General features: G+C 40.6%; 1 protein-coding gene across 5 annotated transcripts; it reads left to right on the forward strand.

The window, feature by feature from the left end:
* Positions 1-6856: 6856 nt before the first annotated feature.
* LNPEP (leucyl and cystinyl aminopeptidase) lies at positions 6857-77330 on the forward strand. Of its 5 annotated transcripts, XM_054810712.1 has the most exons (20): positions 6861-7353; positions 27182-27288; positions 29948-30788; positions 34667-34805; positions 35953-36012; positions 40385-40516; positions 42989-43109; positions 43801-43955; positions 44305-44418; positions 45369-45500; positions 48774-48905; positions 53209-53369; positions 55977-56065; positions 65819-65999; positions 66753-66909; positions 67753-67937; positions 68636-68797; positions 71905-72045; positions 73583-73664; positions 74659-77330. In XM_054810712.1, exons 3-20 carry the CDS (start codon positions 29971-29973, stop codon positions 74788-74790), a joined length of 3093 nt encoding a protein of 1030 aa, XP_054666687.1. In that variant the 5' UTR covers positions 6861-7353; positions 27182-27288; positions 29948-29970; the 3' UTR covers positions 74791-77330. The 5 variants fall into 5 exon arrangements, 4 of the variants coding, with proteins under 4 accessions (XP_054666690.1, XP_054666687.1, XP_054666686.1 ...); XM_054810711.1 differs by lacking the exon at positions 27182-27288 and having other exon boundaries at positions 6862-7353; XM_054810715.1 differs by lacking the exons at positions 27182-27288; positions 73583-73664 and having other exon boundaries at positions 6860-7353; positions 74659-74796.
* Positions 77331-122593: the final 45263 nt, after the last annotated feature.

Here is a 122593-nt window from a genome sequence, read left to right on the forward strand (position 1 = left end):
CATACTCTGCATTCCAGCCAGACACCCTACCAAGCACTGCTCTGTTCCAGTGCTGTGTGCATCTGGTCATATTCATTAAGTGTTTTGTAAGATTCCCTCCAGAAAGGAAAAGTACTTTGAAAGTTTCAGCTACAACATAGTCTTATCAGCCTTCTTTCAGCTTATAGTCTGTTCTTTTCCTTCAAGACAGTCTTTCAATGCCCAGATGAGATAGCAGTGCTGAGTGTTAAAGTGCTCACGTACAACCAACGTCATGTAAATTCCTCAGAAATAGGGTAAGACTCTTTACATGTTATTCACAACCATGTATTTTATTTTCAACAGATATGCACTTCCTAACACTGTTGAAGTAACTGTAATGTTCCTGGCATCATGCTATTTGGTGACTGTTGCTTATGTGTCACTGAAGAAGACTGGAGGTTAGTGTGGAAAGTTCAAAGCTGTATGCTTCAAGTGAGCTGTTTTCCATTCCCCATTCTCAGGTGCTTGGTCCAAGATTTCTGAACTATCCCTTAGGTTCTCTGCCTAGGTTTCTTACACTAATGAGGGTGAAGAGAGTAGGATAGAAAGAATGGCATTTTAATTATGATGGGGACTGACATGCTGTGGGTATTGTGGGAAGCTAGTTAGGATGTTGCAACAGCAGGCTAGTAATTGCATATGCATACTAGCAGTTGGTTATTCTGGAGAATGATACTTTTTTTCCTTTTTTTTTTAGTTTTTTTTTTCCTCTGGAAACTGAGTTGGAAACATACTGTTGTGGTGCAGTATCCTAGTTCACCAAATCATGACAATTAAAATTACTGTGAAATGCAGAGCTCTGTTCCTCCTCTATCTAGTTGGCAACTGTCATACATGCTGGAGAGGTTTTATTGCATTGTAATAATACTTTTTTTGTGCATAATTGGTGCTTTAATAACTGGTAATTATTCCCTGTCTTTGGAGTCAGAGGTGTGGGGATGATGAATTTCTATCCATACCAACTTTTGCTACCCAACAATGGGATCCCACTGGTAAGCCATGTTGCTTTTTAGGTATTTGGATTGTCTGTTCACATCTATATCATTTACTGGCCCAAAGTTGTCCTGACCAAGTGGCATGCTGGTTTTTAAATCAATGTTTTTGTACACAACCCAGAACTATCTTTTCCAATTGCCACCAGCTGCAAAGTTCACATACCTGTGTGTATGAACATGTATCTTATTCATGATTATTTACTGTACTATTTTGCGACTCAAATCACATTGACTTTCTCTGCAGAAATCTTGTAATTATACTGCTACTCTAATAACAAGAATCACATGAAATCAGTGTTTCTTATGAATGTGGCTGTGGAACAAATGTACAGACAGAGACTTTCCAATGGACAGGATGTAGACTATAATTTTAATACCAGTAACAATTCTATAACTAATTTCTCACAATACAAGCATAACTACAATAAAGCAGCAGCACACAAGCCCCATTAAGTCATATCTATTGCTTACAATGGATAACAGGAATAAAAGGGGGCTAAAAGCACTAAGTATACCTTAAAACAGAGAAACTAAGAGGAGTTATATTAACGTCTGAAATTGTTTTCACTTTTTATTTAAAAATGTAGCAGAGTAATTATAGTGTTTGATTAGAAACGATGATATGTCTCTTCAACATAGTGTTATCAGGTTATTTGTTACCTACCTTTCTCAAAGATTTGTTTTTAGAGGAACACTGCCAACATGTTATGGATGGACTTTCAGTGAAATAAATAAAACACCAGAAAATTCACTGCAGGCAAGTGGAAAGAAATCTAGCTGCTGAATATATAGTTAAATCATAGCTCAAAAATATTGGCAAGACTTTATGCTTTCTTATTGCCTTGAGATGCTGTAAATTGGATTATCACGATTTAAAAGGTGCCACTGACATCTGCCTCTTGTTTACCATATTCTGTGATGACTACCCTGTTATCTCCGCCCTGTGTTATCTGACCAAAGGCTACATTTTCATAGCAAGTAAGAGCTCTACAGCCGTCTACGTAATTTAAGACTATAAAAGAGCATCACTTAAGAACATTATTTTGCTACAGAAGTATTATTCCCACTGTTTTCTTACAATTTTCTTCTAGAATCCTCTTCAGATGATTGCAAGGGTTTTTGCACTCATGAAAGCCTTGTGCAACTGGAATCAAAATAGAGATGTCAACAGTGACCATTTCAGAGAAGAACGTTCAATAATATGCACATGTTCTGTAGCAGTACCCTGACTGTGCCTTGTGCTTCCTCCCCCTGTATGGAAGATGAAGAACACATCAACCAGTATAGTACCCTATGGTATTCTGTGCTCTGTGAACATGCCTATCAGACGTCATTACCTACTTTGGATGATTCAGCAGTCTCGTATTTCCTAATTCAATACTTCCATGATTCACATCTCTCACCTTTGTGATACTAGCACAAAAATGAATAAATACATGACATTAAGAGCCATGGTGCTAGCTTTGCACTGCTTCTGATAAGTGGCTGGTAATTTCAGTTCATAGTTCTTTTGCAGTTTTCCAGTTTGCAAGAGGTGAAAAGAATACTAATCAGTTGCTTAATGGGGTGCTTCAGAGATGAGCTGTGAACATGGGTGATTTTTTAAATTCCACAATGTTATTATGGCTATAAAATATAGAATATTTATGCATCCTTTTTATAACTTATTAAGTACAGTAGTTGAAGTTCTCAAAATTCATGACCGTTGCTGTGGATTCACAGCTGTTGATGTCATTTAATGTTGACTTCAATTAGAAAAAAGTCCTGCCAACAATAAGTGCTTTTAAAATACTCAATGTGGATTTATTCTGACCAGATTTCCCACTTTCTAAAGCTTCTGCCTTAGTGAATCAGTTTACTACCATTTTTCCCAATACAACAGTTGATCTTTTCAATGCTATAAAGTTTCAATTAGTGGTACGTAAGTGGACTGCTTCCTGAGCTGAGATTGGAATCACTGGAAAGAGGGCCAAATCCATATAGGCAGAAAGCTGAAGAACCCCCTAAGGGAGAGATTTCCATAGACGGCTTACCACTGGAAACAGAGGTGAATCTTCCTTCCTTTATTTGCCTCCCACTCTGAGCTGAGGTTGCTTAGCTGCCTGTTCATGAGCGAGCCCTTCCTTTACTGATGTTATCCAGATCCTTTGCAGATTCTGATAAAACTCTGTAACCCAGAATTAAATTATCCACTGTTTTGCTGAATTAGTTTTCTGCCAGATTAGGCAGTTGAAGAGTTGAATTAGTCTGCAGAGGAATATAACAAGCATTAGAGTTGGTGCAAGGTAAGTAGTGAAAGCATAAGGAAAGTGTAGGCAGAGGAGGAGCTGAGCCGGGAAAAGGACATTGCCATTTTGGCAAGTGGCAAGCTGTTAGATCTGCCTAAATCATCATGCTTAACTGTATTCTAACTTCACCTAAGGAAAAAGCAACTTTTCAATCATGGCCTGTAGCATTCTGACCACAAACGGTGGCAAGTTACTTCTGTGTCACCTGGGGGGTATGTTAATAGTACATGATAATTTCTAGCTAGTACATGCTTTTTAAAAATAAACCAAACAAAAATTACATCTGAGTCTTTACAGTCTAAAGGTGAGATACAAACATACTAGAAATATCCCAAGGAAAAGAGAAAGTTACATTGATTTAATTTAATTTCAGGACCTGGAATTTTTTAGAGTAGTTTATTTATTTTTATGACTTAAGCAAAACCAGCAAAGCAGGAAGAGTATTTACACACAAAGTGTCTATACTGCAATAAAATGTTCTAATGTTCTAATCCTGTCATGACTCTTCCTCCACAGAATACATCTGAGCTTGGTTTTTTCATCTGTAATGTAGCACTGTAATCCATCTAGAGGCTCATGTGCCACTGTGGTTTATATCTATGTGGCTATTGAGAAAGGGACTGCAATTGGCATCCTGCTGAATCCTTGTTCTAGGCCATAAAGAATAAAAAAATTGCTAAGAAAACACACAGTTAAACAATTAAAGTAATTTTGAGAGCAATGAAGCTGAATGAAACATGGTTGTCTTTGCATATTTTAACTCATTGCACATTCTTGATAGAAGCTTTTTTTGCATTAGCATCCTTAAATACTCCCCCTCCTACGTACATCTACATGCAGAATTGTGAGTGTTCCTATGCAAAGATTCTCAGGTGTATAGTTCATGTTGGAAAAATTTTTCCTATTGGCACCTATCCTTTTATTGGTACCTATCCTCCGAGATCTATTTTCATCTAACTGGTAGAAATTTTATTGCCCTTGAGATGTTTTCACTAAGGTAAATGCAAGTGGTCTTGAAATCTTCTGAAAAGACACAGAGAGAGGCAAAGTAACAGTGTAAACTTAACTACAATCTATTAAAAAAGGAATGTAGATCTAGGAAGTATTGCTGAAAGATACATTGTGTGATAACATAAAATACATAGCAATGACTCTTCTGTGGAAGCAGCTGCTTCTGCTAGGTATGAATACACCTGTATAGATAGATAGATAGATAAGGATATTTATTTTGTAAACACAATGCTATGAATTGCTTGGGATGATACTCTGAACAGAGAGTGGTTACCAACAGCTGTAGTTCCTGCTGGCAGGGGATGAAGGTTTCAGATTTATGCAGAGTAGTGTGCACAGAAAAAAAAATAGCTTTAAATACAAAACCTTACATTAAGGAGGAAATTAACACATTAATCAGTAGTATTAACTACTTCAGTCAAGGAATAAAGAGAACTTCCCCATTCCTTATCTCTGCTCCAGCTTTAGGCACAAGTATTTGTTGGAACAATTTTTTCATCTCCTTCTAAGGTCATTGGCCAAATGGTTCACCAGTCCCACACCTGATTCTGAGCTACATCTGACATGTTTTAGCAAAACTGATGAAGTAATTCCCTTGTCTTCAAACCCCTGGAGTCCTGGCAACTTCTCAACTACAAAGCTCTACATCCTATTGCAGTGTAGCTTCTTCTTATGTGCAGATCTGGCTGAAAAAAAATGGAGACTTTCCACTGTGTCAAAGGCACCCAAGTGTCTAGCTGACACTTGTAATGTTCACGTGGCCAAATCTTTGTTCCTCTCACCAGAAAAATAAAACAGAACAAAGAAGGTCTGAGTCATGTTTCCTGCTGTCTAAAAGCTGAAATATCTCAAGCATTCTTTAGGGAAAGCAGGTTTTCAAAGATGAGAAAGAGACAGGCTTCCTAGCAATCATATTTTACCCCATGGAAAAGACTCAGTTAAGATATTGCTGAATGGAGGCTGCCAAACAAAGGTGAAATATGTCATTGCAGATGCTTTAAGGATATGTTTAGGACTTTGAGCAATTAAAGAAATGTTTTATTCTGTGTCTTAAAAAAAAATATATATAGAAGACGATGACGTGGTAATAGTTGATTTAATGCCTGAAAAAAGAACAGTTTAACATTCTTCACTTTTATCAATCACTCATATCACTAAACTGTAACTAAAACCTGCATTTTATGGTGAAAATGATCTGTAACTTTTGAATACAGTGGGGGGTTTTGTCATATTGTAGAAATTCTGGCTTTTTAACAACTTCAGCAAAGCTAGAGCTTCAATTCCGTTCAATTCTGTTTTAAATTACACTGAAACCCTTATTCTTCTAATATTGGACAGAGGCAAATAGGTGGTACTGTGAAATGACCCCTGTTCCTAACTTCATCTGTATGAGTAGTCCCCATTGTATTCTCTTAAAACTTGATTTTAATAGGAAAATCAAGATATGGAAGTTTCTGCATGATCTTATTTTAACTCTTCTGCTTCACAGAGATGCATCATACTAATTAAGTATTTTGGATTGGCAAAAATGAAGAATGCTGAAAACAAGTGATGAGGAGCACAAAAAATGTTATTCGGGCCTCTCTGCAGTCTCTGCACGACACTGCGTAGGATCCCAGCACTGCAGAGTCAGCTATATGGTTATAGCATTTCTTTAATGTATTTAAATATAGGCCAGGCAGTGTCAGTGCTTAGAAAAGAAAGGTCTCAGGACATGTGATGCTATTAAAAGAAATGCTTTGCTGATTTAGTAATTTAATAATATAAGTTTTTCTTTTGAGGATGGGCTGTTGTCATACGTTAAGGAGTGTCAAAGAACATGTTGCTGAATAAATGGTCATTAAAACTCATATAGCTCTGTGCCCAACATTATGGCTAGTATTAAACTCCAAGGACTTAGTGTGAAACGTAACTACAAACAAGTTTATGCTACAGGGTTGTCAATGTAACTGTGTGAAACACTTACACTAAGGTGTGAAAAAAGTTCACTTCTAGGTTTATACAGAGTGAGAACTGGTACAGGTCTGGGAACAGGGCCTGTGCTCTTGTGGACCTCTGGCCTTCCTCCCCTCCCTCCTCCCTCTTCCCCAAGTAACACTTAAGCTTAGATTTCTTCTGAGGGTTTTTTAGCAATATAGGGCCTTTAGATTTGGAGTTCTTAGAGATTAATCAACTCCTGTTTTCTTCTTTTCCAGCAATCAGCAATTAAAAATTTTCCATATTGAATTAAAAATGGTAGTCAGTCACATGATAGCAGAAGTGTAGTTGTCAGGTAGGAAAGGTCAGGTAAGGCAGTAATAAGGATAAAAATAAAAATTAAGGGTAAATGGCGACGAACGGACGCGGCGGTGACATGCAAGGAAAGCTGGCCTGGCCCGACCAACGCAAACGTCACGCGCCTGCGAGGCCTCTGGGCAGCGGGCCGGGGCGCCCCAGAGCCACACGGAGGCCTGTGGCAGCGCCCGGGTACCACTGCGGCCGGGTCATTCCGCCTCTGCAGCGGTAGGGCGGCGGCCGGCATTCGGTTGACGTGCCCGAAGCAGCGCAAACGAGCAGAAGGCAGAGGACCGACATCCCCACACTCCTTCCCCCGCGGTTCGGCGAGCCGCGCAAAACGCCTCGCCTGATCGAGCGCCTGCCACGGCCTCCCCGGCCGTGAGGCGGGCGGAAAGGCGGGTCTGTGTGAGGAGTAGGCGGTGCAGCGTGGTCAAGCCAGGGGTGAGAGGGAAGCAGGCGACGAGGCCCGGGTAGAAGGCGTTTGGTGCGGGTTCGCTTCCCGAGAAAGCTGCTCACCAGGGAGCCGCGGACTGAGCGCGCTGGAGAGGCGGTATAGGGTCGGTGGGCAGTGACTGTGGCGTGGTGGGCAGCAGTAGCCCGGCGGAGCCCGAAGCAGCGCCCGTCCTGGAAACATGCGGCGGCAGGAGGAGGAGTGAGGAGTCGTGGCTGCGCCTCCGCGTCCTTTTCTCCCCGCTCGCCAGGGCTTCCCTCCCGTGGGCTGAGGGTGGATTCCGGGAGGAAAATGGAGCCATTTCCCAGCGGTGAGTACCACGGCAGCGCCGCGCTGCCAGCGGGCACACCCCAAGCCGGTGGCGGAGCTCGGGACGGGGGGCCTCTCCGCGGCAGGCCTGCCTTCCCTCCTGGCAGAGGCGCTCCCGGGCGGGCCCCCGCGCTGCAGGGCCCAGGCGCAGCTAGGGCTGCTCCCGGCGGGAGCTGCTTGCCCAGAGGAGTAGGGGAGGCGTCTTACTCGTGCAGCCTCCATGGTCCGCGACAGGGAAATTACCTCAGATCTTGCTTTATTTGGGTTAATTAGACACACGTATCTTTAACTATGAAGGTGAGAGGAGGCTCCCTCTCTTTTTCAATACTGTTGTCCTTTTTGTTGCCCGGCCATAGTCTCACGGTGGTAGATAATGGACACTACGAAGCCGGGGCAACTTTTATACAGAGATGTGCTCTCGCTATGTACTGCTCCGAGGAAAGAGGCTTACATGCATTCAGAGTGCCAAAGCCATGGTGACACACTGATGAGAAGGAGGAACCAGACCGTCTGTTTATACCGCTTCCCTGATCGAGGCACTCTAAACAGTGTCTCCTTCCAGCGAAAGAAAGGAGAAATAAAATACGGAAGGATCTAGGGTGTTTGAAACAATGTTTCAGTGTGTTCCTGGAAGCCAGAAAGCTTTCAGAATGGTCCGTGCATTGGCGGAAGTGCTTGAAATAACGAGGTGGTTGCAGCTTTGAGATGTTTGTTGACATCGTGGTAAAGCAGTGTGTGCATCCTGCACTTGTGACTGAAGTGAAGCCATCTGAAGTACATGTTACTACTGCTTCTGTATTAGTAACACGTTATACCTACCCATCCAGGGCAGAGGAGGAAATGAAGCTCGCAGATCAAACTGAATCTAAAGTATGTTTGGTTAGACATAAGACCATAGCCAAATATGAAATTAAGACAAGACACTTGGTAAAACAACAGCCTTACTGTTGAAAATGCAGCACTTTTATTACAGGTGGGTTTTGGTCTGGTAAATGACAAGCATGCTGGGTAGCTGTAGCTAAAGCATGAGGTAGAGTGTGCTGCATTATATTTTAACTCCTCAGTGACCTGCCAATTCAGAGTACAAAACTTCTGCCGAATTCAGAAAAAAACCCATGCAGTCAAAAGTAAATTTTCTGTTTCACTTGAGAAATACACTGTCATTGCTTTTTGCTTTCCTCTTCTCAAACACTCTAAAAATTCCCTATCCTTTTATATGCTGCTGTTTTTAGAATCCAAAGGTTATGGGCTCTGGGTGTATTTTGTTGGTTTAACTAGCAAGATGAACCCCCCCTTTTTAAAAAAAAAAAAATTAAAATTCTATGGAGGGGTTTTTTTGTCATGTTAAAATTACAGTTTGTACAAGCAGTTGATGTTTTGGTTTTGTACTTAATCCTGGCCTTAGTAGAAGGTCTTTCAACTATGGTTTATTACAATCACAGGGTTGTAATCTGCATTTCTGTATGCAAGGTAAAAAGACCTTGTCTTTAATAGTAATGCAGTTTTGGGGAAAGTCATCTTGCTAAGTCTGTCCCCTTTGAGAGACACAGCCATCATGTTACTATCATTTTAAAAGTCTTTTTGACATAATACTGTTACTGTGTTGTGCAACAGAACATTAAAAAAATCTGCTCTTTATCCATGCAAGTGGAAGAAGTGGTGGTGTGGGCCTGAGCATACAGCTCAAAGGTGCTATTGCTGAGAAGCGATGTTCATGCACAGACCTTCCTAATTTTGTTGCCTGAAGTGAAAAGTCTGGAGATGATTGTGAGATCATTTGGAAGAAAACGTGGAGCTGAAGTTGGTCAATAAATTTCCTCCAGAAAGCTGGCTCTGCTGGAAGGGACACTAAAGAGAATGTGCAAATATTACAGCAGAGATGTTGTTCCTTATTTTGATGACCTTGAGGCATGTTTGTTGCTCAATAACAGCTGCTAAAATCTGAAGTGAAGAGAATGCTTATACAATTGGCTTTTTGAGTAGTTTTCATTTCTGTAGCTGGTGAGCTGGAAGTTTTTGTGGGCATCAGATCTTTTAAGTAGATGGAAAGGTTTTTTGGTTTGGCAGTCTGTAGGTTCATATCCTGTGCAAAGTGCTGTGTAAATTCAGAGGAAAAGATGGCTATCACAGGAAGCTTACAATATAATATTTGTAGCTCTCTGAGTTCTTTGGGGCTTTTACTCTTGTGAAACAGAGGGAACAGACTGAATCTTAAGATTTTCCAAAGGCATTTCATTTGGATTCAGAACTCTGATGCCCATTTGTCAAACGGACAAGAAAACAATTTATTGTTTTACTTTACTGATGTAGAGCTCTGTCAGAATGGATAAGTATCTTAAAATAGTCTTTAAGGCAGCAAAAGCACTGAAGTGGATATGGAAGATCACTGTTTTTCTAATTCAATATTTGGTGGGGTTTTTCTTTTCTTTAAATAAAAGCATAACCACAGCTATAAATAATTTCAAAAGTCAGAGAAACCCTTATCCTTTCCTTGAAATGCTAGTAGATGTGCTGAATTCTTTATTGTTTAAATACTTTCTCCAGTGGAAATACTCGGATAACCTAAATAAAAATATTTAAAATTTCTTTTTTGACTTCACCCTCCTCACTCCCCAACCCTGTACTGGAGCATTAGATCCAGTCATCTTTGGAGAGATCTCTGCTATGCCTTCCCTCCTGCTCAGGAGTTTAGTTGGAGATAATGTGTGAGGACTGTAGCTCTGGAAGAACAGTTAATTGCAGATCTATTTTTAGGGCCTGGAATAGCTGAGTTAATCATAGGATATCTCAAGTTGGAAGGGACCCATAAGGATCATTTGAGTCCAACTTGCTGCTCCTCACAGGACTACCTAAAACTAAACCATATGACTAAGAGCGTTGTTCAGATGCTCCTTGAACTCTTGACAGGCTTGGTGCCGTGACCACTTCCCTGGGAAGTCTGTTCCAGTGACCAACCATCCTCTCAGTGAAGAAACTTTTCCTGATGTCCAATCTGAACTTCCCCTGAAATGTAATAAATGTTAATAAATTAATAAATGTTTTAGAAATGGCTACTGGTAAGATTTTATTTTTTGAGACAAATTCTTTTTATCTTACATGACTATTCTTAATTTGAGACCTTTCCAGAAATATGAATAATCAAAGTGTAATTAAAAGTGCATGGAAAACTTCCTTATTGTTGCACATAATTTTTTTTGTAAGTTGTATAATCTCAAATTCTTCTGAATTAGGAACTGCAAATTAATGAGTGGAATTTATTAATTCTGACTAGTAATTTCTTACCTAAACAGTTTCACTAAAAAAAGCGAAATAAGGTGAAATACTGACTAAAGAGGATATGTCATGAAATTTGGGGCATCTCTCTTTTGGACAATATTACAAAATATTTTGCAAGCTTTTTGCTTATATTTTTAGATTGTATGTGTTTCTGAAAGATCATTTCATCTTTTCCTGTTTCATACATTAAACATGGAACTTTTCCATTTGAGATGAAAGGAAAAGGTAGAAGTGAGCTATTACAGTATTTCTCACTTAAGACAGGTGACATACATAAACAAGTAACTGCAGAAGGGGTAACTTGTGATGATCTGCTGAAATGCAAAGAACATTCACTTTCACTGACATTCTTGAATGATTTTTTTTTTTTTACACAGCAAATGGAAACTTTGAAATTAATTTCATAACTAAACCGATGAACAAAATAAAAAGGCTCTCATGGGAAGAAGTGGGGTTTTTTGTAGAAAGTAGAAATAAAGCAAGTTAGGTAATGTCATTTACAAACTGAAAAATGTCTTTTGCAAAATCTAGTCATTTCAGCTAGTTCCTGTCAATTTTGAAATGTTTTCTTTCTTTGCGTTAGTTTTGTTCAGTATGTAAATGTATGGGAGATTGCAGGAGCATGTTTCATGTGCATAGCCTAAGTCTACTGGGGCAGGCATACCCTTAACTGACAATACTGTATAGAGCTGAGTCATGGAACGGAGGAGTTCCTGTTCATTTTACACTGTATTATTCAGTCCTCAACAACAGACCAAGTAATTTGTTTTGCTAAGATGGTAGATAAAAAAAACGAAGAGATCTGTTCTCAGTGTCTTTCCCCCTGCCAATGTTTTGCATATCCCAGCATTTTACTCTAGTCAAATATTACTGACAGAAAAAAATGCTGATGGCATCTGTTTCTAAATGTGAGTTTTATGTTGTTCGAGTGCATGTTACTGGATATTATTTTTCCACAAACTGTGTTGTAGCATCTGTATCTTGTCTTCCTGTGTCAGCTAAGCTAAAAAAGGAACCTGTTTTCAAAATAAGTTGGATATGTATTTTCTTTTTTTTTCTTTTATTTTTTTATTTTTTCTTTTATTGCATTTCTGTGAACTCCCTGTCTAGCAATGGATGCTCAGGAATTAATTCAGTAATTCGAATGCAGTCTGTGTAGCTGAGAGAGCGATCATCCCTCTCTCAGCTCTATTAATGTATATACACAGACTAATACTTAGACATATACTTTCTTTTACTGGCAGTTTACAGTACAAGTTGGGATCTAGGTGTACTAGCAGTATATCTGGTACAGAGTACTCCAGCACCTGTTACTAAGCGTAAAGCAATTTGATGATCAGAATAATGAGGAAAGTAGATGAACATGTGAAGAGAGAAGAGAGAAAGAACTTAATCTGCTTGAAATGTTTTATTTTGGCAAGACCAAACACTGTGAGTTGGAAAGAGACTGCAAATCTCTTTCCCTTTTAAAACAATGTCTGAAGATGAGTATAGATGTTCACCATGGATTGACTGTTAGTATTTTTCCACTAAGGAGATGGTATTCCACTTGTAGAATGAATGAAGCCACTGAGTATCTGCATGATATCTCATAAGTTAAAAATGTTGAAAACTTATGTTGACCTCAGTATCCACCTGTACAAGTATTCCAGGACTGTCTTGTAATCTTTTTGGGGAAGATGATGCAAACTGTGTTTGATATTTGTGAGGCCGCGTGCCTACGTGCTAGATAAAGCCCTGCAACAACTGCTGTAGAAAATGTTGAAACCTAATAAAAGCTAGGATAAAACCGCTTCTGTTTGTTTAACTAATCAGAATATTTTTTTAACATTTGATGGGCATTGATATAATAATTACCTACAAAGAAGCTGAATTTACCTTTATTTAAGGCATGTCTCTGATTTCACTAGAGATGAATACAGCTGCATTCAGACAATTAAAGTTTTCCTCTTCCTCCTTCACTCAGTGATTCGAGTGAAGGAAGTTCAGTGAATTTCCAGCTCTGATGGACAATATTTTTTTTTCATTAAGTACAAAAGCAAAGATTGTGTAGAAGAGCAAAACCATTAAGATTTCTTTATGAGTGAGAGCAATATTATTCCTTTGTCTATCAAAGAAATTTGTATGCATGGCAGCTACTACTTAGACTTCTATCCAACATTACCTTAAAATAACATCAAATTAACTTTTAAAATACACCAGCATTTTTTGTAAGCTGGGTTTTAAGTGCCTGTAAGTGTTTTAAAGAGTACCTATGTATCTTACAACAGCTGTGTTTTGACTGGTTTTCATATTTTAAATAGTGGAAGTATATTAATCTTAAATTGTAAGAATCACAAAAAGATAATGTACCTGGTAGCTAGGAAGAAAGAGAGAAAACAGATGGAGACTCTTGAAGGAAATGGGAAAGAAGGAGAGGAGGGAGCAGCTCTGAAAACTCATCCAGGTGATCAAAGAGACAGGAATTTCAGGGTAATAATGGTGTGTTGGGTTCTGCTCAGTTTGTCTCCCTGGGGCATAGATGATGTTTTATTCCATCATGAAGGGTGCCTCACAAAAGACATTCAAAGAAGATCTCAGTGGCCGGTTCATCTGTTGGGTTATTCAGGATGTATAGTAATGTACTGCTGCAGTGGTCTTCTTTACTACACCTAGTGAAAAGTGAGAGAAAGGAATCCTGATTCCATTGAAATGTGAGACACTTTCAGTGTTTTGTTTGTTCATGTGGAGATACGGTGGGTTTTGATTTTGGGATGTTTTTTTCCCACCGACGTTCCCACCAAGCTGTTTGGAGGAGTCTGTTTCACTGTGCTTTAGTAAGCATAGCTGAGTGCAGAGAGCTTTTCTTGGATTGTAATCACTCTTTGATATTGAAGGAATCGATTCTGCAAACACTGGAATTCTTGCATAAATACTTCTGTCACAGTGCCATTGACTTTTATGGGGAAACAGCTGTGTTTAAAACTAAGAATGTGCCTAATTCACCTACTGCTTCAGGGCCTACCACTGCTTTTTATTTAAGCCTTTCTTTTGTATAAAATCTGACAATTTATTTTACAGTAATAATGAGTTGTTAACACATCAATAGAATCACTTGTAACTGTTTTTCATATATGTAAACCAAACTTTCTGGAAATGGCCAGGCTTGTATTTATGGGAGTCCAAAATGCCTCAGAATACTTTAGAAGCCTCATTACTTCTGAGATGTAAACCATTATAAGAGAAGGACAAAGAGCATGTTTTCAGAAAATGGCACTATGAATGCAGCATGTACAAGCTGTCAGTTTTGTTATCCAAATTTGTTCTTTTTATCGTTGATGGAGATATTAATGAGGCCTCAGCGTCTCTTTTGGCACACCTGAGTATTCATAAGTGTGAATACTTGTATATAAAATACTGTTGTACAAACAACTGGAAAATAGTTAAAGGAGCCATTGCAAAATAGGCACTTTAGCAATTAAAATGCGAATGAGAAAAAATATGAACGAATAACGTTTAAAAGCATGCAACCTATTAAACTTTGAACAAATGAAAAACAAAACCCAAGGAAACATTCATATCTATCTTCTGTGATTACAGTATTGTGATACTACTATGACGGTGGCCTGCATTGCAGTGGTAGGAATACCGTGTTTGTCCTTCATTATGTACACTGATTAGACTAGCAAGCTTCATCACAGCAACTGACTTGTTGGCATCTCTGTTGATTGATCTGGCAAAAGTTCAGGCTAGTGCTATGTTCAGGGACGGCACTTGGAATAGAAGGGGCTACATTGTTAAAATGCAGGAGCATCAATATCCTCTATACTTAAAAGTTTTTTGTGATTGTTCCCTCCCCCCCGCCACATGTATACATAAAGCAGTGAAAGCCATTCCTGCGTAGTGTCTAAAAGAACACTATGTAGATTCTAAATCTTGTCTTTGCCAAACTTGGCTGCTTTTCACAGAAAGAGTAGGCCATATTGTGGTAACTTTTCATCTGTAAAATTATGATTGTGGGATTAAGATCCATGAAGCGAAAAACACCTCATGTATGGAACAGAATGGAACTGTTGTTATGAGAGGTTTTATCATTGGCAGGGCTATGATCTACAGAAATTCTCTTCTAAATAAAAATTGGTAATTAAAAATATGCTTTGTCTAGAGAGGAACAAAGAGTTGTCTTTTTTATTTCTGTTGCATCTTGTCCATCTTTTTCTCTCATTTTGCTATTTTCTTTCTTTTCTTGGTAGCAGCATACATGTTCTGAAATGTATATACACTCTAATAACAGTGATGTGGCCAAGGATATGTACATTGCTGGGCAAAGCAACCCAGAAAACTCACAAGATCAAAACAGCTGCCTGTATGCACAGCTTGTTGATTGGAGGTCCCTCAGGGTTGGCTCTAGAGTAATGCTGCTGGTATTTCTGCAGAAGCCTTTCACAAACCCTGTGGGGCATTGTCATCTGTTGTATAGAATGCTCTGGCCCTCTTGTGCAGTCTGCAGCTCTCCCATCTGCTTTTTCCATGGCGAGAACGAGTGAAAGAGATGATCCCAGGGTACCTTCTGCAAAGTGTCTTCTATCTGAGTTGCCCCCACCCCCATGGTGGTGGTTGTAATGAAGCTGATTTCAAAGCTGATATATGATACCTGAGTAGAGTTTTGGAGCAATTTAGATCTCAGTATTTCTTGAGGTACCATGCAGGTACACTGCCACTTCTTTCTCTATTGAAGTCCTTTGTCTTGTTATGTAATGAGACTGACAAAAATTGAGGGAGATGTACTGTTGCCCTGTTAAGACCATATAAAATTTACTGTGTTGCAAGTCATAGGCAATAACCTTTAGACATTATTGGTTCTGTAAGATGAAATACTGGTTATGAAGCAGTGAACATGCAATACTTGCTTGTGACCCAGAAACGGTTTTCTATAGTATTATGACTGGAGTCATCAAGTGTGTGTTAAGCAATGGTAGTAACCCAGAAGGCACATGGGGTTGTTTTTTTAGAAGCAGTTCAAGATGAGAGGGTATGATAGTTCAAACATATTGCTTTAAAAAAAAAAAAAAGACACAAAAAACCCAAACTAAACAAGCATCAGGTTGTTTAAAATGTATGCCCTTTATAAATGTCATTTATAAAGAAAATGTGGGTTTGTTTGTTGGATCCTGCTTGTCTGGAGAGGGGTGCTTCAGCTACAGCCACTGAACCTTTAGTGGTACCTGTGGAAATGTCATAGAAACTGGGGACTTCAACCACCTCTTTTTGCATTTGCAACTAATAGGCCCAAAATGCTTTCACACAAGACTTCTGATTTCCCTGATATTCCACTGGCTACTTGTCTCCTTGTTTCTAAACTGAGTGAAGGTTATAAATGTATGTTTTCTTACTGTGGATAGATGCTGATTTTAAATTACATGATGGGCATTGTGTACTCTCCTTTAGTAACAGCAAATACTTCTTCTGTATAGAATTGACTTATTTTCTTACTTGGAAGGAATTTGAAATGCATGGAACAGTTAGGGAGACATAGTAGAAAAGAAGGAAACGTTTAGTCAGACTCTTAGCATAACTAACATGTTTGCTGATACAGGCTTTGTTTGCTGAACAAGCACATTAGAAAAGATAAGATGAGCTTTTTTCTTCCTCCCCCTGCCTCTCTCCAAACAAGTAATACAGTTATTTTATAGACGAGTTGGGGACAGCCCAAAGCATAACAGTGCAGGCAGTCTTGTCTATTATAGAAGGAAGAGCTACATTGATATGACAAGAAATAATGACCATAAACCAAAAAGTACCTGGTTTAGAGCAAGCTGAAAGATTTTAAAATGAAAAGCCTGTTTTTTCAAAAATCACTGCATTGTTGAATTCTATAATTTTTAATGTATGATGTACCTGTTGATACTTATCCAGAAGAATAAATAGTGTAATGCAATATCAAAGTGTGACCTTAATTACTGCTCCAGCAACATGCAATTTTGGGGCAAGAGTTTTGAAAATACAGAAATTTATGTTTCACTTACACAGTGTTTCACTAATGAAGTGTAGTATCTTTCAAATACCAGATTTCAGAAGTAAGTTTTCAGTTTCTTTTTTTTTTCCTCTGTAGACGTGTGCACTTGGAGATTTGAGTATATCTTGAATTTAAGAAAGTTATGCCTGTCTATTATAGGATCCATACAGGGTATCACTGCATAGAGTATTTCTGTGAGCTTCAGGGCCAGAAATCCCTTAAGTTGAGTAATTTGCTTTCATGCAGACTTTGAATAAATATCACGTTTATTTGAGGAGGAGGCAACAACCAGAAACATTACTGCTTGTCCGGCCCACCAAAGCATGAGGTTTTAGTTAGGATTTTGCATAGGTTTCCCAATATATTCAGGGTTTTGCATGTGATCATCAAGAGTCTGTGCCAGTGCCCTTCTACTCTTTCTGAAAGTGACACTCTGTGTCCCAGAGAGCTGTGTCTATGTACTGCTTTTGAAAATAGCAACCGGGTTTATTTACTGACTATGCTGTAAATCAATTGCCTGTGGGCAAAATTTAAGAAGTCCTATATAACTTCTGTTGGGTGGTATTTTAGAAGAACAAAAAAGCAATTTTTAAAATTACTGTTTGTTATTTAACACCTGGGCATGCTGCTGACTCACCCCCAGGTCCTTTTTTACCAGGCAGCTTTGCAGCCACTCTTCCCCAAGCCTGTAGTGCTGCATGGGGTTGTTGTGACCTAAGTGCAGGACCCAGCAACTGGCCTTGTTGAACCTCATTGAGCCAGCCTGTCCAGATCCCTCTGCAGAGCCTTCCTACCCTCAAGCAGATCAATACTGCCACACAACTTGGTGTCATCTGCGAACTGACTGAGGGTGCATTTGACCCCCTCATCCAGGTCATTGATAAAGATATTAAACAGAACTGGCCCCAAGACTGAGCCCTGAGGAACACCACTTGTGACTGGCCACCAACTGGAATTAACTCCATTGACCACAACTCTTTAGGCCTAGCCATGCAGACAGTTTTTTACCCAGTGAACAGTACACCTGTCTAAGCCGTGAGCAAGAAGTTTCTCCAGGAGAATGCTGTGGGAAACAGTGTCAAAGGCTTCACTAAAAGTCCAGGTAAACAACATCCACAGCCTTTCTCTTACCCACTAAGCAGGCCATCTTGTATTAGGAGATCAAGTTAGTCAAGCAGGACCTGCCTGGTTTCATAAACCCATGCTGACTGGGCCTGATCACTTTGTTGTCCTGTACATGCAATGCGATGGCACTCAGGATGGTCTGCTCTATAACCTTCCCCGGCACTGAAGTCAAAGTGACAGGCCTGTAGTTCCTCAGATCTTCCTTCTGGCCCTTCTTGTAGATGGGCATCACATTTGCTAACCTCCACTCAACTGGGACCTCCCCAGTTAGCCAGGACTGCTGATAAATGATCGGAAGTGGCTTGGTGGGCACTTACAGCAGCTCCCTCAGTACCCTTGGGTGGATCCCGTCTGGCCTCGTAGACTTGTGTGTACCCAAGTGGTGAGGCAGTCGCTAACTCTTTCCCCTTGGATTATGAAGCCAGCAGGAGTTATGAAGCTCAGCTGAAGCCAGACCATACTTTTCCACAAGACCGTTATTGCCCATCAGCTGCATGAGGACGCTGCTTTGTGCAGGGAGGAGGCTTTATTACACTGCATCCTCTGAAGGCACAGTGCCGTGCAGTTTGCAACTGTACGTAATGGAAGTCATTCAGAAGAATATTTGTCACCTCTGGTAGTTAGCAGGACATGCTTCCAGTATCTTATATTTTTGATACTTTTAATTATTTAACAAACCAGTAGAAAGAACATTGAAATACAATTCTGTATTTAAACTGAGATTTTGTTTTAAAACTTTCTAACTTTAGAGAGCAATTTCTAATTAATTAATTTAATTTAATATTATGTTTATATAATTACACTTCCATAATATAAAAATACCTTTTATTTATAGAAAAAGGTATCTTTAATAATAATATCATTAGAAAATTATTAAACATTTCTTTTGTTCAGAAGACATTGTGTTTATTTCTGTCCCTCACTGAAAAAAGGAGAGTTCATTACTTCCACGTGTCATCACCTCCAGCTTCACTGCACCTCCCAGTCTTCAGTAACTAAGTAACTTGGAAAATTCCTTTGTTAAGAAAGATTTTTGTGACAATAACTGAACGTGTAAGTTACACTTGTTTGGATGTTTTGACCCTAAGCCCATACAGTAACTGGGACTCTAAGAGCTAGGTATTGACATGCAAATGACAAAGTTGCCTGTGAAGTCTCCAAATTGTGGCTTTTGTTTTTCAGCCACAAGGTAATTTCAGACTTCTGTTTGCTTATTTCTTTCTTTCTTCTTTTTTGTTTTTTTTAATAACTCACTCTTTTCCCATATTTGATGTATTTGAATGGATAAATGCAGAAAAATTTATGAACAAGCCCTGGGTATTTTCATGCAAGTTTTAAATCGAACATCTACAAAAGCTGAAAAATGGAAAAGTCACTGACAACTCTTCTTCTGAGTATTTTTGTTCATCTGCCTTAGTAGGAATTCACGTATCATGAAAGTAAAAAAATGGCACTATGGGACAGAGAAAAAGGATCAACAAACACAAAACACTGCATTACTGTGTCAGAAGAAATTTTGAGGGCATTAAAAATATCTGCTGCATAGAGGAGTATGCGTAAATGAGATGCTGTTTTTACTTGGGCTGCTGAGATTTGAAGTAATTTATCTCAGAAAAGATTGTTGCTGAACTATCAAGTAACACCCTTACCTCTTTTTTAAATCTCTATTTCACAGAAGAGGAAAGAGGCCTGTATCTTTAACAGAGCTAGTAACATAAGACAGCTGTTGCTAATCACAGCCTTTGAATTTATTTTTATGTTATCTGCATCAGCAGTTTCAAAAATCAGACTGTAGACACTTGAGTAGAGGCAATTTTATAATACTAGCTCTACAACTTCAAGAGCTTCTTTAGCCATTAGAAGCCTTTTGTGTTTGGTTAACTTCTGCTCAAACTTTAAAATACTGCTTCTGACTCTACAGCTGTCACTGAAGGTATCTGCTCTCATTGCAGCCTAACCTACAGGCCATACTATAAACCTTTAGGCCAAGGGTTCCCTTGGAGCAATTTATATTTCTAAATATAGTTAAAATAAGAGCAAAAGTCTTTAAAGGAATTGTCTCATTCCTAAATAGGTTAGAGAGTCTGTAAACCACATGAAATAACTTTGTTTTTTTGAACTGATCAGAATTTTTTCCCAAAATTTTATACTCTAGGACACAGGTTTACAGAATGCTGCTCACCTAGCACTGCCCAAAAAAGCTTAGCAACAAACAATGAATGAAGAATTTAAAATAAATTTTTTTTCAAATATAAACACCTCTCAGATGGAATCGTATAGCACTTCTCTTAACTCTTTATAAGCACAGGTCTGATCTGCTGCTCATATTACCATTTTCTGCTAAATATACATAATTGCTGTCTTTTTTTGGCCCAATTTCTAGGGGTTTTTTTGATTATTTATAGAGCAATCTGTAGTAACCACTGTGTACTGTTATTGACTATCCTATTGTATACAATTCATGAAGAAAAGATAAGATACTAGACAGCAATCAACAGTTTGATACAAACAGCAAATCTAATTCTTGAAGGATGGTTACTAGGTAGTAGCAGGAAACCTGCAGTTCTGGGAATAATTCGATGCCAAGCATGGAATGTTGCTAGCAAATCAACTACAGAAACTGTCGAAGTATTTTGCATTACTGAATAAGTATTTCATTTCCACTGCACTGATTTTTTTTTTTTTCTGTAGAAGACTTTTTTTCTTGAGGTAGTGAGTAATCAGTGAAATAGACCCAAGGTAGTGCTAAGGTAAAGTAAGGGAGTTGTAGGACTTGGCCTCAGGTTCATATTTCTGCAGATTTTTTTTTGTTTTTGAGAATAGAATTGCATGTAAAGTCCCTGTAGATTGACGATCTGTTACTTTGGTTGTCTGCGACAGCAAGAACTGGACTGCATAGCTCCACTTGCTCCAGTCAGTACTGTATTCCTACTGTTTAGTTCTGTGATTCAGCAGAGACGGAAGGGAATTCTGCTTCACAAGTAACTTTGGAGGCAGTCCACTCTGAAGCGTGTCAAAAGATGATGAAGCTACTATGTACTCAATGTTCAGGAGTTTTGAGAGGCTCCATCCCATTCTTCTGGACTGGCTGTAAATATTTGGATGACAAGTAGTTCTGCAGATGAGTGGGTCTATTTATCTGTTTGCTCTAGCTGTTCAAAAGCTAGACTCTACTTCATATGTATGCTCCATGCTCAGAAAGCATGGCTTTCCTTTCATAGCTGCTGATGCTGCATCAACAGGGAACTACAGTTTAAACCAAAATAGAGGTTAACTACCAGTACAATGTCTCTTTTATAATTCTGTGTTTAGATTATGAAGTGAAAGTGCTTTGCCTAAGCAAGTAACCAGTTGTAAGGCTGGAGATATGTGGTGACTTAATACAACTGCTGCTGGTTTATCTAATGCATTTTTTTGCTGCAGGCTACTACACAGTTGAGCATTTGAGGGCACTTTTCATGTAAATATTTTCTAAGATCAATAATTTTATCTAAGGGATCACGTTTTGGATTTCTTACAGAACTGAGTTGTTTGAGTTTTTTTCTGATTTGACCAGCAGGTTTTGAAATAGCAGTAACACAGAAAGCAACTCTGAAGCTACATCCAAACATTCAGAAAGAGCCTAAAGAAGCCTTTAGATAGGAGGAGCTTTGTTCCTTGTAAGCGCTTGTAGACTGAGTAGTTATTGGCATATGCAGCCAGGAATTAATCAATGGTAATTATTTATATTCCTTGATAATTTTGTGGGGGGAAAAATGGATGTCACCTAATAATGAGATATTATCATATATATTGAAATCCTGTGCCAAAAGTCTTAAGATACAACATATGAACAGGGCTTAATAGATATATAGATATGAATTTGAATGATGCCTAAATAAAAAGGGAAGGGGAAATATGCAAAACAAAAAACCTCATTGCCTCAGTATCCATCTCTTTCGAGGATTTTATTCTTAAAATATTTATTTATCTTTCATTAAACTGTTATAAAATATTGTAGATTTTCTAAGTTGTCACTTCTGTTTCTTGATCTTTTTTGTCTTATTTCATTTGCTGAAATGGTTAAGGGGTGGAGTGTAAAAGCATTGGAGCCACTTCCTTCTGTGCTGGATTTTTGAAATTCCTGACTTATCAGATGCTGCAGTTCATAAATAACATTAGAGTCAGGTTTCTAGCCTTATTTTATCTTTAAATTTAGAAAAATATCAAGTTTCTTTCTAAGAAAATATTAACAATGAAAGTTTTAAATGTACATTTTCAAAGCCACCAATTCAGATCTTTAGTTGTCAGTTAAACCTCTACTTTGCAAGCCAAGGCCATTTTATTCCTCATCTGTTAAAAAAAATATTGGATAACAAGTTGTACTTATCTGTACTGGGTATTCTTATTTCTGTTGACTTTAATGGTTGTTTGCAGAGATAAATATTCTAACTAATGGTGTTTGGAACTAGTGATTTTTAATTGGTAGTCTCCACTGAGGAAGTGATTGGACTTTCTGAAATACTTCTCACCTTTTGGATTTCCAGTGTAGTATTTAGAATCTCAGTTTTCTTCAGACTGCCTTTGTATGGCACCATTTCTGTCTCCCTACCCTCCTTTTGTTTGTGGCTGAAGATGCAGATTTAGGGACATACAGTTTAGGAGAAAAAGTGTAACCCTTTAATATAGCGTTTCCAAATCCTCAAATGCCATTATATACATTGTAGATAGCTATTTAATGTGAAAAACTGCATTTTTGTTTCTACAGTCAAGTCTAGCCTTTCTCTCCTGCCATGCATTAACAATATTTTTTTCCTAATGACTGGCTTAGTGGTTTGTACATTTAAAATGTAGACTTACTTTAAATTTAAAATTTAAACTAATATTTGTTTATATGTTGGTTTAATCTTGACAAACACGTAAAACTTCTTAAAGCTTGCTGAATATTACTTATGCTGTTTTCTTATGGTTTGTTTTCCCCCTTTGTACATTCAGACTATACAACACAAGTTCCTCTGGTTTTTATTGTCTTTCACATTATTGTTCTTGTCCCTAGCTTGGAAGGACTGATGACATAATACATGTGTGAGAAATTTACACAATGTAAACCTGAAGTAGCTATATTTTTGTTTTCCTCTCTTATAAATGCAGATGAATATTGTACTGTAACATGTTCATCCTTTTCATAAAAGAACAGAGTCTGACAAGTACAACTATTATTCACAAAATTTCTAGTGCCATGCCTGCACAGGCAGCTGCACAGATCATATTACCTCTTAAAGACACAAGAGTAGCAGAAAAAATTTATACATTTTTCTTGGCTATGATAGGTTCTTTTTAAATTGTGGAGTGCTTCCAATTATTTTTTTTTTTCAGATGCGATGAGAAACTGTTATTTCACTAAGCAAAATATGAATTTTAAGTTTTAATGCAAATATTCTTCTGATATCTAATTTTAAACCTTTTTTTTTTCTTTTGCTGGGAATATGGTTGTACTGAATATACTGGTTTTGATATAAGACAGTGCAGTTGACTTCACACGTGTCATTATTTCTGCAAATTTCTTCTTGGCTTTTCCATACAACATAACGTTAGTTACTGACAAGGATTAAATAACTTAGAGCAATAGCATTTGTACAGTCTTTGTATGCATGGCTAGGTTTCAGTGACCTCCTTTAGCCTTCACTGGCACATTCCTTTCCTTTGTTACTAGTTCCAAAGTCCAAATAAAGGAGAGAAGATCAGGTTTCATGTGCTATAGCCTTTCTTACTATTTTTATGGCAACACATCTGTCCATTTGAAATGTGCTTACCTGCCATACACAGTGTTATTTGTAAGTGCTTGTAAGTGCTTCAAATCTTTTCTTGGAGTCCTGTAAACAAATAGGTTTATGCTGTTTGCTAAGACTTAAGAGTGTAAAACTAATTTTCCAGTGCTTAAGGGATAGTGGAGCCTTTGCTCTTTTGATGTTAGACTGTGTCACACAGTATTTGTTCCTGCTGGCATCTTTTTCTCAAACTTATTTTACCATCGTGGTAGCAGGTTCATTCATCAATTAGGAATCACCTATTCTGAGCTTACTATCTATGCCAAAATCTTGCAAGTGTTTCACCACTACTTCTAGAAAAGGTGGCATTTAGACAGGTACATGAACAAAATAGATCTTTTAAAGGAAAAAAAAAAACGCCTTGAAGTTGCTTTTGCCCCATTGGATGGCCTCAACAAATGCAGCCAGTCTTTAGTAGGAACAAAATCCATGTGGTTTGTCTGTGGAATTTGCTGTTTGGTCAGTAGCTGTTCCTGCTAAGGAAAGGCCAATGCTTTCAAAGTTGGACATAAAAGTTAGGTAAACCAGTATTATGGCCCTGAATAATTAACCCTATTTGTAAACACTTGTACCTATTCCACACATTATTGGACAGCATTATTCTTTGAGATAATATCAATGAGTTGCTTGGTAGCAAGTCAGGTAGCAAAGCCAGTACTTTGTTCATAGTTCATCTGTGTTCTTTCCTGATAGACCAGTTACAGAACACATCAGCACATTAGTAACTGTCTACTTTTGGGCAGCAGTAACTCCATACCCTCTTACCCATTACTTGAATGCAGCTGAAGTAGTTTACATTCTGTGGGAATCAGCTTTTCTTCCAGCTAGTAGGCATACTTTATACAGCGCCATTTGGTCTGGCCTTGGGTTTTAGACCTTGCTGGTCTGTGACATGACAAACAATAGTTGTTTGGCTTCTAGGTTATTCCAGGGTAACAGAAAGTTTTCTTTGCTTATCTCTGCAGTAGGGGTTTGATTGCTACAAAATGCCAGGTGTTGCTGTAATTCTTTTAACATTTCTTTCAGTAAAAATACTGTGTGATACCTGCTCATTATTTAAAGATGATAATGTGCTGAACTGCTCTGTCAGAAAGTAGCAACATTCTGTCTGACTTTAGCGATAGGATTTGTTGGATATAAATTGTGTATTTTTTTAATTTTGACCTCTTTATTAGAATATGGAAAGTTGAAAGAAGAACAATTGCCTTAGAGCATTTCCTGCATACATTTTAAAAAGGAATGAGCTTGAGCAATGGGTCATGTAAAATTCATGTAAGAATTTTGAATGTTGAGATTTCAGTTCTCAGATAGAATACCCAGACATGAATCCTGACAGTCAAGAGATTACTGATTTTGTTTTGCAAGGGGAAAGTACATACTTCTAGCATTATAAATAGGTATCAGTAGCATTATAGGAGGATACTACTGACTCTGAAAAATAAAGGAAAACGACTTTTTGTATTCTACAGAATATTTGTAATGGATTCCAAAACCAAAACATCATAAGATATTTCATTGTTGCATATACTGAGATTCATTACACGGTGTTATCTGAGGCTGTTACACTTGAGGGGAAAGCCTACGTTCTCCTTGTTAATGGGAATGGAGCTCTTCAGACAAAATAAATACTTGGAGCAAATGTGATACAGTTTTACCGCAGCCCCTGATTGTCCCTGCATGATCATGTTTTATACTGAACTTCAGTATTGTAGTAAAGTTGCTTTGTAAGTGAAATGACTAATTTGTGAAAAGGTATAGGAGTGAAAGATAAATGTCTTGTAGGAACAAGATAAGGGACCTCCTTCTGTTTTTCTTGGTCTGATTAATTACTGACTATTGTATCCTTAAGTCATGCCACTTTTTACCACCTAGGTGTGACCATGCTGTTCACATTAGCAAAGGATGCAGTACGTACAGCAAGCTTATTGTACTGTGGGCTTGTCCTGTTCTAAACTGCATTTTAATTTCATGTCTAAGCATTCTGTCCTGTTTTCAGAAAACAACAGTTGGACTTGATGATCTTAAAGGTCTTTTCCAACCTAAACAATTCCATGATTCTATAACAGACCAGGCTTGTTATGGTCCCCTCAATATTGTAATGAGGAGATATTTGCAATAGATGTTTGGGCATCTGCATTGCAGGAGGCAGCTCTAAAGAAACTTTTCCAAAACCATAGATTTTGAGAAAATGTCTGCCTTCCCTCAGCTTTGCAGTATTAGGAAGATTGGCTTTCTGGATTAGTCTATCACGTTTAGTTTTTAATGTCACATCTCTTCTCAGGATTGTTTCTAAACTGTGAGTATTCACATTGTTCTCTGCTAGATGTGATAATAGATTATGTATTGAGGAAGATGTTGAAAATCTCTAATTTTCAGATTACAAATTTGTGGAAGAATTGTGTAAAATCACTTTTACTTGGGTGTGTTTAAGCTTTTAGCATCATTTTAGTAATGCTGATAAGGGAGCAACAAGACTCAACCTCATGACTTTTTTTTTTTTTTACCTCCTTGTTCACTGTCACACTATGTTTCACAAAGATTTAGATTTAAATTGCCATGCCTGATGACAGATTATTTTTTCAGTGCATATTAGCAGCTCCAATCAGTACTTCCTTAATTGTGAACTAGTGTGACCACAAGCACCTCTAGTGCACCTGCAGCTGCTGGCATGACAGTGGTAGTTCACTGGAACCATGCAGCTTCTTTACAGGTTAAAGTTCCTTAGTCTTGCAGTTATACTAATTTTTCCTGTGTCATATTTGGAATCTGAATTAATCTTCTGGAATATCTGAATTAATGTGCTTTTAGTATGTTTTACAATGGGAAAGTTTGCCTCTTGGCCATACTTGGTGTGAAAGGTGACAGTGAAATGTGATGGTTGTAATCATGTTCCTCAGGCTGCTGCTTATTTCTTACCGCTTGTTTCAGTTTAAGAATACCTTTTTTGTCCTTCCTGTGGGCTTTTTAGCTCACATTGTAGCAGCTCATGGGTTAAAACTGAAAGGTCATAAGAGTTGAATTCACATGATTGATGACTCACACTGTCATGTTATAAATTCCAGTGAACCAGCAAACAGTCCAGAGCTTATCTGAATGTAAAAGCTTTAAACATGTTTACCATGGTTCCTCTTCAAAAAGTAGCCTGACTTCTATGCTTCTGTGAATGCATATGTCAGCATAGATAAGGCAATGAACCTTTTGATACTTTGTGTCTAGTAGTCTGGAGATGCATTTTATCTTCAGTTAATTCTGATTTTACATATTTTCAGCAGTACAGAACAACCAATTGCTTCCCGTTTTTGCAAATACTTCTATAGAAATTGGGTTTTACCGTTGTTTTCCTAGAAATTAATGTCTCTTAGGTATTAAAACTGTGAATTGCCTTGAAACTAACTTTTGTTTTAACTTTTCTATCTTAGTTTCAGTTTTTTGTGTAATTCTTTTTGACTGAAAGAGTTATTAGTGCCTGCATGAAAGTTTGAAAATATTAAGATAGTTGGGTTTAGAAGAACCTTATTAGAGAATAAGCTCTTAAAAAATGAAACTGTTTGATGAGCAGCAGAGCTGATGAAGCCTACTTTCTGCTAGATTTATGCTCTTTATCTTTCTCCTCCTTCCCTCTGCAGTGCCTCCCCTGTCTGCTACCTCTTTTGCTGGCTGTGCAGCAGCACATGCCATGGCTTGGTTTGGAGCTGTGTACTGATTGGCTGCTACCTTTTGGAGTGGTTAAGATGTGAGTCTTAATACCTGCCTTTTCTACATAGCAGATACTGATTTGGTTGTCTTCTACCAGCAGCTGGTTGTTTTGGGGTGGGATTGCATTGGGACTTGAAGAAATTTGGACTTGAGTCTATTTTCAAATTTGATTAATGCTAACCAGCAGATTTGAAAAGGAACCAGCTGAGGGAGTTATCAACAAGAATCTCTGCTAGATGTAGTGAATTTTTGATAAACGATTTTTGATGGTGGAGGAATTTTAAAAGAGCTTCCATTGCACAATACTTTGTCTTTCCACTTTTTTCCCTCCACTAGTTTGTCTATGTGTTTTCAGTTGTAAATTAGCTTTCTATCTTCTTCGTTTACTCTGTGAGGACTCCAACCTGATATATAATTGCACATGATCCAATGCAGAGACCATAGTGCTAGACCACTGAACTGCAACAACAACTGGAACATGCACACTGTGCTGGGAAATGTCATAAGGACAGAAGCTTTTAAAAGCTGTTTTTGCCTGGAGGTTGCAGTAGATGACCTCCTGAAGTTACTTCCAACCTCAGATATCCTGTGACCCTATGATCCTATTCCTAGTCAGAGCAGCATGTTTACAAAGGGACAAAGGGTGAGCTGGTAGATCCAAATTCCAGCAAACTCCCTGCTTTTGTCCATCTCTGTATTGCTTGTTCAGATTGACCAGTGCACCTTCTTCTTACTGACTTCTGTGTGGTAGGATTTTTTTTTTTCTTTTTTAAGGCCTTTGCAGAGAAATGTTCAACGTTGATCTTTTCTAAAGTCACACAGTAGGTTTTTGTTTGAGATGCAATGTGCTGATTCATGAAACCATTATTTGTTTTGAAGGTATCTGAATAGCCTGTCAATTTAAATCTGAAATAAGTGGCAGGCAAGCATCATTAGAGATTTAATACACATATATCACTCAGAATGAAAAGCATTGTAGAATGTGGGCTAGAATAAGAATTCTTGCTCCATCCTTTTCAGTGTTATGGCTGCTCACACTATAGTTTTCTGAGTTTGTGGCCTTGAAACAGGAAGTCTTGATACATTTTAGAGTAAATGTTGAGGAATTTGGGATATCTGGTTTTAAAAGATTCTTGCCATCTCTTCTTTAAGTTCCTTTATTTTCACCTTTGAGAATTTCAGCCATATAGAAACCTGACTTTTTTTTTAAAAAAAAAGGCTACTACCAAACCATAAATCTTCACACTCTCAATATCTTCCATTAGTCAGTTTCAACATTTTAAGTTGTATCAATCAGCTATATATAGTTATATTCCTGAAATTATTAATGTAATTTATTTCTCTATAATATTATCCTCAATTATTGGATGGGATCTTAGCAATATAGATAAAATCAGTAAGTAATGTAGGAACACTGATATTCTAGGCTGTATACAGATTGGCAAAATGTACATTCACTAAGTTTAGATCCAAAGACAAATGTATCTTTCTCATTCTGGAACCATACAATGTGAAAGATAGAGGCATGATGTGACTATTGTTCAGTTAGCAGTAGACCTTCATGTCTGAAAGAGATTAGTTTCATTTGAGAAGCCTTGCAGTTGGACAAGTGTTTTGTCTAGTCCCTTAGACAGAAGCTGTCACAGCGGACTTACTCAAATTAACTGTAATTTCAAGGCCCTATAAAGTTGGTAATGGGATTTCTTACGCTTTTGGGGAGGGAAATCTCCGTATAGATGGCTTTTCCATTTGAGTTGTTTTGTTCTCTCAACTCTGTGTCCTAACAAAAGCCAATTAACATCCTTTCTTTGTTGTTTATAGTGCTTTGGATTAAATACAGTATGGAAAAAAGTTCCTTGCTCCTAAGTTAGCAACTTTTGGGTGTCCATGTCCCATTCCCTGTATATATTTCTTTCCAACAGTGGTTTTAATTTTTTCACTTTCCACTGAGCAGGTTACCTGAAAGCTAATCTTTTACATAAACAGTTCTAGACATGACCAGATAAACTGGAGATAAACAGTCTGATTGGCACTGATTTAACTTCTTACCTGTATGGATTATTTCAAGGGTTGTATGAGCTAGATCTTAAATGAAGATCTCAATTAGAACTGTAATTTTTTAGTACTATTTTTATGTGAGAAATATTTTTTTATCTTTTTTGGGGTGTTTGTGAAAAATGAAGTTTAAAGAATAGATATTTTATTTGTGTTGCTGCCAGCATATTGGCAGATTTTCTTCGCTATAAAGAACTCAGTAACTAGCATATTCAGAAACATCTCTAGAACTGTATTGGCTGCCTGTGCTTTACCCCGCTACATGAAGGATATTCCATTTTATCTAATTTAGTTGAATATCAATATAGTTTACTGGGGTAGAGGAAATGTAGCCAAGACACTGATATCAATGAACAGGGAGTACTATGCAGTGATATACCCAGTCCCCAGTTATGGTGCAACACATGTGACTGAGTATGCGCAACGGAAGCATCCTTTTGAAGATACTGAACAAAAAATGATAGTAGGCAGAAAAGTACGCAGATGTTTTCTGGAAACAAAGCTGAGAGAGAAAATTGAAGAGCTCTTGATTATATGTTGCTGTAAAAGTGTTTCACATTCTGTAATTCAGTAAACTATCTTTGAGGTATTATAATCATGCCTTTTGTTTATCATGTAACATATGATCTTTTCTTTTTCAGACCAAATTCAGTTACCCAGGAATATGATTGAAAACAGTATGTTTGAAGAAGAGCCCGATGTGGTTGACTTGGCAAAAGAGCCTTGTTTACATCCCCTGGAACCTGATGAAGTGGAATATGAACCAAGGAGCTCCCGGCTCTTGGTGCGTGGCCTTGGAGAACATGAAATGGACGATGATGAAGAGGATTATGAGTCATCAGCAAAATTGCTGGGGATGTCCTTTATGAACAGAAACTCGGGTCTCCGGAATAACATGTCTGTCTACAGACAAAATCCAAATGGATCATGTTCAGTGCCCTCTACAAGGACCATGGTGGTTTGCACAGTCGTTCTTGTGATTTCAGTTTCATTAATAATGGCGATTTATCTTCTTCCTAAATGTACATTTACCAAAGAAGGCTGCCATAAAAAAAATCATACAATGGAACTAATATACCCTTTGGCAACCAATGGAAAACTATTTCCATGGGCAAAAATTAGACTTCCTCCTGATGTTGTACCACTGCATTATGATCTTGTCTTGCAGCCAAACCTAACTACTCTGAAATTTTCAGGCTCTGTAAAGATAGTGGTTAACATTGTCGAGGTAACTTGGAAAATCATACTTCACAGCTCAGGACTTAATATCACCAAGGTAACCATTACTTCAGCAGGAGGGCATCAAGCAAAGACAGTCGAATTCCTGGAATATCCATTGCATGACCAGATTGCAGTCATGGCTCCTGAGGCTCTCCTTGTAGGACAGAATTATACTGTCAACATAGAATATTCATCTAATTTATCAGATACCTATTACGGCTTTTACAAAATTTCTTACAAGGATGAGAATTCTAAGCAAAGGTATGCCCACAAATGCAGTTTCTCTCTTCTGTCACTTCTAGATTGTGCTTTGATAATAGAAATAACAAGGGTTGCTTTTTCTAATGGATGTTAAGTACAACTGATTCCTGTTGAGCAAAATTGATATTTAATCTCCTGATTAATCTGCCTGAAAAATGTCTTTCATGGAGGAGTTCAGTCAAGGCAGCCTCTCTGTCAGATAAATGTACTGCGGTATAGTGGTTGTAGGTAGCTATAGTGTGGCTTTTTGTTTATTTAATTTTTAGTTTCTCTCTTTGGAAATTCTTCCCACATCTCTTGAGTCCCTGAGTCTCAAGGCAGGGACTGGGGGAACAAAGTCCCACCATCACATGAGAAGATCAGGTTCAAGACAATCTGAGTAATGTGAACATACACAAGTCCATAGGACCTAATGACATGCATTCCACAGTCCTAAGGGAACTGTAGATGCAATTACCAAGCCGTTCTCATCATATTTGAAGTGTCATGGCAGTCAGGCAAAGTCCAGTGACTGAAGAAAGGGGAAACATCACACTCATTAAAGGGTAAACTTGTGCTTTTTTACCAAGAACATTAATGAAATTGCCACCCACCACTGCCCACTTCAAATGAGCCTTACACTGGTCATGTACTTAAGAATGTTCATGCATTTGTTGGCACATAATTGTCCATGCAGGTTTTGCAGAAACAGAGTGGCGTAATAAATGAGAGATGGAAAGAGCATTATGGGTCAGTCCAGGATCAGCTGACAGGAAGGTAGTTTTGAAGGGCCCACAAAACAACTGCTAAATAAAGACATAAAACACTTACCAGCTTGTGCTAAGAAATGCTAAAATCTAAAGCTTAAAACAAAAAAAAAAGTTAAATGGAAGGTAATGGAAAAAGCAAGAAAAAACAATGTTATCGGTGTTGGAAATCTTTGCAACAACAGAGAGTTTGTATGGAAATTGCCAAAATGTTAGTAAGTAGATTTTGTTTCCTGAAAGTGTAAGACAGCACTTACAATTAGGACCATCAACCCAACCTTTTATAAGTTAACAATATAGACTTGAAATTATATTCTGGGAAGAGGAACATACTGAGATTGTATTTATTTTCATGTACTTAAAACAAGACCCTTCATTGAGCTGTTGCAAACTTTTCCAGTAAGACACCTTGAAGAATAAAGCTGAAGTGTGGCAGACTTGGTCATAATTTTTCTTTCTACAGTGAGATATGATAACTATACGCTGCTAATCTTTGAATTACTTAGTCCCTCAATGACAGCTCATCTTTAAAAAAAAAAAAACAAGATACTCACTGTAAAGATGATTTCGTAGACTGTTAGGAAGCTGCATGACATAAGAAAGGGTAACTCTGAAATGCCTGAAAGGGTAACTCTGTATTTCTTGTTTAGGGAATTATTATTTGTTGCCAGAGAATCTTCCGCTAATTAGTGTGGGAACAGCTGACTCACACCTCAGGACACGTAAGAAAGATAGGAAAGAGATCCTGGCCTCTCTAAGCATTAGCAACAGACATTTAAACCAAAACTCATTTATTTTTCTAAAGTTTACTCACAGTTTGCCTTTAAAACTCCCTTTATCTAGAATCTAGTGAATCTATGACATAGTGTTTAAGTGTACAAGAAAATAAGTTAGCTGCAACAGTTGTTTTCAAATATATGCAGAACCTGGTGCATTCAAAGGAGCTGTGGAATATTGCTTGAACTGATCGGCAACTGAGATAAGGCAGGAACTCTGTCCTCTTTAATCCCATGTGTTCCTGTTGGTCCTTGTGTGAGGTAGTCTAAGGGGCTTTCCTTAAGAGATCAAGAATTTTAAGAAATAAATTTAGGTTAAAGGATTGCTGATCTGTTTCGGTTTACCTGCATCTGTGATAAAGGTGGGTGTGTTTTACTCAGATGCAAAAACAGATGACTCTTCAGATCCCCCAGGTAAAGTGCTGTTGATAAGCCTCTTATGAAGGGGCTGTTCCTGAGCATATACTAAAATGTTATAGTGTATGCATGATCATTAGAGAGAATCTGTTGCTACCTGGGAGATTGCTGATACGCTTTAGAATTCTGTCATTAAAACAAAAATGCCACAAGTTGTCTCTCTGTTGCGTAATATGTTGGATAATAAGGAATCACAAAGGGTGTATATTGCATCAGAAGAACATAACAAGATGAAATGAAATGAAATGAAATGAAATGAAATGAAATGAAATGAAGCTAAGTAGCTTATCACAAACTTGAAGGCATGCCTTACCATGAAGTAAGTGGAAGTAATACAGTAAGCGTAGAAGGCAAAAATCACTTCAATGATTTTTGAATTTTCCTATTCTGATGTAGCTGAAGCTTAGTTTTCTCCTTGTATTTACTGTAGTAGAAAGACAAAGTGTAAGTGTTCACAGAGGAAAAAGATGATCTGTCAGTACATTCTTGAGTTTTTTTTCCCCCTTCAGTCCACTGCTACCTGCTTGTTCAGGAACAGGATGTAGCACATGCTTTAACTTACGCATTTTTCAGTAAATCCTTTTCAGATAACTCTTTGCTGATATCATCATTTCCATTGCCTTACCTGCCTCTTCTATTTCCAGGGGTTTTGTCTCTGTGTGCTTAATGTCAGTGATTTTACAGATGCAGGCTGCTTTGACACCTCTGTTGTTATTGCATTTTCTGTATCATACTCAAGCTATCAAGTTGCTTTTGCAAGAGAATGTAGTTTCTTTTAGTTTAGCTTTATTTTCTTTTGAAGATTTCTTATATTGCCACAAAAACATTAAAATTATGAAATGGCAAAATAACTCACTGTTGCCAGATGCAAATTAAAAAAAAAAAAGTTGGGCCTCATTTATATTTTTATGCAGAATGATTCTTTATTGTTTGCGTTTCTTCTGTAAAATCTTGGGGTAAAGGAAAAAAGAAAAAGAAACTTACTGGACCAACTTCAAGATCGTCAGTGAGGGGAAAGAGAAGAGTAAGAAGTTGAAAGCAGGCATAGAGATTAATCTTATGAATTGTCAGCAGCGTGCCTCCTCAGAGAAGTTGTAGGTCCAAAAGTGTTAAGAGTCACAGTGCAGAAGAAAAGAAAAACCCCCAAAACTTGCAGGTAGCTTGGCAGTAGTTTTAAAAAAAGCAATGTGAACTGCTGTTTTTCCACTGTTTAGCTCCAGTAAATACAAGACTCAAATCTGCAAACTTCTTGACAAGCTCCCCGGGTTGTCTTGCACAAGAATACAAGGCAGAGATGCTCTCTAGGAAAAGCTGTCTTTTCTGCAGCTAGTTAGTATAAAAATACTGGATAAGGAATGTAGACTTGTGGGGAGCTCTCTTGTGATACGACTAGCTGTTGGATTAGAGACAAGACAGTGCGTGAACTTACACAGAATCCATGTACTAGCCAGCAAATGGAGCAGGCGTACAGCTAGATGAACTGTGGGAGCGTTTGCAGTAGGAAGCATGACAATTAGATGAAGAAGCTTCCTTGTAGACACATCTGCTTCTGAGGCTTCAAAACTTCCATTTAGTGGGCATGCTCACTAATTTAATTTTTCAATCTCCTTTTTGTTCCCTCTTACTAAAAAGCTGACTGGCTTATATTTTTGTGATTGTTCTATAATTCTGTTATTCCAGGTATATTCTTTGTTAAGAAAGCAAAGAACAGCCAAGCAGATAGGTTCTCAAATAAATACATTTTTTGGATTTTAAAAAAACCTTTTGTTAATGAAACATTTATTCTGACTGGACCAACCCTGTCATCTACCATTCAGAACACTTCTCCCATAACAAGCTGTTACAATGTTTGAACAGAAAATGACTGTTCTATCATAAATGAACTGACATTTATCCTTTTCATCATTCTTACTTTGCCCTTCTCTATTTTTCCCGTTAGGTGGTTTGCGGCAACTCAGTTTGAACCTCTGGCAGCAAGATCTGCTTTTCCATGCTTTGATGAACCAGCATTTAAAGCTACTTTTTTAATCAAGATCAAAAGAGATGAGAAGCTTTCCACTCTGTCAAATATGCCAAAGGTACCTTCTTTTGTAGAGGAATTTTAATAGAGCTGCTGCCTAGATAATCTGTTTATGTGCTTTGCATTTGTGTATTTGCTTTTGTGTATTTGTTGCATTAATGTCTGGCAGATTGACTTGAGCATATAAGCTATAAACTGTATGACTTTGAGGAAGAGGCAGTTGTTTTATTATAAAGACTTGAACTAAGTAACTTCGCAGAGAAAACAACTGTTCAATGCACTGCACAGTGTAGGATGTTATTCGAGGGATAGTTGAACAGCTGTGGGAGGGATTCCTGTTGAATTTAAATGAATCATTATTTTGCAGTTCTGTTGTTGGCTACATCAGTCTCAACAGCCCTTAAGGTTCTTTTCTGAGTTTTCTATATTTGCTGATATTGCACGTGTGCAGAATCCTAGAATATCTTTATAAATAGTTTGTGTAACTAGCTACAGTCTCTGTGAAAGATATGCCTGATCTTGAAGGATGTGCTTTTGAGCCTAAACAAGGGGAAGTAGAGTGTGAATACAGAGTTAACCCCAGAATATGAATGAGGGATCTGAAATTCATTCAGCTAGATGTTTTCAGGCAGAATCTTGTAAGAGCATATCTGAATTTTATGGTGATACTATATGCCATTAAACTTTTTGAGAAAGCTTTATAGAGGCCTAATTAATTTAGACAGACCAGCAAGACTAACTTATTACCTAGTCTGTGTCTGAATTAGGACCTCTCTCATCAAAACATTACCACTATTTATCACCTAACAGAAACTCATTAATATTGACATTGATCTAACCTGTAATGAAAAAAGTTACACCCTTAGTGTTGGTGGGACACACATGTACACTGTGCAGATGGGTTCCAGAAGGCTGTCAAAAGCTTAGGTGCTGATGTAGCTACCGTGTTTTTGAAAACCAAACTAATAACTGCAACCTTGTGAAATAACATTTTTTTTTCACAGTGCACAAATGTTTACGTTCCTGGATTTGTGATGATTCTCAACCATTACTTTAACAGAATTGCAGGACTTTAGTTTACATCCAGGTCTAAGAGCATTTTATTTGCTGCTCTTTTCTTCACTGAAAGAAGAAACAGACTTTGCTGGACTACTTTCCTGTTTTATGTAAACAAGAAAGGGTGCTCACTCACTTTCCTCTGCTAGGAGTTGGACAAGAGGCTAAGACAACTTTCAACAGCTTCCATAGTTCTTCATGTACAAAAGGTAAACTATAGTTTACCATTGCTGCATGTGTGCAGCAGACATTCCTGAGCTAATTGCACATAGTTGCTAAAAGTGTATCCTATTCTTCAGTGTACCTTCCGCAGATGGTGGGTACTCTGAAGGACACGGACAGGTTTTCTGAAAAATCAAGAGTATTTTTTTTTCCAGCTCTTCTGCTACATCACACTACCATAGAATGTTTATGGCTACCCTAATCCTGGTATATTCTGTGTGTTTTCTTGCTCATCTCTGATGACATCATTATAAAGAAGATGAGAAAGGATATTCTGTGACAATTTTTATCCCTATTAGTTGAGACAGAATTATCTGGCATCTAGCACCTTGGTTGCCAGCTTGACTGATAATCATTGGCAGATGGAGTGGAGGCAAAATAACCATCAACTCTTCTTCACTGTCATTTGTGGTCAGCTATTGAAGGAAAATGGTTAGGGACAATTCAAGAGCAAGGCAGATGTTTCCTGGGGTTGCTAGGTACTACTGTTTTGGTAGCAATTACCTGCCTGCTGTCTTTTAGTATGTCTGCTAATGCCTATTGTGGTAGTAGACTTCTCCAGAAGAATAAGCAAGGGTCCTTACAGTAGCAGCAGGCATATCTACTTCCTTTGGGTTTTTCCCACCATATGTGGTTGTGCAGCACCTCCAAGCTGCCTTCTTCAGTAAATGCTTTGTTGACTCATTTAATCTGGACCGTCCATCACCTTCCTTACTTTCTCCTATGATTTCACTCAGATTTCAAGCCTTTTGTACAAGGTGGTTATGCGACTTTGCATGGACAGGAAGAAGTCATCTGGGAAACTGCTGCATGTGTTGGGCAAGACTGTGAGATTTCAGATTATGTCTTTCTGCAAACTATGCAAGTGGTTCACCTGATGCGGTGAATAGCGAGTGTCAGTAGATACGAGCAGGCTTTTCAGCCTTCCTGAGACAATCTGCAGAGAAACTATTTGAAGCTCAAGCTCTGTGTTGCCAGGAATTGTGACTTAACTTGTTCAACCAACATGCCTGAAAGGGTAACTCTGTATTTCTTGTTTAGGGAATTATTATTTGTTGCCAGAGAATCTTCCTCTAATTAACGTGGAAATAGCTGACTCACACTTCAGGACACGTGAACTAAATCTGGAAAAGACAGATTGTTACTTGCCTTAGTCTTGCATCCTCCCATAATTTCTGCCTTGCGTTGGCAGTCCGGCAAAGCATGTGCCTGTGGGGTTCTGCGCTTAGGAGGGAGCTGTTCCCCATCCCATCTGTCCCTGTTCAACTCTGAGTGCTACTACATAGCATTCAGTAGCTCTTTTGGTCCCTCTGTACGAGAGTTCTGTACTTGATGTGTGTGCACAATGAGGTATCATCCACATGGAGAAAACATACTGATGAGCTGCCTTTACTGTAAAGTCATTAATGTATCTCTTTCTCCTTACTTCATGACCCATTTACATTTAAGTTTCTACTCTTTCTTGCTGCAGAATAGCATTCATTGTGTTGCTCAATTTTCAAGGAGGTAGGAAGTCTGAAAAATGAACGTTTGAGAGATGTGATCTTGTACCCATTCTACTTGCAGTGAAAAATGGGTTGGTATTGCACATTTGTGTCATCTTAAACATTGGTGTTATGAATTTTCCCTGTTGGTCACATTAGATATATACTGTTTGGCTGTTCCTGTAGTGTATAGAAAAAAATGTCTTTTTCCTACTCATCTTTCTCTACACAGAATTGTTCTTCCAATGACTTGTGCCACCACTCCTGCATCATGAATTCTCTTTTAAATTATGTGATGCCTTTCTTGCATCTCTTTTTCGTGTTTTGATTCCTGTTGCTGTTCGCCATACCACTTGAATTACCTGATTCTCTGATTTCGAACCCATTTTCTCTGTCTTGCTGCATTTGTTCTTGGTATCAGACCCTTTTCACTGAACTTCCTGTTTGTCCACTGTTTTTCTCTTTGCAACATTTACTGAGCTTGTTATAGTGAGAATGTGTTTAAGAGCATATTAAAAATTTCATCTTCCTTTTTCTTCTGTTGTTTCCATCTCTGTTTTAGAACTTGACTGTTACATCATCTGTATGATTGATAAAGATTTGAGAAAGCTTCAAGATGTGGAACAAAAATAATATTAAAAAAAAGACATTAAAAGCAATGAAGTTGTATGTTTAGTGCTGGGGATCAAATGCAAGTTCTTGTGTCAAAAGAACAGGTCAAGTTTAATTAGAATTTGTCAAGAAGGTATAAGAACATACAGAGCAAGTGAATTTATAGTTTTGCTAATGGACTATATCTCCAAGATAATTACTCATTTGTGTTTATAGTGCAAAAAATATTATTTCCTTTTGTTTTGTCCCCCAACTTTATGCCCTGATAATTTGATACCGTGTAATTCCTCTTTTGTTGTATGAGATCCAAACAATCAGTCTGTTAATGGGTTCAGAAGTGGTTCCTTTGGGTTTTGTAATTTGTTGAGATAACTTGTATGTGTGATTTACAATAAAATCTTTATTTTTTTGACTGTACAAATAAATTAAACACAAGAATTTCTATGAAATAGTACACTACCTCAACAGCATTCCTTGTATCAGTGAGTTCTCTTGTAAAGGTACCCTTTTTTATATGCAAAGCGTCTTTTAATTGGCATGTTTTATGATTTATTTCATTTTTTTTTCTCTGATCTCACATGTGCTCTAGCACATGCTGAATTCTTACATTTTAGACTTAGCCTGGATTAGGTATTCTGTTAGGTAGTGTGGACTCCCAGTGCAATAAGTACAGGCTAGTGAGTTGATTCTTGTATGTGTAAGGAAAAAACATGAGAAGTGAGTAAGAGGATCATGTTGTATACAAGTATATTGTGTTGGTGAGATCATTACTAGGATAGGCTCACTTCTGAAAATAAACACATAAACAAATCCCTGTTAGGAAAAGAAGTGATACAGATTCTTCTGTAATAACTGCAGGTCTTGGTAGCAAGCTGTGCTGGATGAAGAGACTTTTTAGTTTATCCATGAGAAGGTTAAATGTGAACTTCATAATTTTCTATAAGTATCTACATAACCAAGAGATCTCAGAAGCAGGCCTTCTCAAATAGCATGTACATCACTAATATGGCAATACGTAGTGGCTGACACACATTAAGGCTAGAAATAAACTGCGTATTTTGGGCTTGTGGTGTTTTCTCTTGTGGTTTTGTTTGGTTGATTGTTTTTAAATGAGGATAACTGATTTTTGAACCAATTTATCCGCAGCCACAGTAGATTTTCTTAAATAGAATGTCTCCTCTTTATGAAGATGTAGTAAAGGCAGAAATTTATGAATTTGTGGAAGGAATTCAGTGATGGCATTCTGTTCATATGCAGTGGTCAGACTAGATGATTGTATTGATTACATCTTCAGGCTTAAGAATCTATTCCTCTTTTAAGGCTGACAGTTAAATTTTCAGTAGCAGTTATATGTTAAATCATTGGTTTGAAATGATCTTGTCTAAAACTAAGGTTACTGTTGTTGGTTTTTTAAATGTTTGTGGTTTCTGGAAGAAAAATTATTTATGAAGTTTCAGATGGCGTATGAACTGCCATCCCTGTCTCCAAGCCTTTGCTGTTCTGCACTACAGTGGCTTTAAACATTTTGTTTTATTCTTTATGTAATTTATGTTTGTGAAGAGCTGTACAGAAAAATACTTTTAGCATGCCTTTCCAGAACTAATATTAAAGAAGAACTTCTGCACTAAAAGTAATTTAAGATACACCATGGTCTCTTACTTCAGATGACTGGGCAGATAGTTACTTTTGGCAGTATGTGTTTAAGGTGGGCATATTTTTGCTTTGAACTAACTGAAACCCTAGGTTTTCTTCATTTGTATGGCTGGTTACCTAGTTTTGAAGAGGCTTCTGGGAAGAGACAAATGTTTAACTCGTGCAATACCAGTATTTTTAGTAGGCCATGCTGAACTGTGTCTCTGGTCTAGCCTAAAGTTCTCTTGAATTAATGCTAATCTTCATGTTGACTTTGGATTATACTGAGGGTTACAGTGTGAGCTAAACTCAATCGATGGTTTCTCCAACAATGCATTTGTCTGGTAATACTGGATAATAAAAACTTGACAGATAACTTTTGGGTATATAGGCCTAAATGTTCCATGTTTTCTTAAGTTTTGTTACACCGTGACTGTTGTAGCTACAACACTGTGTGTATTATGCGCTACCCATCTATCCCACTGAAACATAACCAAAATATAAAGTTGTTCTGCAATTTTGCTTATAAACTGTTGAAGCATGAAGTACTTCTTTGATTTAACATTGATTCCTTGCATGTCTTAGAGTTCTGCCGTCTGCATTAATAACAATGTTTTCTTTTTACCTGCAGAAAGCCACTACTCCTGTGACAAATGGAATTGTTCAAGATGAGTTTTTTGTGAGTTTGAAGATGAGCACCTACCTAGTAGCCTTTGTTGTTGCAGACTTGAAAAACATCAGTAGGGAAGCTGATGGAAGTCTGGTATGTTTGTTCCACTTTAAGTTCTCCCTCACCCCTCCCAAGCCAACAAGCCAAACAAAAGAAAACAAAAAATCCCCAAACCAACAAGCAAACTCTGTCTCTTTTAAATTTATTTATTTTCTTGGTTTCATTATACTCATTAAGGGTAGTGGACAAAAGCCATATGCTGTAAGTTGAACTGACTTCAGGGCTTATACCAGATTGAGAAGACTTTTACAGTGAGGGACTCAGCGTCAGGTCTTGTTAACAGTGGAAATTTAAAAAATGTAAAATTCCTAGGAGCTTTCAGAGCTGGAAGCTTTAAACTTTTAGTTTTAATGCTTCATCTGTGAGGGAGCAATGTCATGCAAACCAAGAGTTGTTCAGATGATATACAGAAACATTACAGTTCCCAGGGAAGCCTACATACTGTTTCAAGCAGTGCTGCAAATATGTTCTATACCAGCAAAGATAACCTACCTGAAGAAGACCATACCCTGCAGAAAGGCAATTTAGACTAACTTTAAGTCTGCATTTAGTCACTTGAATACAATGATTTCATTGTGGGGTTTTTGGTTTTGCAAAGATTCCAAAAATCAAACAGTTTGGTACTGCTTGATCTTTGTCCTTCATGCATATGCGGCCTGCAGAGTCAGTAAGGAGTTTCCACAATGTGTGCAATTAAAGTGACTAAAGAAAAAACATGGTGATATTGCGAGACGCTCCTTAATCTTACTTTAGGAGATGCAGGAGTTTCATGTAAGCAATGATTTTCATGACTTTCTAGCAGGAACTGCCCCTTTGTGGTGAAATGTCAGAAGTGCCATTAACCTACCTATAAAGAACCAGTTCTATTAGCACTAGAAGGAGAAGGACAAGCATCTCTTTAATCCAATATACAGAAGTAAAGATGCTGGTCAATAGGCTTTGATTCTGACTTGGACAAGTATTTCTAATTATAGCTGAATAGGACAGTTTGGTCTAACCTGAAAAGTTAGACCACTGCTTGCTTTTTTTATTTTTTTTCCTTGTGACTGCTATTCAGGTCTGTATTTGAACTGTTTTCTGGTAAAACCGTATAGCCAGTTCTTTACTAGACAGAAAATTCATCAGTATACTAAATGTTTTGTGTTTGCAGGGAGCCTGAAACAGTTATGTATGGGGTGTGCTTTGCTTTGTTCATAATAGCGACACTGACTTGCATGGATTGTCAGTACTTCAGAAGTATTTTATGGCAGAGGCATGTAGGAGAGGAGAAAAAGACTGACTGATGTATTCTAACTAGGGAAAATGGTTCTTAACGGTGCTTCTCCTTTTTTCTGACCACCAAGCAAGATTTAGGCACTCTAGGGAAGTCCAGCAAACCTTTAGAAGGCACCAAACACATATAGCAGTGTGTAAGAGGCCTTGCCAGCTTAAATGGAGAAAGCATAAGAATGGTCATACCAAATAAGGCTGGTGTCTAGCTAGTGGGTTGTTCTTTTGGCAGCAGTGTCTAGTAGGGCAAGGGAGACTGTAAGAAGGAAGCATATAATGACGTTTTCCATGAAATGCATTCTCAAAATGCTTCCAGGAGTTTGTGGCTGGGACATTCAAAGAATTTGAGCTAACCAGTTCACACACATTAAGTTTATTGTCATGGATGTTATAAGATAGCTTAGAGTTGAAGTAAAGTTGCTTTGTGTTCATAATGCAATGAGATTTTTCTCAACTCCAGAAGCTCCTGGGGAGTTTTTGTATTTTGTTTTTAGCTTAAAATTTGCAGCTAATAATACTTTTGTACTTCCAGGAACATTAGATTAGATCCTTACTGGTATGTGCTTGGTTACAACTCAAAAATTAAAAGGTCACCCTATCCATCTATTTGAAATGTCATTTGTTTACTGAATTGTAGCATAGTAAGAGGGACTTTTTTTTTTAAATAGAACAGGAAGATAGTCTCAACATATTTTCTGTTTGTATCTGAAAAGGCATCAACATGAATAGAGGGAGACTGTAACCTCTCAATTTTTATGAATGCTTCTTACATCATATCTAATGTGGCCATACATTAGATAGGGGAATGGATTAACTTTGTGCCAATTATTATTTCTTGAGAGAATTTATTGCAGATGATAGTAGTGTTGTCATACTGATAGCATAAACTTATAGATTAATTGGTGTATGCAGGGATGGTTACTTCATAACTTATGCGGGAGTATAAAAGGAAATGGATTGATTTCTGTTCATGTAGACCTTTCTTGAACACCTTCCTTAAAGGTGTCAACCTTGAATACACGTTGGTCAATTGTATAGTCTGTCTGTATTTTGACTAGTGAATAAGCTCTAGTAAAAAAATTAACTTTATTGACAGCTTCATAACTTGTGTTTGTAACTTATGTGTGTACTCCAAAAAACATGTTCTGTTTCAGCAACTTCTGCAGCTCTTCTTTTACTTCTAAAGCTTTTGTAGCTATATGTTTCAAAATCTTTTCTCTTCTCTGTTTGGACTAGGTATCTGTCTATGCCATACCACAGCATCTAAACCAAGTTGGATATGCCCTAAACACGGCAGTGAAACTTCTGGAATTTTATCAAAAATACTTTTTAATAAACTACCCTCTTGAAAAATTAGGTAAGTTCTTTTGAACATTTTAAGCAGAAGAATAAGCCCTAATCAGTTCTGAGAAATGCAGGGGAACTTTTGTTCTGAAAAGGTGTGCTTAAAAAAAAAAAAAGCATAAAACATCTGTGTAATGAAGTTCCCCCAAAATTATTTTAAAGATTCATTAAATGTTTGACTGAGTACAAGTATTAAGTGATTCCCAATGTGGAAAATTTTTGTGAGCTTTTGACACTGGATTGCTTATGCTTGTACATAACAGCAAAGAAATAATTCAGTGTACATTTAACATGATGTGCATTGGTAGGGAGACACAGAATTCTCAGTCTGTGAACCATGTTTAACAATGCAAAATCTGAAGCCTGACTTCTTGCATGTATTAGTTTGACTGGAAAGATAACGAAATGCAGTCTTCTAAGACATTACTTTCAGTATGGGCAACCCCATTTCCTCATTACTTGTGTGCATGCAAGATCTATAGGTAGTGTCTGTGTAGTACTTTAAGTTGTTTGTGTAAGAGTACTGCTAGAGAAACATGGCTATAAATCTGTGGGGCATCTGTGCCTGAGATCTGTGCACATGTCCATACCACAGGATTTAAGTAATGAGGTTTTTAGGGATTATGTAATAAAAGAGGTGGACTTGAAATACAGAATTGTTTTAACTAGCAGTTTTTGAAAAGCTTTTTTCAAATCTTTTCCAGATCTGGTAGCAATTCCTGATTTTCAGTCTGGTGCAATGGAAAACTGGGGCTTGATCACCTTCCGAGAAACAACACTCTTGTTTGACAGTAATACTTCTTCAGCAAGGGATAAAAAGTTAATAACTGCAGTGATAGCACATGAGCTTGCCCATCAGGTATTGGATTGGGAAGGTCATTGTTTAAATGTAGTGGGTTCTTTTTTTGTGGGTGGTTTTTGGTTTTTTTTTTAAAATGCAGTTCTGTCCTTAAGTTTACCCCTGCCCTCACTGGGACTGGGTTGTGCCTTTTATCTGTTCAGAATACCTGCAGGTGTATTTTCTGCAGTACAACAGGCAGAGTGTAACTCTGTCATGATGTACTTAAGGAGTTGTTCATGCAAAAGCATCACTGTGGTTGTGACTGGGCTTGATTTTTGTCACAAGATAAAGCTAAGGATGGATGGAGTGTTACTGTACTCATTTGATTTTCTTTCTGAAAAAGAAAGATGATTTTGGTCTTTCATAGTGGTTTGGCAATCTAGTAACTATGGAATGGTGGAACGATCTCTGGCTGAATGAGGGATTTGCCACTTTCATGGAGTACTTTGCCATGGAGGAGGTTTTTCCAGAATTACATTCAGTAAGTACTTTCTGTAACTACACTTTCTGTACCTTCACTAAGATCTACTTTCTAATGCTGACCATAAAGGACTAATACTTGTAAACATAGATTGAAATTCACTTTGAGCACCATTGAGATTATACTGTATCTCCTCTGCTTTGGCACTTTTGGAAGTGGTTTTGGACGGGGGGGAGCTTTGGGGAGGATACATTGGGTTTGTGTTGGGTTTTTTTTATTTATTTTGGTAGTAAACTACATGCAGACTTTGTGTTTTGTGTAGGTTAAAGCTTTTTGTGCAAAACAGCAGGTATTAAACTTTAAGGAGTATCTTTATTGTATCGTACATAGGTCTTACCTTTTTATTTTTTTTATAACCCTCTACTGTATAAAGGAAACTGTACGGAGAATTTTTTGCTCAAGTCTCAATGAAATGAAATGGACAAATACCAGTACAATCAACTTCTCCTAACAATGTATTAAATTCAAATATCTTCATTCTAGAAGGAAAGAAGGAAGAGACTTTGGTACTAGGATCACTAGATAAGATGGTGGTTGCATTCATGCAAACATCACTGTAGTGAGTAATTTCCCTAGATTTTATATTTTAATAGTACAAGAAGTCATGCTTTTGTATTCCCTGCTTCCTGTAAATGAACTGAAAACATTCATGAGCCAAATCTGAAATTGGGCACATGCTTACTTAGCAGGTACATCCATTTACCTGAGACAGGAGCTTAAGGGTCTGGATAACGATGTAAACTCAAGAGTGAGATTTCTCTTCTAAAATGTGGCAGGGAAAGAGTAGATTTTACAAATGCTACCCTGACAATTCTTTTGCTGCCTCCATTGGCAGGATAGCAAATAATGGCATGATTGACCAATGGAGGAGCAAAGCAGAGACAGCTGTACTGTTCTGCTTACCATGTATGTTCTAGCTTCTCAGACACTTCTAAATGTTTCTCTTCTAGGATGAAGATTTCCTTAATTTAATTTTCAAGGCTATGAGGAAGGATTCCTTGAATTCTTCACATCCAGTCTCTTCTGCTGTTCAGTCTTCAGAGCAAATTGAAGAAATGTTTGATGCACTTTCGTATATCAAGGTAACTTTAAAAATATTTGGAAATATTTGGAAAATGAGATAGCTATTGAAAACATGAGTGTGGAATCATGAATAAGTAGGTAGGTACTGACAATTGTTTGGGGGGTAACTTACACCTAGCACAAATAATGCAGGATCTCTCAGCAGTGTTTCTGAGTGTCTACATACACTTTCCTTAATTAGGAAAGGATTATGTATGTGTATTTGCATCCTCACTTAACATCTTTCTGCTTCGTGCATGCTTCAGCACAAAGTAAAATACTCATTGAGATGTAAGAGGGGACCCAGTAGGTGAAACAAAATATCCAGCTAGACATATATTCTTTTTCTCATAGCAGACTGTAACAAGTGCTGAAGAAAAGAGTAACAACAAGGCACTTTACTGAAGCAATTGCTCCTTTTTATAGTCTCTCTGCTTTTAAAAAACAGTATTTTAGAGACTTCCTGAGCTGGAGGCTTGCATCTGGAATGTAAATTTATTTCACTGCATATCCTGGTTGTCTGCAATTTGATTATTTCTAATGTCTAGTGAGGGTTGTGTGTGAGGTTTATCTTTTTAAAGCTTCACAGTGCCTCACTTGAAAGATATGTTAGAGCGCAAATATCTGTATTTGCCAAATTTTTACTCATGTTGTCTCAGGTTTTAGATACTGTGTACCATGATTTTGGTGGTATTCGAGAAAAACCTTTTATATCTTTTGGATTAGCTGTCATTTTTCCCCCCACTATCTCTGTATGCTTTTGCTTTTGTCTAGTAAGAAACCATGGCCACAGGAGTGCTTACTAGAAAATAGTCAAACACTACATCTTCTTTCGCTCAGTGGAGTGCAGTTCCCACAGCTGTCTTGGTTTGTCTCCTCTGATTTCTTTTTGCAAGTCTCAGCTGGTCAACACATTGTATCCTGGAGTAGTCTGAGATCCCAAAATGACCTACAATAGTGATGTGCTTCCATTTATTTTGGTCTTTGTTTTCTGAGCTACAAGAACAGAGATATGTGCTTTTCAGCTTCCCTTGGTTGTGGAATGTTAGGTTTCTCTCCCTAAGCTGTATATCAAAAGGCATGGCTGTTGTTTCATACCTCAGAGTTGCTGTCTCAAGTAGTGCCCTTTTCAGTGAGCTTCTGGAAGCTATGCATCGTGCATGATCATCTCTGTAGCCAACTAACTTTGGAGAGAACAGTTCTGCCGCTCTTTGCGTGATCAAAACTCTATATAAATGGAAATATTCCATAAGTGATTGGGCTGGAGTTTCAGTCAATTAGTAAAGTGTTACATTTGGAGAATTACTTCATTACTTTATTGCTAGTAACAAGTATGTGTACCTTCTGAATAGAAATGTAGCAGCTTACACCTTTGAGTTTAGGAGCTAACCAAAAGAAGTTTTGCCCTTGCATTGTCAGAAACAGGTTTTTCATGGCTGCTTTGTTTCAGAGGCTTTCATTCCATAGCTCTTCATTCATGCATCCAGTCTTTGTATTCCACTACTCTTGGCCCTATATCATAGGTAATGCTCTTGGCAATTTGAGTGAGAAGACACTTGCAACATGGTCCCTAATCAGCTAAGGGGACGTCTATTATTGAATTGTACAACTTTCTTTGTTTTACTATATTACCAGCTGACACAGGTCATGTAGATGGCCACTACATTTTACTGTCTGGAATAGCAATTATTATACAAAATTATTTTTAGCCTAGTTGTTTTGCAGACTACCAGCAAACCTAACACTCAGGGGTGGGACAGCAATCCAACTGTTACAACAGAGTGTTTGGGAGGATATGACGGTAAGAAAAACAAAGTAGTAGAGCTATAGTTTAAGTATGGATGCATACAAGAGAGGAAATTATGACCATATTATTAAAAACTATAGTAAGAGGTATTCCTGCAGTATCACAAATAATTAGATTAATTAGGCAACCTTCAGTTTCAGGCAAGATGTTACTTAAATTCCAAACCTGGAATTTGGGATGTGTAAGAACCATACATGGTCTCATTAAAATCTTCTTTTTGATCTTTTTCTTGATCCTTTCTGTCCTGGTTTCAGCTAGGAGAGTGTTAATTTTCACAAGACGCTGGGACAGGACACAGCCAGGACAGGTGACCTAAAGTAGCCAAAGGGGTATTCCATACCATATGATGTCATGCTCAGTATAAAAAGGGGCTAGTCGGGGAGGGGTGGTTTGGCTCCGGGACCGGCTTTGGGACTGGCTGAGTGTGCAGGTCATTGGGTGAGCAAATTGCGTTGTGTATCACCTGTTGTGTATATTCTGTTCTAAGTACTGTTGCTATTTCCCTCTCTCTTTGCAGTCCCAGTAAACTGTCCTTATCCCAACCCACAAGTTTTACCTTTTCTTCCCATTCTCCTCCCCATCCTGCCGGGGGGGGAGGGGTGAGCAAGCGGCCGTGTGACACTCAGCTGCCAGCTGGGGCTAAACCACACTTTCTGAAAATAGTACCAAAAATATAATATGCACCTTTGAACTTTTCATCATCTATAGCTACTCTTCTACATTCAGTTGTACAGTACACAAGTCGTCAGGCAATTTATTTATTGGTGGCTGTGACATAGAAGCATTTCTATGGAAAGAAAATGGCCTTCAGCTATGTTTTAAAAAAGCAAAATTGAACACCTTTCTGTCTACACATTTGTGGACACTTTGATACTAGAACTACTCAGTTTCTACTTTTTTTTAACAAAACGTGGCTGGATTTAAACACTTGTCAAAATGCATTTGCCTTTCTGCAGTCAATTCCAGCCTACTAAGTATATCTCATCTTTTTTCTGTAATTTTAGTTTTTTGATAGAACTGCAAATCATATAACACTGTTAAACACTGTCTCACAAGTTCAGTTCTGTACCATACAGAAAAGTATTGCTAATGAAATATGGCAGCCAGCAGAGACCTATCAGTAAGAAGGCAATATTTCTGAGATTATGTTAATTGAAAAAAAAAAAGTCAATCTCTATTAGCTTGTTTTGTAACTGTATTTTGAGCCTTTGAAATATTAAAAAATATTTTTTCCCAAAGCAACTGAGAAAAAATTTTAAGCTGTATTAGCCTTTTTTGTAGCTGCATTTGGAATTTATGAAATAGTAAAAAAGTATTTTTCCAAGGCAACTGACTGTTAAGGCAATTATTCAAATGATATTGAGATAAAATCTGTCAGCTTCTGAGCTATTCATGTATTGTGAAAGAGCTGTAATATGCATATGCTTCAACAAGTTCTGCAACTTTAATTTACGAATACTTTTTCTGTTTTTTTTTCTCCCTAAAGGGAGCTTCACTTCTTTTGATGCTAAAGCATTATCTTGGTAAGGATGTTTTCCAAGCTGGCATTGAAATGTACTTGCATAATCACAACTATGGATCTGCCCGGAGTGATGATTTGTGGGACAGCATGAATGAGGTATCCATCTTTGATACACTGTTCTTTTTTTTTTTTTCACTTCTCTAAGTGTGTTGTGAGTATTTATTTATTTATTTCCTTGTGTATGAAAGAAATAAGCTAATACACTACAGGTAAATACTCTGAAGTTCTTACTCCAAAGTTCTGTCATACAGATGTGTAGATTGCTGTAGCTTCTAGGACTCCATTGAGTATCATCCCCAAAAAAGTGCTGGAAATGGGTATTTACTGCCATGCATGTCCATGTGTGGACACGTCAGTACATACATATCTTCTCTAGAGTTGCACTGTTAGTGTGTTAAGACCAGAATGAAAATAATCATCTTAAGTGCAGGACAAAGCTTTACTTTCAAGGAGTAGCTGAATCCAATTGGTGTAGAGGTCTCTCTACTAGTGTAACTTTGTTTCAGTGGTAGCTTCTGTTTCAACAAGCGGTACTGGAATGGTAGGAAAACATTGTAGGGGAAAATTTAGTTTAGCAGCTCTGAAATGGTAAGGCAGACATAAGGCTGTGTCTGATCAAAGTGGGTGTGGGAGGAGAGCAACAGTGCAAGAAAGCAAGGGCACAGGTAGGAGAGAGCAAGGGCAAGAGATGGCAAGCCTGTGGGAGCCAGGGAGGGCAGGGGCAAGAGGGCGTGTGTGAAAGAGGGGGACAGATGTCAGGAGGTAGAGAGGGTGGAGGAGGGAGGGAGAGCAAGGAAGGGGTGGGGGCATGAGAGTGCAAGGGAGAGAGTACATGATGAGGAGAGAGTGAGAGGGAGAGTGCAAGGGGGAGAGTATGCAAGGGGGAGTGAGGGTGCAAGAGAGAGAGTGACTTCAGCAAGAGCAATCTGTTGAGTAGCCCCAGGGAGTGTCAAGGTAGTTGTGTAAGGGAAGGGAACAGATTTCCGTAGGAGTGTGTGTACTGTATAGTATGTGTTAAAGTCTCTGAAATGATGTGAGGGTCCCTCACAGATGCTGAGTGCTAGACAGGATGCTAACTTAATATTTAGTTTTGTTTCTTGGCATCTACCTTATGATATTTGAACTTCTGCAGAACTGGACCCACTGTTAGTTATTGTCAGCTGTCACAGGTGGCTGTAAATTTGTGTGTTTAGTCATACACAGTCACTAGTTCACCAGCTAGTAATGGATTATTACTGATAGCAGACTGTGACTTTCTCATGACAGAGAACTCTTCTGGTTTGTATAGTGATTTTTATAGTTCAGAATAGACTTTCCTCTCCTCAGCCTTTGCAAAATGGAGCCTCCTGACCAATCATCTTCAGTCATGTACATGTAGAGAATGTACCACAGGGAGATGGTAGTATCCACATAGAGTGGCTAGGGAGGCCACACAGGTGCCTCACATTTAACTAATGTGAGAGCTTAACTGTTAATAGATGCAGGATTTAACTGTTAGTAGAGCATGGGAAAAGAGTCATTCTTGAAACTTTAGATTACTTGCTTAGTCTGTCTCCCTGGCTCAGAAAAGAATTTTTTTTATTATAACACTACTGTTTGTCAATGGGGCAAGTTCAGCTTTTCTACAAACTCAGCAGACCTCTTTCTCCAGTCTTTTGGAACCTCAGTCATCATCTTTTAAGAGTCAAAAGTAATTGTTAGCAACTCTGGGATTGCTTCACTCACCTATATTAATATTGCGAAGTGAATCACATCCAACCAACTTAGTAACATCTAATGTCGAAACTCAGTGTGAATTTCCTGGTTTAATGAGAAACAACCCTTTGGTGCTAATTTAATAATTACCAAATTCCTGCTGACACCAGGTGTTTAACAGCATTATCTGCCAGAAGTTGCCCTTCTGTGTGGAGGAACCCACCAACTGGTTCCTTAGCTGTTTTCTGATGCTGCTTACAATATTTGCCTTTTGCTCTGTGCCCATTTCTAGCTGCACCTCATTTTGTGCCTCAGGCTTTGTTTGGTGGTTATTTTGCATTTAAGTGTTAATGCTGTTAATTTTGTGTTTTCACGTAGCCTACACTTTCATACACTTTCATATTTTCTTTTTCTAAAGACTCATGGTTTAGCTGGACTGGTCTGGTATTGCAATGTTAGTTTACATTTAGGGCTTTTATTATTGCTTCCCTGAGAAGGTACCAAATTTTCTGCACTACATTCTTTCCATTGATTTTCACCTATTGCCTCTCTGAATTTACTGAAATGTACTGCCCTGTGTCCATTTTCCTTTGTTTTGATATTCTTTCTGTCTTAATATTTTTCTTTTTGTACGTTGAATTTTTACTTTCTCTTGCTTTCTAATGGTCTTTCATTTTCAGATTCTCAGCCAGACTCTGTTGGTTAACAGTCAAATCTAGACAGGCTGTGTCTCTGATTTCTTTCTCTGCCCTTGGTATCAAAAGTTAATCCATTCTGCAAACTTGATAAAAAGTCTTTGCTCAATAATATTTTCCCCCAATAGGTGTCTGAATAATTGAAACCATATGAACTAGATGAATCTGGGTAGCTCACAGAAAGTATTGTGTACCTATCTGGTCTTTGAGTTGACTGATACCATTATTAGTGCCCTTGGATTCTAGCTAGTGCCCAGATCTGCCAAAAGTTTCTTTCAAAGTTTCATCTTCATAATACAGTAGGCCATATCTCTGTCTGGACTTCTTGATTCTTCTCAGTTTTAAATGTGAACTATTTCACTGAGTCTCCCTTATGACAAATAAATTATTAGTATTATCACATATTGTGATCTTTGGTATCCTTTTTGGTCATTTCCCATATTTATGGTAATAGTAAAAACAAATCTATGATATTCAGCAAATTGACTGGCTCTTTTTCCTTTTGCTGTCATTAATTATGCCTAGGCTGAATGTGCTTGAAAATTCCAGCCATAAAAGTGGTGTTTTCTTTGATCATAAATTTTTACTGTCCACACAGCAAAATGCACAATCATTTCTTAACTCTTAACCTTCTCTGTGGAAATCAACAATCATAGTTGGAGTGAAGATGAGAAACTAAATGAAAAACCTGTAGCACAGAAAACAAACTTCTTGTATGCTTTGCCTAGAGAAAAGAAGGATGAAGTTATTTTCATGAAGTTGCTTTCATTGGAGTTAGGAGCAGCTGTTGAAAGAAGATATGTCAATAAAACCAATTCATGTCAATAAATTTTTTGCTATGGTGAAACTATGAACCTATAATTTCTAATAAATGGGTTTGATTTCAGGTGATTGGGGAAAGTTCTATTTTGGAATAAAATTATTGCAGTGGCGCAAATTTCAAATTTACTTATGTTTCTGTACAGATCAGACACAAATCTTTCTGCCAGTCTTTAGGTGGCTTACAATGTTAGCATGGAAAGACTCTTGCGAAACAGGCAAGTTAGCAAGGTGCAAATACCAGCCTTAATTAGTTTCCTGATCTCTTAACAGTACTGTTATCTTGGGTTTGGGTTTTTTTGGTTTGGGTTTGGTGGGGTTTTTTTGGCTGGCCGGCATTGATCTGATAGATTTCTTGGTGGTTTCAAAGTGTAGCAGGAAGGAGAGGAAAAGATAGTGGCAAAAGAAATTGAGAGCATGCATTCAGCGCATCTTGGGCAATTTATGAAGGGGTTGCATAATGTAACATTGTAGTAACAATGTTAGCTTATGGATAACAGGAGGGAAGAAGAGGAATTAGCCAACAGTGGGTTTGGGGAGTATGTAAAAAGTAAAAAAAAAAATTTAAAACTTTCGATAGCAAATTGCTTTCCTGAAATTGAAACCCCTATTTAAAGTTTATGGTCATTTTCTACATAAATAATATAGTATTTTTCCATGAGGGTAAACTGTACGTGTTATTGTTGGCTTGAACAGTGAGCAGTAAGTTGCTGATGAACTAGAACTAGAGAAAGGCACACTATAGGTTGGTAAAAGTTAAATGTAAAAGGAATAATGATATATTAATTTCCTTATGTTCTTGATGGCTCAATCTAAAACATATTTTTGTAAGTTAGGGGACATATTGTATTTTTCAGGTTGGATGATCATTTCTGCTAATAAAGAGGCAGTAATACGTAGGCATTATAAAGTACTTGTCCCTTAGTGGGGATGATGTACAAACAGTTCCTGAAAGATTAGAAGAGGTTGGAGGTTGATGTTTCCAATGTCTTTCCACTGCCCGGCTAGGATTCTCTCAACTGAAGAAAATAAAAAACACTTGCTAAATTATTGCTTATGAAATTTACAAGCTCAGTGTCAAAGTGATGTTTTACAGATGCAGAATCATGCTACTACTATGTAATTTAAGAAGGAAGGTTTAAAAACATTCTCTATTTGCCATTTTCTTGTTATGTTACGATTTTTTACAGATCACCAATGGAACACTAGATGTAAAAAAGTTGATGAAAACTTGGATTCTGCATAAAGGATTTCCTTTAGTCACTGTTGTCCGAAAAGGAAAGATTATTTCTGTGCAGCAAGAGAAATTTTTGTATTGTGTGGATCCAGAAAATTGGACATCAGATGCAAGGTTACTTACCTTCTCAATATTTTTTATCCATTAAAATCTACCTGTAGATGTCTTTCTTGTATCTTGTACACTTGTATACAGGGGTTCCAGTATTTTCTTTAAAGGTAGGTAATAATAGAGAATTTGGCACAGAAATTCACACATCTGCTATGTGGCTGAAGATCCATGTTTATTTCCAGTCAAGCAACTGGTAAAAGTCTGTGACATCCTTTGTAAGCTGAGTTTCTTCTTTGCATCCTTTCCTGAAGTTTTTAAGCTTGAGATGAGTTGTGATAAATAGTAGAAGGAATTCTTCAGGATTTTTAGTACCAAAAGACAGATCTCCCATGTAAAGTTTTCTTTTAATATCAGAAAGTTTTGTGTAGTTATTGAGAAGCTGTAGAAGGGCAGGTTGCAGAAGTCTGCAGAAGTTACAGATGCATATGTATTGCTTTAGAGCCGCTGCTCCTTCCTGCCAAAATTCAGTGTACATCTTGGGCTTTGTTAGAGGAAAGTAGAGAAGCTAGAATCAAAGCTTTCTTGGCTTAAAAATTTTAAGATGGCACTAACACATAACAGCAAATGGCTGAATATATGAGAGGCAATATCCATTGTACCAAAACCTAAAGGTTGTGCAAATGCTGAAGAAGCATGTGCAAATGCTGAAGAAGCAAAGATATGGCAATTGCTAATTGTAAAAATTAATTTACTGCAAATGTATCTTGTATTATGAACCTTACTGTATTTTGTAACAAAGCAAAATATGTAGGTTTGAATCTTTTTTAGATTTTGGTGGTTTTATTCAGTTGTTTGAAGTCTTAACAGGAACTGAGTCCTTTGTATCATCTTGCAGTATCAGGCCTGTGAGAGGGATTTGTCTCTTGAAATGTTGGAACTTGGGCTTTGTTTTATTTTTGTTATGTGGAGGAAGGAAAGTGGTGTGTGTTTGAAGGGAAGAAGAGAAGGATGGGTAGGCTTGATTACTCTTCTGTTTCTAGTCGATGTCAATTTGGGGAGTGCGTGAAAAGTTTTTGAAGAAATTTCTCTGTGTGAGTCCTACACAGAAGAGATCCTTGTCAAAATTGGAATGCATATGTGCAAGTTGTTTCATCTCACTCAAAGTTGTGTTTTCTCTAAATAGTCAAGTCCGTATCATCATTATAGGCCACCATAGCATTTATTCTTCCAGCTTGCAGTTCACTTGAGGCAGTCTTTGTGGTATGTTATCAATTATGGTTTCTATTACCATGATTTGGAATTTGAGTCTTGTACTTGAATCAACATAAATTGTTTTTTAAAAAAATAATAGAACTTACAAAATTTCAGGAAGACAGAACATTGGACTGAGGTGAAAATAATACTGGCTGAATTTCTGATACAGCCAGAGATTTCCTGTCCATATGACTTTGGACAAGTTACTGAACATGCTGGAACTGAGGAAGAAGTACTAGGAAATGTGGTGTCCCTCAGGGGTCTGTACTGGGACCAGTACTGTTTAATGTCTTCATCAGTGACAATGAGATTGAGTGCACCCTCAGCAAAATTGCAGATGACACCAAACTATGTGATGTGGTTGACATGCGTGAGGGACGGGATGACATTCAGAGGGACCTGGACAAGCTTGAGAAGTGGACCCATGTGAACCTCATGAGGTTCAACAAGGCCAAATGCAAGGTCCTGCACTTGGGTCAGGGCAACCCCTGGTATCAATATAGGCTGGGAGATGAACGGATTGAGAGCGGCTCTGTGGAGAAGGACTTGGGGGCAGTGGTGGGTGAAAAGCTGGACATGACTCGGCAAGCTAACCATGTCCTGGGCCGCTTCAAAAGAAGTGTGGCCAGCAGGGAAGTGATTCTGCCCCTCTACTCCTCTCTGATGAGACCCCACCTGGAGTACTGTGTCCAGCTCTGGAGCCCTCAGCACGGGAAAGACATGGACCTGTTGGAGCAGGTTCAGAGGAGGAGCACAAAAATGATGAGGGGGATGGAACACCTCTCCTATGAGGACAGGCTGAGAGAGTTGGGGTTGTTCAGCCTGGAGAAGAAGAGGCTCTGGGGAGACCTTATTGTGGCCTTTCAATACTTAAAGATGAGGACAGACTATTTAGTAGGGCCAGTAGCGATGGGACAAGGAGTAATGGTTTTAAATTAAAGGGGAGTAGATTCCGACAATATAAAGAACAACTTTTTTACTGTGAGGGTGGTAAAACAGTGGAAGAGGTTTCCCAGAGAGGTTGTGGATGCCCCATCCCTGGAAACATTCAAGGTCAAACTGGAAGGGACTCTGAGCAAACTGACCTAGTCGAAGATATCCCTGCTTGTCGCAGGGGGGTTGGACTAGATGACCATTAAAGGTCCCTTCCAACCCAAACCATTCTATGATTCTGTGAAATTTTCCCACTTCTCAACATGGTGGGAATAAAAAAAATAATTGCTGTACATGCTGTACATGTATTCTTTCATCATATTCTGATTGTATGAGTCATATTTATACTTTATTATTTTATACAGCATGCAGTGGTTCTAATACTACTAATATATTAAAATTCTTAAATTAAAAAAACCCCAAACACTTCAAGACAAATAATAAATGTATAATATGTCAGTAAACATTTGCTTTCCTTTGCAGTTTTCTGTGGCATATTCCTCTGACCTACATAACTAGTAGCTGCAACTTGACCCATTGTACTAATGCGTATTTACTGGACCAAAAGTCAGGTATGTGACTCAAAATTTCAGTAGCAAGGTACTTAAGTATTACAGATTACTGCTCTTTCTGAGTACATACTTGCATAAGATGTGAAGATGAAGGCATACATAGTGCAAAATAATTACAGAGATCTAGAGCCAAGCATTACTGGTGGTGTCATCATAAGAGAGCTGATTCCGTATAGCATTATATGTACAAGTAAATGGCAGGAACTGGGGCAGATGCACAGCTTTAAAATTTGTAGTAGTCTGTACTCTTTTCATCCCAGTACATAACACAAAATCTCTCAAACTGACATGTCCTTTAGGGTGTGAGTAATGGGGGAGTTGCTCTGCCAATATACTGAAATGCAGCGAAGTTGTTTTCCACTGAAATATTATTTATTTTCTTTAATAGTGTAAGAAAGTACTGCATCTGGAACAGATGTTTTTGAGAATGCTGTTGTAGAACTTAAAACCCTTAGATCTTTTCATATAAACTCTCTGCTTTTGCTGCAGTTGCTAGTTTGAATCCTAAATTGCTAGTCTATGTTGGGGTTTTTTTATTCAGCTCTGTTTTCTTCCTTACCAAGTGAATAGTTACACTTTTATGTAGTATTGATCTAAAATTACTTTGGCTGTCTCTCTGCAATGACATGAATATGTTTTTGCATTTTATTGAAGCTGGTCTGACTCATTGTCTTATGTCTGCTGATGTATTTTCTTCTCCTCCGTTAAAGTTACTGTTCAGTGCATTTATCTGCCAATTATTTTTAATTCATAAACCTATCTCACACCTCTGCTTTTTGAAATAAAAGTATACAAATTTTAAATCAAATTCTTAGAGCTGATCTTGACATTTTTACAGTTTTCTAATTTTTACAAACTGCCAGGCCTCTAAAATTACTTCAGAAGAACAGTAGTTATGTCACTGAAATCCGGGAATAAACCTCGTAACACCAATGTAGTGTTAAAAGGCAGGCATTCTTTATTGCAGCGCTGGATGCACAGGGGATAGCTCCACCCAACGTGCGTGCCAGGTAATCACCAACACACAGGTTATATAGAATCAAAATATACATATTCATTATTTTCCAAGAAAAGGCAGTCCTATGATAATCATTTCTTAGAATTCATTTCCATATTCTCCTCCCCATCACGCATGCTCAGTGTTTTGAGTCGGTGGTCCTCAGGGGTCTCTGCTGGTCATCAGTGGTCTCACACCCGTGTCTGCTGGATGACCCTCTTCTTGCAGGCATGTGCAGTATCCTTGCTGTGGATGCACCTGTCCATAACGACTTCATAAGAATAATATCTCCAAACCTATTGTTCAGTTTGGTAGGGACTGTACATGGAACATAGCAGCGTTGTACCTTGCCATGGTCAGTTAGCTTCATTACCTATTACCTTGGTTACAAACTAATTATCTCAACCTGATTCTATAGTTTCTGTTTCACAGCCCCTATTCCACGGTTACCTTTCCCCCCTTTGGAAGTTTTGAAATAATCATCTTTTCAATACTTCCACTCATATTTTCCTGTTCTACACAAAGGTATGCACTGCATGAGACAACAGGTAATGATAATTATACTTATAAACAATAAAGCAAATACAAATAACTGCTTCAACCAACTTAAATTAGGAAGCCATGAAGTCAACCAAGATAAGTCCAATCCTTCTCGTTCTGTAACTGAGGAAGCTAATTCTTTTAACTGCCAAATTTTCTCTTCTATTAATAGTGAATTATCTGAAAGATTAAAACAGCACATTCCTTTAAATTCTTCACACCCATGATTATGCCTCAATAATAGATAATCTATAGCAGCTCGATTTTCCAGAGTAGCCTCTCTGACTTGAACCATCTCGGTTCCCAGAGCCGTTAAAGCTTGTGAGGTATAATTTATATCTTTTACCAAAGCACAAGCAATCCTTTTTAATGTATGATAATTCATGGCTACTCCTACTCCTGGAGTCCAAACTGCGGCAGCCGCCATTTCACTGCTGCTATATAGGGTGACTTGAGGATCACAATCTTCGGGCAACTGATGAACATCTCTTCTTGATCTAGTCTTGTGTTCCAAATCTTCCTTGTTCAGTAATAAAGGAGCTAATCTACCTACTGAACAAGGACCTCCGGTTGCATTAGCTGGTACATAGGTATAAGCAATTCTTCCACAAAGTAAAAACCACCCTAAAGGTAATTTAGTATGACTCCAGGCATAACTTATATTCTGGGTTTTATTACAGGTTAAAGGGGGCTGGAGTTGTGTTAAATTCTCGCACTTTGAGGTGCAATTCATAAAGGTGACACAATATCTAGCTGGCAGAATACCTCGTATTTTAACTTTTAACATCCCTTTTTCTTTAATTTTAGTTGTTTTTCCCATATTGTATAGTTGAAAGTAAGTCAGGCTAATATCAAAGCCTTTAAACATAGTATAATTCTTCAATAACTCCAGAGGAGTCGGGACTCCTATTAAACAAGAACTATACATTTCTCCCACCGAACTTCCTGCATCTAAACAGAAGGAGGACATGTTGGTTACTTCTCTGGCTAACAGTTCCCAGATATTTCTGTTCTGATCCCATTTTGGTAATAAAATTTGAGAAGTACCATTTCTTATCCAAAATGCTAAAACACCCAGAGCAATTAACCCTCTCATTACTGATTAAGTTTGTTATATTAATATTCACAACAAAGCCACAGAACTTATACAGTCCCTTGATTAAATAATTCACTGAAGGCGACTTAGTTTCAATTTCAAAGGTCCCTCTTGTTTGGATGTCCACTGATCTGATGGTGCCTTCTTTACTCGAGTGTAGTGAATCCACGGCTCCACTCCTTCTACCTTAATTGCGGTATAAGTTGTCAACAGTACCTGGAAAGGTCCCTTCCACTTTTCCTGGAGTGGTTCAGAATTCCATGTTCTTATGTACACAAAGTCGCCCGGCTGATATTGATGTACAGGTGTATCCAGGGCAAGTGGCCTGGTCAGCACAATATATCTTCTGAGCGCTTCGAGGGTCTTTCCTAAAGAAATCAAATATGTTTTCAAATCTGTTTCTCCTGTTACCCTCATATCCCCTGGGATTAGGAGAGTTTGGTAAGGTTTGCCATACAATATTTCATATGGACTTACACCATCTTTAGACCTTGGTTGGATTCTTGTTCTTAAAAGAGCTAATGGCAAGGCCTGTGGCCATTTCAGAGATACTTCTTGGCAAATTTTACTCATTTGTCTTGTCAAGGTCTGGTTCATCCTTTCAATTTTCCTGCTTGATTGCGGTCTCCAGGGAGTATGCAAATCCCAATTTATCCCTAGGATTTTACTTGTTGGACTATTTCTGCTACAAAATGTGGTCCTCTATCAGAAGACAAGCCTAATGGTACCCCAAACCTTGGTATTATTTCTTTTAACAATATTTTAACCACTTCTCTTGCTTTGTTGGTGCAACAAGGAAAAGCTTCCGGCCATCCAGAAAACGTATCAATCAATACCAGCAAGTATCTATACCCATTTCGTCTAGGTAACTCAGAGAAATCAACTTGCCAATAATCTCCTGGGGAATTACCCTGCTTTGTTACTCCTAAAGGTGCTTTCCTCTGGTTTAAAGGATTATTTTTAAGACAAATTGGACACTTAGCTATTATTGATTTAATTATTCCTGTCATTCCTACACACACTACAGATGTTCTCAAATTTGTAACCATAGCATCCACACCCCAATGTGTCTGCTCATGTTTTTCTTTTGCAAGTTCTATCATAACTTGTGGGGTCACTATTACCTGATTTTCTGGTGTTACCCACCATACTTCCATATTCTGAGATGCCTTTAAGTGCTCTGCTAATTGTTCATCTAGTTTACTGTATCTTGCTTTTAAATTTGGAATTTTCATCTGTTTTACTGGTACTAGTGCAAGGATACCTTGTCCTGCAGCCTCCTTTGCAGCTTTATCCGCCAACCGATTACCTATTTTTACAGCTGTCTGACCAAATTGATGAGCCTTGCAATGCATTACAGCCAATTCCTTTGGTTTTTGTACATCTTGTAGGAGTTGAAGAACTTCCTCCTTATGCCTTATTGGTCATCCTTGGGCTGATAACAGTCTTCTTTCTTTCCAGATGGCTCCATGAGCATGGATCACACCAAATGCATATTTGGAATCCGTCCATATGTTTACCCGTTTCCCTTCTGCCATCCGTAAAGTCTGCTTTAATGCCACCAATTCTGCTTTCTGTGCTGATGTATTTGCAGGTAGTGTCCCTGACTCCAGTATCTTGTCGGTGGTAACAACAGCATATCCGGCTATTCACATTCCTCCTTGCACAAAACTGCTTCCATCCGTAAGCAGTTCCCGATCACGATCCTTCAGAGGTTCGTCCTTCAGGTCCAGTCTGCTGGAATAAACTTGTTCAATGGTTAGCAGGCAATCATGTTCCAATTTCTCAGTAAGATTTTCCATTGACAGGAACATTGCCGGATTTACAATTGCTGTGGTTTTTAATTCCACATCATCTTGTTCCAGTAGGACAACCTAGTATTTCAACATTCTGCTAGGGGATAGCCAGTGACCCCCCTTTTGTTCTAAGACAGTTATTACCATATGTGGTACATATACAACTATCTTCTGACCCATAGTCAATTTTCGAGCTTCCTGAATCAGCAGTACCGTTGCTGCCATGGCACGCAAACATCCCAGCCATCCTTTACTCATGTTGTCAAGGTCTTTGGAGAAGTACCTCACCGGTCGCTTCCAGGATCCCAGCCATTGTGCCAGCACTCCAAGGGCCAGATGTTGTCTTTCATGCACAAACAGCTCAAAAGGTTTGGTTAGATCAGGTAAACCCAATGCAGGGGCCATCATTAATGCCTTTTTGAGTTCTTTAAATGATTTATGGCATTCAGGTGTCCAGATCAAGTATTGATCTTTAGATTCCTTCAGGGCTTCATATAGGGGTTTCACATACAGTCCATAATTTAGAATCCAGAGTCGACACCACCCAATCATTCCCAGAAAGGCTCTCAGTTCCTTTGGACTGTTAGGTTCAGGGATCTGACAAATGGCTTCTTTTCTTTCATTTCCCAGTCATCTCTGTCCTTGAGATATCTCAAATCCCAGATAAATCACTGCTTCTTTCCCTATCTGGGCCTTGTTTCTGGAAACTCTGTATCCTCCTTGGCCCAGGAAATTCAATAAACTGATGGTCATTTCAAAACATGTTTCTTTGCTTGCTGCTGCTATCAGGATGTCATCCACATACTGTAATAATATACCTTCTCCTCAATTCTGTTTCTTCCACATTTCTAACTCTTTTGCCAATTGATTTCCAAATATTGTGGGGCTATTCTTAAATCCTTACGGAAGTACAGTCCATGTTAGTTGCATTTTTGTTCCTGTAGCAGGACTTTCCCATTAAAAAGCAAATATGCTTTGACTTTTTGTATCCAGAGGTATGCAAAAGAAGGCATCCTTTGAATCCACTACAGTAAACCATTTATGTTCCTCTTTCAAAGATGTCAGTAAAGTGTATGGATTGGCCACTACTGGGTGTATGTCTTGAACTATCTGATTTATGGCCCTTAGATCCTGAACTAATCGATATTCCTTGCCTCCTGATTTCCTTACTGGTAATGTAGGGGTATTGTATTCTGATTCACATTCTACTAACAGCCCATATTCTAAAAATTGTGTAATTAATCCCTCTAATCCCTTTCGAGCCTCCCACTTAATAGGATATTGTTTTTGTCTGACCGGCTTGGCTCCAGGTTTTAAGGTCACCTTTACCAGTTCTGCCGGTTTGGATCGTCCTGGAACCTCACTTGCCCATACCAAAGGGGCTACTGCATTGTCCACCACTTCTGGAATCTGTTCCTCCTTGGAGGAATCCTGTAACATAAACAGTGTCGCCTCTATGGCTTTTGATTCTGGTATTAGTAATTTAATTTCTCCATCTTTTAAAAATTATTTGTGCATCTAATTTGCTTAATAAATCTTGTCCCGGTAAAGGCAATGGACATTCGGGCATGTATAAAAATTGATGTGTTACCCACTGTTTTCCCAACTTCAATTTTAATGTTTTCAGGAAAGGCCGGTTCTCCTTCTGCCCCATCGCACCAACAACCTCTGCTGATTTATGGCTGAGTTTTGCTTTACATGTATTCAATACCAAATATGTAGCCCCCGTATCTACTAAAAACTCCGTTTCTTCATTCCCTAGCCTTAATGTAACCAGGGGCTCAGCTAGGGTTGATTCCCCCGGTCCCCTTCATGATTCATTATCCAAAGTCATCAATTTAATGGCCTGGAGTGTTGGATCCAATCCCCCAGCTTTGGGGCAATCCTTTTTCCAATGCCCTTGCTCTTTACAAACCATACACTGATCACCTGCCAATCTGGAGACCACCCTTCGCCTTCCAAGCCCCTGATCGGCAACACTCGTTCCTCGTCCCCTTCCCATGCCTCCTTTATTATTCTCAGTCAAAATGACCAGAATTTTCCCATCCCTTCACATTTGTCTGACCTCTTTTTCCTTTTCTCTGTTGTTATACACAGTCCAGGCTATTTCAAGCATTTTACCTAAGTCTCTGGACTCAGCCCCTTCCAATTTCTGAAGTTTTTTTCTAATGTCTGGGGCTGATTGTCCCATAAATACAGAGGCCAATTGTATAGCTTCCTCCAGTTTTTCTGGATCCAAATTAGTGTATTTTCTAGCAGTCGCCTTTAGTCTTTCCATAAAGGCTGAAGGGGACTCATTTAATTCTTGTCTCACTTCATAAAGTTTAGACCAATTAATTGCTTTTGGCATTGCATGTCTGACACCAAACAAAATCCACTTCTGATATCTAGTCAGCATCCCTCTGGGCCCTGGTTGATTAGGGTCCCACTCAGGATTTGTGGATGGAAAATTCTGGTCCACTGTCCCTTGTATAATCCCATTAGCATAGGCTCCTTCTACTTGTTTTCTGGCCGTATTTAATACCATTTTCTTTTCAGTGTCTTCCAACAAAGTATCCAATATTACTTGCAAATCCTCCCAATCAGGGTTTTGGGTTCTGATTATTGTTTCAACTACTTTGGCAACTCTTTCGGGATCATCCCAATAAGTGCGCGCAGTTTCTTTCCGTGCTCTTAAATCAGTTATTGAGAAGGGAACTTTTACCATTACTGGACCCTCATTACCAACTGCCTGTCGAAGAGGGGCCTGGAGGGGAGTTAATCCATCTCCTCCCCCTCTTCCCCTTGTCCTCCCAGCAATCGGGCTGAATCCTTCTGCCTCCCCTTCCACAGGAGAGGCAGAAGCATTGTTAGCCTCCAGATTTTGATACCTCTGATCATTTCCTAGCCTTCTACGAGGTGCAACCAATAATTCAACATCATCATCTTCAAATTCACGTTTAAAAAACCGTTTACCAATATCACAAGCTGAGCAACATTTTTCAAATTTTTGTCAGGTTCCTGCCCCTTTAATGCCATTACCACAGAACTAGGTGAAACCAATTCACATTGCCTTTGCCATTCCGGATGATTTCGCAGTGTGAAAAACAAATCTACATATGCCATTTCATTCCATTTACCTTCCCTCTTACAAAATAGCTTCAATTGCAAAATTGTGTTATACTGCAATGTCTCATTTTCTGGCCACTTTTCCCCACTCTCTAAAGTATACAGTGACCACCGGTGATTATAATATTCAATCAATTGTTTCTGAGTCAAAGGATCAATTCTTCCCAGATCTTTCCAGTGTTCCAAAATTCATCCCAGTGGTGTTTTCCGTGGGATTGGTTTCTTACTCAGAAAAGTGCCCATCTCCCAGGGACTTAGTGGTTGTGATTGTGCACTATCACAAGCACTCGTCAGAGGGACCCCAACCCGTGTTAGAGCTCCCTCAGGGATTTCCCCTGCCACCGGAAATCCCAGGGATTTCTCCTGCCACCAGAAATCCCAACCTTGGAGGCTTCCCCTTCCCTGTGGGCCCTGCTCCACAGGCTTTCGCCTACCAGAGACTTTTACCTGAGACGTCTCCCTAGCCCAACTCTGCGCAGCTTTCACCACGCCTTACGAGCAGGCCTCCTGTGCTCCTGGTGTGGGCCTGTTCCGGTGCAGGCCTGTCCCGGTGCAGGGCTGTCCCATCGCGGTGGTGAGAGCCACGCGGCTCCTTGAATAAGGCCTTCAACTCCTGCAAATATTCAGATCAAATAAGAATGCCTTTACCTCTCCCAGGGGTCTTGCTCAGAGCTCTTCGGTCCGGGGATTGGAGGTTTTCCCCGAGAATTACCCGGTGCCAGCTGGAAGTCCTGCGATCCCATGGATCCGTCGAGGTTCAAAAGCAGTGTCCCATCTGGGTCGCCAAAAACTGTCACCGAAATCCGGGAATAAACCTCGTAACACATGTGTTACGAGGTTTATTCCCGGATTTCGGTGACAGTTAAATATTTTTGGTTTATGTCATTCTGGCATTAGTTTTACAAAGCCTTCAGGTTATTCCTGGCCTTTTTCATTTGAGATGGAGTTTTGGAAAAAAATATTATGAATTATCAGAATGGAAAAACAAAGCTGTTTAATTGAATGTATTCTTGATCTTACTAGAACTAGTGGGTACGTAGCCTGATTCATAATTTTCGTTTCACCTCAGATGACCCTGTTGGTGGTCTCAGTTTCATCATACTAATTCCTTACTCACATGAATGTGGAGGATATGAGAGTAGGAGAGATGTACACAAGAGTTTGGGGTAGAATATTTACTAAATTTCAAAGGCATTGTAGGTGCTATACAATTTGATGTTTTGGCAATAGTTATAGAATCAACTGAAATGGAGAATTTTTTCCCAAAGCCTTTCTTCTTGTATCTAGTTGACTCTGAAACTAGAGTGTGGCCTGTCATCTACTTAATGCCATCTCCATTTCTCTGTGTTTTTATATGATGTGTGTAACTGCTCACTATAGAGAGAGGTATATATATATTCCTGGTTCTGGCTAGGATAGAGTTAATTTTCACAAGGAGCCAGGATGACAGGTGAGCCAAGCTGGCCAGGGGGCTATTCCATACCATGTGACGTCATGCTCACCATAAAAGGGGGCTAGTCGGGGACTGGCAGGTTTGGCATGGCTCCAGGACGGGCTGAGTGTTCGGTGGGTCGGTCCTGGGATAGGTAAATTGCTTTCTGTTATTACCCATTGTGAATATCTGTTATCAGTACTGTTGTTGATTGTTTCCCTCTCCTTTGCTGTCCCAGTAAACTGTCCTTATCCCAACCCTCGAGGCTTTGCCGTTGTTTTTCCGTTCTCCTCCCCATCCCACTGTGGGAGGGGTGAGCGAGCAGTGCATGGTGCTCAGCTGCCGGCTGGGGCTGAACCACATCATTCCCTAACACACAAAGAAAAGAGAACACCCGTTCATTGAAAGTATTTATAGGGCAGGGGGCTGCATCAGGCACCAACAATATGAAAGTGGGCAGAGAGGAGATGGGGTTGTTTGAAAGGAGGACTGCACAGCAGGTGAAAAATTACTGCACTAAATAATTAGCTGCATAGATGTAATTCAGGCAGATTGTGATACTGTTCATTCAATCAGATGTAGGAAGAAGGAGGAAGAAGTACAACCTGGAATTTTGGAGCCTTCTTGTGGAACCCTTGTACTGGCCTTTCTTCACAGTAGGGGGAGCTAGTGCGTGGAAAAGGATTTTTTGACTCTCTGGAACCAACCTGCTTCATAGTTTTGGATTTAAACAAACTGTTGCTAAATGTTTGTTTCTGCTGTTAACTGTATGTCCATCCATTAGCTGTCATTGAACTTCCAGAAGAGGTGGAATGGATAAAATTCAATGTGCACATGAACGGCTATTACATAGTACACTATGCAGAAGACTGGAAAACACTGATTGCTCTGTTGAAAAAAAACCACACTGCTTTGAGTCCTAAAGACAGAGCCAATTTGATCAACAATATCTTCAACCTTGCAGGGTAAGACTTTTATATTGGAAAACATATTTAATATATGTTTAAAGTTTTTTCCAAGTCAAAGAAGATCAGACTTAGATTCTAGAGAAGACTGCTTCAGAGAAGTTTTAATTCAGCCTTCATTATCCTATTGGAACTGTTCACCATTCACTAATTTTTTTTTTTAACTTAAGTCACTGATGCTTCCATATTGGTATTAGATGTTATCTCCCCATTCTTTACAGCAGAATCCATTTATTTGCATCACAAAGAGCCATGTGATAGCTTCCATTTCTGGAAGACATTGGGTTTTTTAGTGTCTGATAATCCGCCTAGTGGACTGTTTTCCTGTACTCTGTCAATGAGTGCTCCACTTCAAAAAAGTAAGCTATTTGCCTTTCAAATTTTTACTGGCTCCCTCTCTTGTCTTTCACCACTGCCATCAGAGCAGGTGAGGCTGAGCATTCTGGATAGCCTCTTTGACAGCTGCTTCCTCTATCTGAGTACCCTCATTTATGATAAGTATTTTTAGACATTATTGTTACATTTCCATACCTATTTTCATTTTTGTTAATTGAAGGCATATTGGTGGCCATTGTTGCTTTGTTGCTATCTTACTAATGTTATAATATAAAAATCTCTACATCTAAAGTGTTTCTTATGTTACTTCCTCTGTTCATCTATCCCTCTGTTAATGTAATGGAGAGCATGACTTCTGAACTTGTTTCAGGGAGTGCTTTTATTCTGGAAGTCATTTTAATGTTCATTGACCTATAGTCTAGGAAAAGAGTCTCTGGAAAAGGCCTTTGAGCTGATCGATTATCTTAACAAAGAGAGCAGCACTGCACCACTCACTCAAGCTTTGTATCAGCTGAGTCTTATATACAGCCTTTTAGAGAAAAACGGTGAACAGCAACTGGCAGCACGAGTCATGGTATGTCTTAGTTTTCAGTAAATTATAATTTGAAATAATTAGCTGTAATGTTCTTTATAGTTACATTATCTTTTTAAGTGTTGATTGTTGAACATTCAGTAGTCTCACTAAGTTGGATGGGGATTCTAGATAGTTGCCAGTCTTGCCTGCTTTTGTTAAGTAGTCATGATCTCTTACTGAAATGCTAATATTTTTGTATTGACTTTCCCCTGCAATGTTTTGTGGAGAGTGTAATACAATGGGAACATAGTGGTATCTGGGATTTTTTATAGTGACTATAAATGTAGATAAACAGCCCAAGCTATAGTTTGTAACGCAGTGTCTATGAGGTTATATTTAAGGTGACGTAATTCAGCTGAGAGATAGTAGCTGATCAGGCACCTAGCTGTGATTTTGGCAAGCTCCAAAACTACAGGCCTGAAGCCTGTAGGTAAAGGTTGGTTGGTTGGTTTGTGCTAAACTAAAGTGTATTAACTGTCGCTTAATGGAGTTAAAAACAGTTAAACATACAGGAGTTTTAGTTAGTTGTAGTTAGTTCAGATAGTAAACTTGAGTACATACAAGTCTGAACTGCAGCTCAAAGAATAGTCTTCAGTTTCCATGTGCAATTTAAGATGTAGGGCTGGCCCATCTTTCGGATCTATGTGGTAGTTGGTATTTATTCATACAGATAAGATATGGTGTATGTAAATTGGAATAGGTAGATGAAAAACTGCGATGTTTAACTTCCACAGTTCTAAAACGTACCTTTTTTTTCTTTTTTAAAACTAATATTGTATATAGAAAATTCTCTTGGAAAGAAGGATTATTTTACAAGAGGGATAATTATTTTTCTTCCTTTAGCATAGAATAGAGCAGCTGCTGGGAGATAAAATTGATAAACAGTGTTGGACAGATGAGGGGACCATGTCTGAACGAGAGCTCCGGTCAACACTGCTAGCTTTTGCCTGCACTCATGATATAAGAAACTGTAGAACAACTGCCACTGAGATGTTTGAGAAGTGGATGAAGTCTAATGGAACAATGAGGTACTACAAAAACTGAGCTTCTATTTCTTTTATCTACCTGTTTTCCTTTTACCTTGCCACAATTATTTTTTGCGGGGGGAAAACCCAACAAACAAAACAACCAAACTGAAAAAAACCCCACCACCACCGCCACCACCAGTTGAATATTGATAAAGCACTTCATTCTGTGTTTTACTATTCCTCATCTAGAAGTAAATGTTGTTTGAAGATGAGAGGGAGAACTGTGCTAGAAGTTAAGACTTCGTCTGCGGTCTCATTAAGTGTGACTCCAAAACCAGCCACAAATTGCTTTCATCTGCGTTTCCTAAGCTGCATGCTCAAGGAGGATTACTTAGTAGCAGTGTCAAAGCATACCTTTTTATCTTGCAGAAGTCATTCTGCTCTGGATTCATGTGCATTTTGAGCCACAGAAAGTTACTCAGATTTTTGTGCAATTTACTGTGCTTCCATGTGACTAATACGATTTGCCTTTTCCCAGTGACTTCAAGTATTAGACTGGCATGATTCAGTCCAGCAAACTTACAATTGCTACAGAATTAAATTGCTCAAAAGGGAGGCGTCGCTTTCAAGCTAATCTTTTCATTTTGTGACTCTTCTTCCTTCTTTTCTCAGATGAGCATTTTCATGTCCCCCTTTTTTTTTGTGTGTGTGTGTTTGGTTTTTTGTTGTTTTGTTGGTGGTTTTCTTTTTCCCTGTAGTCTGCCTAGTGATGTGATGAAAGCCATATTTACAGCTGGAGCCAAATCTAGTGATGGTTGGGAATTCCTCCTAAAGATGTACTCCTCTTCAGTTTCTGAAGCAGAGAAAAGCAAAATGATTGAAGCCTTGGCCAGCACAGATGATGTCAGAAAGCTGATATGGTATGAAGAAGCCCAAAAGTTGTATGCTGTGTAAATTAAAAGCGTTAAAATCTTCTTTGAAAAAAATCTATTTTCTTTTTTGTATTGTTGAAAAAATTTCTGATTGCTGAAGAAAACCTATCCACATGCTTTGTACAGGCTTCCATAAACATGAAGAACCTGTTATTTTTCACTTAAAAATACTTTACTTAACAGAGTAGCTCAAAAGGATAGATTCTGAATATGCATAAAGAGAAAACAATTTATAGAATCATAGAATGGTTTGGGTTGAAAGGGACCTCAAAGATCATCTAGGTCCAACCCCCCTGCCATGAGCAGGGACACCGTCCACTAGAACAGGTTGCCCAAAGCCTCATTCAGCCTGGCCTTAAACACTTCCAGGGATGGGGCCTCCACAGCCTCTCTGGGTAACCTGTTCTACTGCCTCACCACCCTCACAGTAAAGAATTTCTTCCTAACATCTAATCTAAATCTGCCCTCTTTTAGTTTAAACCTATTACCCCTTGTCCTATCACTACACTTCCTGATAAACAGTCCCTCTCTATCTTTCCTGTAGGCCCCCTTTAGGTACTGGAAGGCCACAATTAGGTCTTCTCAGAGCCTTCTCTTCTCCAAGCTGAACAACCCCAACTCTCTTAGCCTCTCTTCAGAGGAGAGGTGCTCCAGCCCTCTGATCAACTTCATTGCCCTCTTCTGGACTCTCTCCAACACCTCAATGTCTCTCTTGTACTGGAGCCCCCAGAGCTGGATGCAGTATTCCAGGTGGGGTCTCATGACAGCAGAGTAGAGGGGCAGGATCACCTCCCTCGACCTGCTGGTCACACCTCTTTTGATGCAGCCCAGGACATGGTTGGCTTTCTGGGCTGTAAGCACACACTGCCGGCTCATGTTGAGCTTCTCATCAATCAATACCCCCAAGTCCTTCTCCTCAGGGCTGCTTTCAATCCATTCCTCGCCCAGCCTATAGTCGTCCTTGGGATTGCACCGACCCACGTGCAGGACCTCGCGTTTGGCCTTGTTGAACTTCATGCGGTTCACATGGGCCAACCTCTCAAGCCTGTCAAAGTCCCTCTGGATGGCATCTCTTCCCTCCAGCATGTCGGCCGCACCACAGGAAACTTGCTGAGGGTGCACTCGATCCCATTGTCCATGTCGCCGACAAAGATGTTGAACAGTGCCGGTCGCAGTACTGACCCCTGAGGAACGCCACTCATCACTGTTCTCCACTTGGACACTGAGCCGTTGACCACAACTCTTTGAGTGTGACCATCCAGCCAATTCCTTACCCACCATGTGGTCCATCCATCGAATCCATGTCTCTCCAGTTTAGAGACAAAGATGTCATGTGGGACAGTGTCAAATGCTTTGCACAAATCCAGGTAGATGACATCTGTTGCTCTTCCCTTATTCACCGATGCTGTAACCCCATCATAGAAGGCCACCAAATTTGTCAGGCCTGATTTGCCCTTAGTGAAGCCATGTTGGCTGTCGCCAATCACCTCCTTATTTCCCATGTGCCTGAGCATAGTCTCCAGCAGGGTCTGCTCCATGAGGTGAGACTCACTGGCCTGTAGTTCCCTGGGTCTATCTTTTTTCCTTTTTAAAAACGAAGGTTATGTTTCCCCTTTGCAAGTCAGTGGGAACTTCACCGGACTGCCAGGACTTCTCAAATATGATGGAGAGTGGCCTGGCCACTTCATCTGCCAGTTCCCTCAGGTCATGTGGATGCAACTCATCAGGTCCCATGGACTTGCGCACCTTCAGGGTCCTTAGATAGTCTCAAATCTGATCTTCTCCTACAGTGGGCGGTTCTGCATTCTCCCAGTCCCTGCCTTCTGCGACCTTGGCAATGTGGCTCAAGCATTTGCCAGTGAAGACTGAGGCAAAGAAGTCATTGAGTACCTCAGCCTCCTCCATATCCTGGGTAACCAGGTTGCCATTTGCATTCTGGAGGGGGCCCACATTTTCCCTCATCTTCCTTTTGTCACTGAAATACCTGTAGAAACTTTTTGTTGTCCTTAACGTCCCTGGCCAGATTTAATTCTATCAGGGCTTTTGCTTTCCTAACCTGATCCCAGTTTCTCTGTATTCTTCCCAGGCTACCTGCCCTTGCTTCCACCCTCTGTAGGCTTCCTTTTTTTTGTTTGACTTTGCCCAGGAGCTCCTTGTTTATCCATGCAGGCCTCCAGGCGTTTTTGCTTGACTTGCTCTTTGTTGGGATGCATCATTCCTGAGCTTGGAGGAGGTGATGCTTGAATATTAGCCAGCTGTCTTGGGCCCCTCTTCCCGCCAGGGCTTTGTCCCATGGTATTCTACCAAGCAGATCCCTGATGAGGCCAAAGTCTGCTCTGCTGAAGTCCAGGGTAGTGAGCTTGCTGGATGCCCTCCTCGCTGCCCTGAGGATCCTGAATTCCACCATTTTGTGGTCACTGCAGCCAAGGCTGCCCTTGAGCTTCACATCCCCTACCAGCCTCTCCTTGTTGGTGAGAACAAGGTCCAGCATGGCACCTCTCCTTGCTGGCTCCTCAAGGAGCCTTTAATTTAAAGGCTTTGCACTGCTGGTAACACAAAACTGCAGAATTTGTGGTAAATGTAACAAAATTGCAGATTGGTCTATGGGGTCTTAAAAAATTGGTATATCTTTATATCCAACATAATAAGTAGTTGCGTTTTTTTGGGATTCTTTCGTTCTTTGTGTGAAATTTTGACTTTACATTGTGTTCGAACACCTCTCTATAGACCAAATCTCAGTACTGCGTGGAGGACACCGAGGTTGTCCTACTAGGTGATTCTTGCTGCAGCTCTTTTAACCTTTCAATGCATTATGTTTTCTTCTACAAGTTGTAGAATTTACTTCATCTTTTCCAACAACAATGAAAATTCAGGTACTTGGTTTAGAGCTAAGGTCCCTTTTGATACTTGAAAACTAAAGCTAAATAAGTACAGTGGTTATAAAATAGAGCATCAGTGTGTTCCAGATACCAGATGGTGCTTGTTGTTTGATCTATTATATAATCTTTGCCATCTAATTTGGGAGTATCAGGAGAATCATGTGAAGATATGAATAATGTTTTTTCTTGTCCCTTTTCATATGCTTTGTCTTTTAGGTTAATGCAGAACAGCCTTGAAGAAGAAGAAATCAGGGCACAGGAGCTTTCACATATCATAGCAACTGTTAGCCAGAGTTTGCCCGGATATTTGCTGGCCTGGGACTTTGTCAAAGAGAACTGGGACAAGCTTACACGAAAGTAAGGCTTTTAATGTAGCTGAGACTTCACATTGAGAGTGGCAAAAGCACCTGTTTGTTTCTTTCAAGCACAACGTAATAAATAGTTGTGTCACCGAAACCTGGGAATAAACCTTGTAACACCAATGTAGTGTTAAAAGGCAGGCATTCTTTATTGCAGCACTGGATGCACAGGGGATAGCTCCACCCAACGTGCATGCCAGGTGATCACCAACACACAGGTTATGTAGGATCAAAATATACATATTCATCGTTTTTCTCAGAAAAGACAGTCCTATGATAATAATTTCTTAGAATTCATTTACATATTCTCCTCCCCGTCACACACGCTCAGTGATTTGAGTCAATGGTCTTCAAGGGGTCTCTGGTGGTCGTCGGTGGTAGCGCACCCATGTCCGCTGGGTGACCCTCTTCTTGCAGGCATGTGCGGTATCCTTGCTGTGGATGCACCTGTCCATAACAATTTCATAAGATTAATATCTCCGAACTTATTGTTTGGTTTGGTGGGGACTGTACCTGGAATATAGCAGCATTGTACATTGCCATGGTCAATTAGCTTCATTACCTATTACCTTGGTTACAAACTAATTATCTCAACCTGATTCTATAGTTTCTGTTTCACAGCCCCTATCCCACGGTTACAGTTGGACTCATATAAGAAGATTTGTATTAAAATTGTAAAGCCTGTTTTAAAATCCGATTTTAGAAAAATAACTTGGAATATAAACTTTGAAGTCTCACCAGTAGTTGATGGGACTTGGGAGCTTCCTAGAGCCTCGGAGTAATTCTATAAAATCATGATTTGAATTTCTTTTAAATGGATGATGTTTCTAAGGTGATTGCTACAGATGCAGGATGTTTATGTGGATCAACTGCATTCAAAAGCAGACCCAGGGAATTCATTCAGCATTTTTTTTTCCTGTCCCAATCTCAAAACCAAATAACCAAAAAATCCCACTTACTTTAGAAATAAATGTTCTCCTTAACTGGCCTTGAAGGGTACCAGCAGGAGAGCTGGCCTGCAAGTCTTCAAAAAGCTAACAGCATGTGGAAAACTGTATTTCTAAATCCTAGTTTTGATTTGCAGCAGTTTCACATTGCTTAAAAAGCTTCTCCTGGATGAAAATTTCTGCTCTAGCAAGCTCTTAATAACCAATATTACAAAATTACTTTGCTTGAAATGAAATCTGGTTGCAAATTCAATTACTGTGGAGTTTTGGAACACATACCACAAACATGGTTCTTAATATACAGTGTGTGGTGTCCTCAGTTCTTTATTATTTGAGCTGTGATAAAAGTTTGAAAATGTTCCATGTCTTTTGCTCTGAAGTTCAATTTTTAGAGGGATTAGGGAACTAGAGGCTTGGACTTCTAAGACTTTGTATCTCTTTTGAAAAATGAGATATGTAAACTTTAAGTGCTTTTAATGATTTCCAGCCACTAAACCAAAAAAGTAGAAATAAGAATGTGTACATATACTGAACCTGCATCTTAAAGTGGCCCCTAGTTAAAAATAACTTCTTTGTATTGTATTTCAGGTTTCACTTAGGCTCATATACTATCCAGAATATTGTTAGTTGGTCAACTTCTCAATTTGCAACAAAAGCACATCTACTTGAGGTGGGTGGCTTAATCTACTAGACAGGGATATTTTCTATCGCCAATGCTGTTTTCATTTAATTCAGGGATGAGGAAAAAATGTGTTATTTCTGTCCTTGAGGCCCTTTTGCAAGGATATACAGCTATTGCTTTCTCTGTTTCACACACGGAAAATACCTATACATAAACATGTTGAAGATTACATACTGAGTCCAAGGCAGAGTTGCTTATAGAGTTGAATCCACTTACTGTTTATACTGTTTTGTTTTCCTGTTCACCGGAACACAGTGTCTCCCAAAATAGTGATTTGGTCTAGACAGAATTTTGGTCTAGATTTTGTAAACAAGCTGTGCTTTCTGCATCTCTGGAATGTGATGGAGCACCATAAATATTGCTTTATGTTATTTTTGCTGTCAACAATCCCAAGGAGCTGTTGTGGAGATTGAGTATCAGTTTAGATACAGTTAATGGCCACTAGAAATCTCTGTTGTCTTCCCTAACAAGGCCTTGAAGTTAATGTGTCAAGAATGGTTTATGGTTTAGTCTATTGTTTTCATTCAGATAATTTGGTAGAGATAGTTGTTTATGGTTTGATTGATAGTATTTCAAGAGTTAGCATTGGCAATTATAATGATGAGTGGGTGTGGGTGTCATTCCAGAGCATTGAACAGGGTTGCTTGTAACAATAAGTTCTTTGTCACAGAATGAGACTCCTTTTCCAGAACTTTGAGTGCTCTGTGATTGCCCTGTGATGAATATGATAAGTAAATGTCTGTTTGTTGGTGAAATAATTTATAGAAACCAAATGAGTTATTGCTGCAGTTCCCATGAAAAATGCTTTCCTTGCATTTTGGGAACTCCTTTGAGGCATTTGCTTAATGCATAGGTACAAATGATTCTTGGGAATGGGTTTCCTGCAGCATAGTGTAGCCTTTGCTTCTCAACCTGCTACTTGTGTGGCCAGTGTTGATTTTAATTACAATTTTCTTCTTCTTTCTTTTCTCTTGCTGTGCAGGTAAAGTCATTTTTTGAGTCAAAATCAGAGGAGAGTTCTCAACTGCGTTGTGTAAAAGAGGCAATTGACACAATTCAGCTCAATATCCAGTGGATGGAGAGGAACTTAGCAAAGCTACAAGAACTGCTGTAATGTGCATAATGCTGTGATGTGTCAGCCATTTAGGAACAATGTGGGCAGTTGCTGTGTTTCTTTTGCAAAAGCCAAGGTGAAACCAGGCATCACTGCCACATTGTTTGCACTGTTAAGGAATCTAGGTAGCTCAGGGCATGTCTCAGATAAATTCTTATTTTCCTTGGAGCATTTATAGGCAAGATATAAGTATTTATTCTGAAACCATTTTCATCTACAGACCAAACATCTGCATAAATGATTAAATATAATTTTATATTTGAAATATATACCCTTTCATTTGGAGTTGTGTTGTAGTTTCTTAGCAGTGGGTTAATATTGACAGTTAGGGTACCGAAAGAAAGAGTTAACATGATCTGTTACTCCTCTGCAGACTGCTTGTTGAGCAGTATATTTTTTAATGCAAACTGTAGGTGGTTTCCACATTTGTAGATACAGATATGTTGTGAAACAAAATCATACTTCAGATACATAAGCAGTAGTGGATCTTATACAGTACACCAGTTTAAGGTGAAATAAATAAGGTTCCCATTTGATTTAGTTTGGATTTTTTTTATTTTCACAGTATTCTTTAGGAATTACACAAAAAATAAGAATAATATTTCATGCTAATAGTAAACACTATGATGTTTGGGTAGTACTATGGAAGTGGCTGGGTAATAGTATGGAAAAAAAACAGACAGCAAAACCAAGTGTTTTAGAGATTGGATTTCCAGAAACACTGATATGATCTTGGAACTTTTACTCTGAATTTATTAGACAATTTTGAGAATCTTATCATTAATCATTTAACTGATTTTCCTGTATTGATCTCTGAGCAACTGCACAAAATTGCATTTTTACAGGTCGTTTCATCTGTTAGGCTGACGACTGATTTGTGCCCTTTTGACTACTGATTTTTAATTTCACCACTTGTTGCAGAGGGTCTGCAATTAATATATATGTCAGCCACTTCATTTGGGTAAACTTCTGTTTTTTCCTTGCCTGATAACTTGCATATCACAGTATAATTTGTAAACATTGCTCACTCTTTATAATATTAGCTTTAGGAAACCTTTTCATTAAGATCTTCATGACTTATTCTTCTACTGTTGTGAAAAACCTTGAGAGAAATCTTCAGAGTCTTCTAAAGAAAAGGATCTAAAACCTTAATGTGCTCCATTAGAAAGGGGAAATACCTACTATACAATCTATACAAAAGCAGTGAAAAAGGCTATTTCTGAGGTATAGCATATATATACAACACGTGCAAGAGTAAGCATACCTTTTTATCTGGGGATCTGGTCTATTCATTTCACTTTTGATGCATCTTTTGTGGATTCATGCAAGCAGATTCGGACCTATTGTTATCCAGTTATGTGATTGGTTATAAAATATGATGAAAGCACTAACAATTAAAAGTGTACTGTTTTAATTAAACTAATTTAATTTCAGCTACAGTAAATTCTGAAGAAGATAATAGTTTGAATTAGAGTTAAGTTAATGGACTTAAAAATTTGTCTCAGGATAATTCAAATTGAATGCTTTAATTTATGAAACTGCAGCATTGGCTGTTTATTTGGCTAGCAAAAATTGTAAGCTATGATTGATTAAGCCATTCTATACTTTTCCCATCTTTTCAGAGTAGCTGTCAAAACTACTGGAAAACAAATTCATCATTTTCTAGGTCATATTAGAATTGTGAATGTAATTTTAACCTTGAAATTATCAGAAAGAATGTTAGACCTGAAGAGTGCCCAAACAGTTGTTTGCCCAAAAGGCCCAGAATTGAATCATTTTTACTTGCACTGAAGAAGGAACTGGCAATATGAGCACTGAAAATAAATCATACTACTTAAAAGTTATGAAATTAGAATTGTAATTACGTATGTTCTTGGAATTTTTGTACTGCCATGTGTTATGGCTTCATTTCCTCCTTTATTTTAAACCTTTGGAATCTCTACAGAAATATTCGTTCCATCTTTGTATTTGTGTGTGTGTACACATATATGTCATCTCTTTTTCTTTCTAGTTACTTACTTCGTCATATTAAATGAGAAGTCAGTAGTAAATCTTCACTTTTCTATCCCTTCTATCCCCTCACACGTGTTTTACCTCATCCCTGACTGCAGTATTGAGGCATATAAAATTTAAAATGGAAACTGGGGAAGAAGATCCATCTTCCTCCTGATTTCTGCTGTGGAATTTTAAAAAATTACTATTTTATTCAAATGCTTTAATGATGGCTATGAGGAAGTAGCTTGGAGCTGAGTTTTAGACAGCAAAGTATACCAAGAAAATCCAGAAAATTGGGGAGCTTGTGGAGGGATTATTGAATAATTTTCATTGTACTATTTGTTGCACATGCATTCTTCTGGTATCTGTTGTCCCAAAACTGAGGGTTTGTTTACGTGGTGTGCAATACGCCAATATACACACAGAGCAGAGGTATTTTATTGCATATTTGCCCAGATATGAGTGTCTGTCCCAAGACAGCACACCAGAGCTCCAAATCAGTGGTTATTTATACATACAACATTAATAAATTCATCTTTCTAATGCATATGCATGGTTATTCTGTTAAATCATTGGTTTAGGTTTCTTCATCTATCATGCAAACTAGAACGCATGCTCAATTCTTTTCTCCACCTTTATCTTTTGAGTAGGTGGTGTAATTGGGGTAGGTGGTCTGTGGGTCGGTGGTCACGATCTCCCCCTGTTGGAATTACCTTTCCCCTAATTTCCTCCTTCTTTGGCAATCCTTAATGAATCTTCAAGGCTTGCTGGTCAGATTAACAATTTATCAGTTACACTTCTACTTCTTGACAATCTCATCTCTTAGTACATTGTTTAGATATTCATTAACTAACACAGGGGTAGGACTATACAATGGTCGTCCTTAGCAACAATAGTCTTGATTTTTTGCTACAGCTGTATGTCAGTTGTAGAGGTCTTAAAGTTATTTTTCTGTCATGGAGTCTCCAGCCCTATTAAAAATTGTGCTGGAGGCCTTCCTCCATGAGAAATGCTTAAATATGCTCCTCCCTTTTTGAGTACATTAGGAACTGCTGAAGATTGGAATGGCTAAGACCTGGTGCAGGACAGACAGCCATTGCTAACAAGGCTCCGTTTTGGACATGGAGTGGGGTGAGGGTCAGGGTTAGGGTTCAGTGCAAGACAAAGTGTATAGCCCTAGCACTAGGGGAGCTGTGGAAAGGCTGCCAAGGGAAGGTGAGGGCTGCCCAAAGCTTTCAGTCCTGGCCACTTTTGTTGAAGAGCCATATGGCATGGGGTGTCCCATTATACCTGGGTTCTGGTTAGGGTTTGTGTGAGGGTAAATACGTGCAGGACAAAGAGGAAAGGCCTGGTGTTCGTGGAACTGTGAAGGAACAGCCAAGGGAGCGTGAAGGCAGTCAAAAGCTTTCAGTCTAGGGCATTTTTTCATGGGAGCCATAGCTGGCAGCATCCCTGTTGGAGCTGGGGTCTGTTAAGGGTTACAGCGAAAGTGAGAATCAGCCATAGGTGCAAGAAAGAGAGCAGAGCTCCAGTATTTGGGGGGCTGTGAAGGAGCTGCCAAAGGAAGGTGAGGGATGCCAAAGCTTTCAGACCTGGCTACTTCTGTTTGCAGCACTAGGTGTGAGTGTCTGTTTTGGTGCTGGGCTGCGAGCGAGGCTGAAAGGATTAGGTGAGGGTTAAACAGTAAAGCAACCAGAGAGCCCCAGGGTTAGTGGGGCAGTGGAGGGACTGCCAAGGGAAGCTGTGGCTCCCAGGCAAAACTGAGGATTTTTGAATTCATCACCTTGCCATGGCCTTCCCCTCGCAGCCCCAAAACACTTGGGCTCTGCGCCATCTCAGGCACCAGAACCATGACCTACCCCTTGCTCTAGCCAGAGCTCAGCTTCAAAATGGACACCCTCCAGCTAGGGCTCCCACACAGAAATGGCCAGGACTGAAAGCTTTTGGCAGCCCTCACCTTATCTTAGCAGCCTTTTTGCATTCCCCACTAACAGTTGGGCTCTGCACTTTATCTTGCATGTAACCCTAACACTAAATCTTCTCCTCACCCTCTTTAAGCTCATGTCCAAACAGAGCCTTGCCAGCCATGCTCCCCGGCAAAAAGGGGCAAGGACAGAAAACAGTTGTGGCCCTCGCATTCCCTTGGAGTCCCCTTCGCAGCTCTATGGACAATGGGTCTTTACACTTCGTCAGCAACCAAACACTCACGTAAATTCTCACAACAGCCAGAGTACAAATTCAAAACAGACACATACCAGCTATGACTCCTACATAGAAGTGGCCGGGACTGAAAGCTTTTGACAGCCCTCACCTTCCCTTGGCAGCCCATTCAAAGCCCAGAAACATGGGCTCTGTGCTTGTTCTACCATCTGAATCTCACCTACATCCTCTACTCAAGCCTCAGACCAGGTCTCAAACACACACCCAGCAGTTATGTCTCCCAGATAGATGTGGTCCAGACATAAAGTTGTTTGCAGCCCTCACCTTTTACGTGACAGCCCCTTTGCTCTGAACATGCTCTACCACCATACTCTCACCTATACCCTCACTCTGGCAGGAACCAAGGAAAACTGACAGCTGCCAGCGATGTCTCCCATACAGAAAAGGCCAGAATGAAAGCTCACCCCAGGTGGGATGGGAGAAGAATATGAAGGGTAAAAGTGAGAAACTAATGGATTGAGATAAAAGCAGTTTAATAATCAGAAATAATAATTAAGAAAAAAAATTGTAAGGAGAAGGGGAAAAAATAACAATGAGAGAGAGGAAAATTAAAACCGAAGACAAGTGATGAAAACAATTGCTCACCACCAAAGGACTGATGCCCAGCCAGTCCCCAAACAGGTCCCCCACCAACCTACCCCCCCACACACACCCTCTCAGTTTTATTGCTGAGCACGATGCCATATGTTATGGAATATCTCTTTGGCCAGTTGGGGTCAGCTGGCCCAACAGTGTTCCCTCCCAATTTTTTGTGCACCTCCAACCTACTCACTGGTGGGGTAGTGTGAGTAGAAAAGGCCTTGACACTGTATAAGCACTGCTCAGCAGTAACTAAAACATAAGAGTATCAACACTGTTTTCAGCACAAATCCAAATGTAGCCTTGTACAACCTACTATGAAGAAATTTAACTCTATCCCAGCCAAAACCAGCACATTTTCCACTCCTTATTCCATACCGTTTACATCATGATCAGATCCCACGCTATTGCAATATATTCTCATTAACCACCCGTTCCCCAGTAAAATGTTTATAAAATGTCCGTACATACCCATAAAATGTTCATTAAGTTAATTTAGTCTATGACTGTGGGCTTCATCTGTTATGGTAGTCACTCGGGACAGGAGAGGTGGTCTGGTGTGTGGAGTTACTGGGCACCAAAACCAGCTCAAGTCCGGTCACTGCGGCATTTGTACTACTTCTTGTGGGGTTTGTTCTTCATTGGTTCAGGTGGTTTCTGCCATGGTACTTCCTATACCATGCAACTCAAATCATGGGTTACAATTTAAAGGCATATCCATTACAGTGTCCACCCCTGGTCCCTTTGGTCTACGCCATAAGTTTTAACCTTGCAATGAACTCCTCCTCTTACCTCTAGCCTGACTAGCAGTGAGAGGTAGGTGCTATAATACCTTTGGCATATGGTGACCACAGCAGTGGTGACATAGAGCATCATGTGACACTGCCATCATACAACTCAAATCATGGAGTATTTTCACCCAGGATTGAATCCCATCCTTCTGCATTGCCCACCAGATCCTTGAGCCGAAACAATCCCATGAATAGGTTTGCCCTTTCCTGAGGAAGGAATAACCCTGACTGTTATTCCCAGCCAGTTTCTTACATGTAGTGCAGGGAACTTATCTCCTTCCAGAGTGCCCAGGGGTTTCGATTGGGCAGGACCAGGTTGACTAGCAGATCCTTTAGTGTTAACTAGCTAAGTGGTCCTTGCTAAATGTGTATCCCAGTGTTTCAGGGTCCCACTACATGTTGCTGTCAGTGTAGTTTTTAACAGTCCATTTTATCATTAAATTTTCCTGGAGACTGATGCGTGGTAGGGAATGTGATACACCAACTCAGTGCCATGCTCCTTGGCCCAGGTGTTTATGAGGTTGTTTTGGAAATTAGTCCTGTTGTCTGATTCAATTCTTTCAGAGATGCTGTGTTGCCATAAAACTTGCTTTCCAAGGCCCAAGATAGAGTTCTGACCAGTGGCACGGGGCACAGGATATATTTCCAACCATCTAGTAGTTGCTTCCACATGGTGCTTGCCATGGTGGGTTCATGGTAGTGTGATATAATCAGTCTGATTGACTGACATTATTGATATCTCAGCCATCGTCCCCTATACTGAAAAGGCTTTAACCGCTTGACTTGTTTGATTATGGTGCACATCTTACATTCATGGATAATCTGTGCAATGGCATCAGTGGTCAAGTCCACCCCTCAGTCATCAGCCCATCTGTATGTTGCAGCCCTTCCTAGAAGTCCAGATGTGTCACTAGCCCATTGATCTATATCTAGCTCACCTTTATGTTGCCAGTCCAGATCCACCTGAGCCACTTCAATTCTAGCAGCCTTGTCCACCTATTCATTGTGTCATTCTTCAGTGGCCTGACTCAGGTACACGGGCATCTACGTGACATACTTTTGCAATCAGGTTCTCCACCTGGGCAGCAATATCTTGCCACAATTCCTCAGCCCAGATGGTTTTGCCTCTGCGGTAACCACCCCAACAGGGCACTGGCCACCATCCATGAATCAGTACAGGGATTGTTCAGCAATATCTAAAGCCAGCGGGATGGCTTTTACTTCTGCAGTGACTCAATTCACCTTTTCCTTCAGCAATTTCTGCAACTTGCCATGTAGGACTCCACTCCACCTTCGATGTTTTCCCACAATACAACAGGACCCATGAGTGAACAGGGCATTTGCTTTTCATTTTCTGGTAATTTATCCTACGGTGGGACTTCTTCAGCACCAGTCACCTTCTCTGACAATGTCAAAGATTTGGCATTCTGGCCAGTCCATGGTCACTTCCAGGATTCCTTGAATGATCAGGATTTCTCATTCAAGCCCATTGCCTTATCAGTACAAGCCACTTTACTCCATGTAGCCTCAGTTGCATGATGTTGTAGAGGGGACCCTCTCTTTGAACATCCAGCCCAGCACCAGCAGTCAGGGTGCCAGGAGGAGCTGTGCTTCAGTACCAATCACTTCTGAAGTGGCTTGAACCCCTTCATATGCTGCCAATATCTCTTTTTCAGTTGGAGTTCAGATCCCCTATATCCCCAGGTCCAAAACCCTGGAGGTGGACCTCAAGTCTCTCCAGATGCTTTTTGCCAAATATGCCAGGTGAGGCTGTGGTCCCTGGCTGTGGTGTAAAGCACATTTTTCACATCTTGTCCTGTCCAAACTTGCCCAAGTTCTACTGCATGAACAATCTCCCATGTAATTTGTTTCAAGGCTTGTCATTCAGGGCCCCATATCAAAATTGTTCTTCTTCTGGGTCACTCGATAGAGAAGGCTTATGATCAGACTACAACCTGGAATATGCATTCTCCAAAATGCCACAACACTTAAGAAAGCTTGTGTTTCTTTTTTGTTAGTTGGTGGAGACGTTGCTATTATTTTGTTGATCACATTCTTTGGGATATCGACGACACCCATCTTGGTATTTTATTCCTAAAAACTGGATCTCCTGTGCAAGTCCTTTGACCTTACTTTGTCTGACAGCACAAACAGCTTTCAAAAGAATTTGGATTATTATTCTCCCTTTCTCAAACATTTCCTCTGCTGTGTTGCCCCACACAGTGATATCATCAGTATACTGCAGGTGTTTGGGAGCTTAACCCTGTACAGTCTATGTCAATCCATGACAAATGGTAGGGCTGTGTTTCCTACTCTGGGGCAGTGAGTTCCAGGCGTACTAGATACCCCTCTATGTGAAAGCAAACTGTGGCCTGCACTTTGCCACCAAAGGGATTGAGAAAAATGCATTAGTGATATTGATTGTGGTGTACCACTTGACTACCTGTGACTGCAGTTCATATTGGAGTTCTAGCATGTCTGGTATGGCAGCACTCAGCAGTGGTGTGACCATTCATGCCACGATAGTCTACTGTTTACCTCCACTCTCAGATTTTTGCACTGGCTAAATGGGACTATTAAAGGGTGAATGAGTCTTACTGATCACTCCTTGTCTCTTGCCAAATCAGTTTATGGATGGGAACCAGGGAGTCTCAATTGGTGGAATATTGTCAGTAGTGCACTGTCATGGTAGCAATTGGCACCTGCTGTTCTTTAACATGCAGCAATCCTACAACAGAAGGAGCCTCTGAGAGATCAGGCAAGCTAGAGAGCTGTTCAATATTCTCCATACTCAAGGCAGTTATACCAAAAGCCCACCAGTACCCTTTTGGGTCCTTGAAGTACCCTCTCCTGAGGCAGTTTATGCTAAGGATACATGAAGCCTCTGGACTAATCACAATACGGTTCTTTTGCCAGTCACTTCCAGTTAAGCTTACCTCAGCCTCCAACACAGATGGTTCTTGGAATCCTCTCGTCACTCCAGAAAAAACAGATAGTTTCTGCTTCTTTGTAATCTGATGGTATTAGGATACACTGTGCACCATGGTCCACTAGAGCTTTATACTCCCATGGGGCTGATGCTCCAGGCCATCGAACCCACACAGTTCAGGAAATCGTGTTGTCTCTTTCCTCCACCCAGTCAAAGGCAGGACCCCCTATTCCTGGTCAGACTATTCATTACTTGATTTTTGTAACTGCAAACTAGAAGTGCCTTCATCAGGGTCAAAAGCATGATCCACCCTTCTACTCAACAGACACTGGAGCAGTAATTTTTCCTTGTGGATGTTGTTTTTTCTTGCAGTTCCTGTACCTGAGCTTGTATTTTCCACATCCCACTTCCTCATGTCCTCCCCCGGTTACACAAATAGAACCACAGCATTGCAAGTAGTATGTGCGACCAGTACCCTCTCCTTTGAACAGAAAATGGCTGACTCTTAACAGCTGAGACATTGGTTGGTGTCTGTGAGGAAGACCTATCCTTCTGGGATTGCTGGGACAATATTTGGGTCAGTTTCTCCACAGCTGAGATGCAGGCCCATATGGAGGAAGTGAGACTTTGTATTCTCAGAGTTGTCTGCCAGTCCATCCATAAATGGTGCCTTCATGTCTGTCCAGTTCATTATCACCAGTGTGTTGGCAAATGATGTTGTTACACTTCCCAAAAAGTTTTGCCACGTGGACTACATGCACCAGATTTCATCTGGGTCTTTGGATGAAAGACCTGGTCATCATCCAGGTTGTTATGTATCACCTCCACCATGGCTAGTTCCCTCAGATACTGGATACCTCTCTCAATTGGTGGTCCAATTACCTTGGAAATTTGCAAGATCTTCCTTGAGAGGATTCCTGTCCTTCGTACTTGACAGGAGTCCCCACCAAAGATTGAGGACTCCTGCCCCTTTTCCAGTATCTTTGTCAATGGCCTTATCCCTAGCAAGGGCTTCCAGCTGCTGGGCTTCCTTACTGTCTAATTCCTGAATATTGGTCCCAGTATCCCAGCATTGGAGTAATCAGCTGAGAATTTGCTTGACTGGTTGATGGCTGAAATTTTTTTTGCTTATCTCAGGGCACACTTAGAAATAGGGATCAGGTACTTTCTGTCTCATTTATAATTTCAGTCCCTTCCTCTTCCTGTTCTTGTGACTGTTCAGCTGCAGAACAGGCTACCTCTTCTGATTCTCTCTCCTGCTCCCTCTTTGTGGTGGGTTGACCCTGGCTGGAGGCCAGGTGCCCACCAGAGCTGCTCTCTCACTCCCCTCATTCACTAGACAGGGGAGAAAAGGTATAACGAAACGCTTGTGGGTCGAGATAAGGACAGGGAGAGATCACTCACTAATTGTTGTCATGAGCAAAACAGACCGAACTTAGAGAGGGAATTCATCTGATTTATTACTAGGCAAAACAGAGTAGAGGAATGAGAAATAAAATCAAGTCTTAAAACACCTCCCCCCACCCCTCCCATCTTCCCGGGCTCGACTTCACTCCCGGCTTCAACCTCCGCCCCCCTCAGCAGCACAGGGGGACGGGGAATGGGGGTTATGGTCAGTTCATCACATGTTGTTTCTGCCACTTCTTCATCCTCAGGGGGAAGACTCCTCTCATTGTTCCCCTGCTCCAGAATGGAGTCCCTCTCACGGGGTGCAGACCTTCAGGAGCAAACTGCTCCAGCGTGGGATCCCCCACGAGGTCACAAGTCCTGCCAGCAAACCTGCCCTGGAGTGGACTCCCCTCTCCATGGGTCCACCGGTCCGGCCAGGAACTTGCTCCAGCGTGGGCTTCCCATGGGGTCACAGCCTCCTTCAGGTGCCTCCACCTGCTCCGGCGTGGGGTCCTCCACGGGCTGCAGGTGGAATCTCTACACCCCCTCATCCTTCCTCCATGGGCTGCAGGGGGACAGCCTGCTTCACCATGGTCTTCACCACAGGCTGCAGGGGGATCTCTGCTCCGGCGCCTGGAGCACCTCTTCCCCCTCCTTCTGCACTGACCTTGGTGTCTGCAGAGTTTCTTACATCTTCTCACTCCTCTCTCTGGCTGCAAAAGCTCTCCCCAACTGTTTTTTTTTCCTTCTTAAATATGTTATCACAGAGGCGCTGATTGGCTTGGCCTTGGCCAGGGGCGGGTCCGTCTTGGAGCCGGCTGGCATTGGCTCTATCAGACACAGGGGAAGCTTTTAGCAGCTTCTCACAGAAGCCACCCCTGTAGCCCCCCCCCACCCCCGCTACCAAAACCTTGCCACACAAACCCAACACACTCTTAGAAGCTTTTTCATCCCTTACTAAATGAGTTGTCTTCTGCTTGCATTGTTTCAATTATGGGGGCGACTGGTAGAGTTGAGGACTGGGTCTCTGGTTTAGCCATAGTGTCTGTTGGTGTATTTTCAGATCCAGAGAACCTCTCTTCTCCTTGAGGGTGCTGAATAGTATAGAGCAGTGGTTGGTAGGTGCAGGCCCAGCACAGTGCAATAAGTTGTGCTTCTTTGGAATAGCCAGAGCATCTTTTCAAACATTCTAGCACTTCATAAGAATCCTGCACTGGCTCAGGAGTGAAGTTCCAGATCATCAAAGGTGGGAAGCTTTCTAGATACCTGCCCATACCACATGCCACACTACCCATAACTACACTGCCATGGGGCCAGGGTCATATTTCTAAATAGCTTTTTAACCTTAGAAAAAGCTGAAACAATCTTCCTAAGAAATTTAGATTACCCAAGGATGTTCAGGACACTGAAGAGTTATTGTAATGGGGAGAAAACATCACAGAAAAAGGTGGTGAATGTGCCATTCTGTATTTCTTCCACAAATATCTCTCAGAGGAAGAAGTATAATTGTTGATTGACTCCATCAGCTGGTACCCAAAGTACAGTAATGACTTCAGTAGAGAGCACAAATACCAGCTTAAGCTCAAAGCCAGTGTTTTAATAATAAATCTCCTCGGCAAAACATCACTGAGTGTTACAGAGCACAGTAAACTGTGAAAGCCAAAACCAGTTTTTAGTATGTAGAGGAAATAAAAGGAGCATGGCCCAGATCAGATAAACTAATATCAAGAACAGATGAATCAGTATGGTGACCAGCAATAGTTGGTAGATATAAATCCCTTCTAATATGCTCTGATCAAACCTGTTTGCATCTCAAACCCTTCGAGACCCAAGTTGAGCACCAGAAAGGACTATCATGGTTTAATCCTAGCCGGCAACCAAGCACCACTCATTCACTGCGCTGCTGGTGGGATGCAGGGAGAATAGGAAGGGTAAAAGTGAGAAAGAAACTTGTGGGTTGAGATAAAACGTTTAATAACTAAAAGAAATATTATCTTCTAAGAAATGTAAGGAGGAGGGGAAAAATAGAGGAAAACAAACCCTAAGACAGACAAGTGATGCAAACGAAAACAATTGCTCACCACTGACTGATGCTCAGCCACTCCTTGAACAATGCTCCCTCCTTGCCAAGCTGTCCTCCTCCCCCCGCCCCAGTTTTATTGCTGAGTGTGACATCATATGATATGGAATATCCCTTTGTCCAGTTGGGATCAGCTATCCCAATAGTGTCCCCTCCCAACATTTTTTGCACCTCCAACATACTTATTGTCAGGGCAGTATGAGGAGTACAAAAGGCCTTGGTGCTGTGTAAGCACAGCAGTAACAAAACCATCAGAGTATCAACACTATTTTTAAGCGCAAATCCAAAATATAATCCCATACAAGCTATGATGAATAAATTCAACTCTATCCCAGCCAAAACTAGTACTGATGTACGGAATGTATCTGATGGAATGAAAGCTGTTGGTGATCCACATCTTCCCTTGGCAGCCCCTTCACAGCCCCAGTCCTGGCCACTTCTCTGTGGGAGAACTAGTATGTGGCTGTTGGTATTGGTGCTATGCTCTGGTTAAGGATGAGCAGGTAGGTGACTATGACGGTTAGTTCATAGAGGAAGTGCAGAACATTGGTATTGGTGGGACTTTCAAGGGGCTGCCAAGGAAAGGTGACAGCCGGCAAGAAATTTTAGTACCTAACTGTGTGGCAGCCTTCTCTGGAGGGTTTCTCTTTTGGATCTGGTCTGTGCATAGAGCGAGGGAGTGAGTAGATCAAGCCCAGGGTGGCAGTGTTGATTTAGCTGTGAAATGGCTGCCAAGGGAAGGTGAGTGCCAGAAAAAGCTTTCAGTTCTGGCCACTTCTTTGTGGGAGAACTGGCATGGGCTTTCTGTATTTGAGCTATCCTCTGGTTAAGCGTGAGCAGGTAGTGACTGTGACGACTAGGTGGCAGAGGAAGCACAGAACCACGGTATTGGTGGGACTCTTAAATGACAGCCTAGGGAAGTTGGCAGCCACCAACAGCTTTTAGTCCCAGCACCTCTTGTGGTAGACAGGACTAAAAGCTATTGGTGGCCATCATGTTCCCTTGGTAGGCCTTTCACAGCCCCACCAACAATGCAGTTTTGCACATGCTCTGCTGCCTCACCTACTCCCTCACTCTAGCTCATCCTTAAAGGAGAGGTTAGCTCCAATACAGACAGCCACATGCTAGTTCTGCAGAGAAGTGGCCAGTAGTGAAAGCTGTTGCTGGCCCTCATATTCTGTTGGCCTCACCAACACTGGTGTTCTGTGCTTTCTCTGTTACCTAACAATCCCCCTCACCTACTCCCTCATTCTAGGAAGAGATCAGGCCCAAAGAAGTAACCCTCCAGCAAAGACTCCCACACAGAAGGCACCAAGACTAAAAGCTGTTGGTGGCCCTCTTCTTTCCTTGAGGAGAAGAGCCCCACAGTTCAGCTTTCAGTCCTGGCACTTTCTGTTGGGAAACCTCACTGTACATTTTCTGTTTAGGACCTGAGCTCTGCATTAGGGTGAGTTAGTACGTGAGGACTTAGAGCAAGCATAGAGCACCAGTGTTGGTAGGGCTGTGAAGTGGCTGCCAAGGGAAGGTGAAGGCCAGGAACAGCTTTCAGTCTTGGCCACTTCTGTGTGGTAGACCTAGCTGGATGGGTTCTGTTTTAGACCTGGGCTCTGATTGATGTATTTATTTGAGGGAGAGGGTGTAGGATAACCCTTACTCTAACTCTACCCCCTAGTTCTTATCCTAATCTTAAAACTTACCCTAACCCTAACCTTAACTCCATACCCTAACACTATCTGTAAAAATTACTCTAAACTTAACACCAAACCCTAACCTTCACCCTAGCTCTAAACCCTTACCCTAACACATAAGCCTAAAGGTATCATTAACCCTAACCCTTACCTTTAACACTAACTCTAATGTTAGAACCTAATCTTAAACCTAAGTCTTACCCTAAAATTAACTCTAATACCCAACCCTAATGCCAATCTATAAACCTAACCCTACCCCTAAATGATAACTCTAACCCTTAATGCTTATCCTAAACATAGCCCTAACAGTAACCATAACCCCTAACCACAATAGTGTCCTAAACCTAACAGTATCCTCTAACCATAAACCTAACCTTAATGACCATAACTCTAACAATTAATCCCTAACCATAATACCATCCTAACCCCTAACACTTATCTCTAACCCTAACCTTAACCATAACAATAACCCTAACTTCCTTGCCAAAAGAAGGTGAAGGCTGCCAACATTTCATTATGAAGGCATTGTCTTTCAAAGCATGTACTTTTACATGTACTTCCCACAAAGTGGCTGGACAGTGCCTGCTAATGGAAAGTAGAGAATTTTTTTTTTGTTTGCTTTTCTTCTGTGTGTGGCCTTTCCTTTTCTTAAACTGCCTTTATCTTCAAACACAAGTTTTTCATCTTACTTTGTCCCCTCTGTCCTGCTGAGGTGGCAAGTGGTAGAGGGGGTGGGGGGGGTGGGGAGTGGTAGAACAGCTTGGTGGGCACGTGGCAGCCAGTCCTTTGCAGCACCTTTGCAGCCCCACCAGCCCTAGGATCTGCACTGCTCTACTACCTAACACTCACCTACACTTCATCCAATGCAGAGCTCAGGTCCAGAACAGATATTTGCCAGCTCAGGTACCCATACAAAAGTGGCCAGTGCTGAAAGTGTTTGGCAGCCCCTCCGCACCTCCCCCCCCCCGCCCCCCCGCAACACTGGGGCTATGGGCTCACTCTATTAACCTTTACCATCACCTACACTTTTGTAGTTAGTTGACATTGGCATGCTCCTGTGCTTTTAAAAGATGCTTCTTAAAAGCTAATCATCACTCATGGACCCCTACACCTTCAAAAGCAGATTCCCAGGGGACACCTCCTCCTTATTAAAATACAGAATAAGACAGCGGCAAAACCTGGGGGAAGGAAGAGTTGTAGCTTGCCTCAGGGTAAGAGGTTCAGGGAATGAGCAGGAGGGAGCTAATATGATTAAACATCCTGCTCTGCTTCTGTATGCTTTTGTAAAAACCCAGTGGTTACCTGTTGTGTTCTGATGCTCTTACCAAAAAAAGCCCCAAAACATAAAGACATTTTATTCTCCTGCTGTCCAGCTGGCAACCTTCATTTGATTATTCTCCTCCTCTATGCCTCCTCAGTAAACCAGGAAAGATTTCATTTTGATGAGCCTTGAGGTCTTCTGACAAGAAGTTGTCTCATGTTACCATTGTGTCTCTACTATATATTAACATATGTTTAGTAAAATTCCATGAACCTCTTGAGTTGCATCAGTTTTCACTTTTCTCACCTGTTACATGAAGTCACTGGAAAGATCTTTCTTTATTTACCTGAGGGATTACTCTGTTTGTTAATACTAAGAAGTTGTGATGTAAGAAGATGTTTTGGTGTCTACATATCTGATTATCCAGCCATAGATAACACTTTAATGGCAGTTCCCTCCTTGCACTGTTTAACATGTTTTGCTCTTAACTTTAAATTCTGTTTATTACTCTCTTCCATTTGATGTGAGTTTAAAAAGAAGAGCTATCTCATCTAGGGGCTTCTACCACTCTCAGTGTACACAAGGAGGTGGAAAGTATGGCTGGCTATAATCCAGCCTAAAAGAAAATAATTGCAGAGCTTCCCAAAACCAGGAGACACATTAAACACTGAAGCATTGTAGCACTTTCATGTAGTTAAAATGGCTAGGGGCAAAGATTCAAAGAAATAGATTTCAAAGAAGGTAAGGATTTCCAAAGGCTGGACTGAGTAGTTTTTCCAGATGCAAAATTTAGGGACTATGTATTGCAGATTGTGTCAAGACAGGAAGCAGCAATGAAGTGATAATCTTTGACTGCAGAGCTCACAGTCCATTCTGAACCACTATGGATTCTGGTGTGTTCACTGAACAGAAGGATCACTGTTAAACAAACAGGCCAACATACTTCACTTAGACCTGACCGTCCCTTCCTTAGGATGACTATCACAAACCATAGTTAAAATTGAAATTTGTTTTTCGTCAGGTATTTCAAGCTCCAGTTTGGTTCTAGTGGATTTATCTCTCTGACTTCTGTTATCTCACAGCACTCACAACCTGCTTTACATTTGTGAATAGCTAATAGGGATGGTGCCAATGAATATTGCTCAGGGCTGTTTGGCATCATTCCTAAGTTAATAGGACCAATTATGTCTGTTGTACACATCAAAAAGCTGGGTTGTTTTTGTTTGTTTGTTTGTTTTTTCTTTAAATAAGTACTTTCTTGATCCTTTTTAATTATTCATCAGATGATTTGTAGAAAAACTGAGGATGTTTGTCATCAAAACTACCTTGGACTGGTTCAGATGCTCTTGCTCAGATCTGTTAATATACATGGAAATTAAAGACTTGCTGTTCACAAAAGGGCTTGAAAAATTAAATCGGGATTCCCTCATGAGCTGAAAGATTAGCAAGCTGATACATTAGTACATTAATACATTATTTGTTACTTCTTTAGCTTGGGCTATAATGAAATTACAGGAAGAAATGAGGAAATCACTGAATATCAAAGGCTATTCTTTAGCAAAATTCCCCACATCTGTGGTAACTTGCAGATGGTACAGAGGTTGTGTGATTATTGGTTGAACTAAAATGTACCTGATTTCAATCTTAACATTGCAGAGAGAAACTGGTAGATTCCTGCTTCAGAGTAGTGGTGGTAGGTTTAAGAGCAAATCCCTATGGCTTAGACAAGAACAGGTGCTGGAATAAAGGAATTTGATTGTACATGTGAAAAAGTTTGTTCTGGGAAATAGTCAGAAAAATGTGTTTGCATATTTGTACCTTGCAGACAAAGTCAAGCTCTTTACATAAACTGCCATAGAGTCTGCTGTCAACAGACACTGAATTGAACCAATATAATGTTGTTCACTCTAACAAGTAAACATCATGCAACTCAACTACATTGGTACAGTGTTAAACTCTTTTTAAAAAAAAAAACACTTGCAACTCATACTCATCCTAGATCCTTACAGAATTTACTGTAAATCCAATGGCATCTGGCTTTTCAATAGCAATTTCAAACATTCCTAGCAGGTTAAAATATCTTGCAGTGTCTGATGCAGATAAAATTGACATTGTAACTCTAAGTTTGCATGGAATGTGATGGTGGCATTCATTATTTTCACTTACTACATATGGGCTGCAGGAAGTTTGACTCTTAAAGTGAGTTCTTCTTTATGACCCCATATTTTTCACCTGTTCTCCATTAGCTGGAACATTCTTTCACCTGACGGGCTGGATTTTTCCAATGCTGGAAGATATTATCTTTCGTCGTACTCTGAAATTTTGAAAAATGTTGTTTCATTAACCATAAATTTTTGTATGCTTTCCATGTATCTAGACTTGTTTGCTAGATTTCAGAGTCCCTGTGTCATGTTTCATCCAATTACTTCACGATATGGTAAACATTACTGCTCCACTACTGACTGTATTATAGGGAAAGATATATATGTTTGTGATTACTCTTATATTACACTCTTGTTTGTACTTCCTGATATTTATGGGGATGCTACTCAGAAGTTTAAAAAAGAGATGGAAAACACAATTTACAGTACTCTTGGGGAGATCTAGAATATCTGTTGCTAGAGGGAAGGATTTAAATGTCTGCATTTTTACTGTTGCTTAAATCTGCCGATGGAATAGAAATCCAGATAATTGTGTGCCAGCTCAGCTCTGTGAGAAAATCATGGTAATTTATTCAGCTTGTGATGGCGTTCATTAAATTGCTCCACAACAATGAATAACTTTGCAAGTACCTTACTGTGCAGTAAATTCTCTTTGATACAGTACTTTCTTTTTAATATCTTAGTTCTGTTGTTCCTTTCTCTTGGAATAGGGGCTGGGTTTGGATTAAATGTTGCTCATTAGAGCTTCTTTCTTTCTTTCTTTCTTTCTTTCTTTCTTTCTTTCTTTCTTTCTTTCTTTCTTTCTTTCTTTCCTTCCTTCCTTCCTTCCTTCCTTCCTTCCTTCCTTCCTTCCTTCCTTCCTTCCTTCCTTCCTTCCCTCTTTCTCTTGTTCTGCTTTTCTGTATAGAAAAAGAAGAAAATAGGTTTTTTTTTTTTCCTTTAGGCAAACTGTACTAAGTCCAGTTCAGCAAAGTAATTGTACATACATCTAACTTTCATGAAATGTGCTTGCTGTCACTGTTCTAGACACTTAAGGACATGTTTAAATTCCACTGACTGATTTCTGGAAGTGGGAAAATCTTAATACACTGTAATGACTGTCATATATCATGATACAGTGAAAATATTTTGAGACAAAATTCAGAATCCATTGTTTATTGAGAGCTGTAACAATACTGTTTATTAGTAAAAAATTAACTAGTAAATAGTAGTTTAGCAAATATGTTTTACCATTTATTAATGATGATTAATAATAATTAAAATAAGTAATTACTATTATCTATTCCTTCTCCTGATGAAGGTGTTTTCCTGAAAGTTGCAGTGTTGTAAAGAAGTAGTGTTTTAATAATAGGATATACAGAGACTTTCATTGCAAAGCCATTTGTCAAATAACTTGAAGCTATAAATCAAAATTGTTATCCAATGACTCATGGCTCAGTGTAAAATGAGCTACTCTTTTGTATCTAGTTTTGCTGGCTACCAAGCTTCCAAATTGTAACAGCACTGTTGCAGCAACTGGTGCTATTGTATGTAGCATCAGAAGGCAAATAAGAGACTAGAGAGGAAATCTGGACTTCCCTATTTCCTCTAATTGCCCTTGCAGTTTGCTCTGCAAGTCTCAAAGCATACAGGCAGGTGAGCATGGCTGTGTCAGCTGTTAACTGTTTAAATGTAGGATGCAAATCAGCACAATTCAAAAGCACTGTTCAGGCTTTCAAAATGAGTCAATTATCTCTAAGATTACTTAAGCTGTCAGGTCTGGTTAGTGGTGGAGGCAGAGTGAGAATGGTCTACTGAAAAAGAAAGGTATAAACATAAGATATAACCCTGTTCAAATGAGATGAAGAGCCAGGCAATTACTACCTAGCCTTAAAATGCTCTAGTTTTAAACAACTGAAAAATTTACTGTGTAGTACTTGTTGCTGAACTGTAAGGTAAAATTTAAGCTTTCTTTTAAAAATACATACTGGAATGACTTTGGTTTCTTCGTTGACACTAACATAAGACAAACTTGAAGGAATACAACATTGTCTTCTTCAATTCATAGAAGACCTGACACAATAGCTCTAGTTGTACTTGGCGTGCTTAATTTTGTCCCATTGTGCTTGCTTTTCAACCAAATAATTCCACTGAAATAATTTAAGCATCTGACTACCCAACTGCTCTCTTGTTAATCTTTACAGTGTGTTCACATTTTGAAGTTTACTACGTGCTCTGAGGTGTGGGACCAGGAAAACATTAACTTATTACTCAGTTAACTAAGATAAGGGATGTGGGGGGTAGAAGGGCAGTAAAGAAAGAGCAGATGCTGAACCAGATTCTCATTGGTTGCCTGTAATGAGGATTGGGCCCATTGCTGCTCAGTTTGGCATGACCTGTGAGGTAGCACCATCTGCTATTTTGATCACAACTACATCTGCTCCAGGGAAACATTTTCATAGAATCATAGAATGGTTTGGGTTGGAAGGGACCTTAAAGATCATCTAGTTCCAACCCCCCCGCTGCGGGCAGGGACACCCTCCACTAGACCACGTTGCCCAAAGCCTCATCCAACCTGGTCTTAAACACTTCCAGGGATGGGGCATCCACAGCCTCTCTGGGCAACCTGTTCCAGTGCCTCACCACTCTCACAGTAAAGAATGTCTTTCTAACATCTAATCTAAATTGACCCTCCTTCAGCTTGAACACACTACCCCTTGTCCTGTCACTACACTCCCTCATAAACAGTCCCTCACCATCTTTCCTGTAGGCTCCATTTACATACTGGTAAGCTGCAATTAGATCTCCCCAGAGCCGCCTTTTCTCCAAGCTGAACAACCCCAAATCTCTCAGCCTGTCCTCATAGAAGAGGTGCTCCAGCCCTCCAGTCCACTTCGTGGCCCTCCTCTGGACTTGCTCCAACAGCTCGATGTCTCTCCTGTACTGGGGCCCCCAGAGCTGGATGCAGTACTCCAGGTGGGGTCTCACAAGAGCGGAGTAGAGGGGCAGGATCCCCTCCCTCGACCTGCTGGTCACACCTCTTTTGATGCAGCCCAGGACACAGTTGGCTTTCTGGGCTGCAAGCGCACACTGCCGGCTCATGTTGAGCTTCTCATCAATCAATACCCCCAAGTCCTTCTCCTCAGGGCTGCTTTCAATCCATTCCTCGCCCAGCCTATAGTCGTCCTTGGGATTGCGCCAACCCACATGCAGGACCTCGCGTTTGGCCTTGTTGAACTTCATGCGGTTCACATGGGCCAACCTCTCAAGCCTGTCAAAGTCCCTCTGGATGGCATCTCTTCCCTCCAGCATGTCAACTGCACCACACAGTTTGGCGTCGTTGGCAAACTTGCTGAGGGTGCACTCGATCCCATTGTCCATGTCGCCGACAAAGATGTTGAACAGTGCCGGTCGCAGTACTGACCCCTGAGGAACGCCACTCATCACTGTTCTCCACTTGGACACTGAGCCGTTGACCACAACTCTTTGAGTGTGACCATCCAGCCAATTCCTTACCCACCATGTGGTCCATCCATCGAATCCATGTCTCTCCAGTTTAGAGACAAAGATGTCATGTGGGACAGTGTCAAATGCTTTGCACAAATCCAGGTAGATGACATCTGTTGCTCTTCCCTTATTCACCGATGCTGTAACCCCATCACAGAAGGCCACCAAATTTGTCAGGCCTGATTTGCCCTTAGTGAAGCCATGTTGGCTGTCAGCAATCATCTCCTTATTTTCCACATGCCTGAGCATAGTCTCCAGCAGGGTCTGCTCCATAATCTTGCCAGGCACGGAGGTGAGACTGACTGGCCTGTAGTTCCCTGGGTCTTCCTTTTTTCCTTCTTAAAAATGGGGGTCATGTTCCTCCTCTTCCAGTTGGCGGGAACTTGGCCAGACTGCCAGGACTTCTCAAATATGATGGAGAGTGGCCTGGCCACTTCATCTGCCAGTTCCCTCAAGACCCGCAGATGCAACTCATCAGGTCCCATGGACTTGTGCACCTTCAGGGTCCTTAGATAGTCTCGAACCTGATCTTCTCCTACAGTGGGCAGTTCTGCATTCTCCCAGTCCCTGCCTTCTGCGACCTGGGTCATGTGGCTCAAGCATTTGCCAGTGAAGACTGAGGCAAAGAAGTCATTGAGTACCTCAGCCTCCTCCATATCCTGGGTAACCAGGTCACCCATTTCATTCGAGAGGGGACCCACATTTTTCCTCATCCTCCTTTTCTCACTAACATAACTATAGAAGCTTTTCTTGTTGTCCTTGACATCCCTAGCCAGACTAATTTCTATCATGGCTTTTGCTTTCCTAACCTGCTCCCTGGCTGCTCGGACAGTTTCTCTGTATTCCTCCCAGGCTACCTGCCCTTGCTTCCACCCTCTGTAGGCTTCCTTTTTTTTGTTTGACTTTGCCCAGGAGCTCCTTGTTTATCCATGCAGGCCTCCAGGCGTTTTTGCTTGACTTGCTCTTTGTTGGGATGCATCATTCCTGAGCTTGGAGGAGGTGATGCTTGAATATTAGCCAGCTGTCTTGGGCCCCTCTTCCCGCCAGGGCTTTGTCCCATGGTATTCTACCAAGCAGATCCCTGATGAGGCCAAAGTCTGCTCTGCTGAAGTCCAGGGTAGTGAGCTTGCTGGATGCCCTCCTCGCTGCCCTGAGGATCCTGAATTCCACCATTTTGTGGTCACTGCAGCCAAGGCTGCCCTTGAGCTTGACCTACCCTACCAGGCCCTCCTTATTGGTGAGAAGAAGGTCCAGCATGGCACCTCTCCTCATGGGCTCCTCTATCACTTGGAGGAGAAAGTTGTCATTGACACATTCCAGGAACTTCCTGGATTGCTTGCACTCAGCTGCATTGTCCCTCCAGCAGATATCAGGGTGCTTGAAGTCCCCCATAAGGACCAGGGCTTGTGAGCGTGAGGCTGCTCCTATCTGCCTATAGAGGGCTTCATCTGCTCGGTCCGCCTGGTCAGGTGGCCTGTAGCAGACCCCTGCTATCATGTCCCCCGCCCCAGCACTCCCTTTAATCCTGACCCATAGGCTCTCAGTGGGCTCCTCATCCATCCCCAGGTGGAGCTCCATGCACTCCAGCTGGTCATTGACATAGAAGGCGACACCCCCTCCTCGCCTGCCCTGCCTGTCCTTCCTAAAGAGCCTGTACCCTTCCATCCCAACACTCCAGTCATAGGAGCTATCCCACCACGTCTCTGTAATGCCAATAATGTCATAGCCTTGCAGGCGCACACATGTCTCCAGCTCCCCTTGCTTGTTCCCCATGCATTCGTGTAGAGGCATTTCAGTTGTGCCCCTGATGGGGTTGACTTATTGGCTGGGGCAGTTGGAATTCTTTTGATGTATCTTCCCAGTGTTACCCTGTTGGTTCCTGTTGCATCCAGAGCCCCCGTCTCATCTCCTCTAGGCTTTGAGTGTGCTGTAGTGCATCCAGCACGTCTCTGAGCAGTAGGCCAAGGGCCCTCGCCAGTGCCCCATCCCTCCAAGCTGGGCACATCATCCCACAACATGTCGCTGGCAAGCCTGATGTTATCCCCCTCCCACTTCGAGCCTAGTTTAAAGCTCTGTCGATGAGCCCCGCTAGTTCCTGGGCAAAGATCCTCTTCCCCCTTTGAGAGAGATGAATCCCATCAGGGTTCACCAGGCTTGGTGCTGTGTAGGCTGCCCCATTGTCAAAGAACCCAAAGTTGTGGCGTTGACACCAGCCACGGAGCCATGCATTTATGGACTGTGCCCGCCTGTTCCATCCACCATTGCTGCCCTTAACTGGAAGGAGAGGGGGGGTTTCCTTGTGACCAGGTCATAAATCTATATGTAGAACAGCATCCTTTAAAAACCAGCCTAGGAGTCAGTTCCTCCAGTCTTATTAGGACCTTAAGGGTGCTGACTCCATTACAAGCTACTATTAAGTTGCATACATTAATCCAATTTCTATGATTGTGTAGGGTCTGACATTTAATGTATGTTTTATGCAAAAAGTAAGACTCAGCATCTGAGGAAGGACTGTACAAACTTTAAATATTGCCCTGCCAGAAGGAAGAAAATCCACAGTTAAATCTTGCAACAGGTTAACAGCTTCTTCACAGACTAAACATGGGCAAGAAAACAGTCCAATGAGAAGATCAGAACTACCTCCCGGTTAAAAACATTAGATCTATAAAAAGATCTCAAAAGTTGCACTACTCAGTCCGCATGAATGCCGAACCACTAGTTATGACGAAAGCGATGTTTTCTTTTGAAAAGGAAGATAGTGCTGCTGATAATGCTGAGCATGCAGTGTTAATGAGAGATACGGACTGTGCTAGGCTATGTGACTAGCTGTGTGCCAGGCTCCATGATTTTACTGCACTCTTGCTATCTGTTCTTCTGTGTATTTTGTTGCGTGGGACAGCTCCATGTTTAGATGAGATGCACTTTTCAGCCTTATCAGTCTGTTGACATCATAAGAAATTGCAGTAAGTCTATCTGTGTCTACTAAGACTGCTAAGTAAGAGAACCTTCTATATAGTGCTTGTGAGACAAAGAGGAAGAGATGGAGGAAAGGAATCTAGAATTGAATTGATAGTGCATTGCATTAGGTAGATGAAAAAGCACCAGGATTTTTCTTTCCCCATGATGTGTTACTTTCCTGAGGAAGAATTTTTATTTTTAGAGGGTCCCCTGGGAATTATGGATACTGTGTTGCTCATTCAGGACTTTCACCAGTGAAAGTTGTCTAACAGTTAGTGGAAAAAAACAAGTAGAAGTCTGTTCTTTGCATGATAAATCTCTGCAGGCAAGTGTTGGGTAAATAGTTTTTGTTCAACTAGAACTATGAGAGCACTCAAAAACTAAGTTTAAAGGCAAGAAAATATTTTTTGCTTCACTTCTAGGCTTTAATTTCTAGTCTTAGGAATGAGGGTGGAGGAGAGTCTGAAAACAGTTGGCAGTTCCAACAATATTCCTGACTAGCAGCTGGGCACAGGCCTTTCTCATGGGTCAGCTCTGAAAATCAGCCCAAACGGGAGCATAGAGCGCATGAAGTGAGATGCATTTTTGCCATGCTGGCATCCATGAAAGATGGCCATTGAGGCAAGTATATCAAGCCCCTGGTGCATGTAGATGTTTCAGCTGAGATCACTGGGAAACCTGAGGCCATCTGCTGAGACAGGACTGTTCACAAGCATGTGAGGGGGAAAATTTAAAATGAGTCACAACTTTTAGAATCAGTCACAAGTGAGTGAGCAAGCACTGAGAAGTCCTCATCAGGCACAACTGCACTGATTTTACTGTCTAGCACAGAGCTTAAAAACAGGAAATGAAACCTCACCTGAGTTTTGGGTCTTGGGTTTTTTTTATTTGGAATGAAGATAATGGCTTCTAAGAGCTGTTCAGAGGCTGGTGTGTCAGCCAAACCAGCTGCCAGTGATGCCAGCAGGGAATTGGATTGCTGTGAGTAGCTCACCCAACCAAATAACAACTGCTTCTGATAACATGGAATTTCATTTCTCTAGGAAGGAGGCAGCCTGCTACTTTTTTTTTTTCTTCTTCTTCCCTCCCTGTGTTAATCCAACTTTTTGTGAGAAGCATTTTTCTGTAGCAAATGACACAGTGAGTTGCAAAAAGGGATTTTTTTGCCTACTCGTTGCTAGGTTCTTGTTAATGAAACAATAGATGCCACTTTCTTGTGAAGCTGTAATGATGGGATACAACAGAAGAACAAATACTGATGTTCTAATGTCGACTGTTTTTTATTTTCTTTTTTTTTTCTCTCAGTAGTGCTCCTTAAAAACAGCACTGTAAATTGGGAGAAGCACTGCCCATGTTGCAAAGCAGACTTGAATCTTTTCTTTTAGGCCTACTCTGGGGGTTTACCTAGCTTTTAAAACTCTTTATTAAGGGACAAAATAATTACTATGTTACCGTTACTGCCCTCTTGTGTGTCTTGTTTCTGTTAGATTTCTGTTTGCTTGTTTGGGATAGCAGCTCCCATGTGGACTTTTTAAATGTTTTTGACCTCTCAAAACCTGTTCATTTTTTTTTAAAAAGTACTGCATTAGCTGTGAATGAAAGTGCAAAGGTGTTGCAATGCAATATGTAACCCCAGACTGAAAGCGGACTGCTCTTCATGCCATGGATGAGACAGCACTGCTTTCTCCCTCACTTCTTCCTGCTTCAGTATGCCATTTTACTCCCTCCTGGTGGTACAAACTGTCATGACTGATGTGGATGTACTTCTTTTCACCTAATAGTTCCCATTGCCTCACTAATGCATGCTGTCTGTCACTCTGTTCTCTATTCCCCACCTGTCTTTGGTAATTCCCACTGTACTGACTCTAAATTCTACCATCACATATTGCTTATGTATGTCTTTCATGTTTATGATATGTCTAGTTTTCTGGTATTTTCTGGCATCATCTGTCTGTAATTCTTCCTTTCATATGCTATACCATCTTTCACCACTTAAATCCTGTGTAATGGAGTCCCCACACCTCATGGGAGACTTAAACTTCTCTGATAACTGCTGGAAGGACAACACAGCAGAGCTCAAGCATTCTAGGAGATTTCTTGAGTGTGTTGGTGACAATTTCCTGGCAGAGGTGATTGAGGACTCTACAAGGAAAGGCACTTTGCTGGACCTGGTACTTATGAACAGGGAAGAACTGGTCAAGGACATGAAAGTCAGAGGCAGCCTTGGCTGCAGTGACTGTGACATGGGGGTGGAGTAGAGGATCCTAAGAAGAGGAAGCAGGACCACAGCTCTGGATTTCAGCAGAGCAGACCAAACTCTTCAGAGGTCTCCTTGGAAGAATCCCATGGGATATTGCCCTAGAGAGAAGAAGAGTCCAGGACAGTTGGCTGATATTCAAGGATCAGCTCCTCCAAGCTCTGCAAAAGTCCATCCTGAGAAACTGGGAATCAAGAAAAGGTAGGAGGTCTGCACTGGATAAACAAGGAGCTCCTGACTGAACTCATACATCAAAGGGATGTATACAAGGGGTAGAATCAGAGTCAGGTGACCAAGGAGGAGTGCAAAGTTGCTGTGTGATCTTGCAGAGGTAGAATTAGGAAAGCTAAGGCCGACCTGGAGTTGAATCTCAAAAGTGATTTGAAGGTCAACAACAAAGGATTCTGCAAGTACATTTAGCAGCAAAAGAAAGACTAGCTCTCCTACCCCTGCCCACCCCAGCAGCGGGCCTGCTGCTGAAGGGGGTAGGGGGGCTGTCAACAAGTGACATGGAGAAGACCGAGGTCCTTGATGCCTTCTTTGCCTCGCTGTTTACCAGCAACACCAGCCTTCAGGAATCCCAGGCCCTTGACATTAGAAGGAAAATCTGGAACAAGGAAGGCTTTCCCTCAGTGGAGGAGGACCAGGTTAGGGAGCACTTAAACTTATTGGATGTACATAACACCTTGGGACCTGACAGGTTGCACCCATGAGTGCTAAGGGAGCAGGTTGATGTCACTGTGAGGCCACTCTTGATCATTTTTGAAAGGTCATGGCAACTGTGAGAGGTTGCTGAATACTGGAAGAAAGTAAATATCAGTCCTAACTTGAAGAAGGTCAGAAGGGAATATCCAAGGAATTGTAAGTCCATCGGTCTCACCTCAGTCCCTAGGAAATTGATGGATAAAATCCTTACAGAAAGCATCTGCAAACACATGAAGGACAAGAAGGTGATCAAGAGTCATCATAGACTTATGAAGGGGAACTCATGTTTAACCAACATGATAGCCTTCGACAATGAAGTGACTAGCCTAGTGAATGAGAGGAGATCAGTGAGTGTTGTTTACCTTGACTTTATTAAAGCCTTTTGACACTGTCTCACACAATATCCTAACAGACAAGCTGAAAAAGTATGGGTTAGTTAAGTGGACACTGAGGAGGATTAAAAAATAGCTGGACACCCAGACTCAAAGGGTCATGTTCAGTGACACAAAGTCAGCTGGAGGCAAGTGATACCTTGGAAATTAAAACCCTGACAATAGTAACACTAATGGCTTAATACCCTAACAACAGGACAAATAGTGTTCAAAATCTTCATTAATGACCTGGATGCTGGGACAGAGTCCATCCTCAGCAAGTTCATAGATGATACAAAGCTGAGAAGTGTGGCTGACAAACCAAAGGGTTGTGCTGCCACTCAGAGGGACATCAACAGACTAGTGAACTGGGCAGCAAGGAATCTCATTAAGCGCATCAAGGGGAAATGCAGACCCCTGTGTCTGGGGAGAAATAACTGGGGGCACTAGTACATGCTGCAGGCCAAGTGGCCAGAAAGCAGCTTTGCCAAAAGTACCTTAGGGTCCTGGTGAACCGCAATGAATCCTCATAGGCCAGCAATGCACCCTCATGGTGAAAGAGGCCAACAGTATGCTTGGTTGCATTAGGAAGAGACTTTCCAGTAGGTCTAGGGAAGTAATCCTTCCTCTCTAGTCAGTACTGGTGAGGTCATGTCTGAAGTACTGTGTCCACTGCCAGGTTACCCAGTATGAGAGAGATAGGTACTTACTGGAATCAGCCCAGAGAAATTATTATTGCACTGGAACATCTTTCAGATGAGGCGAGATCGAGACAGCAAAAGCTCATTCTCCCCCACCAGATCCATGCAAGATGGAGCGCAGCACAATGCACCCCACAAAGCAATGCCAGCGAGATAAGCATATGGTTGCCCCCCAGCATTCTCAACCCCTCTGTCTTTTTGGTTACAGGGTATGGGAAATCCACTGCTCAACTTGCAGAATAGGAGGCTCCAGGGGATCTCATTGATGTGTATAAATATCTGATGGGAAAGAGTTAAGGTGGAGCCCTGCTCTTCTCAGCAATGCCCAGTGACAGAACAAGGGACAATGGGCACAAAGTGAAACGCATGAAAGTCCATATGAACATCAGGAAACACTTCTTTATTGTGAGCACTGGCACAGGTTGCCCAGTGAGGTTGTGTAGTTTCCCTCTTTGAAGACATTCAAAAGCTGTCTCGACATGGCCCTGAGCAACCCTCCTTGAGCAGGGTGGGTAGAATAGGTGATTTCAAGAAATCACTTCCAACATAACAATTTTGTGATTCTGTGAAAATACGGCTGTAAGAGATTCTTTAGGTAATATAATCAATCTTCCTGCAGCATCAGGGAAAGATTAACTATAGCCAGTGGTATCTTTGAAACATTTTGGGGTTCATGTAACCCCTTGCCCTCTGTTTCCTGTGTGATATTGTCACCGAAACCCGGAAATAAACCTCATAACACCAATGTAGTGTTAAAAGGCAGGCATTCTTTTTTGCAGCGCTGGATGCATGGGGCATAGCTCCACCCAACGTGCATGCCAGGTGATCACCAACACACAGGTTATGTAGGATCAAAACATACATATTCATTATTTTTCCAAGAAAAGGCAGTCCTATGATAATCATTTCTTAGAATCCATTTCCATATTCTCCTCCCCATCACGCATGCTCAGTGATTTGAGTCGGTGGTCTTCAAGGGGTCTCTGCTGGTCGTCAGTGGTCACGCACCCGTGTCCGCTGGGTGACCCTCTTCTTGCAGGCATGCGCAGTATCCTTGCTGTGGGTGCACCTGTCCATAGCAACTTGCTTCGTAAGATTAATATTCCCGAACCTATTGTCCGGTTGGGTAGGGACTGTACCTGTAACATAGCAGCGTTGTACCTTGCCATGGTCAGTTAGCTTCATTACCTATTACCTTGGTTACAAACTGTCTCAAACTGATTCTATAGTTTCTTTTTCACGGCCCCTATCCTACAGTTACATTTCCCCCCTTTGGAAGTTTTGAAATAATAACTTTTCAATACTTCCACTCATATTTTCCTATCACAGACACATTACAGATGTTCTTAAACTTGTAACCATAGCATCTACACCACAGTGTGTCTGCTCATGTTTCTCTTTTGCAAGTTCTATCATAACTTGTGGAGTTACTATTACCTGATTTTCTGTTGTTACCCACCATACTTCCATATTCTGAGATGCTTTTAAGTGTGTTGCTGATTGTTCATCTAGTTTGCTGTATCTTGCTTTTAAATTTGGAATTTTCATCTGTTTTACTGGTACTAGTGCAAGGATACCTTGTCCTGCAGCCTCCTTTGCAGCTTTATCTGCCAATTGATTACCATCTGACCAAATTGATGAGCCTTGCAATGCATTACAGCCACTTCCTTTGGTTTTTGTACATCTTGTAGGAGTTGAAGAACTTCCTCCTTATGCCTTATTGGTCATCCTTGGGCTGATAACAGTCTTCTTTCTTTCCAGATGGCTCCATGAGCATGGATCACACCAAATGCATATTTGGAATCCGTCCATATGTTTACCCGTTTCCCTTCTGCCATCCGTAAAGTCTGCTTTAATGCCATCAATTCTGCTTTCTGTGCTGATGCATTTGCAGGTAGTGTCCCTGACTCCAATACCTTGTTGGTGGTAACAACAGCATATCCGGCCATTCGCCTTCCTTCTTGCACGAAACTGCTTCCATCCGTAAGCAGTTCCCGATCACGATCCTTCAGAGGTTCGTCCTTCAGGTCCAGTCTGCTGGAATAAACTTGTTCAATGGTTAGCAGGCAATCATGTTCCAATTTCTCAGTAAGATTTTCCATTGACAGGAACATTGCCGGATTTACAATTGCTGTGGTTTTTAATTCCACATCATCTTGTTCCAGTAGGACAACCTAGTATTTCAACATTCTGCTAGGGGATAGCCAGTGACCCCCCTTTTGTTCTAAGACAGTTATTACCATATGTGGTACATATACAACTATCTTCTGACCCATAGTCAATTTTCGAGCTTCCTGAATCAGCAGTACCGTTGCTGCCATGGCACGCAAACATCCCAGCCATCCTTTACTCATGTTGTCAAGGTCTTTGGAGAAGTACCTCACCGGTCGCTTCCAGGATCCCAGCCATTGTGCCAGCACTCCAAGGGCCAGATGTTGTCTTTCATGCACAAACAGCTCAAAAGGTTTGGTTAGATCAGGTAAACCCAATGCAGGGGCCATCATTAATGCCTTTTTGAGTTCTTTAAATGATTTATGGCATTCAGGTGTCCAGATCAAGTATTGATCTTTAGATTCCTTCAGGGCTTCATATAGGGGTTTCACATACAGTCCATAATTTAGAATCCAGAGTCGACACCACCCAATCATTCCCAGAAAGGCTCTCAGTTCCTTTGGACTGTTAGGTTCAGGGATCTGACAAATGGCTTCTTTTCTTTCATTTCCCAGTCGTCTCTGTCCTTGAGATATCTCAAATCCCAAATAAATCACTGCTTCTTTCCCTATCTGGGCCTTGTTTCTGGAAACTCTGTATCCTCCTTGGCCCAGGAAATTCAATAAACTGATGGTCATTTCAAAACATGTTTCTTTGCTTGCTGCTGCTATCAGGATGTCATCCACATACTGTAATAATATACCTTCTCCTCAATTCTGTTTCTTCCACATTTCTAACTCTTTTGCCAATTGATTTCCAAATATTGTGGGGCTATTCTTAAATCCTTACGGAAGTACAGTCCATGTTAGTTGCATTTTTGTTCCTGTAGCAGGACTTTCCCATTAAAAAGCAAATATGCTTTGACTTTTTGTATCCAGAGGTATGCAAAAGAAGGCATCCTTTGAATCCACTACAGTAAACCATTTATGTTCCTCTTTCAAAGATGTCAGTAAAGTGTATGGATTGGCCACTACTGGGTGTATGTCTTGAACTATCTGATTTATGGCCCTTAGATCCTGAACTAATCGATATTCCTTGCCTCCTGATTTCCTTACTGGTAATGTAGGGGTATTGTATTCTGATTCACATTCTACTAACAGCCCATATTCTAAAAATTGTGTAATTAATCCCTCTAATCCCTTTCGAGCCTCCCACTTAATAGGATATTGTTTTTGTCTGACCGGCTTGGCTCCAGGTTTTAAGGTCACCTTTACCAGTTCTGCCGGTTTGGATCGTCCTGGAACCTCACTTGCCCATACCAAAGGGGCTACTGCATTGTCCACCACTTCTGGAATCTGTTCCTCCTTGGAGGAATCCTGTAACATAAAGAGTGTCGCCTCTATGGCTTTTGATTCTGGTATTAGTAATCTGATTTCTCCATCTTAATAAATCTTGTCCCGGTAAAGGCAACGGACATTCGGGCATGTACAAAAATTAATGTGTTACCCACTGTTTTCCCAACTTAAATTTTAAGTTTCAAGAAAGGCCAGTTCTCTTTTCACCCTGTCACACCAACACCCTCTGCTGATTTATGGCTGAGTTTTGCTTTACATGTTTATTATTTTCAGTCAAGATGGCCAGAATTTTTCCATCCGTTTGCATTTGTGTGACGACTTTTTCTTTTTCTCTGTTGTTATACACAGTCCAGGCTATTTCAAGCATTTTACCTAAGTCCCTGGACTCAGCCCCTTCCATTTTCTAAAGTTTTTTTCTAGGGCTGATTGTCCTATAAATATAGAGGCCAATTGTATAGCTTCTTCTGTGTCTTTTGTTTGTTTGTTTGTTTGTGTTGGGGGGTTTTTTGGGTTTTGGTTTGGGTTTTTTTCCGGGACCAAATTAGTGTGTTTTCTAGCAGTCACCTTTAGTCTTTCCATAAAGGCTGAAGGGGACTCATTTAATTCTTGTCTCACTTCATAAAGTTTAGACCAATTAATTGCTTTTGGCATTGCATGTCTGACACCAAACAAAATCCACTTCTGATATCTAGTCAGCATCCCTCTGGGCCCTGGTTGATTAGGGTCCCACTCAGGATTTGTGGATGGAAAATTCTGGTCCACTGTCCCTTGTATAATCCCATTAGCATAGGCTCCTTCTACTTGTTTTCTGGCCGTATTTAATACCATTTTCTTTTCAGTGTCTTCCAACAAAGTATCCAATATTACTTGCAAATCCTCCCAATCAGGGTTTTGGGTTCTGATTATTGTTTCAACTACTTTGGCAACTCTTTCGGGATCATCCCAATAAGTGCGCGCAGTTTCTTTCCGTGCTCTTAAATCAGTTATTGAGAAGGGAACTTTTACCATTACTGGACCCTCATTACCAACTGCCTGTCGAAGAGGGGCCTGGAGGGGAGTTAATCCATCTCCTCCCCCTCTTCCCCTTGTCCTCCCAGCAATCGGGCTGAATCCTTCTGCCTCCCCTTCCACAGGAGAGGCAGAAGCATTGTTAGCCTCCAGATTTTGATACCTCTGATCATTTCCTAGCCTTCTACGAGGTGCAACCAATAATTCAACATCATCATCTTCAAATTCACGTTTAAAAAACCGTTTACCAATATCACAAGCTGAGCAACATTTTTCAAATTTTTGTCAGGTTCCTGCCCCTTTAATGCCATTACCACAGAACTAGGTGAAACCAATTCACATTGCCTTTGCCATTCCGGATGATTTCGCAGTGTGAAAAACAAATCTACATATGCCATTTCATTCCATTTACCTTCCCTCTTACAAAATAGCTTCAATTGCAAAATTGTGTTATACTGCAATGTCTCATTTTCTGGCCACTTTTCCCCACTCTCTAAAGTATACAGTGACCACCGGTGATTATAATATTCAATCAATTGTTTCTGAGTCAAAGGATCAATTCTTCCCAGATCTTTCCAGTGTTCCAAAATTCATCCCAGTGGTGTTTTCCGTGGGATTGGTTTCTTACTCAGAAAAGTGCCCATCTCCCAGGGACTTAGTGGTTGTGATTGTGCACTATCACAAGCACTCGTCAGAGGGACCCCAACCCGTGTTAGAGCTCCCTCAGGGATTTCCCCTGCCACCGGAAATCCCAGGGATTTCTCCTGCCACCAGAAATCCCAACCTTGGAGGCTTCCCCTTCCCTGTGGGCCCTGCTCCACAGGCTTTCGCCTACCAGAGACTTTTACCTGAGACGTCTCCCTAGCCCAACTCTGCGCAGCTTTCACCATGCCTTACGAGCAGGCCTCCTGTGCTCCTGGTGTGGGCCTGTTCCGGTGCAGGCCTGTCCCGGTGCAGGGCTGTCCCATCGCGGTGGTGAGAGCCACGGGGCTCCTTGAATAAGGCCTTCAACTCCTGCAAATATTCAGATCAAATAAGAATGCCTTTACCTCTCCCAGGGGTCTTGCTCAGAGCTCTTCGGTCCGGGGATTGGAGGTTCCCCCTGAGAATTCGCCAGTGCCAGCTGGAAGTCCTGCGATCCCATGGATCCGTCGAGGTTCAAAAGCAGTGTCCCATCTGGGTCACCAAAAACTGTCACCGAAACCCAGAAACAAACCTCATAACGCCAATGTAGTGTTAAAAGGCAGGCATTCTTTTTTGCAGCGCTGGATGCATGGGGCATAGCTCCACCCAACGTGCATGCCAGGTGATCACCAACACACAGGTTATGTAGGATCAAAACATACATATTCATTATTTTTCCAAGAAAAGGCAGTCCTATGATAATCATTTCTTAGAATCCATTTCCATATTCTCCTCCCCATCACGCATGCTCAGTGATTTGAGTCGGTGGTCTTCAAGGGGTCTCTGCTGGTCGTCAGTGGTCACGCACCCGTGTCCGCTGGGTGACCCTCTTCTTGCAGGCATGCGCAGTATCCTTGCTGTGGGTGCACCTGTCCATAGCAACTTGCTTCGTAAGATTAATATTCCCGAACCTATTGTCCGGTTGGGTAGGGACTGTACCTGTAACATAGCAGCGTTGTACCTTGCCATGGTCAGTTAGCTTCATTACCTATTACCTTGGTTACAAACTGTCTCAAACTGATTCTATAGTTTCTTTTTCACGGCCCCTATCCTACAGTTACAATATCCCTTTCTTTCACCTTACCTTTTTCTGTAGGCTCTTCCTAGTAGCTACCACTGCTACTGGTATCTACCAGAAGCTACTATCAGTAATTTCCAGCTGCCCCTTTTTCTGATGAGTACATGGTGGGAGTTACAAAAAACCAGAAGAAAATTGTCTTCAATGGTTCTATTTAAGCTGTTCTTAGTGCTGCTTTTGCTATAGCTCTGACAATTGCGGTCAGAGATAGTTTAGATATAGTCAGTTTATACACTCTAATTTAAATTCCCCAGAGACTAATAATTTCTTGCCCCTTCATCCTTTCCTATAGCTATTGGTTCCAGAATTTAATGTTGGAAATTTTGGTCTTAATGTTAGAAAGTGTTTCCTACTGTGTGACTTAGACCTCTTCTTGAAGCTCTCAGATGTGGTAATCAGCTTGTCTTTAAGTAGAAGTGTAAATGGTTAAATTCTTCACTATTCATGATAGCTGATAATGTAGCCAGAAAGATAATCCTGTAATGAAGGCCTACTTGTATTGTAGGTGATAAGAAACTATTCATTGTTACTTTAGGTAGAAGACTAAGGATCCTTAGAATAACCACCTGTTACACATCATGATAAAAAGGAGCTACAAGACACTTCAAGGTCCTTATGTCCGTACTGTTCAAAAAGGGAGGACACTAATTGCCTCCAGGAGCATCCTAATCTTCGTGAGGCATATAGCAAACAATTACTGGGACCAAAGTATTGGGAAACTAGGGAGAAGGTAATTTGGGCCAGGGTCCCTACAACCACCAACCCATAAGCCCCCTACCCAAATTATACCAGCTACTCAAAAGACAGAGGCGGAAAAAAGAACTGAGCATGCATTCTAGTTTGCATAGCAGGCAAAGAAATATGAACCAATTATTGTAACAGGGAGTGCACTACTTTGTAATCTTTGTAACATTTGTGTATAAATATGACAAGAGAACCAGCGTTAGGTGTGCCTGATTAGAGGAACTATCCTCCTGACGCCCAGCGCTGCAATATGAGGAAATGCCTGCTTCTTAATGCTAAAATGGTGTTAAGGAATTTTTTTTTATTCCCGAATTTCAGTGACAATAAGATAAAAAAAATTACCTCTGTGTTTCTGGGGAGAACTGGGGGTGCAGGAATCATAAAAAGTGTATCAGGCGATGCTAAGATTTCATCTAGCACACTATCCTGTCTCCAACAGTTGCCATAAAATATAGTAAGGGAAGAATAAAAACAGGGGAAGAATGTTATGATAGTCTCCTCTCTAAATGCTATTCCACCCTCTTTTTTCAGCTCGGATGACAGCCTGATCTTAGTGCAGCTTGCTTATTTAGTGATCTCCTCTATCTACCTTGAGTGTATGCAAGCCCTCGGAGCTCATATCATCTTTTGGCAAAGGGCTTTGGAAATGTACTGCTGTGAAGGATGACTGCCTGTTGTTTGCATTGTGGACAGACTTGGGGTTTGGTTAGCCTGCAGTCTCTCTGAGCCTCAAAGTATGATCAGAAATGCTACAAAAGGTAGCAAGGGATTGCTGGGAATACGGAAAGCTGATATATGTCCTTGGTTTCTCTTGGTGTGTTGGATTCCTACTGAACTCAGGATTTTGGAGGTTCTTTGTGAAGAACTAAAATGGACAAAAGAAAAGCTGACTCCCATGTAGACTGCTTCTCCTAATGAGAACATGGGTCATTGTCAGCAAATTGTCAGGATGGTTTATAGACCATTACCAACCTTTCTGCAGATTTTTTAAAACCTCCAGGCCATCACAGAGTAATCATCTACTCCAGTCTATTGTTCCCTAGTTCTACGTGGAGCAATGTACTGTAACCAGGAAGCAGCAAAATTATTCACTCTCGAATACTTATTTTGAAGTTTTAGAAAGCAGGCATTCTTCACTGCAGCATTGGGTGCACAGGGGATAACTCCACCTAATGTGCACGCCCAAAAGAAAAAACTAGCAAGTATTTATACTATGTTAATATACGTATTCAGTATATTTCCAAGTAGTGCTTATCACATTGATGGATTTTCTGGGAACTTGTTAGCATATGCTAATGTCTTTCATGCATGTTTTTTGGCACCTCCGGGTGGTCGTTAGGGGGTCTTCAGATGAAGGCTCAGACTCAGTCCTGGGATGATGTATACCTTATCCTTCAAGGCTGGTTTTGTGATCACCTTGTAACTTTCTTATCTTTGTGCATCTGTTCTTCCAAGGCCAAGCTGTTTAGAATGAGATTGTCCCAGAGCTTCTTATCTTACAACTAATTGTTTTCTAAGTTACAATGGTTTCCCTTTTGTTCGGTTACATCTATTGAGCAATGGCTCTAATTGCTTGAATTGATCTTAATATTTCAATATTCACAGGTATCAGTACCATAACCATTTTGGTTCCCTGAATGTAATTAGGGAACAAAGAAATATGTCCTATGAGGTGGCAATTTAGGCTTTTTCTTTGACTCAGGTAAAAAAAGTAATTTCTGAAAGGTTTTCTCGAGAAAATGCTCTCCATGTGATAAGCTTATCTATAAAGCAGTGGAAAAGCAACCGGGGTTCACTGCAATTCATATTTTGTGTTAAGTAAGTGGGCAATTTTAGCAGATAAGTTCTTTTTTTATTTTTAAATAAATATTCTTATAAATATGTCAGTAGTTAATATTGATTGATTGATTAAAATTGTGTGACCAAGCAACTGAAAATAACTTTAAGAAAGGGCCTGTGGGTTGACCTAATGACCTTAAAACCACTCTTGATAAGATTTATTATGTTGTTCTATGTTCTCTGGAAAGGAGTTTATTTTCTGATTTTTTTTTTTTTTAAAGGATGTGGTCTTACAAATCTTAAACTCTAAGTGGTATGCAACAGATTGTCAAAAGTTACAGGTCTGAGGTATCATAGCTGAACAAAGCATCTTGAAACATTTCACTATGGAAAATAAGGTAGTGAAGTCTTAAGAGAAACATTTCAGGTCCATGAAGACAGAAGACTTTTGTCTTTTATATTCTCACCACAAGTTGCATGTTTTTTGGTCTCAGACCTTTTTTTTTGTGAATTTTTTTGTAAATTCATTCTATATTTAATTTTTTTAATTCAATACAGAAATTTAAAAGCATGTCCTGTAACTTATACATAGACAAATAATATTTGCACTTGCATGTTTGACAGTGTAAATGGGAAAAGTAATGAATTTGCAAGTGGATAAGACAGAAAGACTGAGATTTTATTTTTTTAACTCTGTGTAACAGCTATGCTACAAAGCATAGTGTTATTTGTGAAAGGAGGCCTCAGCTAAATCATAGCACTCATGTCTAGGAAAGCTGTGTTTGTCTTTATGCAGAAACCTAAAATAATCAAAAGGATCAATTCCTTATCATGGGCAAACATGGTGTAAATGTGTCTGCTCTGGCATGCAATATATTTTCCTGAAAGTAATGATACAGATTTTTTTGGCAGGCTTCATTAAAAAAATAAAAAAACCTTCCCTTTTCAGCAGGAGATGGTGTGTGATTTAATTTGTTTGTTTGTTTACCTTTCTTATTTTTGGTTGCTTTAGAAGTATAATATGATGCAGTGCCATGGACCAACTAACATCCCATCATGGAAGTGCTTTTCTTGACCTGTACTTTATTTTCAGTGGTTTCTAATAAGTTATTATTCAGCTGCACATACCACAGAATTAACAGTCTAATGTTACATTCTGAATAAAAGAAAGAAATGGACTTATCACAAGTATTGCTATACAATGATTTGACACATTTGCCAAGTGTAAATAACTTGCAAGTTATTTGGAAGTTCTCTCAGGGTGAGGTCACCAGTTATGTCTATGTGAAGATATCAAGAAAAATAAAATATTCACACTACAAAATATACTCTGTGTTATCCTGTTGTTCACATTTATGTTGCAGGAGATGCCAGGAATTTTTTTTTTGTACTAAATTTAGAGAAGCCAATTTATTAAAAAAAAAAAAAAACCAAACAGAAAACCCATCTGGTTGCTCAGCCCTTCATGAACGAAACTCTCTTGTAATTGTTACACTCCATTGCCTTTCTAACCTTCTTGAGCAGTCTAAGGACTTTTGGAATATACTTTTTGAAATATTTCTTATTCCACATGAAAGAAAGTTCTAAGAAGAAAGTCCACAAGAAAGTCATGTGTTGTGAGTTGAGCTGCTCACAGAAATTTGTATTATTATGATTAATTTATGGATTTGACTTCATAATTTTCTCCTTTGTAATGTACACAGCACCTCAGAAATTTGGGCTCCTGAGAGTCCTCAGTTCATCATCTAATGTCTATATTATTTATGTAGAATACATTTCCCTAACAGCTCAGCTATGAAACCATGACAGCAGAGAGTTTTTTGAACATTCCTCAAAAAAAAGAAACAAAAGCTGTGACTGCAGAGTTTCTGCCCAAGGCAATTTGGAAAAATCCATAGCAGAGAACAAGATTGCACTTTATAAGTGCAGCCATAGCTGTAGGAGAGCTGAAAAGTCAGTGGGGGTGAAAGGAGAGGAAGGACTAAACTACTCTTTTTTTTATTGCTTGTTTTTACTGCTGCTGGTTCTGAGCAAAAGCTTTAATGTGGAGAGCACTTGGCACGGAGAACAGAACTGATTTAGCTAAACATAAATAAAGTCTTGTCCCTGGGCAGGGCGGGGCGGGGCAATGGGGGAATTACTATGGTAAATGTGTTTTCAAATTCAGTCTACATTTTGTTAGAGACTAGATTAGGATTCAAGTACATGGGGAGGACACGATGTTATAGTTGCAATCTTTTTCTCAACTTCATCTAAAATGAAACATCTTTCTTGCTACAGTTATGAAATAGAATACTGCTTTTTTCTTCGAGAATGTCTACAGTGAAGCATGTAGATGAATTTGGTATAAACAAATATTTTATGCTCATCATAAAAGGGGGCTAGTCAGGGAGGGGTGGGTCTATGTGGCTCCGGGACAGTCTTGAGTGTGGGTGTCAGTTGTCAGGTCGGTAAATCGCCTTGTGTTATCACCTGTTATGTATGTGCTGTTTTAAGTACTGTTGTTGTTATTTCCCTCTGTCTTTGCTGTCCCAGTAAACTGTCCTCATCACAACCCACGAGGTTTTGTTTTTGTCTTCCCATTCTCCTTCCCATCCCGCCAGGAGAGGGGTGAGCGAGCGGCCACCTAGTGCTCAGCTGCCGGCTGGGGCTGAACCACGACAGTCCTTTTTGGCGCCCAGCGTGGGGCACGAAGGGTTGTGATAACGTCAGCTCTGACCAGATCATGTTAAAAACAAAGTTGTTATAAGTATTTATAATGTTATTTAAACAGTCGCTGGTCACAGTGATGTTTTGTTTGTTCATGTGGCTTTGATACATAAACCCAAACTCTATGTGATCTCCACTGTGGTGTTTATCATCTATGGGAGAAGGGTTCAAATTCTCATTCCATTGCACTGTGTGATATCGACTTATTATAAGATAACATCGATGGTCATGAGCCTAGGCTGGTATTTGTATGTGGCACTTCTATCATGCCCATACCTTGGACATCATCTTTCAGAATTGTTTAATAATCACCCAATCTATGGGGAAAGATGGGGGATACTTTTTCCTGCTCTTTCACCTCCCCTTTTCCCTTTTGGCTGGTTAAAAGAGCTTTTAAGAATCTTTAATACCCTTGGGATGTTCAAGCCAGCATCTTCCTGCTGCTAGGTCTCCTGAATGTGTTTCAAGTCCTGTTCAGGGTTACAAAAAAATGTTTTAAGAATACTCCCCAGGGATCTGCCCCAAGGCTGAGTAGTCAGGGGTGGCATGGCATGTGGGAGAATATGGGCAGGTATCTAGAGACATTCTCACCCTCAGTGGTTTGGAGCTTCACTCCTGAACACCTACAGATCCCTGATAAAATGGTAGAATATTCGAAAGGAAAATGCTGTGGCTATTCCAAGGAGGCACTGATACCTGTGAATATTGAAATATTAAGATCAATTCAAGCAATTAGAGCCATTGCTCAATAGATGTAACCGAACAAAAGGGAAACCATTGTAACTTAGAAAACAATTAGTTGTAAGATAAGAAGCTCTGGGACAATCTCATTCTAAACAGCTTGGCCTTGGAAGAACAGATGCACAAAGATAAGAAAGTTACAAGGTGATCACAAAACCAGCCTTGAAGGATAAGGTATACATCATCCCAGGACTGAGTCTGAGCCTTCATCTGAAGACCCCCTAACGACCACCCGGAGGTGCCAAAAAACATGCATGAAAGACATCAGCATATGCTAACAAGTTCCCAGAAAATCCATCAATGTGATAAGCACTACTTGGAAATACACTGAATATGTATATTAACATAGTATAAATACTTGCTAGTTTTTTCTTTTGGGCGTGCACATTAGGTGGAGTTATCCCCTGTGCACCCAATGCTGCAGTGAAGAATGCCTGCTTTCTAAAACTTCACAATAAGTCTTCGAGAGTGACAGCACAGCTTACTGCGCTGTGCTGGACCCTGGCCACTGTCTACCAAACACTGCTCAATGGTCGAATGGTCGGCAGAGTCATCAGGGGGAAGGGAGGGAACACAGACTGACCAGCACTGCAGCTTCCCAAAGCCCCACAACAGGCACAGTGGCTACTCAAACCCCGGTGAAAGGCACTGTAACTGAGACAAAAGACCAACCCATACTGGTATCAGTTGCCTGTATACACAAGAAGAAATACACAAAGAAATCAGTTCGCTTAGTGAGAGATGATGATGAACCGGGACCATCACAAGAACAAGAAGAAAAGCCAGAACCAGAAGTGATCACTCGATCCCTGTCCCTGAGTGAGCTGCGAGATATGAAAAAAGATTTCAGCCACCTTCCAGGGAAGCACATCATTACCTGGGCTGCTCCACTGCTGGGATAATGGGGCCAGTAGCCTGGAATTAGAGGATAGGGAGGCCAAGCAGCTGGGATCCCTGTCTAGGGAAGAGGGCATTGACAAGGTGATTCGGAAAAAGACGCAAGCTCTCAGCCTCCAGAGGCAACTTCTTTCAAGCATGAGGGAAAGTTATCCGTTCAGTGAAGATGATGTATGTCATCCAGGCAAGTGGACCACCATGGAGAGGTATCCAATATCTGAGGGAATTAGAAGTGTGGGAGATGATTTATTATGACCCGGACAACGTGCAGTTACCCACAGATCCTGATGAAGTCCAATGTACTTGATGCATTCACAGAAGTTTGTACAGAGCACACCATCGTTGTATGCCAACTCATTGGAAAAGCAAAAAGGCTTGAATGGGGATGAAGTGGCTGGCCTACTCCAGCAATGTGAAGAAAGTCTCTCTTCCTCCCTCATCTCAGCTGTGGAGAAACTGTCCAAGGACGTCCGGCAACTCAAAGAGGATATATCCTACTCCCCAACTGTACAGACCAGTATTTTAGCTATTAGGAGTAAGTGTTCCTCTGCTCCAGAGGATATAGAGGGTGCATACAATGAGGCACTCTATGGTTTTACCTCTGTGACCACAGAGAGGACATGAGGAAGTGGGATGGAAAAACCTACCTCAACACTGCTGGCACGAGTAGATGAGTTGCAAGGCAAAATGGTCATAAAAAGGGATTCTTCCAGGAAAAATATGGCTGCAGTTTCCAGCGGGTAGCCCCCCAGACTGAGTGAAAGGCCTAATCGCACTTATGATCCTCCTGAAGGGACATCTAAGTCCTTTTTTGCAAGAAGTGAGTAGCGAATATGATGAGCAGGATTAGAGAGGCCCTGCCTCCAGCCGGGTGGGGGAAGGGGACAACTGTGTTTATTGGACTGTGTGGATGCGATGGCCTGGCACATCAGATCCACAAGACTACAAGGCTCTAGTGGACACCAGTACACAGTGTACCCTAATGCAATCAAGCCATGAAGGCGCAGAACCCATCTATATTTCTGGAGTGACAGAGAGATCCCAACAGTTGACTCTACTGGAGGCTGAAGTGAGTCTAACTGGCAATGAGAGGCAAAAGCACCCCCTTGTGACTGACCCAGAAGCTCTGTGCATCCTAGGCATAGACTTCCTCAGGAGAGGGTATTTCAAGGATGCAAAAGGGTACCAGTGGGCTTTTCGTATAGCTGCCTTGGAGATGGAGGGAATTAAACAGCTGTCTACTTTGCTCTCAGAGGACCCTTCTGTTGTGGGATTGCTGAGGGTCAAAGAACAACAGGTGCCAATCGCTACCACAACAGTGCACCGGTGGCAATACCACACCAACCAAGACTCCTTGCTGAGACTTCCATAAGCTGATTCATCAACTGGAGAGTGATCAGCAGAACCCACTCACCCTTTAACAGTCCCATATGGCCAGTGCGGAAGTTTAATGGAAGAGTGGAAGCTGACAGTAGGGTATCACGGCCTGAATGAAGCCATGTTGCCGATGAGTGCTGCCATGTCAGACATGCTGGAACTTCAATAGGAACCTAAGGCAGCCAAGTGGTACACCGCAATTGATATAGCTAATGCGTTTTTCTCGATCCCTTTGGCAGCAGAGTGCAGGCCACTGTTTGCTTTCACTTGGAGGGGCGTTCAGTACACCTGGAATCAACTGTCCCAGGGTTGGAAACACAGCCCCACCATTTGCCATGGACTGATCCAGGCTGCACTAGAAAAAGGTGAAACTCCGGACCACTGGCAAAGCATTGACATCATTGTATGAGGCAACTCAGCAGAGGAAGTTTCTGAGAAAGGGAACAAAATAATCCACATCCTGCTGAAATCTGTTTTTGCCATAAACCACAGTAAGGTCAAGGGGCCTGCACAGGAGATCCCGTTTTTAGGAATAAAATTGCAAGATGGGCGTTGTCAGATCCCAATGGATGTAATCAACAAAACAGCGGCTATGTCTCCACCAACTAACAAAAAGGAAACACAAGCTTTCTTAGGCATTGTGGGGTTTTGGTGAATGCATATTCCAAATTACAGTCTGATACTAAGACCTCTCTGTCAGGTGACCTGGAAGAAGAATGATTTCAAATGGGGCCCTGAGCAACGAGAAGCTTTTGAACGAATTAAACACGAAATAGTTCATGCCGTAGCTCTTGGGCCAGTCCGGGCAGGACCAGATGTAAAAAATGTGCTGTACACTGCAGCCAGGGAGAATGGCCCTACCTGGAGTCTCTGGCACAAAACACCAGGGGAGACTCGAGGCCGACCCCTGGGGTTTTGGAGTCGGGGATACAGAGGATCCGAGGCCCGCTACACTCCAACGGAAAAGGAGATATTGGCAGCATATGAAGGGTTTCGAGCTGCTTCAGAGGTGATTGGCACTGAAGCACAGCTCCTCTTAGCACCCCGACTGCCAGTGCTGGGCTGGATGTTCAAAGAGAGGGCTCCTTCCACACATCATGCAACCGATGCTACGTGGAGTAAGCGGGTTGCACTGATTACACAGCAGGCTCGAATAGGAAACCCTAATTGCCCAGGAATTCTGGAAGTGATCACAGACTGGCCAGAAGGGAAAGATTTTGGAATGTTGCCAGAGGAGGAGGTGACACGTGCTGAAGAAGCCCCACTGTATAATAAACTAACAGAAGATGAGAAGCCATATGCCCTCTTCACTGATGGGTCCTGTCACATTGTGGGAAAACATCAGAGGTGGAAGGCCGCCATATGGAGTCCTACACGGTGAGTTGCAGAAGCTGCTGAAGGAGAAGGTGAATCATGCTGGAAGAGGAAAGTGGCCAACACTGTCCCTCTATACCAATTCATGGATGGTGATAAATGCCCTGTGGGGGTGGTTACAGCAATGGAAGCAGAGCAACCGACAGTGCAGAGGCAAAACCTTCTGGGTTGCCCCATTGTGGCAACATATTGCCGTCCAGCTAGAGCGGCTGGTTCTGAAAGTACTTTACATAGACGCCCACTTACCCAAGAGCTGGGCCACTGAGGAACATCAGAACAACCAGCAGGTGGATCATGCTGCTAAGACTGAGGCGGCTCAAGTGGACTTGGATTGGCAACATAAGGATGAATTATTTGTGGCTCAATGGGCCCATGACACCTCAGGCCATCAGGAAGAGATGCAACATATAGGTGGGCTCATGATGGAGGGGTGGACTTGACCATGGATGCTATCTCACAGATCATCCATGAATGTGAAACATGCACTACAATCAAGCAAGCCAAGCAGTTAAAGTCTCTCTGGTATGAAGGACGATGGCTGAAGAACCAATATGGAGAGGCCTGGCAGTTTGATTACATAACACTCCCACAAACCCGCCACGGCACGCGTTATGTTCTTACAGTGGTGGAAGCAACCACCGGATGGATGGAAACACATCCTGTGCCCCATGTCACTGCCCAGAACACTATTCTGGGTCTTGAAAAGCAAGTCCTGTGGTGACATGGCACCCAAGAGAGAACTGAGTCAGACAATGGGACTCATTTTCGGAACAACCTCATAGACATCTGGGCCAAAGGGCATGGCAATGAGTGCGTGTATCACATCCCCCGTCATGCACCAGCCTCCGGGAAAATTGAATGATACAATGGACTGATGAAGACTACAGCGAAAGCAGTGGGTGGTGGGACCCTCAAACATTAAGATACGCATTTAGCAAAGGCCACCTGCTTAGTTAACGCTAGACGGTCTACCAGTCGAGCTGGCCCTGCCCAATCAAAGCTTCCACGCATTGTAGAAGGGGATGAAGTCCCCATAGCGCGTGTGAAGAATATGTTAGGGAAGAAAGTCTGGGTTCTCCCTGCTTCAGGCAAAGGCAAATCTATCTGTGGGACTGCTTTTGCTCATGGACCTGTGTGCACTTGGTGGGTGATGCAGAAGGATGGGGAAGTCTGATGTGTATCTCAAAGGGATTTGATTTTGAGTGAGAATAGCCAATAAATTAAATTCTGTGATGTTAATTGCTAAATATCCCTGCCATTGCATGTCATCATTGCTACAATTGCTATATGCTCTATCAGCGGTATTACAGTAAGAATCACCCAAATTAATGAAGGATGAGCTTTGATGAAAGCAAGCAAAGTGAAACAATGTTGAAACCAGAACTGACTTCAGCAACTGGTGCCCAGCAACTTTCTTGAAAATCAACATCTTCAAGGCGCAGACTGCAAGCACGGACCACGCCAGATACACCATCCGCGAGCTTCAGATGCAGCATGCAATAATCCCACACCACACAGCATCTCTCCTGCCCTGAGAGACTGTTATGACAGACAGAGCGCAAAGTCATGGACTAAATGAACTCAATGGACATTTTAGACTAAGGGAATGATATCTGGGCATGATCTGGGCATCATGTAGATGGCATAGAATAAGGGGTGGATAATGTCCTGGTTTTGGCTGGGATGGAGTTAATTTTCACAGGCAGCCAGGACAGGTGAGCCAAGCTGGCCAGGGGGCTATTCCATACCATGTGAGGTCACGCTTACCATAAAAGGGGGGGCTAATCAGGGAGGAGCGGGTCAGTGTGGCTCCAGGATGGTCTGAATGTGGACTGAGTGGCTGGCCAGTTGTCTGATTGGTAAATTACCTTGTGTTATTGTCCTGGTTTCAGCTGAGAGGGTTAATTTTCTTCATAGCGGCTAGTATGGGGCTATGTTTTGGATTTGTGCTGGAAACAGTGTTGAAAATACAGAGATGTTTTTGTTATATAGACCTATTGCTGTTGAGCAGTGCTCACACAGCGTCAAGGCCTTTTTTGCTTCTGGCACCGCCCTGCCAGCGGGATGGCTGGGGGTGCACAAGAAATTGGGAGGGGACACAGAGAGGACAGCTGACCCAAACTGACCAAAGGGATATTCCATACCATATGGCATCATGCTCAGTTTATAAGGGGCTTGGGGGAGAGGAAGAGGGAGGGCGGCGGCGTTCGGAGTGATGGCATTTGTCTTCCCAGGTAACCGTTACGCATGACAGAGCCCTGCTTTCCTGGAGATGGCTGAACACCTGCCTGCCCATGGGAAGTGGCAAATGAATTCCTTGTTTTACTTTGCTTGTGCACATGGCTTTTGCTTTACCTATTAAACTGTCTTTATCTCAACCCACGAGTTTTCTCACTTTAACTCTTCCAATTCTCTCCCCCATCCTGATGGGGGGAGTGAGCGAGCGGCTGCGTGGTGCTCAGCTGCCGGCGGGGGTAAAACCACGACAGTTATCAACCATGGTGTATATTCCATTATAAGTACTGTTGTTGTTATTTCTCTCTCCCTTTCCTCTCCCAGTAAACTGTCCTCATCACAACCCAAGAAGGTTTTGCCTTTGTTTTCCCATTCTTCTCCCCATCCCCTTGTAGGGGGAGTGGTGAGCGAGCGGCTGCGTGGTGCTCAGTTGCTGGGTGGGACTAAACCATGTCAAATAGTCAGTCAGCTACATACACCTTTTTGATGAGTCATCGAAAAGGAAAAAAAAAATAAAATCAGAATTTTCTATTATCTGGTGTAACGGTCAAGAGCTTACTCCAACCATTTTCCATACTACATAATAATATCTCTTCAATATGAATTTCTGCTCTTGGGACCTGTTGGTTCCTGCCAATAAACTGAGATGGTTCCTCAGCAGGAATAAATAAAGAATCCGACCCTTGAAGTACATGTCACTATCAGTTTAGGTACAGATCTCACATTTCTGAAGAGTGAGGCTGCTTTCTTTTCTTTCCTCTGGAAACTCCAAGTTCAATACACAAGATTTAAAAACAATCAAACAAACAAATTCACAGAAAAAAAAAGCAACAGCTGTCACAAATAAACATCAGCCCCCAAGTTTCCAAAACTCTGCACTATTTGTCTTCCTTTTTAAGTTGTGCTTGCTGTAGGGAGGCTCTATGGGCAGCTTGGCTCCGCCTGTGCTGGACATGTATCCTGTACAACGATCGCACATTCCTTCTCAAAGAGCACAAGAACCTTTAGAGGTCACAGTTGTCTGTCTGTGCAGCAAGGCTGTGTCCCAAAGCCATTAGCAGAGGTGTGACTGGTTTTGCAGCAAATTCATTGCTGCTGACCAGCCCTCCTCTCTTTTTCATTGTGGAAGTGATGTAGTTGCGTCTCCACTTCTACAAGATACAAAAATGAACTCTCTCCAGCTCCTTCTCTGCTAGTGTAACTTTGTCTCTTTTATGTGGAAATACACAATGTTTAAAGAGTATTTTAATGATGCTAGGAGTTACTACTGAGGCCATTGAGATTAGTTAAACGAAGAGCTCTGCCAGGTGTCCATTTTTCTGGCAGAAGCTACTGGAAAGCAGAATTAGGAAGAAAAGTGTTCAAGTCAATTGTCCGGTGTCTTAGTACCTTTCTGCCTTCATCATCAGCTCAGCGTGCTGGTTAACTTGAGTGTGTGCCTCATATAGGCATATGCTGCTGACTCTGCTCCAGGACAGTAACTTCTGTTAGAAGAATTGGGCTGACAGTCAGTATGGGGAAAGTAAAGATCTTGAATCTCAGTAGCTATTTGTTTCAGTGTAAGTGAGTCAACACTCTTTGAAAGGGCATAAAAAGGGAAGAAAAAAAAAAAGTTTCTTGGTGAAAGACTCTACTTGATAGCAGAATCAGAGCATAACGGTTTTCCAAAGTCTGTTAGTCTGACCGGCAGACTACTGTCACAAAGCATCTGTTATTAATACTTGACAGATCATGGTCAATCTAATAATTTTAGCTAGTCTTTATGTTCCTACTGCTTGATAATGTCTTATTGACTTCAACAGAGGTTGAAAAAGGTGGAATCTGGAGTACTAGGTGTATGCTGCAGCTTTTTTGCTTGGAAGACTCTTGCTAGCTTTGAATAAACAGACTAAATGAACTTCAGCAATTGTACCTTCTAACAGTGCCGGGAGGAAACACAGTTGCTGTGAAAGAGTCTGGAACTAAAGAGGCACAAGTAGGCCCTTCTTTTGTTTTTTATTGCTAACATTCTGCAGTTTGTGACCACAATTTTTACATCTTCGGCAAAGAAAATGTAGACAACTTCAATCTCTAGAGTATCATAAAAGTTCTCTGTGGTT

Source organism: Grus americana, chromosome Z, assembly GCF_028858705.1.
Source record: "Grus americana isolate bGruAme1 chromosome Z, bGruAme1.mat, whole genome shotgun sequence".
Classification (NCBI taxonomy): domain Eukaryota; kingdom Metazoa; phylum Chordata; class Aves; order Gruiformes; family Gruidae; genus Grus; species Grus americana.

What these genes read in the sequence shown, in the direction of transcription:
- LNPEP (XM_054810711.1), top strand. An exon ending in CTCTGTCAAATATGCCAAAG is followed by an intron (nt 34,806 to 35,952) that starts GTACCTTCTTTT and finishes TTCCTCTGCTAG; the next exon opens with GAGTTGGACAAGAGGCTAAG. An exon ending in GATGTCAGAAAGCTGATATG is followed by an intron (nt 68,798 to 71,904) that starts GTATGAAGAAGC and finishes TTTGTCTTTTAG; the next exon opens with GTTAATGCAGAACAGCCTTG.